This window comes from Haemaphysalis longicornis, unplaced genomic scaffold, assembly GCF_048455015.1.
Source record: "Haemaphysalis longicornis isolate Haplotype H1 unplaced genomic scaffold, Haemaphysalis longicornis Haplotype H1 scaffold_1, whole genome shotgun sequence".
NCBI lineage: Eukaryota > Metazoa > Arthropoda > Arachnida > Ixodida > Ixodidae > Haemaphysalis > Haemaphysalis longicornis.
Genome location: NW_027526203.1, coordinates 8,205,049 through 8,349,227, shown reverse-complemented (window position 1 = coordinate 8,349,227; position 144,179 = coordinate 8,205,049). Strand labels below are relative to the sequence as shown.

The 144,179-nt window shown below is 48.0% G+C and overlaps 1 protein-coding gene and 1 long non-coding RNA gene across 5 annotated transcripts; one reads left to right on the top strand and one right to left on the bottom strand.

Moving 5' to 3' along the window:
• The first annotated feature begins 15,460 nt into the window (after window positions 1–15,460).
• Window positions 15,461–25,519, top strand: LOC144163160 (uncharacterized). 4 transcript variants are annotated; one of them, XR_013320855.1, is made up of 6 exons: window positions 15,461–15,499; window positions 23,644–23,727; window positions 24,491–24,554; window positions 24,656–24,790; window positions 24,920–25,015; window positions 25,439–25,519. It is a non-coding gene; the product is annotated as an uncharacterized LOC144163160 (long non-coding RNA). The 4 variants fall into 4 exon arrangements; XR_013320851.1 differs by lacking the exon at window positions 24,491–24,554; XR_013320850.1 differs by lacking the exon at window positions 15,461–15,499 and having other exon boundaries at window positions 23,591–23,727.
• A 28,727-nt stretch (window positions 25,520–54,246) lies between these two features.
• Window positions 54,247–136,119, bottom strand: LOC144175053 (uncharacterized). The gene is made up of 6 exons (XM_077704092.1): window positions 135,914–136,119; window positions 135,724–135,835; window positions 132,657–132,895; window positions 78,682–78,804; window positions 61,012–61,203; window positions 54,247–56,438 (listed from the first exon to the last, which is right to left on the bottom strand). Exons 2-6 carry the CDS (start codon window positions 135,788–135,790, stop codon window positions 56,268–56,270), a joined length of 792 nt encoding a protein of 263 aa, XP_077560218.1. The 5' UTR covers window positions 135,791–135,835; window positions 135,914–136,119; the 3' UTR covers window positions 54,247–56,267.
• Between the last annotated feature and the right edge of the window lie 8,060 nt (window positions 136,120–144,179).

The window sequence follows — 144,179 nt, the reverse complement described above, 5'->3', positions numbered from 1 at the left end:
TACGATACAGGCATGAGCGAGGCAAGCTCCAAATATGGGGGAAAAGCGCATGCATTTGAGCGTCTGCGGGGACGCGGAGGGCGTTCATGCACTGCGTAGGCCTCAGATAGTGAATGCTACGATTCCAAGCCGTCCTGGGAGGCTTATCTTATGCATTTTACAGCCGACAACATGGCAGAAGCGCGGTACTACGATAACTGGGATATTGAGAATGCCCATCCAACGACGCCATCGAATGTCAAACATGTTGTTTGACAGACCGAAACCGAAACCGAAACTTGTTTGATTGCTAACCTTGGGCATCGTCCAATCACGGCGCCCCCTCCTCCCAACGTCACAGCTTAGTTTGTGCGGCCGCCGCAAACCGCGCATGGTAGTTTTTCTTCTTTCGCGCTTTGTAAAATAATTAACGATTTGTCAACCGGATAAACGATGAAAAGTGTGCTAATTTGAGCCAGTCTACACAGTGCAAGCAAAAACGGGAGCTTGACAAATTCACTTCAGTGTCCCTTTAATGTTACACCTATCATCTTCTGCTCCATTTCCCGCTGAGTCGTTCTCAATTTAAGCTGAACTCTCTTAGTGAGCCTCCAAATTTCTGCCCCGTAGGTGAGTACCGGTAAGATGCAGCTGTCATACACTTTCTTCTTTAGGGACAATGGTAGGCTGCCGTTCATTATCTGATGATGTCTGCCGTATGCACTCCACCCCATCTTTATCCTTCTAATTATCTCTGCCTCATGTTTGGGATCTGGGGTCACAACTTGGCCTAAGTAGAGATATTCGCTTACCACTTCCACTGCCTCGCCACCTATCTCAAACCGCTGTGCTTTCCCGAGGTTACTGATCATTACTTTTGTTTTCTGCCTATTAATTTTAACTTGCTTCAAGTGGACCGGGCCACCACGTGCGGAACGGAGGTCGGTGAAGTCGCTGAGCGCGTGGGGTATGTGAGAGCCGCGCGCCGGGCAGCCAGCAATGTTCTGTCATCGCCTCCTGTATTTTACAATGTCAAACGCATCGCGCGCTTCCCAGTGGGAGTGAGTGGTACGCCTGCAGTGCCCACCTGTCGTAAGGTGGGGCCCGAGGCCCCGAGCTGAACCGCGATCACCCAACCGTAACTGAATTCGAGAGCGGCTTGTGCCTGGTTGCCAAGGCAACCGATTTTTGGGACTGCTAAAGTAATGGCGCTCGCGCCAGTGTTACAAAACTCAGAGCCGCGGCGGAGCACGTTTTGCCAACGTTGCCGCTTTCCACCACACGTCACCCCGAGATGAACCAATCACGTGACTATAGCGCCGGGAATACAAATTGGTGGAGAGTGGCCGGTGTAGAAAGAGAGGGTTTGTTTGGCCGGGCCAGGAGGTGATGGTTCTGTGCGCCGTGTGACGTCACTGCTCCTCGTGCATCCGCAGCACGGCTCTCCAGGAGCCACACAAAACTGCTCAACCTCCCGAAATATATATTTCGTAGCTCACGCTACGAAATATAAATATGGACGAACACGAAGCGCTAATAGACCTTTCCGGAAACTGCAGCGCCGCTCCTTCCCCTGGCGGGCCCCCGCAAAGCGTCGTGGAAACTGCGTGCGCGCGCGGTGGTGCGAGCGGCGACGGTACCACAGCGACGGGGTCACTCACGCGCGGCGAGTAGAGCGGGCCCGTCGAAAGACAAAGTTTTAATAAAGTGAAATGTTGTGCTTGCAAAGTTGTGTTGTGCATTAGTTTCCCTAGAGACAATGTTGCTGGTCCCTGCTGGTTTATGGCCAAATTCCCAGCTGGGTGCTGCTGGTACCAGTTGGGACCAGCTGGGAATCTGGCCATAAACCAGCCGGTACCAGCAACCATTTTCTCTTAGGAAGCATCTTGAAACCAAAGAACCTAAAATAAGAAAAAAAAAAAACTCCGCATTTCTCTGAAACTTCCCGTACCACATGATTCAATCCTTTTGTCGTCTGCTAGCTTCCAGCCTGGAGCCAGCTTCTTCCAGTTGAGAAGCGTCTTGGAGATTCGGGCAGCCCGCGGGCAAAGAGAGATTCCTCGACAGAAGGAAATATAGAACAGGCTGCACCACCAGATGCGACACTTGAGCTCCCAGAAAAAGAAAAAAACAAATGACCGGCTCTTGCTTCTGACAGCCCGCGGGAAGCCGAAAGGAAAAAAACAGAGAAGCCCATATTGTGTGTCCACGTTATTCGTGATGCGTTTCCGCGTGTGTAAGTCTGCATTCGTTTACGACCTGCTTTAGCGTTTGTAGTTTACGATATATACTGACTATATGGCGCCAAGGAAGCTAGGGGGCGGCCAAACGTGCTGTGTGCGTGGTTGGAAATGGAAACCTTTTTCACCTGGGCCTACAAAGGACACAACACCCCCCTTCACCCCCCTCCCCCCATGTTATATGGTCGACGTCAACTGACAGTAGCGGAGGAAAAACGCACACGGCAAATATCCAACCTGAGAATACACGTTGAGAGAGCTATTCAAGATGGAAAGAGGTATGTTTTTCCAAATGGGATGGCTGACAAGCTAAATTATATATGGAAAATTTGCTGCTACCTGAACAACTTCTCACCCGGTAAGTAATCAAGGTGCAACTATGCATGCTTTCCATTAGTGCCCTCTGAACAGTTTTACATTTTAGTCTGTATTGGTTAGTTGTTGCTAACGGAATAAAAGTCACGTGTCTTTTATTGTAATGCTATGGCTGTCTCGTCTTCTTTTCGACTGAAATAAACATTTCTATTTCCATTTTTACACACAGCCGAAAGCAAAAAAGGAACTTCTAAGGATTGTACAATCAGACATGCCACCTCTTAGGCACAGTACATGAAACAGCCTCAGGTACAGACAAGGCGTAGCATACTCGATGGGGTATACCCACTGAAATTCCCCATGGTATGAATTCGTGTGAAAAAGAATCCAGTCATCAAAACAGCTGTCCAGGATAGCAGATATTTTACGTACATCACATAATGGTAAATGCTCAAGCTGCACCATCAACAAATGCTGCCACCGGCGCTGTCGCACACAGCACGGTTGGCACGGAAGAGTTTCTAGGCACTATACAGAGCGGCACGCGCAGCGGCGGCGGCGGCGGCTGCGGCGGCGGCGGCTGCGGCGCTCACAGATCGAGAACTTTCCCGAGCGGAGTCGGTGTTGCTTCGTCAGTCACCTACAAGTGAAGTGCGCGTTAACCCCGGCGATGGCGCGCCACATATGTCCCGAGATGTTCGCAAGCCCTGTGTGCAGTGTATGTGAACAAGAACTGGCGACACTAGAACACATAGTGAGGTGTGACAGTGCAGCGATACCGGGCGGCGGTTCGTGCGACGGTGCCGACGGTGATGTGTGTGGCAGGGCTGGGGAATCTCATGGCGGAGAAACTGGTGCCGACGACAGCACCGCCCGCCAAGAACTGCCAGCGCAGATGGAGCGGTGGATCCGCTCGGTGGACTGCCAATCTCAGAAATGGGCGATCCAGCGGCTCGAGCTAGGGGGCCCTGGCCAGGCAGAGGAGAACGGGAACTCGTGACCCGCAAGCGCGGGGCGCGGGAACCCAAGTATCCTCTGTCGGGTCAGGTTCAACCCTCGAGTTCTAGGCCCAGTGTTTCTAGGACTGCATAGACTAGAACATTAGAAGGGTAGACCGCGCCCTGCGAGGCCGGCACCTACCCCACGCAGGATCCTGTGAATAAAGTCTTTTCTCTCTCTCTCTTCCCAGGCTGCTTTGCGGCCGCCAGTTGGGGGCGCGCGCCACTTTCCGGAAAGGTCTATTAACCAAAGGTAGAGTGAACTAGAATACCAGTATTCTAGTTCACTCTACCAAAGGCGCCGCCCCGACCCGCCGACGCTGAGCAGATGACGCTTCTCTTCGCCGGCAGTGCCTTGTGGCACACATGGGAGAATCGCTGATGACGTACATGTGTCAGAATGGCGGAGCCCAAAAACACGCACGAAAGCGTGAGGACGCAGTAACAAACTTTGCGACAAAAGTGGCAGCTTTCCGCTGCACGTAAAAAAGTTATCCATGGCACAGATGACGTTTACCACCCAACCTAACGATTGAGCTGACCCCTTTAAGGCTGCTATGCTGTAGGGGAGAAAAACACGAAGTAACTTTTTTGGAAGGCAGAAAATGAAGTACCGCATTTACTCGCTTCTAAGAAGCCCCCTTTTCAAGATCGGGATGCCTAAAGTAGAGGGGTGCTGAAATTCGAAAAACCTAATTTACCTCCCCCCCCCCCGCCACTTTTTTTCGTGGTCGTATCTCGACGAGACAGGCGCAAGGAATAATGTTTTATTTGACCAATATTCAACAGAAAAATAGGTACAGTGAACCCACCGCTTCTGTATTATGCCCAGGCCCCAGTCACCTTCACTACCACTGGAGTGAGTTGTGCCGCTTGGGCCGCCACTTTTAGTATCCCCCAACAGCTCGTCTCCTGCGCCGTTGAAGTGGTTTATAATTGAAAGCTTCATAAATGACTTGGTCACGTCAACTCAAGCCCGCTTCCACGCATCTGAAATCCACCTTGCAGTGGTTGCTTAGAAAAGGGGGTGCTTGGATTCACATGCAAACTTTTTCTTCCAAATTTTTCCCCAAAAGTAGGGGAGGGTGGTTAGAATCGAGTAAATACGATATTTGCCTTTGTCAGGCCCTGATGAAAGCAAGTACTTCATGTACTTCCCGTATAAACTTCAAGTATTTACGTCGAAACGTTGACAACGCCCTGAGGCGTGGTCACCTTCCTAAAAGAAGGAAGGCATAGGAGAGGGAGTTTGTCAATGTTTTGTGCTTCGGTACGTTTATTTTCTGAACTGAAAAAAAAAGTGGAGAAAAACACGCTTCCCGGGTGGAACCAGAACCCACAGATCGCATCGGATGCCATACTTGTTAGTTGTGTAATAAACGGCCACCGGATGGTGCCACGTGTACTGCAGCGCGCATGCCTGCTCAAGAAACCCCGTGACTCACCGCAGAGTGCGCGCACAGTCCTGCGCTTTTGTGGCTTTTGTTTTTTTTTTTTTTTCGTTTGTACGGGCGTATTGTCTTACTCCCGCGCGCCGCGCGCTCGCGCGTATTACGTTTCAATAAAGAAGATGGCAGCTTGACGGCCGCTCGTCGTTTCTTTCGGCTCCTCGCGAAGCTGCCGCATTATGTGCTCTTCGCATTGTGGTCATGCTGCACACACCACAAAAACTAACAGGTTATGGGCCCAGGACGGTGCATTGACCATCATTGGCGAAGAACTGCAACGGACTGCTTTGTGATGAGCTGCGAAAGTTTCGACCATGAAGAAGCGTGAACATGCAGTCAAGCCACACCCATTTCTCTGCTTCACGTGCTACAGTCCACGGAAGAAGTTCCAGCGACAAGCGTGTGGGGTAGTGAAAGTGTCGGGACGAAGGAACTGACGAACGGTGTGTGCCTAATCACGAAGAGTGTGAAACAGGGCGTGTGGTTTTCGTTAGAAGGACGAAACGTCATACGACACCTGCTTCACTGCTGACGCCACTCAAGCCGGTGTTTACACAAGACGGCGGTCACAGTAAGTGGCGGAACGACGCGGCTGCGGAGAAACGAAACTGTCGGGAAGAAGGGACTGACATCGCGTTGTGCTCTGCAGTTGTGGCGTGAAAAAGAAGAGTATTAGAAGTAGAGGTTGTGCGTTTGCCGAACTAGGGGAAGACCATTTCTGTTTGGCATTCAGTTCAACATCAAAATGGCAGCATTAGGCGAGTTCAGGCTACCAAAGTTGGCGGCGGACAACTACCATACCTGGTCTATAAGAGCAAGAGCCGCTCTCGTGCAGAAGGGATGCTGGGACGCCATCGAACCCGGTTATTCTGAGGAAATGACAGATAAAGAGAAGAAGGTAGACAACAAAGTATTGACCTTTCTATTCCTCGTCGTTGAGGACAATTACCTGGATGACATCAGCTAAAGTAAAACTGCGAGAGAAGCGTGGACGACGCTTGAGGAGATGCACTCGAAGTTTGGACTTCTGCATATACTCCAGCTAATGCGTGATTTCTTCAACGTAAGGATGAAGAAAGAAGATCAATCAACGCAGAGCTACCTGGGAAGACTCATAAATCTGCACAGAAAACTGTCAAGTGCAGGACATGCATTCACCGACAGAGAAGTCGCCTTGGTGATGCTTATGGGGCTTCCAGCGTCGTACGAACCGCTCATTCTCAATTTGGAGCAGGGCGAAGAGCAACTGAGCACGAAGGTAGTGAAGACGAGGCTGCTCATTGAAGAAAAAAGAAAGCTGCGTCGCAATGAAGAGAGCGTCGACAACGACGACAGTCAGACTAGGGCGCTGGTCAGCAAAAGTTGTTCCACGTCCGACAGCAAGCAGCAAAACGACAAGATGAGCTATCAGCCTGCTCATAAGAAAGACGACAAGATTCGCCAACGGACGTCAGGTGTCCAAAAGAAGAAGGTGCGATGCTTTGCTTGTGGCAAGATCGGTCATATAGCGAGGGACTGCGACCAGTTTCCGGATGAAGAGAACGACCAGCAAAAGAAGAGAAGTCTTCCACACGCAAAAATAGCAACGCACATGGCCTTATGTGCGAAGGATGAGGCAGCGTCACACCCCGGTGTATGGCACCTTGACAGCGGTGCTACTGATCACATGACGTCCGAAAGGTCAAAGGTCACCGACTTCATGCCATGCGAATCAGCAGTGGAGACCGCCAATAGAGAGTCCATCAAAGTCGAAGGAAAAGGAAGAGTCGAGATTCAGCTGTCTGAGCAGTGCGGTGGGACAAACATCACGCTCGAAGATGTCCTGTATGTGCCTGCTTTGAACGGGAACCTCCTATCGGTTAAAAGGATTGAGGAGCGATGGTTGCAAGTTACGTTCGCTGCCGGCAAAGCCTTCGTTTCCAAAGGCAACGTAGAAGTAGTCCTTACTGCAACGAAGCAGGGGAGACTCTACACCGTGAAAGAAGCAGAGGTGTCGTCGAGGCTCGCCAAAGCAAAGGACACATCTCTTTGGCATCGGCGGCTGGGCCATTTGCATCAGTATGCTGTTCGTAGCCTCTGCGGAACCGGCAAAGATCACATGGAGGATCATTGCGACGTTTGTCGCCTAGGAAAGCTGAGAAGAAGCAGCTTCCCGAAGGGAGAAGCAACTCGGGCAAAAGCGCCATTGGAGCTGATTCATTCAGATGTCGTCGGTAAAATCGTGCCGACATCCAAGGGCGGCTCAAGTTATTTCGTAACCTTCACTGACGATCACGGTACACCGTTGTGTATCCTATGAAGGCGAAAAGCGAAGTGCTTCAGAGGTTCAAAGAGTACAGATGCATGGCGGAAAACTTTCACGACAGAAAAGTGAAGGTTTTACGTAGTGACAACGGGGGAGAGTACACCAGCACTGACTTCAAGGAGTACTTGACTGAGCATGGCATCAAGCACCAACTAACCATCCCTGGCACACCTGAGCAGAATGGAGTTGCTGAAAGGATGAACCAGACACTGCTAGACATGACAAGGTGCCTTCTCATTGAGTCAGGTGTCCCCAAGGAGCTTTGGGCTGACGCCGTTGTCACTGCAAGCCGTATAAGAAACATGTTCATCCAAAGCGATTGAAGGAAAGTCACCGGAAGCTTTGAGGACAGGGGGAGAAGTGAAGCTGGACAGCCTCAGGGTGTTTGGATGCAGAGCATGGAGCGTGCGAGGTAGGCTGCGGAAGAAGGGCAAATTGGATCCGAAAGCAGAGGAGTGCGTACTGGTCGGCTACCCAGAAGGGGTGAAAGGCTACAAGCTGTGGAATTTCGAAGAAGACCACTTCTTCGTTAGCAGGGACGTCTCTCTTGACGAGGATTGCTTCAAGCATGTACAACCCAAGTAGCACAGAACATTAGAATAACGTTATCTGGAAGTTGCGAAAGTTTAAATAACGTTAAATGTTACTAGGCAATGTTTATGTAACGTTTAAAAAAAAGATTCAATGTTTATGTTATGTTAGAAGCGTTCTTTTTACGTTGAAAACAAACATGTATGTTAACGTTTTTTTTCCCAACATTTATTTAACGTTTAGGAAACAACTTAAAACCAATGTTAGAAATACTAATGTTATTACAATGCTTATACTCAACATTAAAGTAATGTAAATATACAAACATTATAATAACGTTCAGGACATGTTCAGGAAACAACTTATAACCAATGTTAGAAATGGTAACGTTATTAAAATGCTCAGGACTCAACATTAAAGTAATGTACAAATTGAAACATTATAATAACGTTCAGGGCATGTTCACGGCAGAACATTAATGGGATGTAAAAATGTAAACATTATTATAATGTTAAGAAGTAACCGCAAAGCAACGTTATAGGTAACATCTTTATTGCAACATTATTACAATGTTCAAGGCATAACGTTGAAGTAACTTTAGAAATTTAAGGTTATTAAAATGCTCGAGGTAATACTGTCAGGTAACATAATAAATCTGAACATAAGCATAACATTTAAGTTACAACGGCAGGGTGATGTTATGTTCAAACTAATTGCACAATACAACTGGCTTTTACCAAAGTCTTCAGGAGTACAGGGGGTCAAAACAAGTCCTCCCCCCGAAATTTCTCGTGAGGGAAAGTGGGGAGGGGGGGGGGGTCATCTAGGACGGGTGATTCGCGCGAACGTGAATCGCACGCGCCAGATAACGCTTCCAGGCTCCAGCACGTACCGGTCGGTTCTTCTGGCTCCCTCTTCACCATTTTGACATATTAAAAGGGGGGGGGGGAGGATATTTCGGGTTATTTCCTTATTTCACATATATAGAACTTTGCATCTCGTGTCATCGGCGTGTCGCCACCGATTCTGCTATCTTTGGCGTGTCTTCCGCGGCCAACTTCCAGCTCGTTTGAGCCGCTCTGGCGGCTCGGGCCAACAGTTCCTAATAGTAAAATAACCAGTCTTAAGCAGACAATCCGGTGGAAGCCGCATGCTCGTTCAATCTGTCACGTATATATTTTTTGTACCAAGGATCGGCACACCTAAGAGGCCACCTTTTTATCTTCTTTTCCGCGATCGACGCGTGCCTCTCTCAGCTTTTCGTTTTAATCTTTTCCGCAGCCTTCACGCAACCTCTGTTACCTCCCGTCACAGCTCCTAAAGCATGCGTTGCGCCATGGAAACTAGGTTCGATAAAGTATCACAAGTCTTAGTCGATGACTGGAGAGACAATTAAGGAGGACAGATGTCTGTTTGGGCCCCTGACATTAGAAAGATCAAAGCTGTAGTCAATGTGCATGGATAGGCAGCTGTTTGAAATTGTTCCGAATGCGTAAATGTGCCGCGCTTCTTGTGTTCGAACCCCGTCCCCTTCCACTTCTTCAACTCGCGAGCCCTGGCGTAACATATGTTATGACCTGAAATAAGGTCCCCGCTTGTTACATTGTTAAATTGGTTGAAAGAGTATGCACAATCACCTAACTATCTCGAATTAGGCTTGAAATAAAGAAAAAGGACGATCTAGGCGAATGAAACCAACTGTCTGTTCTTAGCAGGCATCCTGACGAAGAGACAGAAAGGCAGTTTAGGGGGTCAGCTTTACGGGTGGGGGCAAAAAGGGAGGCTAACAAACACCCCCCCCCCCCCCCGATATAAAATCCTGGCTACGCCAATGCTTTTAAAAATCGCAGCCACATTATATTTCAGTGCTTGACTGCATTTTGACGCCGCCGGAGATGTGCTGAGACAAATGTTGTAAATGTGTATGCGTGCGTGTTTATTTTGTGTTATGAGCCCAGCCCAGCCCAGGACATGGGCAGGCCAACGTGTTGAGGAGGATAAATTACAGCGCCAATCGTGTCATCAGTTGTGGTTTTGGCCGCTGCGAGTCTGCGCGAAACATTTCTCAGGCAAGGCGACTTTCCCCTCAGTTGCCTTTTGTTCCCTCAGAGGAATAGCTCCGTCAACAACCGGTCCCATTTATGACCAGTCCTATTAGTTCCATTCGATTCAGAAGGGGTGCACGGCAACGTTGCAGAGAAAGTTCTGTGGTGCCGGTGCCCGGTGCAGTGCAGCAGCGTGGTTCCGCGGTGTCGTGCATCACGGCTGCACCGTCAGCAGCGCGCGCCCCTGCGTGTTTACAATCGAGCGAGGTGCAGGCATAGTCGTCTGCTAATCATCCTCGCCTGTCGTCCTCTACAACTGGATGTTTACGGCCATCTGGGTTGCGTCGTATGCATCAGCGGCGACGCTAAGTTCGTCCCGCGTATCTTCGAGCTCGACGGACATTTTCACGCGGTCGCCGCAACTGCCGGTAGCCGCCTGCCAACCCGCAACGCCCCAACGCTCACGGCACCGAATCGTTGCACCTCCTCCGTAGCAGGTGCAGCGGTTCTCTGCACCGCGGCGGCAACGCTGCTGCACCATGAGCAATCGAGCGACGCGGTACACGGCACCATTCCTGCAGCGGCGAATCGAGCGCTTTGGTGCAGCGCACCGTGCAGCGTTGCAGGCGTTGCAGGGAATCGCGTCTGAATCGAATGGAGCTATCGTTGCCCACCGCCGCTCCCCTCGTTTTGCAAGGCGTGTATCATGCGGGTGCGCGCTTGCTCCCCCTCTCAAGACCTGCAGGGGAAGTGCGTCAAAAGCCTGTTCTTGTGTCTTGTATTCCGGCGTGAGGCTGCCTGGTATTTTTCTTTTCTGTCATCTGCACCGAGCGCAAGAAAGAGCGACAGCACAGAGCAGCAGAAGGTGTTTTGCGTCATCGAGAAATTCACTTGTTGCCGGGAAACAACGATTTGCAAGTCAAATGCAGGTTACTTCAAATATACACGAAAGCACGCTTTTAACTATTTTCAGTAAGCATCATGAAGTTAAATTTATTTTAGGAATTGACTAGGAATGATTAGGAATGAATGACTAGGATGAATGAATTAATGAATGAAATAATGAATGAATGACTAGGAATGAAAAGGAATAGAAAAAAATGAATAGGAATTGACAGTGTTATGTGTAATTTTTACATTCCTGTCACGTTTGCACCGCCAATTCTGCGTCATTGAAGCACAAAACAAAAATGCGAGAGCTGCTTCTTATCAATGCAGCGATCGAATTAACACCCATTGGATGATTTGGTAGATCTGTAACGAACTCACGCCTACAGTGAAAGCCAGAGTTGCCCTGCGCATGCAACGCGAGACTGCGACACCGCAGTTTCGCGTTATTTTGTTTCGCATTAGCCATATAAAGTACAACAGCATTGTTATGGTGCATCAGCCACAGAGGAAGGAGACACGACGCCAGTGCCTAGCCTGCTCGCATGTGTGCTAAATTGTAGCCAAAACAAGACGCTGGGCGCGCTCAGATCGACTCTGAGGTGTACATGTATTGAAAAGGAAGAAGCCGAAGCTGCGCGGAGCCTTCTGTTATGTGATTGATTGATTGTGGGGTTTAACGCGCCGACGCAACGCAGGCGATGAGGCGCGCCGGAGTGGAGGGCTCCGGATTAATTTTGACCACCTGGGGATCTTTATCGTGCGCCGAAGAGCCTTCTGTTATGTAAATACGCCTTGTTGGTTCATGGGTTGTAGGGTTTAACGCGCCGATGCAACGCAGGCGATGAGGCGCGCCGTAGTGGAGGGCTCCGGATTAATTTTGACCACTTGGGGATCTGTAACGTGCGCCTAAATCTCGTACGCACGGCCGTTTTTGCTTTTTGCCTCCATCGGAAAAGCGGCCGCAGCGGCCGGGAATCGAACCAGCGTCCTCGTGCCCTGCAGCACAACGCCTTAGCCACTGAGCCACCAAGGCGGGTGTAAACAGGGCCGTACCCAGAGGGGGGGGTGTGGGGTTCGAACCCCTCCCGAAATCTTTTCCAGGCAGCACGTAAACAATACTTACTGTTGCTTTCAGCAAAACTACCCCCTTCCCAAAATTCATAACCCCCCCCCCCCCCGAAAAAAATTTCTGGGTACGGCCCTGGGTGTAAATACGCCTTGTAAATACATCTTTGTTTCACGTCTTCCTCTCTGTAACATTTTGGTGGCGGTTGCTAACCATATATCCATGCTCCTGCCTTGAGCCTATACGAGCGCGTATAAGTGCTCACAATCGATGATACCCTACGCTCACGCTCGCGCTACAAACGGCTAGCCTCCTGGTTATAAGTTTAGTCGGGAAATCGACTTCATGATGTCGATGGGCGGTGGACCCAAGGTGAAATCAAGCACCGGGACCCTTGCGAAGTATCTAACCAAGCTGTACAGCCTTCCTTTGTAGCCGCATTCTAGAGTGGATTTCTATTTCTAGAGTGGATTTCAACTTTTAACATCTACGTATATAAACTGCACTCCGCTGTCGCTCTAATTCCTCCCCATAGCGCTGCGCTGGCGGCACGATTGCTGCCTAAATATTTTGATGGCTGCTGCTGCGGTGTTGTTAATTCACTGCAAAAGCTATAATGTTTTACAACTGTATTACCTTTGATGAAACTTCATAAAAATATTTAGGCGACGAAATTGAAACTTTGAAAACTTCTCTTTGCGGCAGACGTAATCAATTCGTCAATTTTGATGCAAGGCTAGGTTTATCCGCCGTGTAAAAGCACGCACCACGTCGAAATATAGAGTTACGCGTACAGTTAAACCTGTATGTAAAGAAGTTGATAAAAATTCAAAATTTTCGTTACATGCAGGTTTTCATTATATGCAAGTTTCGATTTAAGGCACCCGTAAATGAAGCAGAAACTAAATCAGAATACTTGACATCAGGGATAGTGAACTCTCCCTTCAAGAATTTATTTCGGAGTGAAAAAATGCTCTATTTGCGGCTTCTGCTTTTCCACGAAGTTTTTCAGTACACGGCAGTCAAAAGCATCAAGGTCACTTATACCCCTGTATTCGCAAGCGTAACGTAAGTATCAATTTTGCCTTTTGACACTCTTCGCTGCTTCAACCAGTTTCAAGGAGCAAACGTGTGCTGAAAGGGCGCCTTTTCACGAACTTGATGCTATTTAATTGTGCACTCAAACTTTTTGAGAAGGTGCTAGCTGGGATGCTGTACCGAACGACAACGTTGATCCTACTTGCCTGCGGAGACGGCACCTGAAATTGCGAGCTTGTCTTGAAAAGACAAATCTTTTCGTTTTCTAGTAGCAGAACTCATCACCAACGAACCTAGACCTCAGAAATCAGTGGAGACGCGCGAATATACTCACCGACAGTTGGGCCTAGCACCTAAGCGACACCACACTCACATTGGAAACACACGGTAGTTTGCAGCGCGGGCAATGTTCGCTAAATTAGTGCATATCTCCAGCCAATTTTTCAGAAAAAGTGCAAAAAACGATGGCTCATCAGCGTATCGACTTCGTTACATGAAGGTGTAACTGTTGCCATGCCTTCGTTATATAGACGTCAGGTCGAAAACGCATCGTTTTCAATGAGGCTGGCAATGGGGATTTGAAAAACTTTGTTAAATCCAGGAATTCGTCACATGGAAGTTAGTTACATCCTGGTTCAAAATGACTCCTTTTTTCCCATTTTGTGCCTTGCAGACATTGTGCTAACTCAAAGCCCGAATTCTTCTCACAGGCAAGGGCAAGACGATTAGGAAGTATTCGAGTCCTTATAATCAGCCGAAGCGCAATATTTAGCCTCCAATTACGCGAACTTCGTTTAACACCTTGAGTTGCGTTTGTTGTTGAAAAGCTGCGTACCCATATTTTTCCCATCATCGTGTGCGGCGTAAGGACACGAAGCCCTCGAAAAATGGGAGGAGGAGGCAAGAGGGGGGGGGGGATCGAGCCTTTCAGCGCCCACTTTGTTGGCGCCTATGCCATCGAGCTAATTTGAAACTAGAGCCACTAAATAGTCGCTCTATTTGAAACGAATCATCCGATCGCAGTGTCTCCCTGTTACTGATATGACGGGGTCTGGGACATTTCGGTGAAGCACGTTTCGGCGCACGGGCTTTCCGATGCACGGACTTCTCGGTTCAAAGGCATTTCGATGCGAAAACATTTTGAAGAACATATATGGTTACTCGTAGTGTGCTCCTAACGTGCCACGATGGAAGAAGACAACGACGGTAGAAAACGACGACGAAGCGTTTGAGTACGCAAGCAGTGCACGTGCAGTTTTCTGGAAACAGCAGTAATAAGACAACGCCAGCGGTGCGCTAGCTGTCTCAAGCAGGTCATGTAAAATATATTTGTTGGTACTAGCCACCTACTTCGGTCTGGTTCTTGTATGCCTTATTTGCTTTGAACGTATTGTTGTATTTTGATTTTGGTAAATCATATGTCGTGAATGACTATTTACTGCACTTACTGAATTTTTTTATTATATTAATGCCGCGTTTCAAAAGTTTATCTTACGATTTGTGTCCATTGTTTGGTTTTTCTTTAACACACTTCAAGCAACACCTATTATAAAGCAGATTTATTTTACTCGTTGCGGCTTATTTCCTATTAAGTTGTGGTTCTTTGGGCAGGGGAGAGATTGCTCTATAGATTCACTCAGAAAACATTTTAGAAAACATTAGAAAGAGCAGTTTCTAGCCGTAATATCCCGTAATTTGCGTAATATTCCGTGATTTACTGTGAAATGATATCCTATTATTTCTAGTCGTGAGACTATGTAATTTTCGGAGCCGTTTAACGGGGGAGGAGGAAGGGGGTGGGGGGGGGGGGGGGGGAGATGGACTCCATGTGCGAAGGCATTCCTGGCGAAGGCATGCTTTATCGGCGATCAGGCGAGAAATTACGTAATCGTGTTCGCTAATAGTGCTCAAGGCTGCAGGGGTAACTCGCTTGTTTAAAGCATACACGTACGAAAAAAAAAAAACCTTTTTTTGTAGTTATCTTATGTGACCACACAGTTACTCCGTACGCACCAGCCGGACTGGTTAAGTTGCCCACAATTCTTTTTTCATCGAAGCATGATATTTCTGACTAGTGAATCAAAACGTTTAAGTTCTAGTTTACTAAAAAAAATGCTACTGCTGTTTTTTACAAATTTTCTCCCTACACCACTCGTATTTCATGTTTGGTTATGAAGCGTTCCTTGATCCGGGCATCACGATAAGTCTCGTTCAAAGTCAATCTTGTTCGCGAGTCCTCTTCATTCTGTTTGTTGAGACCACGACCGGCTTTGGTTGAGACGAGCAGGTAAGGCTGTCTTCACTTTGCGATGTAAAAGGCGAACTTCTCGGCGCTGTCCCCAAGGGCGGGTGGAGAAGTGTCCCGTCGCATTGTGCGACGTTCCTTTGTGTAGCATCCCCCCACGGCTTTTTGTTCATTCAGACATGTTTCAGCCACAGACAGCGGCTGCGGAAAGTTGCTTGGAGATCCACTGCCTTCTCGCCCCATATGAGAGGGAAAGAAAAAAGGGCAAGGGCTCAAGGGGTCTTTTCTCACCACTGCCGAGTGGACCCCGTGCGCACCCAACTCCAGTCGTTACACCTAGCGTCACTAATGACGCTAGTTACACCGGATCGTTTACCTGGAACACTGCAGTTGTAGACGTAAGTATAGGCGCCGTGCAGTGAACAGAGGGCGACACTGAGCCGCGACACCCAGCGCCGCCATCGGGGAGAAAGAAAAATACTGAGTCGGCCGCCGCTCCCCAGCGTGCTCGTGTTTCTGTTGCGCCCCTGATTGGCGGCACCGGATGAAATATAGAATACGCAATTTTTAACTTTTATATTAACTAAAGCATACGGCAGTAATTCTACCGCACCGGGCTAGGAATAAACTGAAGGACTGAACTGTTGACTACGCGTACGGAGGAAGGGGTCAAGCGATATTGACTTCCCAGCATAGCCAGAACCAGGTGGAGCATTTCGTGCGCAAGTTTTCACGTTTCCACATTGTTTTAGCCAGAACCAGGTGGAGCATTTCGTGCGCAAGTTTTCACGTTTCCACATTGTTTTTTTCCAGTGAATTTGTGTTTCAGCTAGAAAGCACAAATTTATTAGCGGTTCACAGCATTGGAGAGAAGCCGTTTTGTTTGTATTCTTGAAATCGGACCACCGTGGTTTTGCGAGTACGGTGCTCCGTCTCACAGGATCGATTGTTTGGGTGTAGTGCGGTCTGTACGCTGCGCTACGTGCTAGAGCATTGACTTCAAAGCAAGTATAATTACCTTAAATACGCGGGCTCCAATGTGTATCAGGCGGGTGCGAAGCATCCAGAACTGCGAACGAACTGACGGTGATTTTCGATTGATTTATTGTGCGGTTCAACCCGCCGACGCCAGACAGGCTATGAGGCGCGCCGTAGTGGAGGGATCGGGATTAATTTTGACTACCTGGGGATCTTTCACGTTTCCGAATCTCGAACACACGGGCGTTTTCGCTTTTCGCCTTTATCGGAAAAGCGGCCGCTGTGGCAGGGAAACGAACCTGACGACGATTTTCAATTTCATGGCTTGAATTATCGCCAAACATTCCCAGAATGCGTCCTGCTCCTCGCCCCTGACAGTTCGTTTCCGCTGGTGCCAGTTCGTCCCACCCCGATATCACGGAGCGATGCGATGCGATGAGGCTTTGAGGGGAAGGGGGGGGGGGGGGTAGTAGGAGGAAAAGGGCCCGAAACTGTCTGGCGAAGGGTGCCGACACCTTATCAGGCCCGAGCGAGCACGTTTTCTTGCTCTGCATACGAGGTCAAGCAGTATCGCCTCATGAGCGAAAGGAAGACTCAACCTCTGTGCCTTCCGTCTCCTTTTCCGTGAATACATTCACAACGTACACGGGTTTCGCTGCAAGCCCGCCAGGAAATGCCCGTGAACGATTTAAGACTACCTCTTCCTTTTTACGGGGTACGCAGGGCCTCCAAATATTAGAATAATCATAAAATCCGTTTATTTTTTATTGTTCTCTGATGTTGCTGTTGTGAGCCCCGTTAAAACGACTTTGTTTTATTGAACAGCATTTATTTGCAGTGCAAAAATCCCACATGCATTGCTTTTATATCTTGTACTGACGTAGGTATTTCGACTTTTTGACAGCTTATTTTCAAACAAATGGCGCTACTTTGTTTAAAAACAATCATATTTTTTCCAAAAAAGGGGTGAGATGTTGCAGCCATCAATTAGTTCTCTTACAATTAAAATACGGCTGAGTGTTACGTGCCGCATGAATTTTCATTATAAACGCCGCGGAAGACGCATGCACGATGCAGAGAAACCAACCAATTTATTGTAAGCTTACGACTATTAACAGCTGGCAAACCGATATACTTTACTTTGACAGCAGCATGTAATCCGCTTGGTAGTCATCGCCGTTGTATTTTCTAAAAAATTCACGGAGACATGTGCCGCCTGTGAGGCTGTGACCAGCCTTCCCAACTCGGACGATTCAGGGCAGCGAAGGCGGTAGCTTTCCTTCTGGGCTTTGTTTCTTTTAACGCCTCTCAGTCGATAACACTCCATCCTGTCGCCATTGCAGCGTATCCCACAAACTTAAGCCACTTATAGCGCACCTAACCACTTGATAGACGCCTTTGCAAGGGCGCGGGCACAGTGTGTAAAGCAGGCGGCTGGCCAGGACGGTGAGGCTCGGCCTACCCAGTGTTGCGCGGAGGCGCGGTAGATGGCGCTGCGCTCGCTCGGCAAACTTGTTCGAGCTGTCGAGGTGTGCGGACGTACAGAGCGCGGCGGAGGCATCGACGACGAAAACGGATAAGTGTTTCAAATTTATTACTCCTTTTTTAGAGTGACCATGTTTTAGAGAGAGATGTAGGTTAGTTGAAAGGGGCGGTAGTTGTTAGCGTAGGGAAGTCACCGAATCAGAGGTGTCGCGCGGTGGTTGCACGTGGCGGTTTGTAAGCGTTGGTAATTCGTGAAAGAAGAATTGATGCTGTAGGAAACAATCGCACGTTGCGGCTTACTTTTAGATTGGAAGGGAGCGCGCGAGAACGCGGCAGCGAAGTAAGCCAGAGTTGGGCACGCCTTGGACGGGCCGTACCGTGCCTCAGAGGAAGAAGCCGGGTGTGATGTGCACGGGGTGCGAGCACGAATACCCGCTCGAGGAGACGAGATTCGAGTCGGTCGAGGACGCGGAAGGGCAGGAATTCATGTGCAGAGTGTGTGTGCTAGCGTCGCGCCTCGACCGGCTCGAGGAAGAAAAGGAGCAGCTCAGAGTTCAGGTAGGCGAGCTACAGGAGGAGTTGAAGGATGAAAAAGAGCAGAGGAAGGCACTCGAAGCGAGGTTGGCGCAAATGGAGGTCAAAATGGCGACGAAGGGTGACATCCCAACAAACGATGAAGCAGGTCACAAGGCAGATGTGTCGGCAGTGCTTGACCCCGGGAAGGGAAAGGAGGAGGAGGACAAAGACGCCACGCCGGAAGACGATCCCGGACTGGCGCTGACTCAGCCGGTGCGGGAGCAGGTGGCCGCGCCGGTGGGCAGCCAGGAAAAGGAAGAAAGGCGCATGGTGATCGTGGCGGGGGACTCCAACATGCGGTACTCAGAAATGGAGATTAGAGGCCGGGTGAGGGAGGACGAGAGAGTGCAGGTTGGCGTGTTCCCGGGGTAGACGGTCAGGGTAGTGTTAGAAAAGGCAAAGGATAAAATGTGGGAAAATATGCAGGGGCAGAACCTAGTGATTGTCGCAGGAGGAACCAATGACGTTCTGCAGGGAAGGGGCGCGGGAGTGCGCAAGCAGCTAGAAAAGGGGGTGAAGGAACTTCGGGAGCTGTGCCCACATGTGCAGGTCGTCGTGAGCACAGTACCGGAGATAATTGGGAGAGGGATACATGTGGAAAGGGAAGTTGTAGCGGTAAACCGAGACATACGGGAGCTGGGCAAGGAGCTGAGTTTCGCGGTCGTAGACATCAACAGGGATGTCCGATGGATGGGCCGGAAAAGGGCGTTCCAGCGTGACGGAGTGCATTTCAACGGGCAGGTGGGAGCAGCCATCGGAAGACGACACGCGGCGCGAACTGTGGCTTTTTTAGGGGGCCCACAGGCCTTTGCGAAGATGGCGTAGACAAATGCAAGGAGCAAAGGGAGATAGCGGGGTCGGGGCAGATCGGTGCAGGCAAACGAAAGGGGCGACGACGGCGTGTAAAGAAGAGAGGGGGGAAACTTAATATCGCGTATATAAACATGCAGGGTGGCAGGAAAAGAGAGAAGTGGATGGAGATTACTAAGCAGCTAGAAGAGGAAGAGATCCAGGTATACGCTGTGACCGAGACGCACCTACGGGACTTGGAGGAACCTCCGGTAATCGGAGAGTATGTATGGGAAGGTTGTAACAGGACGGCGGGATTGAGAAAAGGCGGAGGAGTAGGTATGCTGGTACGGCAGGGGACTAATTGGAAGAGAGTGAAAGAAGACTGTAAAGAACATGTGTGGATGAAAGGGATAGTGGAGGGTAGGGAGATGGCTTTAGGGGTGTCTTACCTGTGGACGGGTAAGGATAGCAAAGAACAAAACGAAAAACTGGTGGCGTGTCTAAAAAAGGACATCGAAGATTTGAAACGTTCCGGGGAGGTACTATTGGTAGGGGACATGAACGCCCACATTGAAGATCTAGACGGGTACACCGACTTCAACGGAAATCTAATGCTAGATATGTGTGAGTACCAGAAGCTGATCGTAGTAAATAGGCAACAAAAATGCGAGGGTCAAATAACGTGGGAGTGTGGTAGGAGACAGTCGAGTATTGACTACTGCCTTATTTCAGAGGGACTTTATGAATGGTTGGATGGCATGACCATAGATGAGGAAGGGGGCCACAGTCTGGGCAGTGACCACAAGCGCATAAACCTGAGTTTTGGGAAACTGGGGGGCGAAAAAACGGGTCGACCGGGGCAGCGCACAAAGTTAAACAGCAAACAAATTGCGGATATAGCCAAAAGCATAGATGCTGACATAGAAAGAAATCCTGGAGAAGAGTGGGAATATGACAGGCTCATCAAGACTATGCAGGAAAAAATAGTCAAGGCAGAGGGGGCCAATCGATGGAGAGAGAAAAAAACACCCAAAAGCTGGTGGAACAAAGAAATAAAGGCGGCGATAGAGAGGCGTAAACAGGCGTCTAGAGAGCACAGGCAGGCCAAGAGGATGGGGAGACATCAGGAGGAGGTGGACCTAAAATGGGAGCAGTATAAGCAAATGAAACAGGAAGTGCAGCAATTAGTGCAGGCGAAAATAAAGGGGGACAGCGAGCGATGGGTAGCGCAAATACGAGGAAGGGGTAGAGACGCGCCGAAAAGGTTTTGGAACCATGTGCCGGCATTAGGGAAACGTACGAGTTCCACAGAAGGTGGTACTATAGAAAACGAGCAGGGGCAGATGCTCAAGGGAGAGGAAGCATTAGCATACCTGCACAAAATCATCACGGAGAAGTTCGGTAAGGTGGATGAAGAGGCCCCGCAGCGACACAGAGATGTCGCGGCGGGTAGGCCGAAATGTTTGGAGATAGATGGGGACAAGCTGAAATGGAAAAGAGCAGAGGAAAAGGTCCCCAAGAACACCGCAGCAGGCACGGATGGGATACCGATGGAGTTGATTAACCAGTTAGGACCGAAGAGCAAGGGAAAGCTACTGCAAGCCATCAGAACAAGGATAGAAGAAAAGGCAATACCGGCCGCGTGGCAAATGAGCAGGATGAACTTAGTGTACAAGGGCAAAGGAGTCAGGACAAACCCAAGCTCGTATAGGCCAGTAACCGTCACGTCAGTGCTGTACAGGTTAGCAATGCAGGCAGTGAAGTTCGAACTAGAGCAGTGGGTGGAAGAAAATAGGATATTAGGGGAGCTTCAAAATGGGTTTCGAAAGGACAGAAGACTAGACGACAACTTATTCGTGGTAAGCCAATGCATAGAGGTGGCGAAGATGCAAAACCGACCTTTGTGGTTAGCCTTTCTGGACATTAAAGCGGCGTATGATAATGTAGACAGAGAGCGGCTTTGGAGTATCCTGGAGGACGAGGGAGTTGGGGCAGAATTCATTAGCTTACTCAGGGAGCTATACCGGGAGAACCAAGTGCAAATAGTGTGGGAGGGGGTAACATACAATAGGCCTGTATACACCTACAAGGGTCTGAAACAAGGATGTCCTCTCTCTCCGCTGCTGTTCATGATCTACATGACGGGGTTAGAAAGGAAGCTAGAAGTCAGCACGATGGGGTTCGACTTATCCTACATGAAAAACGGGCAGGTGGTGGAACAACGGGTTCCGGGACTAATGTATGCAGACGACATACTGTTGATGGCGGACAACCAGATAAGTATGCAGGGCTTGATGATATATGCGGTGAAGAAGCGACGCACCAAGGGCTATCCTTTAGCAGAGAAAAATCGGGGATCATGGTCTTTAATGACGGCGAGGAGCACAAAACAGTATCAGTGCAGCAAGTAGAAATACCAATTGGTGAAAGAGTATAAATATTTAGGAGTATGGCTGAACAACAGCGAAGATTACACGCAGGTGCATGAGGCTCACCTTAAGACGAAAGGAAGACGGAACGCGGCTATAATGAAGCATAGAGCCCTCTGGGGATACAGCAAATACGAGGTGGTAAGGGGAGTCTGGAAAGGGGTCATGGTACCAGGATTAACTTTCGCTAATTCGGTTCTGTGCATGAAGTCAGAGACCCAAGCGGGCCTGGAAGTAAATCAGAGGGCGGTAGGCAGATTGGCCCTAGGGGCCCACAGTAAAACTACAAATGAAGCGGTACAAGGGGATATGGGTTGGTCGTCTTTCGAGGCGAGGGAGGCGCAGAGCAAGATAAAGTTTGAGGAGCGACTTCGTGATATGGAGGACGAAAAATGGGCCGCGAGGGTGTTTAAGTACCTGTATTTGAGGAGCGTGGACACGCGGTGGAGACGGAGGACCAGACAGCTGACTAAGCGGTACGGAAAGTCGGTAGGGGACAGCGGGGTTTACACAACAGTTAAAAAGCAGGTAAAGGCAGCAGAGACGACGAAGTGGGCAGAGAGAATGGAAGCGAAAAAAACCCTGGAGACTTATAGGGCAGAGAAACGGGAAATTAAGAAGGAGGGATTCTATGGCAATACGAGAGGCAGTGCGTTGCTCTTCGAGGCACGGGCAGGGTGCCTGAGAACCCGGGCATACACGGGTAGCTACAGGCAGCAGGATGAAACGTGTGCATGTTGCGGCAGTGATCGGGAAACTATAGACCATATTGTCAGGATTTGCACAGAGATACGGCCACCGCGGGGTGAGGGGGAAACGACGCTGGCGGATGCTTTGGGATTTGGGGCGAGGGGGAACCTCAACTTCAAGGCCATAGAGGTGACGAAGAGGCGACTGGAGTGGTGGTGGAGGAAAAGTAGGGAAGGGATGGGTACGAAGGCGGCGTAATCATGCGGACGAGAATTTAGAACAGCGAGGGGAGAAAAAAGGAGGGTGGGGGCGATGACTTTAAAACAGAAAAGAGGGAGAGATGGGAGGGAGGAAGCAAATCTATAGGTTAGCTGGGAGTAGGGCAAGTAAACGTAATAAAACCGGCAAGTCGGTTGCTGACAACCGACGCCCCGATTCAAAGGGAAAGCCACTAATCATCATCATCATCATCATCAAACTTGACTGCACGGAGCCTATATGCGCAAGCCTGTTCGATGGTGTTATATCTTTCTCCGTGGTCTGTCCAACCGAGACCCGTTTATCGCTGGATATTCAAAACGAAGCGCCAGAGGCGGCGTTTGGGCAATGTATACAAGGAAGGTGTGCAGGAGCAACTCGTGAGTATTTTCTTGCTTATAGGCCCGTGCACACTTGCGACGAACAACGCGATTTCTGTCGCGGTGACAAATTGGCCGAGACCGAACGACAAAACGGATCGCCGGACGGCAAAAGCTTCCGAAATCGCGTCTCATCGTCGCAAGTGTGAACGGGCCTTATATGTTTGGTGAACTATATAGTAGGCAGTATTGATGGAAGAATCGATGTTACGGGTACGTTGCATGGAAACGATTTTTGTTCGTTGCATGGAAACGATTTTTGCGCGCTTTGTGCAAAGCAAAGTGAATTCGGATAACTAACCTCGCCCACACTCGAATGATCTTCACTTCAGCCGGGCAAGTGAGGTAGCGGCTTGGGCACGCGAAACAAAATAATGTGCGTGTCACGTTAGTTCGCTGTGCGAAATTTTGAAAAAAAAAAAGCATTACGTTTGCCCCTAATTGCCTGGCGATGCGATAATTATGTTGGGAACGCCGGGGTTCCTTAACGTGAAAAAAAAAGGGGGGGGGGTGCAGCCAGTGCAGCTACTTCGGAATGTAGTCGATACAAATGCAAACGAACAGGTCAGAATGCACCCCTTGGTAGCCTATTTTGCCGCTGGTTAACTTAGACGGTATGACGGTGTACCTATCGCAAAAAGTTCGTCAGACTTCTGGGATATATTGTTAAAAGCTGCAAACCTGAGCCTTTTGTCGTAGCTTTCTTCGCTGGCGAGTAAGCAACCAGACAACCTGCGTGACTATATAGCCAATTTTGTTAGAAAGGGGAACTTTGAGGGCTGAAGGTGTCACAGAGGGTGGGAAAAAGTGCGCTGTTCGAGTACATGCGTTCGTTTGCGACTTACATTTTTGAAATGCATTAAGCAGCATAGCGCGTTCTTGAGTTATGAGAAATGCACACCAAAAGGCTGGTAAATAGCAGCTGGTAAAGAGTCGAAGTCACTTTCATTGCAGGCTATGGTTTTCAAGATACCCTCAAACCGGGAAAGCCGCGGAGTTCATCGACGATGAGTGCCAATCCCGAGACCATAGAAACTGGTAAGTAAATATTGCTCAATTGTGTAAATGGCTAGCGGGTTTAGCGAATCAAAATGGAAAAGCGAATTCAATCGATAACGCACAGCACAACAGGAGCTGGAATGACCAGGGCAGGTGCCACTTTAAACTAAGCCGATAAAGATCCGAAGGGGGGAATTGGGGTTAAGAGGTGTTGGAGGTACTTGGTCATGCTAGCGATCACCCACTCCCTCTAAAGGGAGCCGTTCCGTCCAAAAGAGGTCACTCTGGATACAGAATTTTGCCTACTGCGCGTACTTTATCAGAAGTTTGGAACCAACACGCTTTCATTGGGGCCGCATTGATCATGCACAGCCGTCGTTCGCCGAAATAAAACCGACAAGCTTCGAGCAAAAAGGCTAGTTCTAGTACTGTTCATCGGTGGTGCGGTTTCGAACAGCTTGAATCAAAGGCTTTTACAGCCGTGGTTCCAGGCGCACTTCCCAACTTTTGAAAAATCCTGTAAATGCTCAGCAGTGATGAATAACAGGGTGCGTTTCATATGACGAGGTAACAACGCCGAGCGTGAAAAAACAAAAACCATAGTTAAAGTGAACGCTAACAAATTTAGCGGCTGCAATGATACGCATGGCTTAGACTGAAAAACGGAACCTTCCTGCATTCGTGCAAAAAAAAAAAAAAAAAGAAGAATGCCCGGGTTGTTGTAAAATGCTCAAATTCTTCCTCCTTTCTTCCCCTAGCCTGTTCCAAGCATGTATTAAACATGTCACACAACTCTTTTCAGTGCTGAGAAAGACTAGGATCGAAGTTGTGCGTTTATGAGTTCCCACTTTGGTTCCCTTTATTACGTAAGCAAACTTGGACCATTATACACATTCGTGTTTAATGGGTGTGTTCTTTTGTGTGAACCATCTGTAATACCTCTGTAGCACTTTGTGTTCTTTTTTAGGTGAAAGATCTGCCGGACTGGAGGAGCAAACGTCGCTTCTACAACCAAGCGAATTTTCAGATGGGTTGTTTCGATTGAGGTAGCGGTCATCTATATACAGTTGGACAGGAAGAAAAGAAGAAAAAGGTCCGAGAGGTTAGTATCCGTTCCCGAGTAGTATTTGGTGAGTGTAGAAAATTTCTGAGAGCGTATTTTGATTTTTTTAGTAGTTCAATTTATGAACTGCTATGCAGCCCATAACTAGTCGCGCCCTATGCTTTCCAGCTGCTGCTGGTGTGACGCAGGTCACAGTCGATAGCGGGCCACATCATTGGTGACTGGATCCACTTTGCGAATATTGGGCTTACAGGAACCCACAAGGTAAGCAATAAACTAATATTCTCAAAATTTAATTGTGCATTTATATTTAAATAATTTTCATTCTAATCTCTGCCTAATAAAAATACATGAACCATGCAGAAGACATAACACTCCGCTAGCGAGCGACTTTGACGAACAGTCACTAACCTGTATAGGTTACTGACTCGGGAGATTCAAGTTGGGAGTCAGGTGACCCAAAATTTTGTGCGCTTGTTTTTTTCTGGTCATATGGTTAGCACGAGTTGCTGCGTAGCTGCTTGTTCAGTTACTCTCCTTTTAGTGCGTGCGTGTGTGCATGTGCGTGTGTGTACGTGTGTGCGCTTGTTAACTAAACAAATCCTTAGGCGGCGACTACTTTTTCGCGCAAAAACCGCCTACTGCCGCAGCGTACTGAAGTAGGAATTGTTTGCTTTTTCCACACAGACGCAGCCAGCCCCTGGATGGAGCCTCCTCTCCTGCACAGCAGCAGCAATGGAGTGTAAATAAAAAAAATGTTGTAACCATGCAAAAAAAAAAATTATTTGAAATTTCACTTTGCTTTGTTATTTTGAAAATGCTTTAAAATATATCGTAACCGGCAAACGTGGATAACAGAAACAATGCTCCACGATACACATTCCACACGTTTGGCAAAACGTCACTGTAACGTTCCTGGTCCACATTCTGAAAAGGTTTTGCAACGTTAAAAGATTGTTTCAAGCGTGTTTTCTGCAACGTTAAGTAAATGTAAATCCAACATATTTACTATGTTGTCGAAATGCTTCCTCACAGTTCCAATAATGTTTGATGAAACGTTACTGTAACGTTTTTTAGTTGTTCTTAGAATGTTTTTGTAGGGTGCTTCTGCAACGTTAGGTAAACGTAACTCCAAAAGTATTTATGTGTTGTAGAAATGCTTTCTTACTGTTCGCATAACGTTTGGCGAAATGTGATGTAACGTTTTACATTGTTTTTAAACGTTTTTTGAACGTTATTAGCTTGTTCGCTGCAACGTTAGGGAAATGTAACACGAACATTAATAATATGTTGTAAAAATGTTTTGTGGACGTTTAAATAATGTTTGACAAAACATTACTGTAACGTTTTTGATAACATTAGTTAAACATTTCAAAAAAATGACATTAAGAACATTGCTCTAACGTTAGCACCAAACAAAAAAAAATACGTTCTTCTAATGTTTTGGTGCTACTTGGGAAGCTGCGACCACCGGCCCTAAGGTTTGCGACAGCACTGATGTACCAGTAATGTTTCAAGTTGAAGCAAGCTCAGATGACACACAGGACGCTGATAGTGCTGACCATAGCGATAGCGATGACCGAGACGACCGTGCAGCCGTTTCATCAGACGAAAACGAGCAAGCTATGCAACAGCCGTCCAACGCCACAGATGACAGTACTCTGGCACCGAGACGCTCTGAGAGACTTGCAAACAAAGAAATACGTTCAAGAGAATGCCCCGGGTGCTGTGTAGCCAGGCACAGCTTGAAAGACCCAGAGACGCTTCAGGAAGCTTTGGCTGCTCCAGACAAGGAAGAGTGGAAAGCAGCCATGAAGAGCGAACTGGACAGCCTGAAGGCATCAGAAACATGGGAGCTTGTGCCACGACCAAAGGGAAGACAAGTCGTGAAATGCAAGTGGGTATTCCGTAAGAAGTATGACGCCAATGGTGACTTGGAGCGGTACAAGGCACGCTTGGTAGCATGTGGATACTCTCAAGTGGAGGGAATTGATTTCAAAGAAACCTTCTCTCCTGTAGTGAAGCTCAAGTCCATCAGAACGCTGCTGGCGATAGCCGTCGAAAGGGAGTGGAAAATCCACCAGGCATATCTGAACGGAACTTTGAAAGAGGCCGTCTACATGGAACAGCCACAATCTTCAAGAGCCCGTGAAGATGGCAAGGTCTGCCTTTTGAAGAAGAGTTTATATGGGCTAAGACAGTCAGGGAGAGAGTGGAATCTCACTTTGGACAGTCTCCTGAAGTCGGAAGGGATGACAAGATCCAAAGCCGATCCCTGTGTTTATGTCAGCCAAGGAAAGGAGCTCATCGTGGGAGTCTACGTTGATGACCTCCTCATCATCGCAAAAGACGAGACAGAAATCGCTGATTTCAAAAGCCGGTTGGGTCGAAAATTTGACGCCAATGATCTGGGAGAGGCTAGTCACATACTTTCCATGCGACTGAAGAAAGAAGAAAGTGGGAAGTTGTCTCTTGATCAGACGGCTTATGCAGAGGATATTTTGGAGACGTTTGGCATGACAGATGCAAGACCGGCGTCATCTCCATTACATCCTGGAAGCAAATACGAAACAGGAGACAGCAGGAACCCGCCGAGAGGAGACCTAAAGTTTAGGTACAGACAAGCAGTCGGTGCTTTACCTTGGTGGAGGCACACGGGCGGACATCGCTTTTGCCACTGCATACATGAGTCAGTTCAGCGAGCACCCAACAGAAGAACACTGGAGTGGCATAAAGCACATTCTTCGCTACATAAAGGGGACGAAGAGTTATGCGCTTGTTTTCAGGAAAGCTGGAACTTGCGTACAAGCCTTTTGTGACGCAGATTGGGCCAGCGACCGAACCGATCGGAAGTCATTCAGCGGGTGTTTACGTTGGCTGGTGCTGCTATTTCCTGGAGCAGCAGAAAACAGCGATGCACTGCATTGTCAACTGTTGAAGCTGAATACGTGGCCATGTGCCAAGCCACAAAAGAAGCGCTCTGGCTTCAACAATTCTTGGGGGAACTTTCCGCAAGCGAATTTGCGCAAGAACCGAAAATATTGAAGGTGGACAATCAGGGCGCTATTTCTCTCGCTAAAAACCAAGTGACTTCGGAGCGAAGCAAGCACATTGACCTCAAGTATTTCTTCCTGGCTGCGTCTGCTGCAACCCGGGGCTTCCGAGCCGATTCCCCACGAACTGGCTGCTGCGCCCCACGGAAGTGACGTACATCAACAAAAAAAAAATTGCGTAAATGCATTGCACTGCAATTACTTCAATAGTATTGCATATATTTTTGGCAGTGACACACTAATATTACAATATCAAGATTTATTTTTAGCCTGAGTTTATTGTCTTTTAATATGACGTCACCTAGTCACAGTGACGTCATACACATGCTTTGTAGATGTTTGCCTTATATTTTTCTCTGCGAAACTCCAGTTTGTTATTGTTTTTGACACTCGCGTAGAAGACGTTGTGTAAACAAAGCACATGTCTTACGGATGACTTACGGACAAGCGGCATGGAGAAGAGGCCGAATTCCATCGAAGAGCGAATTTTGGCCCCGTATTAGCATACGTACGGGTAGAGTTCACTCTAGTACGGGCTTGTCTGTTCCGAGTTTGTTCCGTTGGCCTATTTCAAATATTCCGGCTTCGCGCGGTGCCGAGGCAAGCAAGAATGTTACGAGCGTCGGCGTTGTGTGGAGTCGCTCACGAGTGGTGCGGTGCTGCGCTGTGTTTTCGTTTCATGAGGTGTTCAGCTCCAAGCCTGTGTCACCGCGTTTGTATCTTCTGCAGTAATTCACAGTCTTCAAAGTCGGATGACTATTCGTGGCAGCAACAGCAGCAACGCGAAGTGCTGGTCAGCGCTTGCGCAGAGCGCAATGTTTTCATATCAAATACGTACATATCAGAACCAAATGTTGCCCCAAAATGTGCAGTAAAGTACGAAGCACCGTGTTGCCTTCAAAACGTGACCGATGTGTGTGGTGCGTCATAGTTTTCCAGAGGTTTGTTTGTGTGAAGCTGCTGGCGCCGCAGTCATCGATGCTATCATCACAGTCATGTCGGTATCACAACGCGAGGCAAATACTTTGATACTGCTCCGTACTCGACTTGCAAGTGTCCAGATTCGTGTCACTGCAGGAGTGTATACGTGAATAATCTAGAGCCCCATCAGTTAGCAATGGTGCGTCGCAGTGACAGCGAGTTTTCGTTCGTTCGCTTCAACTTGCCGTGATCCCTGTCGTTACAAGCGGGGCCAAAAAATGCGCCGGATATCTGTCGTGAGTTACTGTGGCATTTTCCGTGTGTGTTGTGTTCGTGTGCTCCAAAATTTATGATGTCGCCAAACGTACGTGATCGTGCCCATTTATGACAGGTTAGGTGATGCGTCAGTGGCTTCAGCAAGAACAGATGCTACGTGCTGTGTTGAACTGTTATATCTACATTCTAAGCATACCATCTAGGTGACTCTGCGTAGTTGTTGTTTCTATTTGATCTAACTTCAGTTGCCTTGTTCATCTTTTTTGCAGGGTATTTTTATTTACGTGTGCATGCAGCATATTAGCACTAAATCAACCTTACACACTTACCTGTACATGCCATAACCCTCTTTGCAATCACGTGTGCATGTGCTACTGTTACCCTGCAGTATTTTGTCAGCTACTGTGCATGCTAGCAAAGATTGTTTGCATGTCGTTCTGAACCATTGCTAATAGCCTGAATTTCCTTTAGTATTACTAGCATACCTTTTTCTTTTGCACCTGCTGGCTTCGTGTTGCTTTTAAAAGGAATGAATGATTTAACGCTGTGTATAAAGTTATGTCGGACAAACTTGTAAAAAACAATACACGGGATATACCTGCTAAATTTCTCAATGGCACAAAGCACGTACACTGATTGCACAGGCTGAAAGTATGTCTGACGTGCTCCACACTCTTCGTCTGCCCCTCAACGCAGTCATGCTTGATTTTTACCCAACCGGCAAAACAACTTCTGCTCACTGACGAGCCAGGGTCACTGTCACGCCCACTTCACAACATATGGTGAAAGCAGTCTGTTCTGATTTTTACCCAACAAACCAAACCACTTCCACTCACTGACTAGCTGTGTAGAGTTACTGTTAATAATTAATCGTTACTAATAATTTCAAAAATCCAGATGTAACTGTAGCGATGGTGAAGGCGGTAGTGAAAGTCCGGGGTGGGCGACTTTGACGGCGCTTGTGGGTTTCAGTGCATTCGGACTAAGAACGGCTCTCACGGGGTGGAAGCCCTAGCATCCTTCTACTCGCAAATCCATATAATATTTCTCTGTCTATTTGTTTAGTGCAATGCATAGTTGACGCCATTGAAAGGCACCATCAGAGAAATATGTGAAAGCGTTGCTTTTGCCTCCGTGGAATGAACCAAGGTGGACCCGCTAGGTATATCTGCATCTAAGCATACATTCGGTGCTACTGTGCAGCCGACTGGTACCCGTTGGCAAACCTGCTTCCCACACAACAACACAAACACATGCCTGTTGCATGCGGCCTGTGCGCATTTTGTTTGTCTGCGTGGAATGGAATGGCTGTGCCAGCAGGAAATAATTCATGAAGCACTGCAGGGCAGTGCAACAGTCGCCAGAAAAAATTTCCATCGGCAGTCTCGCGTACTCGAATGGCAACTGGCAGGCTCCATGGTTCAACACAGTGGTAATTCCAGTGTGGCACCAATGCAACAAGTCTCTCCATAGTATCAGGAGATTCGAATATAGGTTAACAAGGGCGGTGTGACAACTGTCGCCGTGCTGAAAAATGCCACAACAGGGCTGTATTGTGCACAGATTTTTGTTGCCACTCCCATCCCACCGAGTTGTGCCAGCTTCCAAGTTTACCCCGTATCATTTCAAATTAACTGACGTTTGCTGGTGTTTGATTGATAGATGCAAGCACCAGTAAAGTGTGTCTGTCATCTTTAGCACTAAAATCATGTTCTCAAGGGGAAACCGAGTTTAACGAGGTTGCGGACATGAAAGCTGGCAGTGCTCATGGGGGTCGTAGCAGAAAAGTTGCAGCATGGCGTCGTGCTGCTTTTGCTATGTTGATGTTATAAAGCGCATGGTATTTATATTGGCCATACGTTTCAAACAAGGCACTAGCTGGAAGTCGTTGCTGTCCCTTCCCTTTGTTACACTTTGTAGTCGTGCTCTTTGTTTGAAAAAATTATTAGAAACTAGCTAGTGTAATTACAATTATAGAACTAATCTTCTGTGAAGGAAATGCTGCCTTGTGCCGGCTAAAGGATATACACTGTTTTGGCTGCACACATCATAAGACAAGATAGCAGCGCAATACTCTACAGAGCCCGTGCACAAGCTGCTGCCTTGCATTGGTCTGACCCACAGAATTGACAGGAACAGCTCCCCAGGACTGATCCCGAGCAAAGGTTCTGGCTCGCTCATGCCCCTCAACATCACAGAAGTCAATGAAACCTTGTTACAGAGGCTGCGGCTTAAAGTAGCATTGACCTGAAAGTATCTGCACACAATCGGATGCGAGGACAGCCCAGACTGCCTTCTGTGTAAGGCTGTACAGAGACAATTGATCATTTGCATAGTTTTTGACCATGAAAAGACCTTGAAGCAGCCTTACTACGCTTGAATGCTTACCCTCTGTCTGAACGAAAGATTTTTGGCACGTGGGCTGACACAAAGAAGCAAGATCGAGCTGTCAAATCGCTGCTTGTCCTGTCGGGACTCTTGGGTCTATGTGGTGAAATTTCACAAACTGCGGAACTTTTTTTTATGGTCGGTAAATAGGTTATGCGAATTATGCAGTGATTATTCTGTTTCTGCGCCCCATACATGCTTTAAAGGGACACTGAAGTGATATGTAAACATTGCGGGATTACTAGCGCAAATTGTAGTCCGGAGTCCCCAGGCCATGTTTCGACCACTCTAGGCGCGTTTACGCGATTTTATTTAGTAGAAAAACTAATTCGAAAACGCTGTCCTCCTCTCTTTACGCTCGCCCATTTTCTGTGGCGTTTTCGTGTGACGTCAGGAGGGGATGAGCTGGCAATTGGCTGCGCCACGGCTGCGCTACTGCACGGCTCCCCGGCCGACAGAGTCAGTCGGCCCAGCGTTTCGTCCGCCGGCCGCCGGCGGGTCGTCGCAATCAAGGAGGTTAAAAAAAAATTGCTTGGTCGCAATTCGTTCGCTTAGTTGAAACGAAGCCAGGACACGTTTGTGAATGGAAGAATGTGCCTTTCTTTACTTGGTTTGTTTGTACACTGTATCTAGCTCCAAGTCAAGGTCGCTTCACACAAGCGCTGCACATGCGACGCTTCGCTGACTGGTACGCCAGTAGGAAAATATAAGGCCTCTTGAAGGCGGGAGAAGAGTCAGCGAAGTCAATATAGGTACTAAGCAAATAAAATCAACTGATATTTTTACCGTACAGCGTAAAACTAGGGCGCGGGAAGCACTTTTTTGCGCTGGGCGAACAAGCACAGCGGTCAGCAGCACGACTACGCATCTGCGAACGCTTTTCCGTCTACGAAATGCAATTGCTAGACGTGAGCTACTGTGGAAACTCGGGCGACGCTTACTGCACGATCGCAGTACAACAAATAGTCACCTAAGCGGCTTGAAATGCCAAAACTAAATAAAAATGTAAACCGGTTGTGCAATATATACCCTATATTAGCAAGGCATGCGCGTCCCGCTCCGTGGCCTAGCAGTCTGGGGCGCTAGGAACTCACCGCAAATGTTTTGCGAGTCATGAGTTCGAATCCCCGCGGGTACGTGCTTTTCTATTTTGTAAGTTAACTTTTTTGTTTTTCGCCGATGTTTTCTATATTGAGTTCACCTTTTTTGGGGCCGCAACGTTCATGGCTACACGAACTAGTTTACAAAACGCGCGCAGGCTGGCACTGGCGCGCTAGCGAGTTCTCGTTGGCGTGCTGTTGCCATAAGCACCGACTGCTTGCAGGCAGCGGGCACAGGCCAGAATGAACAGACCCTTGGCCTGGTGCGAACACGCTTTTTACGATACAGGCATGAGGGAGGCAAGCTCCAAATATGGGGGGAAAGCGCATGACATTTGGGCGTCTGCGGGTACGCGGAGGGCGTTCATGCACTGCGTAGGTCTCGGCTAGTGAATGCTACGACTACAAGCCGTCCTGGGAGGCTTATCTTGTGCATTTTACAGCCGACAACATGGCAGAAGCGCGGTACGATGATTACTGAGATATTGAGAATGCCCATCCAACAAAGCCATTGGTTATGTTTTACAGAACCGAAACCGAAACCGAAACTTGTGTGATTGCTAACCTTGGGCATCGTCCAATCACGGCGCCCCTCCTCTCAACGTCACAGCCTTAGTTGGTGCGGCCGCCGCAAACCGCGCATGGTAGTTTTTCTTCTTTCGCGCTTTATAAAATAATTACCGATTTGTCAACCGGATAAACGATGAAAAGTGTGCTAATTTGAGCCAGTCTACGCAGTGCAAGCAAAAACGGGAGCTTGACAAATTCACTTCAGTGTCCCTTTAAGTGTACAAAGTTCATTGGTTGATTTCACTGTCATTTCTCATACCCTCAGTATTCAGTACCTTCCTTGCCCCAGTGGGATTTAAGTAGCAGGCCCAAGTTCAGTTTCTCAGGCTGGCCTCTTCTCCTTTCAAAAATCTTTTACTATCTCTACCTCTCTCTTGCCAGCATGCCAGGTGCTTGTAACGGTTTACTAGGATTCGCAACGGTCACCATACAATAAAAATTCTTATGACTACTTTCATTGCTGAAGTTCACTGCACTCAGTGTACTAGGGTGTTTGGCGCAGAATAGTAATTATGACTGCAACAGCCTACAGTTCTTAAAGCCCACATCGAAATCCTGCCACGGACTCGTTCTTGCCTTCACTTCGATAAGGCTGTCACAAATGGGTTGATCAGCCGAACATGCTGGAAGGGATGTTTTTCTACACTCTGAATTAATGTTTGATCATTGTGCTGCTGGTTCTTCCTTTTTATTGACACCCAGTGCAACCAATGGGCTGGTAAAAGCTGTGGCTTGTCATGTGTTTCCAGTTCATAATGGTGCATTCTGCTTGTTGCCAAAGCCAACTGCAGAAAAGTTCTTCAGCCATACTGCAATGCTGGCGATGGTCTTTTGTGGGCTATAAAAGCAAAATGTACTGGTTGTTGGTCAAATAAAGTGAGCCAATGTTAAATGTTTCTTCCCAATGCCGGATGTGTTTTCTTGGAGGTTGTGTGTTTGCTTAGTCCTTTTGGGAACAGTTGGGCATGTATGGCTCATGTGTTGGCCATGAGACCAATCAGCATTTGAAGGTTCATGGGGCAGGTACAACTTGTACAGCTGGTGAGCGAAGGGATATAACTATTACATTTCCGATTTTCTTGCAACATGTCACTAGCATACAACAATTAGGATTTATAATTTAGCTGCAGTTCTTTTTTACGACAATACTGCTAGTGTGCCCATTATAAAATGAATAATAATTACGACCAGCCGCCATACGTTGCTGGCCGTAATGTGTGCGGCGTCATCAGAAAACATCATGTCATAGTTACTCCCGCCGTTTACCGCGCACGTGTGCACGCGTTTTGCGACGAGCGTGCGGCATCAACCTGGCTTGCCCGTGGTGCTCGGAAAAATACAAGGGAAACAGTCACGTACGTTTGCGCCACAAGGATGAGCACAAGACACCTCGCAGACGCCCAGCTCGCGAAGCCGGTTCTACCGCGTGCCGACGCATTTCACTTTAGGAGGAATGGGAAAGCCTGCGGATAAAGCAATCCAGGTCAGCCAGTCATGCATGCGGAAGATGGATATGACGATGACTACTACTGCCACAGTGAGAAGCGACGACGGAACACGTAAATAAACAAATTTCGCAATGCGTGGTGGTGTGTCATTCAGTGCTTCAGGAGGATCTTAAAACAAATCCTCCAGCTCGCCTTGCGTCACTTAGTGCAAGTTTCGCCAGTTTTAAAGACGAAGGTGTAACATCAAACGCGAAAACTGACCGTACATATACGTGGCGTCGGCGGGGCCACCGCTGTATGGACTGGTGTACTTGAACTCATTTCGCCAGAGCAGCAGCCAAATCCTCTCACTACGGCGCTATACCGGCACCTTGGCAGAATGGAACCTTGCTGCCACGTGCTGCCAGCTGCAGGTGCACGTGGCAGCACGTATACGCGTAAACGGATGCGCACACACAGCTCTGACTGCGGGGGAACTTCAGCGTGATGAGCATCCAGTCTGCTTGTCAGAAAACGAAGGCCTGTATGCTTCTTTCTTTTTGGACAACAAACGTCACATGGGTGGCCGGTTCTTCATCACTTGCAGTGGTAGGCTGTTGGACAGCTGCTGCTATGACCAGAAGCAACATGCGCACTACTTACATGATGTATACAAATTATGTGCAACAACGCTTTTATCAATTTGGTGTTGACAGGAGCTGTGGGCACAGTTTATGTGGGAGGCTATTGTTGGCGCTACATTTGCTGCCCTTACCAGCGTGTGGTACAGCGCTGTGCTCTCGCTGTTTATTAGTTACCAGCACAATTTTTACAACGGTGTGTGAAGTTGGTGAAATAAAGTACAGTGTATCTCCTGAATTGGTCGGTGAATTCCTGCTTCGGCGTGATTCTTTCCAGGCCATCACTAACAAGGGTGGCATTGTGCTTGTGCCAGAAGCCAAATTTTTTGACACTTTGTGATCAGTACTTGTAGCACTGCAGTGTACCTTGTAAATTTGGAAGCTCGGAAAAGTTGGTACAACATGACCAAATATACAGAGTTGTATGCACGACGAAAAGAGGCATATTAACGCGTTTACTCCAAACATCTTTTTGTCGCATCCAATATAATTCAGGCCTCTTTTGTCCTAGCTGTGCTGATTTCACTCCCCAAAATAAGGCACCTGCTCGTCTTTTTATGCACAGAAAGTATGGTGAGGTTTCAAAACATTTCAGGCTGCTGCGCCAAAACTATACGGACAAAAGCGCTGGTGTTCAGCGGCGCGTACTAGAGTGCACCAGAGTGGAAGATCAAGTGCACTGGGCACCAGTAATATTAATCTAGACCCAAGAGAACTCTTGTCAAATGAGGGCCTTCAAAGGTATTCCTTCGGCCTATTCTTCTCCCCACAAAAGCCACAGGTTCTATGATCTAAATGGGAGCGCAAGCAGCCTTCGTGCAACAACACTATTTAGACCTTTGCCGGCAGTCTTCAGCCAGTACCCACGTTTGAGGACACAGACCCTATTGAGCCACAGCAGATCAAACCTGATGGCGTGAGATGGGGCGCGCACACACCTTCCAAAATAAAAAGAAAGAAAGAAGTGCGGTTACAAAAGCCGGCGAATTTAAACGTTCAACACAATCCTCCGAATCCTCCACTCGGAGTGGTTTTGCCTTGCCCGCAGGTGCGCCGTAGATATAATACAACACCGAACTACAGCCGATGTACCAAGGAGGAGAGTTATCAGCCTGCGCTTACGGCGCGTACAAAAAGCGCGTGCTTTTCATCGTAAACAATGAAAAGCACAGCCGACCTAAACATGAGTGCCGGCACGGCCGCTTTGCACGGCCGGCATGGTACTTCGTACTAGTTTCGGCGATCAACAACGACGACCAAATCCAAGAAATAATAACAAAAAACACGTGACGTCACTTCCGTGGGGCGCTCCAGCCAGCCCTGGTCGGGCGAGGCTGGAGCACCCCGGGGGAAAGGATCCCCGGGGTGCAGCAGCCTTTGCCTTTCTTTTCCTGAGGGAAAAGATCGAAGAAGGAAGGCTGCAGCTGCAATACTAGTCGCCAGCGAACAGCGCGGATCTTTTCACGAAGCCGTTAAATGGAAAGAAGACGCATGCGTATTGTGATGGTGGCAGTTCATTAAGGGGGAGTGTCAGTTGTGTAATAAACGGCCACCGGATGGTGCCACGTGTACTGCAGCGCGCATGCCTGCTCAAGAGACCCCGTGACTCACTGTTGGGATGGTTGATTACTACTGCGACAGCGTATGCATCCTGCCATCGATAGCAAGCTGCGTCCACGTAAACAGTAGTGGGGTGGACGGGGTATTTCTCTGTAAGTGCTTGTGCTCGTAGTTCCCTACGCTGCTTGTTGAAAACAGGGTGATATTGCGCGGTAAAGGGTGGATAGTGAGGGAGCCATGAATGTCGGCTGGTACCGGGAGCCTGTCATCACAGAGGATAGGGGCTTTAAGGTTAAGAGTAACAAGGAGAGTGTGACCGGTGGGGGTGGATGAGAGCCTATTTAGCTTACCGATAAGGTGGGCTTCAATGAGTTCCTCCGCAGTACTGTAAATGCCGAGTTTCTCGAGTCTGGCAGTGGTAGTGCTCTGAGGGATTTGTAGCGCCGTTTTTTAGGTCTTTCGAATGAGGCAGTTGACTTTAGAGAGTTCGGTACGTGAGGGCAAGAGATACGGGAGGGAGTAAGTGAGAAGGCTGAGCCCAAATGCCTGTATCAGCCGGATACGCTCCGTTTCTTTGAGCCCCTTGTTGCGGGCAGCAATCGTGTGGATGAGGGCGATCGTCTGATTCACCGTAGAAGTCAGCTGTGCTAGGTACTTAATGTTTGCGCAATTGCGCTGTATGCAGAGCCCAAGCATTTTCAGGACTTCCACTTGGGGAACATCCCTACCATCAATCCGGACCTCCATGGTGGGTGTCTGGGCTGGGTTGCCGGTTGATTTGGCGGGGAGGATTAAAAGCTCAGATTTTTCAGGTGAGCATCCAAGCCCAACTTGCGCGGCGGCGGTAACTAAGTCAGCTCCCTGTTAGAGAACCTCCTCGATTTGAAAGTCGCTTCCTCTGGTGGTCCACAGCGTAATATTATCGGCATATATGCTGTGGAGTAAGTGAGGGATCGCGGCGAGCTTACTGGGAAGGTGGATTAGGGCAATGTTAAATAGGAGTGGGGATAATACTGCGCCTTGAGGCGTGCCAATGGTTGGGAAATGGATAGTGTCGGATTGTAGGTCACCGAGCTGAATAACAGCCGTGCGGTTCGAAAGGAAGTTACGGATATAGTAGTTGTATGTGCGGCGACCCGGAGTGAAAGTGGCAACGTTACACAAAACACAAAATAGCCTGGTGTGATACACGATCAAAGCTTTCTAAAGATCAAGTGCCAAAATGGCTCAATTATCTACCTTTGAAGGGGCAGCGATAATTTCGTGTTTTAATTGCAGGAGTACATCTTCGGTTTCCGCACCATGGGAAGTGTTGTCCAGTTTTTTGCAAATCGCTTGTTAGCCCTACGGGAACCGCAGCGCGTGTAGTGAGTGCCATAATCTTTGTCTCAGCCTTATAAATTGACGTGAACATTTTTCCTCCTTACTTAAAACAGATTTCCTTTTTTGTTGTTTGATCCTGTTTACAGCAAGCACTTTTTTGTAGAGAAAAGGAACTGCCACCTGAAGAAAACCACCTCTGCTTCAAAAATGCACTGATCAAGATTAGTATCATACTACAATGAGAACATATAAATGTTAAAATGTAAAAAATTAGCCATATACACAAATAACTAATGAAGTGTGCCGCTGCACAAATTGGTTTTCCATACATAAACAAAGGAGTGCTTCAAAGAGAAAGGACAAGAAAAAGGGCAGGGGTGTTTTCTGGTCTGTTTCACTACAACCTAAAATGATGCTTTGGCTCTCGGGAAGATTAAGTACACTATTTATATAGTACTAGGAAGTGTCCAAGCAGCATTTCTGACTCGCCCCGTCTTTCTACGAGCATTACTGACAGTTTCTCTCTTGTTGATCGAAGAAAGAAGTGAAATGCGCTGAAAGCATCAAATCTGCATTCGCACCGTTCAGTTGCATGGTCTGGCTCATTAACAAGGAACCACACGACAAACAGACGTGCTCACACGTCAGCTCAGAGTTGCGTATCGAGAAATTCTGGGCGAGCTAGAGAAGCTTGCCAGGTCTTGCACTTCAGTAAAGCATGCATTATGCGACAAACCAACGACGACAGAAATAGCTACCTTCATACTGGGCAAGTGTTCGAACCACTGTGGCGTGTTAACGCCGCGATCAGAAAGTTGCCACGCCAGCTTGACAGCCCTGGCGCGAATCGTGTGTGTCAGCCCGGCCCACAATTGAAGACTTCCGCGTTATTACCGTGATTTGTGGCAGCCAGATTGGTGGGATCGGCCCATGGATGATCGGTCAGAAGCAGTGACAAGCAGCCATGTTGACCCTCCGAACGCTTGAAAGTACGTGTAAACATATAAAAAAGTGTTTCTGACTGCACCTAGATAAGGCTATATCGGTGGTGGGTATAGCACTTCATAGGTTGTATTCACTGGTGTGGCCCACAAGTGGGCGACCCTGTGTGTGCGCCGCCATGTATGTGCCGCAGCGTCTGTGATACGTCGGACTCCATGAGATTGCGGTAATGGACCTTTTTCTATTAGCAATCTGCACATGCGCGGGCTGGTAATCCGCCATTCTAGGCAGTCGTCTCGGGCAAAACAAACAAAAGGGTGCCCCCTCCACTTGTTGCTGGGGTAGCAGCTATGCTTTCTAGTGATGCACGTTTTTATTTCTTCTTTTTCGACAGCATGTGGTGAGCTGTGCGTGCACACAAAGGATTTCAAAGGAAAGGGGTGAAGACTTGAGGTTGACCACGGTACGAGCACATGGCTACCAACAAGGGGGTGAGCGGTGCAAGCATGGCACAACTCGGAAGATGGCATTACGTGCACTGGCTTCATTTAATATGAATATAAAATATAAATATAAATCGGCGTGTGCATAAAGCATTTCTTCGAAAGCAATAATTGGTTTTTGTTTGCAACTGTGCATTAAACGGCACTTGTGTCAACATCGGTAGTTGCAGGCGACTGCAGCGTTGCCTCTGGCATGCCGTGTCGCTTTCGTTCATAGCCGCAGTTTCACTCTACAGTGATGCAAAGTTCTTGAGGGCAAGGAGAGCACCACCACGTAATTTGAGTGCAATTAATAGGTCTTCTCTTACTACTAAGGCCGACAATCTGGTTGAAGTGGTGGAGACGATATGCACCGAGGTTTTCTTTTTTCTGCGAGATATGGGCACAATGCGCAGGCACAGACGTGGTGGTTTCCAGTGTTGTCGGGTGAAGAAATCTCCCTCTGAAATTTTCAGTGAATACCATCTATTGGGTTGCAGTCCAGTATTTCTGAAAGGTTCACTGCTATTGTGACAAATTTTTTAGAGCAGTCATGGTCGCTAAGATGGTAGTCATGAGAAGCTGAATCACTGTTCCAGAGGAGGCTGGAACAACTGCGCTATTGCTTTGCTTGTTCCCAGGCTTGGGCTGCGACATCAGTGTCCTGACAGCACCACACCTAGCTTGCTCATCCCAGAGCTTGCAGTCTCCTCCTGATGCATTTTTCTTGCTCTTTGCTCCGCCTCCTTTTCATCTTGAGGTTTGTGCTTAAATACTCTCATCATGTCTTTGCAGCACCTGCTGACTGAGCTCTAGCCTGTGCCTGCTGGTGAAGAGAAGTTTGCTGTGAGACGAGGGTCTTGACGAGCACGTAACTCCTGTTGTTAAAGTGAAGCTTTCAGGACCTCACTGATTGTATTCAATGTGGCTACATAATGCACTGCAGGAAAGCTAACTTTACACAGTGAGTTTCACAAAGCGATGAGGATGATAAGCAAAAGCACATCAAGCACCTCAAGAAAAAACGCTTTCCGTGGTCATAATGGAACCAGTGTCCCTTGCATTATGAAACCATTGTCTGTCAGACTGCACCCTTCTGATACGGTCGAAGCAGTTTAGATTTTGGACTTTGACTCAAGTCGCAAGAGAGAGAGAGAGAATAAACTTCAATTAAATGCGCAAAATGCTTCAGAGAGGTGTCCTCATTCCAGGATACCTTGAGCTCAAGCCGCGTTGACAGTCCTTTTGATCAGGCGCAGCTGACCTTCGAGGCCGGAGCTGGCCAGAAAGCTTCGAGTTAGAAAGGAACATCAGTTTTTGATCCAAAACTTTATTTTTACAGTTGTGATGATAAGAATCGGGGGATGCATGTGGTTTTTCATTGAAACTGTAGATATGAAATTTGTTTCTGTGTAATACGACTCTATTCACATTTATTTGGATTTTTATGTTTGATTTTACAACAGCCTTTATAAAAAAACTGCTGGAGGGGCGCAGCTGAATAAAGTACCAGTTAACTGTGCACAAGTCAAGGAGTGCAATAATACTAGCATTATCATTCTATCTGGTCTGTAGCAGAAGTTACAGCCATGTGAAGTTTGGGCCTAGAAAATGGGAACCAGGAAAACTGGTGTTGCCGTCCAGGCCCAAACTTCAAACAGCTGTCACTTCTGCTACAGACCATATATAATGATAATGTTAGTCTTATGGCAGTCAGTCCTTGATTTGTGCACAGTTCACCGGTACCTTGTTCAGCTGCATCCCTCAAGCAGTTTTCTTACAAAGGCTGTCAAAAAATCAAACATAAAAGCCAAATAAAGTTGAATATATTTGTTTTACTCAGAAACAAACTTCATATCTACAATTTCAATGAAAAACCACATGCGTCACCCAATTTTTATCGTCCTAACTGTAAAAACCATGTTTTTTTTGTTTACGACCAGGGTGCCCCCTTAGAAAAAAAGAATTTGAGTTTTGGTAGACAGCCCGGTAAAAGACCTCCCAAAAGCAAAGATTGTGGTGTGTTTCCACCATACTACTCTAGGGTGCTGGTGGCAACTGCCCTGGATGAACTGCTTTTAAACTTTATTTCAGGAAATGAGTGAAGATCAATCCCCTTTTACGGTGGGGTGCTACATGAATGGTTCATTTTTAGCCACTAGATTCAAATGTCATGTCTTCACCCTCTCTAAGGGGTTTTGGCACCTCCCCTTAAGGGTGACTGACCTTGACTTGTGACAGCCACGCAGCACTTTTTTCATTTGTAACATCATGGCACTTCGCAGTCCCACTTCCAGTTTGTTTCCTCCTACTGTGTACTGTGGAGTACAGACTACTGGGTGGTAGTAGTGTCGCCAGCAAGCAGTCCTCTAGCTCCCACGTTGCTGTTCATCTATACCATCCAGCCACATGCCTGGTTGATAAAAAAGTACAGTGGCTACTAAGACTCCCAACCCTTAATTTTGTCCATTTGCCGTATTCTTCGTCTCTGTTCAGCTGCGTGGGAAGGTTCAGCAGCAGCTGCTGTGCTCTTCTATTGCTCAGTCTCCTATCCAGAGTTCCTCTCCACAGTTATGTGGAAATCTGTGGTTGTCAGTTTCATCATTGCTCTCTGTTACTTGTTCTGTCATGTGTTCATTAGTTGCTGTATTGCAAGGAAAAAAAAGTGCACGCTTTTGTCTTACGACAATAATGGCCTTTGTTTTTAACGTTTATTGAAATGTAAAAAAAAAAACACCCGGGGGGCCTCTTGCTAGTGCATCAGGCCCCCTTAGAAGTAGCGATTAGTTAAAGTTCACGACGGGTATGGGTGGGAAATAGCAAGGGAAAAATAGTGGGTCGGTATATGAAATGCAGGAGTGCGTCCCACACTGCCTCCGCTAAATTAGGTGGGTAGGAGGGACGCAAGAGATCATTTAAGGAATTTGGTTGTAAGTTAGTGGGAAGGGTGTCTAGGAGAACCTGTCTTTCAGTTTAACTCAGTTTTCTCGTGAGGCATTCCTTGCTTGATTGTCATCTGAGCTTGGACGTTGCCTGTTTGAGCTATCACTTTTACTTGCATGCTGTTTGGACTTTTGATCGCAGTGGCTTTGAAACTTCGCCGCTTGATTTTGCTTGACGAAAGCTTCGCGTTCAACTGTCGTCGTCATTAGAATGTGAGGTGCACTATTTTTGTCTAATTTTGCATCTCGATGCACCACTATCCAGATTCAAACTACTTCGACCATGTTGCAATGGTGTCGCAGAATAGATGTTGGTTTCACACCGCGAGGGTCCTGATTTGTTTCTGAGTGCAGGAAGCGTTTTTTTTTCTGCACTTCTTTACCCACGATCATTATCATTGTCAGAGAAAGTTGGCTTTTCTGCAATGCCTTTTTGGCATGGCATATTCCACTGGTGAGACATAGAAAGTTTTGCTTTAAAATCAGGGTCTTCAAGCACTTTTGGTCCAGTGAGTAGCAATCTGCACGTATTTGTAACCATACAATACTGAGTTAGCACCCTTCGATCCTTCCTGTCTTGTGCCAGCAGTCTCGTCATCCAACACATGAAAGTGCCCTCGACTTTTGCCCGCACTTTTCACTTATGCCTGACCCGATAACTTTTGTTGATTTCCAGTGTTGCGCATGCCACATTTTCATTCAGGGTCACCTTGGGGCAGATAAGCGCCTGCTTGTATTTTTATCAAGTGGTTTTAGCCACGGAGCATGCTTCGCACTCTTATGTGAGCAGCATTATGGTGCCTTGTTGCTTGTCCCACAAGTGATGCAATGTCATGTCAATAAACATTATTCAGTGTTTGTGACAACTTTCGTGTTTTCTTGGCTTCACTTTCATATAGTGAGAGTTGCTATCCATCAAGAAGCATACACTTACAAATGCTAGGTATTCTTATTTTTTTCTTGGAGGTGACATTTACAAAGTTTCCTTGGCAACACAGCGTAACATCAAAACAAATAAAACCAACTAAAATGGCAAATGTGGCATATTTTTAAAAATAATAAACGGTGGAAGAACAACAAAGCACAAGAGAGAGAGAGAGAGAGAGCACGAAAAGTGACAGCACTGCCTGTTTGTACTGTTTTGTTGTTTTCGTGCTAAATATTTTCAAATAAATATAAGGAATGCAGTTGAAGTAGGGTAACTTTTTATTCGAGCTTGTCTCTTGGACATACAAGTACATTTCTTGAATCGATAGCTGGAATGCTGGATGCAATTTTCGATATTAGGCAAGCACTGGACTCTCGAAGGGACGCAACAGTACGTTTGTTCAATTCTTATTTGCAATTGCATTGTGCAGTTTAACCCGTACAAAACATTTGGCCAAAGTCCAAAGCATTGGTTTAGGTAGAACAAAAAAAAATGCCTGCGTGCAAAGATTTCGAAGCATGTCAAAGATTTATAGGTGGCTTTCCACTGCAGTACCCCTCGTAGCTGGCCCAAGCTATGCTGAGCTTTTCCACGCGAAACCTACAAAGTTGAATTTTGATGTTTACAGCTACGCTGTGCAATGTATAAGCCTAGCATAATTTACTCTTCAGTATTTTTACTCTATCCAGGTTTTCTGTTTATTACACCACAATCAAAGTTTGCAGCCAGTGTTGAATTGACAAGCGTCAACCAATTCAGGTTGAAAGCACAAAATGCTCTAACAGAAATCGCAGTCTTCACATGTGATCAAATACGTAGTTCTTTAACACTAAACAAGGCCACTGCAGAATGCCAGGAGCGTAAAATATACTCGATCAGGTGCAGTTGGCCAGTGTGTAATTTAAGCAGCATTGTTTTAAGACAAACGGGAATTGGTGAAACAGCCATGAGCTTCTGACAGCAGCTACCATCGTGACTGGCCAATTCACCTGAGTGGGGATGTTATGGCTATGTGCTGTAGCTTGACCGTGTGGCCTAAAGAATTGCCAAGAAATTTCAAACTCATTGTATGTTGGGTTGCTTGTACCTGTGGACGTTTTTTCAGTTTAAGGTCATAATGCGCTCCCTGGGTCCACCTTTAGTCAGCTAGACCCACTGAGCTATAGTGGTGTCAAGGATGTGGTGCTGGACGTGCACTAGGGATGTCCTGGGTTTGAACTCTTCCCAAAGTTTTGAACTCAATCCACTCTTTGCACTGCCGGCCGATTTAGGAGCTGTTGTGCTAGTATAGACAGCGGATAGTGGCTTCTTAGTCAACGGGCCAAATATTGCTTTCGCGTTGGCAAGGTAGAGTTTTCAAGATTGTGTTACGGTCGGTTACACTTGCCACATTTAGGGTGCTTAAATCCGACCATGTGCAAATTGCAGGCCTGTGATAAATGGGTACAGGTGATTATATAGATGCATAAAACTGCGCCTACTGTCAAGGCATGCTGTGAATTTGTTGGTGGAATGGACGTTTACAAACATGCATTCGCATGATTTCCACTGCAGCATAAAAAATTGAGGCTCCCTATATGAGGACATAAAAGGTGCATTGTAATTTTGCCGCTCCCAAGTAGTACACTACACAAGACCAGCACTGCTTTCCCTTGTGGTGCTTTGGACGGCTCACAGCAAAGTGCACTAAGCAACAGAATCAGCTAGTGCTTGATGTAGTTGCTACATCGGTTCCCTCAGAAATGCAAGCTGCTGGACATTAGATTTCCCTACACTAATAACATTAGAATTGGGTTAGAATAGTGAAATGAACTGGAAAGCTGTGGGTGAAAAGTATGATCAACATGACAATTCCAACAGGGACAAGACCACCTTGTTTTGGGTGCTTTACCCAAAAAGACCAAGGCACTTAAGGAGCCCCAGCTGAAAACAGAGCAAGGCCTCACGGCTTGTGGAGGGTGCTTCTCGTGGTAGAATATAACTGCCTGTCATCATGCGATTTCGACTGCCCAGGAGTCTTCACCACCACTGTGTTGACATTGAAGGAAGGCGACAGGAAAGTGTCCGCAAAGTCGCGCATCAAGGCTACTATTCCTGTTGACACTGGACAGACAAAAGCCAAAATTACTACTAAACTAGTTTTCTGCACAACAAAGAGGTCACTTTCTTGTTTTGCCAAAGCTAATAACATGCCCTTAAATAATCCATGCATGACATATGTTCATCACAGATGGATTTGGGTGCACCAAATTATTTGTTATACGGGACCTTTTTTCCCCGCACTGAGCAGTGCGAACTCGCAGGAAGCAGTTTTATTTCGTGTAAGGCATTTCCAAGAGCAACGCAATCACTTTGTTCTCTGTCTACCTTACTCATACTATTGTTACGGGGAAAATGGTATAGTGCAGGGGCAATTAAATATGCCACACGGTGGGGGACACAGCAGCACACAGTCTCAAGTGGGCATGCAGCCAGAGAGCGAGATGGTTCGTCCTCTTTCTCCTCGTCGGTCAACCGTCCACCGCACCAGCTGTCCGGGCTGGGGCCAATCCCTCGGTGTCCATATTCCTTTCAAAGGGTGCATATCCAACCCGTGACACTATCAATTCATAAGTTTATACCAGCAAATAGAAAACAAACAGAAGGAAGAACAAAATTTAGTGCACGAGATATCCCCAGCTGTCCATTGCTTTGATACTCGCTGAAAGATTTATAATGGTCAAGCTGGCATAGATCTGTAGATCGTTTGGTTTTGTTTTCACTGGCATTTCAAGTACACACACTGCTGTCTTCATGGCTATCCACTACCGTGTTACTGTAAACCCTCGCTTGAAATGTACACGGAGTGAGAACGCACTGGTGGATCTAAAGTATACCATCAATTACAAGCCAGGCAAGGGCGGGAACCCGTTAGGTTGTGACAAGTGGCCTGCGAACATCAGTTCCCACTAGAATGGCAGAATGAGTGCTGCAGGCAGGCTAGGGGCACCGTGACTGCAGTCAGAAGATGCTGCAAGAGAAAGAAATGGAACATGAGGAATGAAACACCGTTGAGGCAGCAGTAAATAAACAATCTAGGATGACTAAAAAAAGGGGCAAACGACAGAGAAGACCACACAAGCAGTGCTCCTGCCCTGCGTTGTTATCGGGGTCGTTCCGCCTGCATTTACATTAGTTATAGAACGCTGAGTGGTTCACTATGAAATATGAAAACACATAACAAGTAAGCATCCCTTGGCAGGAACTCCTGGCAAGCAAGAGTACTAGATGCAGGGAAGAGGTGCAAGAGGCTAAGGCAGCGTGTTACAACGCCCTCACGAACCACACGCGCACACGAAAACCTTGCCAACAGCGTTCTGTCACGCTCTAACTTCACGTATAGATCGCACAGCAAGTTCATTTTCGTTACAACATTAAGAGAGATTAGCACAAGGCACGTTGCCTAGAAAAATCGTATAGGATAACAAGCGATGTTAATGACGCCACATTGAAGAAGAGACAAAGAAGCGCCACGGGCGAGACGGGTTTGCATGCGAGCAAGTTTCCGCGCCGTGCAACAAACCGTCAACAGCTCGCAATCGCCGACAGACGCGAACAGAGCAGCATAAACAGCAACAATAATGCAAGACGGTGAGAACGCGCCGTTAAGAATTTCGTAAACGTCAATAATATAACTGCCGGGAGCAGAAAGCAAGCTTTGCAGTAGGAGATATGCGAACTGATTGCAAACCCGCCAAAAAGGAGCGCTCACCTGGTCGGCCGATGGTGGACAGTTGAACGCCCACAGCTAACTGCAAAGCTGTTGTGCCAGAAGACGTTGGAGCTGTTGAACGACGACTGACAGGGCGACAACCATCGCCAATTTATGAATACTTGCGTCGACCGTCGACCGCAGTCGAACGCGACTACTTGAATCGCTACGGCACGTACGCCGTGTAGGCAGCACTCGGAAAAACGTAAACATACCGCGCGGGAACGCTGCGAGCAAACGTGACGTCACATCCGCCTAGCGATCCTCCTCACCCGCCGAAATGGTGTGTTAATTCCTCTCCTGAAGGGCAGGTGAGTGCGCGCACCGTCCTGCGCTTTTGTGGCTTTTGTTTTTTTAGTTTGTACGGGCGTATTGTCTTACTCCCGCGCGCTCGCGCGTATTACGTTTCAATAAAGAAGATGGCAGCTTGACGGCCGCTCGTCGTTTCTTCCGGCTCCTCGCGAAGCTGCCGCATTATGTGCTCTTCGCATTGTGGTCATGCTGCACACACCACAAAAACTAACAATACTAACTAGGCTACTGGGAACGCTGTGCTCCCCTTCACTTTCATGGGTATTCAAAAAGGACGATGCTATATGTACTACGTAGTGGAGCCCCACCGGAAATTGCTATACGCACTACCCATATAGCGCCATCTATGAGGCTTTGTCAGGAACTCCCGAGCTTGCTTGGTGGCGGGCTGACGCGACCTTCGTACGAACGGCAAAGTACCTGCGTACCTGGTTTCGGCCACAGCAAAGTTTGCGCTGTAGTCATGGGCGTGAAATAGATTATGGCTGCCCACAGGGCCGTTTACGACACGTTTGAGCATTTAATCGAGGCAGGAACAGAAATTACGCGGGCAGCCGGTGCATAACATACGGTGTTGATCAACATATCGTATGTTGTGTCGGGCCGCCCGCGTCATTTTTTTATTTTACTTTTGAGTTTTGTGTAATCAAATATGTATCTCTAGTAGCCTCAAGCTGTCTACTCCTGGGTATCGCCAACTCTCTAAATAATATCCCACGGTGGCTTTATTCGCCTTAATAAGATTCTGAGATCCCTGAGTGAGATGTCTAATACGCTACCCCGTGCCTCTTAGCGCATGTGGTTTCGGCGGCGCACAAAACGCCAGTTTTAATTGACTACGCAGCAGTTAACTAAAGCATGTTCTACAGGAACTCTTGAGTACAAACGGGGGAACGCGCACCTGTGCTTTTAGCTCGTATGTGTTCGTACACCTTGCCTCGAGCTGTTAAAGTTGGCTTTTCCGCATGGCTGTTAAGCTGTGCAAGAAAGTCGTCGGGGCTAAACGTGATGGTAAGAAACGCTTCTGATGTAAAGCAGCTAATCCATAGTGTTTACGAAACTCTTAAGACACATTCTTTTGCAGTGTGACCTTTAAACGTTTCACATCCGTCCTCCCACTCAGCCTTATTTTGGCAAATAAAGGCGCTTTCAACATGCAGACACAGGAAAAGGAAACCGGAAGATGTATAGAACTTTTATCCTGCATTCTTTCACGTGCATAATGTCACATGCTAGCAGTGCCGTTTGTCCAACACGGTTTACGTTGTGCATTGAAGCAGTTTCTTACCAACCTCCAAAGACTCGCCTAGGCAATTTCACATCACGAATGGTAAAAAAAAAAATCTGTAAATTATGTGGAAGCAATGCCCATCTCTTCATTATTGACATTTTCTAGCTTATCAGAGCTGCTGCAGCCAAGCATTATGTTATTTATAAACTAGAAAATACAGAAAGAGGCCATTTCTAAGCAGAAGGAAATATATATTGATTAGCATCTGCATTGTTTGAATTGTATGTTTTCCAATTGCTGGCAGGGCAACTGCTATTATTTCTATGCCACATAAGATGCCCATGATTTTGCTCAAGTATGTGGACCCTTAGGTGGTTACATGCTCATAAAAGAATTATGTGCTACCTTCATTCACACCCTGCAACTCGTCCGTGCCCATGGTGAGCATGCAGGGTGCACGTGTGACGCTTTGCATGATAAACGTCAGGCAACGTCAGCTCAGTTGTCCTGAGAAGATGTCTACTCCAGAATGCTTAAATAGCTGAATCAGTCATGAAAAACAACCTGAAAGAAAAGAAGCACCACCTACCATAAAAGAAAAAGAAGACAAGAAGAAACGAGTTAACTATTTTAAATTGTTTTCAGGTTATCCAAAAATAAGTCTGCATGCAAAAGGTCCAAGAAAGGCTGTTGTTTCTTACACTTTCAAGAAGACATCAACACTGCTATTGTTTTACAATATGAAGTAAATTTTTATTACACCACATCCTCAGCTTCAATTGAAGTTGTCCTTTCTGGGTGACCTGTAAAACCAAAGATGCAATACAATTAGCAATACGGCTATGTTGCTTGCATAAACGATAGAAAAAAAGCAAAAAAATAAACATGGCAAAACCCAGGACCTTTGTTACGTTTTTTCATTGTGTTATTTTTGTCTTACTGGCACAATTTGAATTCTTGAAACCAACTTTCGTGAAAAACCTATTGAGCACGATTTTCCATACCAACCATTACTGCATTAAATGGCTGCACAATACTTTTTGCCTGAATGTAAATGCGGCTAAGAAATTTACTATTATTTTGAAGCAGCCAGTTTTTATGGCCAGTCACAGAAAATGGGAACAGATGCCGTTGGTGCAGGGCTGCATGCGACCACACCGTGTGAAGTGTTGTGCAATTTTTTTCCAAATCTGTTAGCCCGACAGGAACCACACCGCATGCAGAAGCTGTCGTAGTTTTTGTTTTAAATTGACGTGAACCTTTTTCCTCCTCACCTAGAACTGATCTCCTTTTTTTACTGTTTGGTCCCGTTTACAGTAAGAACTACATTTTTTTAGGAAAAAGGAACTGCCACCCAAATAAAACCTGTACTTCTGAGTCAAAAGAGCAATGCACAAGATAGAATCATACTACACAATGGGAACATATACATGTTGCCCCACCCCCCCCCCCACGCTACCCCAGCACTTGCACCCTCCCCAATGCCCTCTCCTTATTCTTGCCCAAAACAATGGATTTGCCCCCTCAAGATAAAATTCTGCAGACGCCCATGCTAATACATACGGAACCAGTAAAAGTGTGCAGCTGGCCGAATTGGTTCTCAATGCATAAATACAAGGCTGCTTCAAAGAGAAACGAGGCATTGGTGCCTTCCTGGTATGTTCCACAACTTTCACTACAACCTGGAACGATGTTTTGGCCCTGAGAAAGATTCAGTACACTAATTATATACGGCACTAGAAAGCGGATACACGCATCATCACTGACTCGATCCCCCCCATCTCCTATTATTAGCTTCACACTTATTCATTAAAGTTTTCTCTCTCTCTCTCACACTTGTTGATTAAAAAAGTGCTTGTCCTTATGCGTTATCGCACTTGTAACAATGCATGAAACGGCATTTAACAAGGTGAGGGGAAACGCGCTGAAGGTATCCAATACGCGTTCGCACCATTCAGTTGCTCGGGCCGGCTGAAGGAACCACGCGACATGCATGCATGCTCGCGCATCGGGTGGAAAGGCTGGTGACGGAAATATAAGCTCGGAGGTCGACGCGGGTCTCCAACTTCAACATCAGTAAAGCAAGCGTTACGGGACAAACCAACGAGGCCAGAAATACCTACCTTCAGACTGGGCAAGCCGTCTTCGAACCACTGCGGCGTGTTGACGGCGCGATCGGGAAGTTGCCACGCCAGCTTGACGGCCCTGGCGCCCGGCCCACGATTCAAGACTTGCGCTTTATTACCATGATTTGTCGCAACGAGATTGGCGGGGTCGATCCATCCATGGATCGGTCAAAAGCGACGAAAAGCAGCCATGTCGACCGGCCGACGCTTGAGACCGCGTAAAAACAGTAAAAACATAAAAAAAGTGCTTCATACAGCGTCCATAGATGGCGCTATATTGGTAGTGCGTATAGCAATTTCCGGTGAGACTTCACTACGTAGTACATATAGCATCGTCCATTCAAAAATGGCTCCCGGTTGTGTGAATTTCAAGGCCAGTCTGCAGGGTGTGAGCACCTACTTCAAGGCTGCAACTGTCTTACTCGTTATGGAGTGGGCACACCAGTATCGGCCAACGCAGCCGTCTCCCGGCTATATATTTGCAGGAATGTGCCAGACAGGGGGTATACATCTACTGATCTCAGTCTGGTTGTTCGCATCAGTGCGATGGACACTACCGTGCAGTCAGCGCTGGAGAGGGCTTTCAGTCTTACCCATGCCCACAACATGACGTATATGATACAGTACATCCACTGGCGCTGTCCCAAGTGAACCTCATAAGAGGCATCTCTCTCACTGCCTCCCCGGCACTCTTGTTTCATGTGCTGCCTCCAAAGCACCCTCCCCCTCCCCAGCCGCTGACTCGAAACCAGCGTCTGTACCCCCGTAGAGCAACCAAAGCCATGCATGCTGTACACCCTCTTGACATGGCTTTGGTTGCGCTTCAGCATAAGTGGCGAGGCATCGAATGATGTCACTAACTCCAAAGTGGAAGCTGCATTCTGCATCATGATGGCTGATTCAGAACAGTGGAACAGCACAAACTTGACGGGACAAAGGGGAGAAATCAATAACATGAACATCGGTGTTGTATTCTCCTCGTAGTCCCGACAAGTCCTCCTGTTCTACCATCATGAATTGACACCAACTAGCCAAATCACCCATCCTTTTACGCTTCCGATGCTACTTATACAGTGGAACCCCGATAATACGACTTTCAAGGGACCACGAGAAAGTGTCGTACAACCAGGGTGCAGGTAAGTGCCGGCCTAGTAGACGGTCTCACGCGACAGGTGGGCTAAGAATTAATTAAAGCCACTACATTTAGCGCGTTCTCGTGTGATTTGCGAACCTTTATCTGAAATTACAAGTTAACAAGTAAAGAAACGCCTATGTCGTGCCCCCGTCGTAGCGTTTTCGCATTCGTCGGCGGCTCGATGGAAGCTTCAAATTCACGGACTGCTAGCTACCTGAACCCTGAACTATGACTTATCGCAGTTGGCGCGTTGGCGTACTGCTGCTGCGTGGGGCCGTCGAAGGTTACCTCCCACTCACAAGTACCCGCCTGCTTGCGTCTGTTCAGCAAGTGGTCTCACCTGCAACCGGACCTTTGCACATCAAGCACCATCAAATGGGGGCTTAGAATAAAGCTGGGGATGAGGCGGCGAAGTGGTGTAAAATATGGGAAAAATGCCGGTTTATCCGTGCCACGGTCTGTCGTATGAAGCGGACAGCGTGCACCCAAGCGTCATATCATCGGGGTTTTTAAAGGGACACTGAAGTGATATGTAAACATTGCGGGATTACTAGCGCAAATTGTAGTCCGGAGTCCCCAGGCCATGTTTCGACCACTCTAGGCGCGTTTACGCGATTTTATTTAGTAGAAAAACTAATTCGAAAACGCTGTCCTCCTCTCTTTACGCTCGCCCATTTTCTGTGGCGTTTTCGTGTGACGTCAGGAGGGGATGAGCTGGCAATTGGCTGCGCCATGGCTGGCTGCGCTACTGCACGGCTCCCCGGCCGACAGAGTCAGTCGGCCCAGCGTTTCGTCCGCCGGCCGCCGGCGGGTCGTCGCTATCAAGGAGGCTAAAAAAAATTGCTTGGTCGCAATTCGTTCGCTTAGTTGAAACGAAGCCAGGACACGTTTGTGAATGGAAGAATGTGCCTTTCTTTACTTGGTTTGTTTGTACACTGTATCTAGCTCCAAGTCAAGGTCGCTTCACACAAGCGCTGCACATGCGACGCTTCGCTGACTGGTACGCCAGTAGGAAAATATAAGGCCTCTTGAAGGCGGGAGAAGAGTCAGCGAAGTCAATATAGGTACTAAGCAAATAAAATCAACTGATATTTTTACCGTACAGCGTAAAACTAGGGCGCGGGAAGCACTTTTTTGCGCTGGGCGAACAAGCACAGCGGTCAGCAGCACGACTACGCATCTGCGAACGCTTTTCCGTCTACGAAATGCAATGGCTAGACGTGAGCTACCGTGGAAACTCGGGCGACGCTTACTGCACAATCACAGTACAACAAATAGTCACCTAAGCGGCTTGAAATGCCAAAGCTAAATAAAAGTGTAAACCGGTTGTACAATATATACCCTATATTAGCAAGCCCTTCGCGTCCTGCTCCGTGGCCTAGCGGTCTGGGGCGCTCGAACTTCACCGCAAATGTTAAGCGAGTCACGAGTTCGAATCCCCACGGGTACGTGCCTTTTTTTTTTGTGAAGTGTTAACTTTTTTGTTTTCCGGCGATGTATTGAGTTCACCTTTTTTGGGGCCGCAACGTTCATGGCTACACGAATTAGTTCACAAAACGCGTGCAGGCTGGCACTGGCGCGCTAGCGAGTTCTCGTTGGCGTGCTGTTGCCATAAGCACCGACTGCTTGCAGGCAGTGGGCACAGGCCAGAATGAACAGACCCTTGGCCTGGTGCGAACACGCTTTTTACGATACAGGCATGAGGGAGGCAAGCTCCAAATATGGGGGAAAAGCGCATGACATTTGGGCGTCTGCGGGTACGCGGAGGGCGTTCATGCACTGCATAGGTCTCGGCTAGTGAATGCTACGACTACAAGCCGTCCTGGGAGGCTTATCTTGTGCATTTTACAGCCGACAACATGGCAGAAGCGCGGTACGATGATTACTGAGATATTGAGAATGCCCATCCAACAAAGCCATTGGTTATGTTTTACAGAACCGAAACCGAAACTTGTGTGATTGCTAACCTTGGGCATTGTCCAATCACGGCGCCCCTCCTCTCAACGTCACAGCCTTAGTTGGTGCGGCCGCCGCGAACCGCGCATGGTAGTTTTTCTTCTTTCGCGCTTTGTAAAATAATTACCGATTTGTCAACCGGATAAACTATGAAAAGTGTGCTAATTTGAGCCAGTCTACGCAGTGCAAGCAAAAATGGGAGCTTGACAAATTCACTTCAGTGTCCCTTTAATGCATTGTTTCAGTGAGGAGTTTGCCTGGACCGCAGAGATCCGTCGTAAGAAGCGGGTTGTCGGAAGTCCGGGGGACGTACCAGCGGGGTTCCACTGTATATAGAAAGGTGCTGGGCTGATTTGCCACAGAAATGTAACGTAAAAATGCACCAACTCTCAAAGAAGAAGTAAACGGGCAAAACTGACCAAGTCTGAAAATACATTTCTTTATTACATGGCAGTGGAGGCTGGTAGACGTAAAATGGCTACTCGCACATCAAATGATCAATACAAGATAATGAAAAATTATCACAAAAATAGAGAAGTTTCAAAGAAGTGACCTTTGTGTCAAGGTGACAAAAAAAAGTGCAGTATCATTGGCATCCATGAGGGTGTTTACAATAATGTGAAAAATAAGATGAGCCCTAAAGAACCAAAGGCAATCTGGTGGGAAAAAAAAGGAAGCGACTAGAGTTCAAAATGACGTGTTGTACAGATGATGCCACCAGTCACGCTGGCTTCAAATTGCACAACGAGGCAGTGGAAATGTAGGTGTACATTTGAGTTTCAAGAACCCTTTTTGTTGCATAGATACAAGATAAAAGAAGAAAAAAAACTCCTGTAGGTTTTTTGTGCAATTTAAAGTGACAAAAAATGCAAAAATTAACACCAGCAACTTTCCTACTTTGCATTTTTGATGTGGGTTACAGGCCAATCTAAACGTGGTTTGTTTGAGCAATGAGGCATGAAAATAATTCATCGCAAGCACTTCTGCTTTCCTTTAGGTTCTATGATGCAAGCGACATTTGTAAGCTGCATGCATATAGGATATGCAGACATTCTAAGCATCAGCTATGTGTTAGGTAAAAATATACAGCTGTCTGAAATGGCTGCGCTTTGAAGTTCTACATTTTAGCTCAAATGGGCCTGCATTAGCTAGACACAAATTTTCTTTGGTTAATGTGTTGGGAAAGCTTTCACAAGGCACTTCGAGACTTCCCACAATACTCCGTACGAGTAAACATGGCTATGCCTATAACCGACCTACTGAAATATTTATGCTCTCAGATTAAGGCACTTCTTGGTCTATAAGGCACAACACGGTTTACACATGATACTGCAAAGCTTTCCTATGTCTGAAACTTCTCAGTAAAAAAAAAATGTGAAAGGACTAGGCGAGTTAAGAAACCAACAGGTGAATAAAGTATTGAAAGCTCGCAGTAGACAAACATTAACACAAGTAGTACATGGACCACTGGTAGAAGCTGTACCTGCAGCTATGCATAGCATCTGTTCACAGCTGCACTATTTGGTTAACAACAATGCTTCATGAGTGACAAATCCTGCCGTAGCAAAAGGCAGACATGCCCGCTTCGTGCACGCAGTTAACAGGCTCGCAATCGCGAGCAGAGATCAAACAAGGTCTGGAGCGACCAGTGAATGCAACCCTCTTCACACACACACAGCAACACAACTCAGACTGAAAGGAATTTCACACGTACACCTGCCGCACATGACAGATTGCACCGGTGCGCATATTTGATGGCACCTGCCTACATAGTGAGCAGGCACTAGGGTTCAGTACCAGCTTCTGGCAAAGGCACCAACTCTACACTGAGCACCGATATGGTTAAAACTGCCGCCTCGCAACAGTGCAATAGAGACTTTTTAAAAGAAGCACTTCTGCTTCCCTTGTTGTAGCTGCGTTACAGCTGCATGCCCCACTGCAGTCTGTTCTAGAATAACGAAAGTGTGTTTGTTGAATTGAACACTTCTATCATATTATCTCCTTCCAAATTACCTCCTGAAAACCTTAGCAGGTTCTATCCAACAGAAACTGTCTGCCCGCTGAATGAAATTCTGGTCAATAGAAAATGTTCGTTCCATATGTGAGAAACTGTGCAGACAGAACCTGTTTGTTTGCTGCTAATACCCACACAAACTTAAAGGGTAAATTCCGTTTTAAACATCCTATATCCCAGTCTGTTTTCCTGATAGAGGGCACAGCTACTGCACTGAGACAACAAAAAGGGAAGTTCCCATGACACTTTATATTGGACAAAAAAAGTAGTTTTAAACTTCAAACAGATCGAATCAGGTGCAGCCTACACTGCGAAAACAACTTTTCGCCCTGGCATTGCTCTCAGGGAAAGGTTCAAGGGGGTGCAGCTACACCTAATCGGCCCTGCAACTGCAGGAACACAACGAATGGCAGCAGTTTTGAGCATGGGGACAGGCGCTCAGAGGTTCTCCATGAAGGGGTTGAGCGCGACGGGCATATGCTCCATGGTGTCCTGCAGTTCAAGCAGCTGCAGCAGGTGCTTCTCCGTGATGGGACGGTCGGCGTGGACCACGGTCTGGATCATCTGCTTCGTGTCCTTGTCCAGCTGAAGCTTCTCCCCCTCCAGGATCTGCACAATGAAAGGACAACTGCCCGATGCCCACCGATATCCCCCAACGACAAAGTGGGGCAGCTCTCCGAGCAGGAGACAATGCTGCAATTGCACGAGTTTTCCAAGCACCCAAGCTACGCTTGCTCTATGAGGAGCGCCGTAGTGGAGGGCTCCAGCATCATTTTGACCACCTGGGGATCTTTATAGTGCGCCGAAATCTCGTACACACGGGCGATTTCCCTTTCGAACTTGTGTCCTTGGGCTCAACAGAACACCACCTTAGCTGCTGAGCCACCGTACAGGCGAAAACGGGCTCGCACGCTACACACAGGAATGATGACAAAATCCAAGGAGCAAATACTGTGTATTGCACAAGCAATGGTGGGAAAGATTTGGGCCAAGCACACACTATCTAGAAGGACATTTTGCTGGGCCATACCTCACTCAACACTAGCATGAGGAACTGAAAGTGTCAACACAAGTGCTACTCTTGAACTATTCCACTCAGATAATCGGCCTGCCTTAAAATACAATAGCAGATGCACAGGACGTGCGAGGTTTTGGGTTAAAAATTCACCAAACATCCAAGTGAAAGTTTCAGTGAAGGCTTCAGTCACTTCCCAAGCAGTGACATCAAAATTTGATACTATCATTAAAGTGCGACCAATCAATTAGCTTATACCCTCGTTACATGGGCACACTTAACCATGGTTAAGCAAACAGTGGTTAGACAAAACCGCAGTTTTCTGCATTACACGACAGACGAAAGTGCAGTTATCTCGATAACCATGGTTAACGCAAACCGATCTTAGCCACCTCAGTTCAGTCACACAAACCACAGTCGCCACAGCTGCAGTGTTCAAAATCGTGCAAGTCAATTCAGACACAAGTGGCGACGCATCAACGAAGGTGGTAAAAAAAAAAAAAGTGACCTGGCGTGCAGAGGAGATGAAGGCCCTCACAGAGCTGAAAAAGCGGGTACCCCAAAGTTGTCCCCAAGAGGAGCTTGCGTTCTTTGCGTCGCTCTCGCAGTCAGCGCGACTGCCCGTGACCACGACTAAAGCAAAAGCAGTGGCTCGTTCCCCACCCACCCACACACACAAAAAGAAAAAGTAAATTTTGTGCGTCTTTTGCCAAAAAAATGGGCAAAGCAGGCAATAGTGAAATGTTTTTAGCCCTCAGAAACCACCCGTGTGCACGTCGGCAGCGCCTTCAAACACGCCGGCACGCCTGCCCGCAAGGCCATGGAAGCGGCTCAGACTGACCCGGGCCACGGCAGCAATCAATTGCGAAAAAGAAGTTCCACATGCGCGAAAGTGGATCTTAGTGCGGTGAAAAATTGTGCTATGGATTGTAATTCACAGTTATAGAGATAGCGGTGGTCCAATATCCACCGGCCTGAGAAACGCAAGCCAGTTGAGAGTTGCTGGGGAAGCCCCTCTCCTGAAACTCGCTGCGCGCGAGTGCGTTGTGTTTGGGTCTAAAGAAACTGTTTAACGATATTTCCTTTTGTCTACACTGCTTCTCTTTTGTTTTTTTATCGTGAGGTTAAAAATTTGTTAATGTAATTTTGTTACGCTTACAACCCCGTGACTGCTGTCACCACATTTAGAATTTCATGTGTAACAGCCGAAACCACAGTTTGCGATAATCGCGGTTGAACACAACAGCGGTTACTTCCGCCATGTAACCAGGGTATTAGGCAGTAAACAAAGCTTTGTGCTCAAAGGGACTAGAGAATATGCCTGAGAGGGCTTATAAACAAGGCCAATTGTTCATGCCTTGTGTTGCACTATACAAAGCTTTTAGATGCAAGGCATCTCTTACACTCGGCCTGTCCTTCGATCCGGCGTGCATGCGTCCGCAACCCTCCTCCTTTCCCCTCGCCTGCCTGCTGCATTAGCGCGTTCTCCTCGCCATGCCAGCTGTGCATCAGTGCGCCGTCAGCGCGCCATTAGCGCGCGTATGCTACACTCTCTCTCGTTCTCCTCGCCATGCCAGATGTGCATTAGCGCACATGCGCGTCTCTCTCTCATCACTCTCTTTCGTGGAGCGGCTATATAACCACGGTATCTGCGGCGCGCTCCTCAGTCGCTCCGTCAGTCGCTCTCGCTGCTACTGCTCCGATGAGTTGAAATGGACACTAACATGCCTGCTACCGCGTTGGCTGACGCAGCCGTAACCAGCTCCAGCGAATTGAACTCCGTGAGATGCCTTGCATCACCCCAGGGTTCCCCTCGCGGGAAGATGGAGAGAATTTTTTTATGCTAGGGTCATGGAAGTCCATGAAACTGCCATTGACATTTCTTGTTTGAGGGAATCGTGCCAATTTTAAAGCTTGTCAGAATACATAGTTGTACAGTAATTACCCCAATCACACTGAGGCACCAGTGGTTGAGGTCACCGCATGCGGTGAATGCTGCCCCCACGTAAAATCTAATGGCACTGATTGATTGATTGTTGGGGTTTAACGCGCCGACGCAACGCAGGCAATGAGGCGCGCCGTAGTGGAGGGCTCCGGATTAATTTTGACCACCTGGGGATCTTTAACGTGCGCCGAAATCTCGCACACACGGACGTCTTTGCTTTTCGCCTCCATCAGAAAAGCGGCCGCCGCGGCCGGGAATCGAACCCGCAACCTCGTGCTCAGCAGCGCAACGCCTTAGCCACAATCTAATGGCATCAATAAAGCGTTGGGAGCAGCAGGATAGCTGCTTTGTGGTTGTTTTATGTCATAGCCCATTTACATGAACCTTTTATTTTTCTACAGGCTAGTTACTGAAGCATGATTGAGAAATGAGAAGTTTGTTTTATGATGGGAAATAGCTAAAAGTTCCCCCAGATTCAAATAATGTATTCACATCACGCTCGTTTTGAGAGCAAGAATGACTAATTCATCCCCACCCCAAAATGTGACATCCACCTGAAATGTCACTGTGCAGCTGCGAAGGAACAGTTCTGCCTGGACCAGGACCAATTTTCTGAAGTTTTTGAGCCAGCTGTACAGCTTTGGGGGTGAATATCAGCTCAGTTAGGGGTTATACAAACCTTGCACAAAACAAACTTTCTTGCGTATAGTGCCACAAAAGCGCTGCGGTGTGTGAAGGAAGCACTGAAACGCACTCCACACTCCTTCCCTGCTCTGTCCTGTTCCGCGACTTCGCCATTACGACCCACGATTTTGTGGTTAAGTTGTGGTATGACCTTTTTTTTGTACTCCTGGAGTGCAGCATATGATTGGGCAGTACATGAGCTGCACAGTGGGTTTTAAACTGAAAATTTTGGTGTATGTGTTAAAGCATAGGGAAACTGTGCAGCTGGGTGGCACTTCAGTTTTGACCCAATGTGTGCACACTACTGGCGAAAACAAAAGGTTTGGGCAATGAGCAGGGATTGCAGTGTCATACTTGCCAGGTTCGCCGAGATGGCATTAGGGAGATCTGTCCCGGGGGGGGAGGGGAAAGAAAAATTAGTAGCAACAGAATGGAATAATTTACATTTACATGCATTTCTAATTTAGTTACAACAGAGTAGGAGCTGAACTGTTTCGTCCAAACTACTAACGAGCTACACCACTGGTCAGCTGCTAAATCTTCGATGCGGCTGACCCCCAAGAACCCCTGGGAATACTACCGAGCATAACCATGTTCGTTCCTGCTACACTTCGCCAGAAGAACGCAACTGAGCTCGGATTGTGCCAGAACTTGATGCTCGGAACTGGGGGCCATTTTGTTTTATCATGCTGAACTACCTCTCGCATTCAGTGTTTCTGTGGTACTGACCAGTTCAACTTGCGCGCATTGCCAACTATGCTTTATAAGCTATTACGATGTCCAGTGGTGTAGGATGTGATTGGGTTGTCAGGTAGCTCCAGCGCAATGTGGCTAGACCAGGCGAAAGATTTAGCCAAACACGGGTGTGTATTCAGGAGATTTTCGTTTCGACCGTACAATCGTACAAAACCATCAAAATCCCGGAATCTCTCGGATAATTCGGGAAACCTGGCAGGTATGCAGTGTGTTTCGTGGGCTCAAAAAAGGGAAGTTTCCCAGTGTGGAAAAAGTTTTGAAGAGCTTTGACGGCCCAGAAGACGATACACTGTGGGCTGACAACGAATGTGAAGCTGCAAGCAACTCAATTGAGGAGGACAGGAGGACGGTGGTGAGTAGGGGGCTACTAGCTTGTTGCGAATAAAAAAAATTTGGTCACATAATTACGTGCATGTTTTTACTGGAAACGTAAAGTTTTGACAGCACCTTTCTTAGCATCTTTATTGTATTAAATTTCAACTTAAAATGTTGCAACTTTTTTCCACATAATGAACCCTTCCCCAAATTCATGCCGAATTTTCTTATACAAAAAAAAAAAAAAAAAAGGTGGGTTCATTACACGAGCAAATACGGTATATTTGAACGTCTGTTGAGGACATTCTGCCATGCACTGCCCTAAGCATGCCCATCTAAGCACTACATGTAGAATTGGCACCAGTGCTCGCAGTAGAGTTTGGCACACAACAGACGGGACAAATGCAGCAACGACTAGCACACGGTCCCGGAAATGAGTGGAAATGAGTGGCTGAGGCCACACCCACCTTCTCGAGGGCAGTCTTGGGGATGGTGTTGGAGATGTCAATGGCGATCTGGTCGGCCAGCCGCTTGACTGTCACCAAAAAGCCCTGAACGTCACCGGGGTCGTTCTCCACACGCCGCTTCTTCACCACCAGGTTCGAGACGTACTGGCGAGACTTTTTGCACGTGTCCAGCAGCCAGGCCTTCACCTTGCCCTGCACAACAGCGTCACAGGCAGGGGTCATGTCCGCACTCGGAGGTACAACACCACTGACTAGCAAATGCTTGATGGAGGTCACTTGGTTTGACAAGGATGAAAAGGGTTGAAGGGAGCAAACAACATGGACGCAAAAAACAAACGAACAAGGCCGACAAGGTGTCACTTGTCACTAGAAACCTGTATTCAAATCTTAAGGCTTCAAAATGAACTTTTTTATTTCTTTGTGGATTTTGATGAAAATTGGCACAGCAACTGGAAATGCTTCTGTGATAACGCCATAAAAATTTCAAGGTTTTATTTTGATAACTTTTTTATTGATTAAATTTTCTTTCTGTTCCGCTTGTACCGAGCTTGAGCGACTTATAAAACATGATAGAAAACTTGTTCGGAATGCTTTGCATTCCCAAATACATGGACGAGGTCATGACAGTTTTAGAATTTTTTTTGCAACACAATGTTTTTTAGTTTTCATTTTTTTAGAGGTTAATGTGCAACAGGCATGTCGACTGTGAACGGCTATTTGAATAAAAAAATCACAAAAAACAAATCTGGAAAACCAAGAGTGTCACGACCTGGAATGGTCATCAAGGAATGTAATGCAAGAAACAGAATCAAAATAGACCCAGCAGTCACGAAGAAATCCCTGGAACAAGCGACACAGGTGGCAAAGAAAACTGTTTTGAGAAAAAGGCTTCCGAAGTTGCAACATAGGTTTCACTTATCAAAAGTCATCACTGTTGTAGCATTTCATGTCCTTTTGAACATGGGGCTTCTGGAAGGCCTTGCTTTGAAATTGTAGCGCCTTTTACAGCCTTTCTCTTTCCACAAAACATCATTTTCAGCTCCTCTGTGAAGAGTACAGGTCTGCGCAAAAGTGAACGGAGCACAGGAGCGGTGGCCGAATTGCATCGCTGCGCCGCGTATGCATGGCGCCGACGGGAACCACGGAGCGCCGGTCGAAGAGTGTTCGCACGGACCCGCCGCGGTGGCTTAGTGGAAGGCGTTGCGCTGCTGAGCACGAGGTCGCGGGTGCGATTCCCGGCCGCGGCGGCCACTTTTCTGATGGAGGCGAAAAGCAAAAACGCCCGTGTGTACGAGATTTCGGCGCACGATAAAGATCCCCAGGTGGTCAAAATTAATCCGGAGCAGGCGCGTAGCCAGGATTTTTGTTCGGGGGGGGGGGGGCTAAGGTTGTTCTCGACCCCCCCTCCCCCCCCCCCCTACCGAAAGAAAAAAAAAGCGCGGCAGTTTGCAAGCGCCCTTATAGGCTATGAAGATAAAATACATGTTGGGTTCATTAAAAAGACTGTCGTTCATTAAAACGACTGTCTTGTCCCAATAACAACGATACCAGTTCTATCTCAAACTAATCAGAAGAATAATCGACATAATAAATTAAACATTGGGCGTTCTGCTACTGAGCATGAGGACGCGGGTTCGATTCCCGGCCGCAGCGCCCGCTTTTCTGGTGGAGGCGAACAGCAAAAACGCCCGCATGTACAAGATTTCGGCGCACGTTAAAGATCCCCAGGTGGTCAAAATTAATCATGAGCCCCTCCACTACGGCGTGTTAAACCCTACAATCCATCAATCAGTCAATTAAACATTTGAAGCAGTGGCGAATCCCCGCCCACTTCCCGGCGGCGATTTCACTATGACATCACAGGATCTTGCAACGATTGACCCGACTTAAGTCACCGCCAAGGAACATGATTGCGCGATTGTAGAGGGGCCTCCATTGATCTTATCATTTGAATTCTAACGTGCAGTTAACATACTCATAACTACGTTTTAGTGCTGGCCTATATACATCACTCCTGCCCATATTACTTCACTGCAGCGCACAATTTGAAAATTTATGACATTTGTTGCATTGCTTGGGTTGAAAAAAACGTCTGTGATTGGAATGGAGCTGTGCGAGTTACCAAAGGCTAGTGCTATTTAATTGAACTAGGTTGTATTTTGTCTTCAAATAGGCCCTTGAAGGTTCCCTCATGATATTGGTGTTGATTGTGATTGTATTTGTGCCAGGTGAAGTTGTAAACTGGGCGAAAATCCGCAGACCGCGTGGTGCAAATCTGCGCTCGTGATACGGGACGTACATTGCACGCACGGGCACATTGTGCAGGCATTGCACTAAATGGTCACAGTTTCACGTGATTACTTGCTTTATTTCAACATGTGCAGTATGGTGTCTGTGACGTCCGCAATAAAATTATGTAGGCCGTAAAAATGAGATCTTTCTATTTAGTTGATGTTTAAATGCAGAAATTGTTTTGCTTATAAGCCTTCTGCGCCCGTACACTCTTCCAGTGTAAGGGCAATGAGGCAAAGTTTCTGCAGAATACACCGAGTCTATGCACTTACGTTATATGTAGCGCAGGTTTTATCTTAAGAAAAAAAAACGACAGGCTATGAATTATGCATACAAGAAGCGTTACACAGACATCACGCGCGAGAACTGCGCTGTTAACGGCGAAAATTACACGAATATGGTAGGATTAGCCCTCACGCAAAGCGGAATAATTCAGCCATCGGTACTGTCAAGCATGCATGTCAGTTGAAATTTCGGCTTCTGTTTTGATTCTGTGACCCAGTCCACCTCATCGCTTCTAAGGAAGCCAGACAAATATGAGAAGCTGGTGCTTTGTAACATCGCCAATCTGGTTAACGTTTCGGTACGCCCAAATGTCGACTCTGCTGTAAAAAGTTCGGCCTTGGTGTTCTGAAATACTTGCATTATTCGTACTAATCTGTAACTTTTGTGGGGCGGCAATCCCCTTTAGGTCTAAGTACCACTCCTGGATGAGGTAGAGCAAATCACTGCAAAGTTCACTATTCAATGCAATAATTAACTTTAAATTTATCTAGAACAAATAATAACGCAAAGACGGCGTTGTCTGACCATACTCTTGCGGTTAGGCATGCAAGTTAAGCAAAACCTTGCTGCATTTGGAATTTTGTCGTGAGATCTCAGGAAAGAATTATAATGAGGTCCTATCATTCTGGTTTCAAACATTAATGAAAGGACATACTGTTTAGTGGACGCGTGCGCTGCCATTGTTGAGCCGAGCACACACTGGCGGTTTTAAAGGTAAACGTTAAAACAGCATTGAAGGACGCACAGGAATTTTGCGGTTTTCATTAGCGACTCGGAAAATGGAAATATATTAATATGTTGGGACGCTCCTTGGTCCACCAGAAAACAGGGTGCAGTGGGAAGCTGCACATGACCTTCAGGCTTGGGTCGATGCTCGACATGAGTCAGCATTTTGTTGCCCTCAGCACCAAGAAAACATGCGTAATGGCATGGCCCCGCGTACATAAATGCCACAGACTACCGTATTTCAGCATGAAACGGACAGTAATGGTACAGTTAAGGTGGTACAGCGACCGTGATGTTCAAATTGAAGTATGGGTTCAGGCTACGACCCAATACATTGGCAAAAAATTGGAAAGTTGTTTACAGTGATAATTCCTCGGTCATTTCGGTTACTTAAGTAATGCTCGAAATTTACTTCATGCGATATTTTAGGGCGTATAACAGTCGTGGATCCAGGCAAAATCACTACAGCGTGCACCCGTATGTGGGGCGGGGGGCGGAAGTGTACTGGTGTTCTTGAGAGGGCCTGTGGTCTGTAGCCTGTTTTTTTTAATTACGACATTCGTTCATCATGCCAAATCGATTTAGCATTGAAAGAACGATACTCTTGAGCCCGCTAAACTTCAAAAAAAAAAAAGGCCCGAAAGAGCTGAAGGAAAATTTTACTACTAGAAAGGCACGTTGGTTTCTTCGCCACCAGTACGAAGGTCCTTCACTTCCGCACACTGCTATGATGATTTTAAAATTGGGCGTAGCAGTGAATGCGCGCGTCGGTATGAAACGCGGCAACAAAAGTTCCGATAACGGGCACACCATGCGACAGCGGCTACCTCACACTGAGTTGCGTGAATGTAGATGAAGCAAACTACTAAAGCTGCAGCGAACACAAATATATTTTTAACTCTTCATGTACTTCATGGACAGCGGCAACTCTTAATGAACTTAACGCAGTCCCGATACGCTTTGAGTAACCCTCGTCAACTTTGTGCATCATATGATAGTTAAGCATTTATATGAGTAGAATTTACGTTTTCCCTCTTTCAAAGGTACCTACCCGGTTCATAGCTGGCGCTCCTTCAACAACCAATTCAAACGCAAAAATTGCATTAGAAATAAAAGGAGATATAATTTCTTTTGGCTCGCAAACATAAAGGTACTGTGACGTCGTGTAAATATTAGGAAGCAATTATTTAAATATTAAAAGATACAGTGATCACGCAAGCATAAATCAGGGGCCAAGGGAAGAAAATGACTTACAATTTCGGCCTCTCTTGTGCGTTGCGTGGCACTTAGAGTGTGAGCTTCCCAAAGCCAGGGCCCTTCTGCCCTTGCACCGTTCTCTCATGTCGGCGTTGTTGTGACTCAGGCCCCTGAATATACACAGCTCTGGGCAGCCGCCGCCCAGGCAAAAAGCGGCCGTGGACGCAATGGAGGGGCTTTAGTTGTGACCGAGGTCGAAGATGGCCATCGGGTATCGCGACCGCCGTCTGCCCGCGGTAGGGCTGGTGACTGTCGCGCCTTCGCGCTTACAATAAAGCCGCCCCGGATTCGCCGAACAAATGCGATACGCTGCTGTCGCATTCATGTAAACCCGCTTTGGGGGCAGCGCGCCCTTTTTGTCAAGTGGGTGTTCCCCAGTTTCCTAGGCTAGCGAAAAATACCGCCGAACGAATCTGCCTAATCGCAGAGGAGAAAATGTCTGTCTGGAACACCGCTTTCAGGAGAGGACATGCAGTGCGCGCAAGCTGAGACGATTATCCCACGCCAACACCCTCCCGGGCTCCACAGAAACGTGAAAAAGAATGAAGGGGTGACGTGCAGAAGAGGGGCATACTTTTCTGTGCGCCTCACCCACAAAGGCCCTCTGCCCCCACCCCCCCCTCCCCCTCCCCCCCCCTCCCCCCCGACAGTTATCCAGCTAAAGCAGACGTTTCGCCCAATACGCAGAACCATCGCCTTCTTCAGAACCACCACCGCTTACACGTGGTTCTCCTTACGCATACAAAGATCGTCTTTTCCCTTTCGGGTGCCAGTCTTCCCCCATCAATGACCAGCAGTCCCTCTTTTTTTGCGCACTCCATGCTTCCCCGGCCATACCGTGACGAGTCAATCTACTCTGCTGAGAACGACTCAGCCGGGCAATTATTCTCTGTGTGGCGACATGCCACACACAAAGGGACACAACGCACGCCTTTGGCGTCCCATGGGCTGAGCTTACCCGAAGGCGACATGAGCGAATGAGGAATGCTCGGAGCAGACACAGAGAAGTCATTGAAAGTGTCCGCTAATTCTGTACCTTCTATAATGCTGCCATTTACACTAACCTTATCGCAATTAGGGTTGTGGTTGAAGTTTATTAAAGTGTTTAAGCGTTTCCAGACATCTGTTTTTTTAATTCTTCATTGAACAAGGTGTGCATGTACGCTCTCTTAGCGCTGCGTGTTGCTGAATTAGCCTTGTTCCTGCAAGCTTTAAATTTCCCAAGGCCATCCGATTTTCTTGTTTTTAGAAATTTTTTATACATTTTAAAGGGACAGACAACCGATTTTTGTCGAGTATATATTCTCTATCCCAAATGAAAGGGCATCACTTAAAGCACCTTGACGAGAAACGGTTTTGCTGATAACGCCCTAGAACTTTTTAAATCAAAATTTTTAGATCTGCGAGCCGTATGTGTCCCTCCTAAAAATGATGCTGGCAACCATGACACAGAGCTCGGCAACTTACTTTTGTCTGTATGCGAAACGAAAAACTATATTTAAAAACTTGTCCCCAGCAAAAAAAAGTTTGAATCGCAGGCTTTCCTGTTCCTTTATGTGTTTTTTCAATGCAACGGTCTATTGTGCACGAATGCACCTTCTGTTGGGATAGACGATAGTTAGAATCTGGCTTCACGTTGCGGAGGTGGGAAGTTCGATTCTCCGCGGGCGCGACGTTTTTTTTTTTTTTTTTTTTTTTTTTAAGCTGCCGTTGGCGTATTTGGAAACTGAAATCAAATATTTTGGCAGAACTAACGCCTCTGACTCAGGGAGAATCGTCAAAGCTCTTTCACTGGGTCTGTTTACTGAACGCTGCCGTTGATTCTGGGCATGGTGGCTCAGTTAGCCACACCGAGAGCAACCCAGTGGCGGCGGGCGGCGTGTCTTTAGAATTTTCAAAATAATGTTTAGAAATACATATACAATTTAACCTTGTACAAATACTTGTGTTGAAAGGTTTTCAATACGTAAATAAACGTTTCAGCAGTTACAGTAGCTGCTAGGTTTGCAGGTCACGTGACAGGGACACATATTGTAGTGCCAAGTTTCGACACTACGAACCGCCACCCTTCCGATTTCAGGAAGTTTGCTGCCGAATTAAAATTATTTCCGCCGATTTGTTCACAAATTGCTTGTGGTTACCGGGCTATATAAAACGCTGGCTTTCATATGAGCTAGAGTACATATACGGACAAAAATCGGTTGTCTGTCCCTTTAAGTATCAGCTTAGCATGGTGATGGGGCCGAGAAGGGAATAAAAACGAAGACGATGATCGCATTGCGCCCGGCACAAACAGTATCTCTGTGTCTCCACTGCAGTGCCCAGTAGCTCTGTAAATAGTGCAAATACCGCTACAGTAAAACCTCGTTACAAGAGACACTCAAGGGAAACAGAAAACGTGTCTCTTGTAATTAAGGTCTCTTGTATGCGATGTTACTAACATGGTGAACATAGGAGAACCAACCAAAGCACTTTCACTCAAATGTCTCTTATAACCGAGTGTCTCTTCTAACAGTGACTCTTGTAACGAGGTTTTACTGTATTATAATCGAGTCTACTTTGTGTCATTCCCTTGTCTCGGCAAATGAGATTATAGTAACTGAATTTACGCTACTGACAGAGCTTCTAGACACTGCAGCGGAGACAGCAGCTGACCGAGATAGTTACTTCTTCCCCGAATGACACACTTTTAAACTAAAAGAAGCTATCCCTCTATTTTCTGAACAACAATAACAACAACAACAAAAAAAACACCCCAACGTAACTTTTATTGCAATCTCTGCCAACAATCTTTCGCCAGCTTGCCAATGGAAAACCATCTCCTTCCATGTCTCTCAATGAAGCTTGCTCGCTGCCAGCACGTCTAAATTTGCAGCACTTTCTTCGGCTGCACCGTTAGTGCTTGTTTTGGCTTTCTGGGAAGACGAGGTCTGTGCAACAATCTGCATGTCTCAGTGTGGCAATTTCTTTCTTTTTGCCGGCGGTTTGGATAGGTAAGGAGGCAGGTTTGGAAATATTTTCGCGACAGCTCCACTTTCCTCACTCAGTTTCTACACGCACTTCTACTTCAATGAAATGCTTGTAGCTCTTTGCTATACTCTCAGGGTAAAAATGCATGTTGCACTTGTGCGATTTCGGTGTGAAGTTTCGGTCGAGACACACATTGGCACGGTACCATGCTACACGAAGGCCGGGATAACTTGGAGCGCGAGAAAAGCGCCTTTGGGTTTGGTTTCCCCTTAAACCGCCCATGCAACCGGGGACACAACACGCCGACATGGTGCTTGCCGAACCATCTACAGCTGGAGCACACACGCACATGCAAGAATGCACAGAAATGTTGGCCGCACAACCGCAGAGCCACCCGGTACCCTGCCGGGAAACGCTTCGAAATTTTACAACTGACCTTGGTTCTACAGACGTTGACCCTCACCACCGGCGAGGCCCAACCACGTGTGTGAACAAGGTATGGAGGCCTGCCATGAGCTAACAGAGAATAGACAGTGCAAGCTGGTCTGGGCTTTAGTGCACTAAAGCTATAGACCAGAATTTTGCCGAGTCGGCCATTTCTTGGGGACTGCGTCGCGAGCAGACGCTGCCACAGTCACACGCTGTTGTTCCATGCTGTGCGTGGATATCAGACGTCCCAGCGGCATCAAAGATCGGTAAGTGTCATTTATTCGGCATGTCAGCAGCGCAAAGTTTAACAGTGCTTTAAGGAGAACGTTCAAAGCGTCCGAGAGCTGTCAGGTTTGCCCATAAATTCCATTCTCAACCGGCGACTTGCCACCCTACGCACGCTTTGCCCTCACGGGGGTTGCCTGTGAGGCTACGTTTCGCCGCGCCAGCACGACACTCTACTTTTTATCCCCAATTAATGTTGGTTTCTTCATTCTGGGCAGGTTACCGTCATTGACTTTACTTACGATGTAAAGAATCTACCCATCCGGGCGTCTCTACGCCGTTGTTGGCTGCACCAACAATCAGCGTAAGCGCAAAGTGCTCATACAAGAAACGTGCGAAGTGCACCACGGCAAAAGCAGTGTCTGCATGTGTGGAGTCTATTCGCTGCACAAATTTCCTGAGTCCCTTGAGCGCCGCCACGAATGAGTCGTCGCGCTGAATCGGAAAGATTTCGAACCTAGCAAATTTGCGAGGGCAAGTACGGTCGTGCGCTGATTTTGGAAGCGCTGATTTTGGAAGCGCTGTTTATTCACCCTCATGCTTAATCCCTATCGCACATTTCTGTGCTCTGGAGGCATTCTCTGTTCACTTTATTGACGGGAAGCCAACAAAAATCAACCCGACACATATATGCTGCAGCACGCCCGGTCGTGTCAGTAATAAATTGCTGTTGGCGGTTCCCACCTGCCGCTGACAAACAAAAGTTCTTTTGAGCAAATGAACGGCCGTGAAATCTGGGTGTACCTAATATGTAGCTCCTGCGTTTGCAGCAGGAAATAGTGTTATGTGGTGGCAAATATATCTCCTGCGAATGCCTGCTACGCATGCTCAGAAGTCAGTCGTTTGGTACATTCAGCAAATGCCTCCGATTACGCGGTAGGCATTTTATAAGCATGTTATGCAGAGGCAGATATTGTTAAAACATATTTTACTGTCTATGACCTGCACAGGGAAATCGAATATATCACGGCGTGGTTTAAGAACAGACTAACGTTCGTGCACCGGCAGCAGGATCCCATGCTTATAAATTTGCCCTACTGCGCGATCAGAGGCATTCGCTGAATGTACCAAAGCCCTGACTTCTGAGCGTGCGTAGCAGGCATTCGCAGGAGACATATTTGCCGCCCCATAACACTATTTCCTGCTACAAACACAGGAGTAACGTATTGGGTACACCAAGATTTCACGGCCGTTTGCTTGCTCAAAAGAACTTTTGCGTTTCAGCGGCGGGTGGGAACTGCCAACAGCAATTTAATTACCCACATGACCGGGCGTGCTCCGCCACCATGACGCTACTATTTCACTTTCGGTTCGCTTTTTTTGCATACCCGGGTTATGTTGTCGTCTGCTAGAACACACTTCCTATGCTTATGCGACCGCACGTTTTTTGTTGTGGCCACCGTGTGGCCACCCTCCTCATGGTTTTTATGCAAATTACAGAAAACACTTGTTTACAGACCGAATAAGGCGGGCAAGCAATCAGCAACTAGCTTGTTCCTGGCGACACCGCCGCGGCCACGTAGTTCTACCATCGCCAGCAACAGCTCGTATGCAGCCAGCTAACGCCAAGGACGATGCAATTGGTGCCGAGAAAAGTACGAGACTGTGTGTGCCAATAAAATAGACCTTGCAACAGCGACGGAAACGTGCCGCTCAGTTGTGATCTCACCACGTGTACTGTGCACATTGCCCGGTAAATGATTGACTACGTAAGAATGGTGACCGAACTGCTTCGCCGCACATGCTTAAAAGTGCTGGTACGATCTGCAGTTTGGCTTAAGCAGTGCCTAATTCCCCTCCCATGTTTTTTTTTTATATTTATGCCCTGATTCGATTAACAATCACTAGTACTCTGCACTGCTGATATGTTTACTTTTTGCGACAACTTGTTAGCAATGTATGAATGGTATTAACGAGAGTTTTCAAGACCTGCGAGCGGGTTTAGCCATGCCTATGTTCATTTTTAATTAAGGCCTCACCGTGGAAATTTATATTTTTGAACATGGGCTTTTGTCAATGAGCCTGCACCTTTCTCTTCTCTGTTCATCTAACTCGCCGCCGGGCTCGGATGCGCGGAGACCGATGTTGGGAACTTTAGGCTTAGTGTCGTGGCAGATATTTCATTGCCGCTATCGTTACAGTCGCAAATGACAGTCCCTCACACAACTTTTCACCACACTGTCACCCCCTTTCTCGTATGTGGAAGTTTGTATCCGCGGTGACTGCCATTTATGCGATCGATGATCCAGATACTAGCCACGGCCTTGGCCGATTTTTGCGCGCAGGTTTCACCACCCTTCGGCTGCTCAGTGCACCGTGCATGAAGGGGCCGGGGGTGCCGGGACCGACGTCCGCGGGCGGTCGGCATAGATCGTAGCAGATATTTGAGCATTGCATTGAAAATCACAGCTGATGACACTACCTAGCACAATTTTTCACCACACTAACATTCACTTTTGCGAATGTGATACTCCTTTTCCGCGATCAGAGTGATTTTAAAAAGCGGCAACAAGGAGTTGCTGGCGCGACCCATAGAGTTTCATAAAATAACAACTAGAGAGGAATCTGGCGGTGCGATCGTCCACCGCAATGGGCATGATAAGTAGTTCTGGATTCGGATTGGCGCTTGATGGCTTGCAGAAGTAACTATGAATTCGATTGTGCAGACAGTTTCATTTTCATTTTGGACTTTCATGAACGCATTTGCCTACGCGGTGTGTTGAAAGAAGCGTTCAAAAAATACGTTTCTCCTTGAACTGAATTCCGCACGTGGACTGACGCCGCCCTGAGTAGAAATGTTTTATAACCCATAGTTGTGAATCACATGGGTCATCAATTCGTTGCCGCACAGCAAGCATGAAAACACAAATGACGGCACTCTGTGCGCCGAAGTTGTCTGCGAATTAGGAGCTGCGGTGCTGCTCATTTGGCAGAGCACTGTATTGTCAAAGCTGACGACGGTTGCGAAACGCTTGCAGGGTGTCTAGCAAATTGGCTAATTCAATCTCCCTGACTTTTCCATGTTTTCCATGACCATTTTAAACGAAATTCCCTGACCTATACAACAGGCGCCATTCTGTGTAAATGGTCCGTGAAGCATATAAAAAGCATATACAAAACACATTCTATCATAAGGAAAAACACATTAAACTTCAGTTTGTTCAGTTTGAGGTTTGCTTGCCTTCTGTTAAGGCTTCAGAGAGTTTATTTCCTCTTGCGGGATAGAAGCTTCAAGTTGCGCTTCAGCGAGCACCTTTTGATTTTTTTTTATTGTCCTGGCTCGACATGCAACGTGAACCGCATGGTGCGTTTTTGCACGCGATTCGGGCGTGTCGGCGCTGTGCGTGCGATTTTTTGACGCCCGCGTCGACGATTCGCGCGCGCGGCAGCTTCTGCCTCGCTTAGAAAATGACGCGCGTCGCGCGAGGCAGTGGGAGGAGCCTGCCTACTTGCGCCAATGGAGAGCCGCACGCCTCATGGCGGCAGTTTTGAAGCTCTCGAGACAGCCGGATGGCCCCACCAGAGATGTTTAGGCTTACCACCCCGGCAGGTATTGCATGGGCGCTTTCACTAGTGGCGCGGATGATATGTTATAGTACCGTTTTCACCCACATTATAAGCTCTTTTACCTCACAAGCAACTTCGTGCGTGCCTTGTGTGGCATTTTAGAGAACGCTTAGAAGCGGTCGCTCGAGCTCCCGTCACCAGTTCGCGGTCGAAGCCGCCGCCATGTTTCCGCTGCCGGCAGCACCGCACGCAGCGTGCAGGCGGTTCCGCGGCAGCGTCAGACCGTCTGTGACATGCGCGGCGCATTTTCGCGAGCAGAAAACGCCCCACTCGGTTCACGCCAAACCATGTCATGTTCCTTTTTGATTAGGTAATTCTGGCTCCTGATGTCATAAGAAAGAAGTTCTTTCAAGATTTGCTCCAAAAAAGCACTGACTTGCGTGTGATTTGGGCACCACCTACATCGCAACTCTGCGCAAGTGCAACCAGCAACCTAAGCCAGCTGCAAGCTGCGTGAACCGAACGGCGAGTTTCTGCATGCGATTCGTGCGCAGTATTTTCACGGACGCGTCGAGGATTTCGTGCCTGCGGTGGCTCCTATCCTGCATAAGCAAGTGCGTTTATGCCTTGAGTAGCATTTTAAAGAGCAGTTAGAAGCGGTCGTTGGAGCTACCGCACTACTCCGCGGCCGGTGCAGCCGCCATATTGCCGGCGCCTGCCGCTCGGCACGCACCGTGCAGGTGGTTTTCGCGGCGGCGTCAGCGGGCCTCAGGCATGCGCGGCGCGTTTTTGCTTGCAGAAAAACCAGAAAACGTTTCATGCGGTTCACACTTTCGTAGCGTGCGAACGTGTTGCGTTCGGCAACTTCTTGGGGGCCCCAACACTGGTTTCCCCTATTCTGAAACAGTGGGCAGGCCCCGAAGTGGTTTTCCCTGACTGGTACTACTTGATTGAAAAATTCCCTGACTGGTACTACTTGATTGAAAAATTCCCTGACAATTTCCTGACTTTTCCCGGTGGCGCAAAATTCCGACTTTTCCCGGTTTTCCCAGTTTTCCCGGTCGCTAGACACCCTGGCTTGGAACAGCCACACCTTTCGTGCGAACGCCGGCTCCTACGGCGTAGAACAGCAGTACCGGCGGCTGATAAGAACGCAGCTTGATGAATGTCACTAATTCAGGCAAGAATAACTTCTCCAAAGCTAATCAGTTTCTTTCTTTTTTTTTTTATGAGCACTAAACTTTCTTAGTATTACCTTAGTCTCTTAATACCGTTCTGGTCACGAAACTTCTCCGTCACTCTATGGGAGAGCTTGATATGGTGCCAAGAACGGCCACTACGCGGCGCAAGCTGTCCAAGTGGGGCCATCGCCCCGCTGCGCCCAGCGGAACGAACGCACTCGCAGCGGCGGCTGCCCGAAGGCGTTGTGTGGAGGCAGCTCGCGGTATTCCTTCCACCAAAGTTCCTGCATTAGCGTCATGCGAACTCATGTGCCAGTGCACCGCGTTCAAGGTGGGCGGCATGAAATTTCGAGTGCACAATGCCTAAGACATGCTGTGTGACGGGCTGCAGCTCCGGATACCGAAGCAACAAGGAAAAGGCGTCGCTCTTCTGTTTCCCAAGTAGCGCCGACTTCGAGAGAAATAGAAGAGAGCTATACCGCGGTTGGAAGCTGGCGGTTTCAACTTCGAAAGCAAGAACGTTTGGGTTCGCGAAAAGCATTTTGGTGCTAGCGACATTGTAAGAACCGACGAGCACATCGTGAACGGGGTGGTCGTGTCGCTTCAGCGAGAGAGACCGAGGCTTCGGACGGATGCCGTTCCAACGATTTTTGATGGGCTCCCGGCCTACCTGACAAAGCCGAAACCGCGTTCCCGGCCAGCGATTCAGAGGCAACCAGCGAAGAGGTGGCGTGAATTGTCTAAGCGGCGTATCATTAGCACCAAATTTAAGATTCATTGCATGCTTTAAATGATAACTGCGCCCTCCCTCCTCCTTCCCCCGCAGCACCCAAAAAAGAGAAGCAGCGACGAAACAAGAAACGCAAATGCTTGCGGAGTTGTTAACTAACTAACTAACTAACTGACTGACTGACTGCAACGGCTTACTTGCACGAATGCTTTGCTCTGTGGACAGCCAATGCACTCGCCATTTGTACAAGTGCGGCACGCACACACACAGCTGGCTGGCCCCGCATCTTTTCAAAGTGCTACGAGTTGTGCCGCGCCTCCGCCAGATGGCGCTACGGGTCCCCCGACCGAGAGAAGACGCAGTGAAACATCCCCCTCGCGAGGGGCACGATCAAATGCAGAGCATTTCCGGGGGCGCACGACGTTAAATAGTTTGCGTTACATTAATGTTGTCCTTCTAATTATCTCTGCCTCATGGTTGGGATCTGGGGTCACAACTTGGCCTAAGTAGATATATTCGCTTACCACTTCCACTGCCTCGCCACCTATCTCAAACCGCTGTGCTGTCCCGAGGTTATTGATCATTACTTTAGTTTTCTGCATATTAATTTTCAGGCCCACGGTTCTACTCTGTTCGCCCAGTGCGGAAAGCATGCTTTGCAATTCGTCCCCCAAGTTACTTAGCAAGGCAACGTCATCGGCAAATCTGAGGTTGCTGAGGTATTCTCCATTAACCCTTACTCCCACCTGTTCCCAATCCAACGTTCTGAATACTTCTTGTAAACATGCTGTGAATAGCATTGGAGAGATTGTGTCTCCTTGTCTGACACCCTTCCTTATAGGTATTTTACTGCTCTCCCTATGGAGGATGATGGTACCTGTAGACCCATTGTAGATATCTTCTAGTACTCTTACATAATTAGATAATTAGAAGGATCAGAATGGGGTGGGGTGCATATGGAAGACATTCTCAGATAATGAATAGCAGCCTTCCATTGTCGCTGAAGAAGAAAGTGTATGACAGCTGCATCTTACCGGTACTCACCTACGGGGCAGAAACTTGGAGGCTCACTAAGAGGGTTCAACTTAAATTGAGAACGACTCAGCGGGCAATGGAGCGGAAAATGCTAGGTGTAACATTAAGGGACAAGAAGAGAGCGGAGTGGGTCAGGGAGCAAGCTGGTGTTAAAGACATATTAGTAGAAATTAAGAAGAAGAAATGGGCGTGGGCAGGGCATGTAATGCGAAGGCAAGATAACCGCTGGTCATTAAGGGTAACAGAGTGGATCCCTACAGAAGGCAAGCGTTGCAGGGGGCGGCAGAAAGTTAGATGGGCAGATGAGATCAAGAAGTTTGCGGGGATAAATTGGTCACAGTTGGCACAGGACCGAGGCAATTGGAGAATAATGGGAGAGGCCTTTGCCCTGCAGTGGGCGTAGATAGGCTGGTGATGATGATGAATGTTGTTGCACTTGTTGCAACTGCTGACGAGAGAGCGCTCGTCAGCAGTAATTTGAATGAGTCAACGATATAAGGCGCGTTCGTAGGGTCCCATTCTGTGTTGGCTTTGTGGCGCAGTGGGTAGAGCACCATGTACTTTGCGTTCCGCCCGCAGGGTCGAGGGATGGAAACCGGGCGCCGGATAGTAATTTTTTTTATATAGTAGGGACAACGACGGTGCGGACTACGGATGTCAACGCGGGTGACATCGTGAGTTACTGAAATGCTCTGCATTTAAAAAAATGTATGATGTGGTGCCTCGGTAGTGGCAAAGGCGGCCGAGCAGCGAGCACTGACATCAAAAGGAACTTCCAGATTAGGCTGCCGTACTTCCCTTCCCGAGGAAATCCTGGGTTGTCGGCTGGTAATTAATAATGCTCTAAACACTAAACACAAGGAAACGTCAAGCGGCGGGTGTCCCGCGTACATTGCGTGGAATAAAGTGAACAATCAAATGTTAGGCACGTGAAACTCGTGTTTAGAGCGGTCGCGAAAACGCTCGGCTGCTATAACCACGCCATCGAAAGTCCCCGCGTCAAGAAAACGATCGGCGCTCACAAACGTGTGTCCAAAACAACTGCACATTTGGGTGTAAACTCAATTGAAACGTCTGGAATAAAACTTCTGGCTGTACCATTCACTTCATTTGAATACTTGGGTAGCAGCGCGCGAGAGGCGAGCCGGATATAATAAACCAATGGTGATTGCTCCTGTACGACCCCGTCGTGTATCATTCCGTTCACCTTCCTTCCCCTACATGCGGCACTACCAGAATAGAAAGCTCACCTACCGCATTAACATAATCGCCCTTCGGCCAGGCGCAAATATAAACACGTTGTCGAGCAGATCTAGCAGCAACTGCTCGCATCGGGAGCATGGAGCATGAGCATCATCTTTCAACACTTGCGAGCTAGGACGTACTGCTTCGAGGCATCATAAGTACGCATATATTTGGGCTATGAGGTAATTATTAACGCAATCGTTATCGCTCGGTGTGAGAACACTTTAAATGCGCTGCTGTTTATAAGGTAGGCTCACACTCCCAAGCAAACTGCGCGTGCGTTCCAAAGTAAACAGCTCTCATTCGTCGTCGACACTGGATCCCGTATCGACTTGTATACCTGGTGGCATTGATGCGTTCAGAGACGTTTAAGAAAAGGTAACAGGAAGAATACAGCACGCACATAATCGCGTCGAAACGTCGGCAGTAGTGCGCATACACGCCCAGCACTGGCGGCGGCTTGTGGCCCCCCTACGACGGGTGGCGCCGCTAGCGAGAGATTTTGTCCCTATATCAACCTTCGGGCAGAGTTTCGTGACCAGAAAAGAATTGAAGGACTCTGGTATTACAAACTACAAGCACCGAAACTTTTACAAATAGTTTTTAAAGAAGTCCGCGTCCTGCTATAGTTGGCGGCAAATGGCAAACCTGCTCCACAAACCTCCTCAACTCCCGGTCTGCTTTTTATTTAAGCGCGCCGTTTTACTTCGTACAAAACCAGTTTTTGGTCACTAACTTTCTTGTTCACCATGTAATTTGTAAACGGAGAACCCCGGGCAATAAGTTTTTTTGTCAAAAAACGCAATTTGCGCAGCCATAAGCACGTTTCGATCCTACACAATCCAGTTCCAGAACTACCCATCATTCCCATTGAAGCGTAAGCACCGCTGCCATATTCGCGTTGACACTAGCGCCAGTTTCCCCTCTAGTTATTATTGTATGAAACTCTATGGGTGCGACCTGCGTCGGTTCGAGCTGCCGGAGAGGAGGCACGGTGGACATGTGTGCGGAGCGCTTCTGCGAGCAGGAAACGCTTCATGATTTTCTGCTTAATAAATTTCTTGCGAACGGCAAGCGAAATCTAGAAATTTAGCTCGGCCTACAATGTCGATCGGGGAAAGGAGCCACAGCTTACGCTTACACCAGGTTCAGTCGCAAACGTCCGCATACACCACCACGCTCAAGTCGTTTGCCGGCAGCCTACCACGGTTGACACGGTTATAAAGTCCCCATGAGGTCAAACTACGTTTCACGCACTGATAATTAACTTCAAACGCCAAAAATTAGCACGAAAATACACTTAGAAAGGGCGCCCTGAGCGAAATGTTACGTGCGGCGCGCCAACTACGCAGCAAGGTAGGAACGAGGATCCTATAAGTGACATCAAAACGATCACTCTTCCACCCCAACTGAACAAAAGGCAACTATGTTTCGCCGCAGCAGCTCTGCTCTGCTCTTCTGTCTAAAAGGTCCTGGGCGGAAAGGCCAAGCATGTGCACAAGGCTTGCACGTCAGCGTGTCCCCTGAAGACTTCTACTCTGACTGGAGGCATTGCCGCACTACACAGTCTCACCCACACCATATGTTCAGGCCAGTAGAAAGAGAGGGCTGCCTTGTGTGTTGTGATTGAAATCCGCATGCCATACCAGAAACCCTGGCCACTTGTCAGCCCCTCCCCGAACAAGCACACTGCAACCTGGGCGAGAACTGGCCTGCGCTGCCACGCACCTTGAGACTGTAGGTTTCGGCAAACTTGTTCCAGACGGCGTCCGTGGGCTTGGGGAAGTACCGGTCCAGCTTCTCCAGGAGAAAGCCCGGCGGCAAGGCCCGCTCGGAGTACACGATGATCTCCTGCGGACAGGGCAGCCGCCAGTGAGCCACGCAAAAAGAGTGCACGACAAGTTTCCCAAGAGTGCCCTGCCATCGCCGGATGACGGAAGTGTAGAAGAAGTTGAGTGAATTCACACAAGATTAGATATTAACCCATTTCGACATGCTCACAGTTCCATACATATTACAACGTATGGAGCACGCAACTGGCTGGTGCAGAATTCTTTTTGCCCCATTGCAAGTAAGGGAAGGGGACGTAGAGGAAAAGCAGCACCCCACTTCTGCACCCTCTTCTCCAACTAGACTGACCTCAGCAGCAGGCTTTCCAATACTGCACATGAGTATGGCTTTGTGGCGCTTTGCAGCCACCAGGTTCCAGGTGCACGCATCTAGAGGGCTGGCGTTCTGGGCCCGGAGTTATGTGGGCAACCATATTTTCACAAACCAGACGGGTACCACGTCACTGATGATCCTTTGCAATTTTCCCATTACAATCAGACATCTAACTGCAGTAATTAAAATCTAGCTAATAATTTCTCTAAATAGAACTTGGAACCCACTTTATAGCAGCCACCACGGCCTGATAACTTTCCTCAAAAATACTACTTTACCTCCAAAATCCTATTTTAACAAATTACTCAAGGATTACTGACACAAAATTTTCGTGTTTCGTTTTTTTATACTGCTATGGGTGCCTCCCAGCCCACTAATCATAGAATGGCACATTATACGGTCGATCGAAGCGTAAATAATTGTTTACAGCCTCGTTTCTTCCTGTAAGTTTCAGTTTCAATAAAACAAACACCAGGGCGGCCATCATGACAGGAGGGCGCTTGACATCACTGTTCGCGATGCACCACGGCTGGTCTGGTCGTGCGCGCGCACATCCAGACCGGTAGTGGCTGCACGCACCCGGACAGCGTGACACCAGTCCTCAAGCTGTGATGTGATGCACAAGGCCAAGCCACATGTGCCCACAGCAGCCAGCGCTTTGGCTATGTTGCAGGAGCCCTGTCGTCAGCAATTTGGGGTGAGGAGCAGATGACGTCATGCTGATGCCGATGTTGAAAGGGTATCCGTTCTAAGCTTTCTGTGGCTTGCAAAGATTAAAATTGGTTTAAAATATGTTACACTGGACAGTTACAGCTGAAACTTCTTGGGGGTTATCTCTATATACAAAGGAAGCTTTTTACATAGTCATCTCAGCTTTGAAATTTTGTGTCAGTACTCCTTTAAAGTTTTCCCTGAAACACACACCCTCTGCAAGCTGTTCCACTTCAGAAAAACAGACTTGCAATCTGGACCCACAAAGATGCAGTCCAAAAGATTGAAGCAACCAAGTACAAAGGCTACAGCAAGCCTTGTCTCCCAAAGATCTTGGCACAGGAGAACTAAACTTGTACCAAACAGTTATAGGGCTAAAAAGGGGAATCAAATCAAAACCCTAGCGGATGTCTTTTCCTAAGTGCTTGCAGCGAATTCGCTATGCCAAGGAAGCACACCACTTCGTGTACTGCCTTCTGACCAGTATTCCATGTTTTCTGAACACCATGATGATACGCCCCCCGTTGAGAAAGGTGCCACAGCAAAGGATCTTGTTCTAGTTGTTGTCTCATGTGCCCAAAAAGTGTGTGTAGAAGACTGCTCCTGCTCAGTGCATGTTCCCCACAAATATAAGCTGCAATAACAAAAAATGTGAATCTTTCAGTAGCCAGAGAAAAATCGGCTGCACAGAACAAAAAAAAAAACCTTGGGCCCAATTAACAAAATTAAATATGCATTTCAAGCTGCTACTATTCCCGAGTGGAAGGGTGATGCCAATGCATAATGCAACATACCCAAAGTCACGGAGCAGGAATTATTGAGGAGGCGCAACAGGGCTTGCTCCAGCGCTGTGACTTTATCACACCACCGGGCACAGCCCCGACGCGCCCTCTGTCGCGAGGCGCCAAAGAGAACAGGCTCGCCGGTTCAAGGTCAGTCAGTGCATAGCCGGCTGCCGTCGTGGGCAGATGACACCGACGAATCCCTTGTCGGTTTGGGGCGGAAGAAATCTTCGCGTTTCAAACATCGTTGTCGCAGGACGAAGGGGCTTTGATTTTTTTAGAATGCGAAACCTACAATAAAAAAAGACGTGGTTGAGAATCTAGGTATTATTAGTTCCAATGAATGATGGTTCTTATACTCTATGCCATTAGTTCATATTCAGACTGTCCTAACTTCGCCGCCCTGCCTGTGCAACATGAAAAGTGCGTGCAAACCTGAGAAGCCGCCCGCGAGAGAGCGGCAAGAGTGAGCGTCGGCAGAGGTCTGCTCAAGGATTCCTTCTAGTGCTTCGTTTCAAGCGCGGTACGACTTGTAAGTAGGGCAGTATTTATTAATAACTGCTGCTAAAACGACTAGCACTTCCATTTATTTATTTTACAGAAAGCAATCTGGCAGTTTTCACAACATATTAGTTGATATTACGATTTTCATGCGTCACGTCCGTAGAAGAACATGTAAACTATGGCAACGTGCTTGACGTGCCATCTGTTGTGCTGCTCCGCAAGCTATATTTCCTCCTCGTCAGACCGTGACATTAACGCGCCACCCGCCTGCGCTGTCCCAGGCCAGCGGATTCTCCTCCTCAAATAATTCTTCCTGCCGTGCCCAAAGGTATTAAATACACCCATGTTCAAGAAAACAGAAAACTATAGCAAAGGAAGAGAGAGCTGAAACAATACAGATATCCTCTTGACTTGGCGAATACTGGAAAATGGCTCCAATAAGTTTTCACACTTTGTAATAAGACACATAGAAACTGCCTGCTTAAGCAATGTGACAAGTACTAAGTGCTGCCGGCATTGAGTACAGCCCAGCTTTACTGAGGGATGCACAACAGAGAGCCTGCAACAGACAAGTCCACAGGAGTTTGAAGCTGGGCTGAGAGAAGTCACGCATTTCCTCCACCAGACATCGCATGGCCCCAAAAGGGACTGTTTCTTTCCCTCCTCGTCCCATGCAAGTTGCTTCTTCCCCATTTGTGTACTGCTCACAAGATTAAGAAAACAAGTGCGCACAAAAAACACCTGCCACAAAGTTTGTGGCTTGCAATGAGTCTTCACTGCTGTCAGTTAAACTGGCCCCCTGTTCGTGTGTATGTCGGTTGCTTCATGCACTAGGGCCACCCCCCACTTCATTGCAGAAAGTGCAGCTGCTCTTCAAAGATGCACTTCAGGCACTAAATGAAACGCCTCCCACACAAAAGTTATTAAAACAAACTCCATCTCACACCTTTCATACCATGCCATGTTCCAGAGTGGCCACAGTTACCAAAACTACCATACTTTCCCCCACACAACCTGCACCTGCTGCAAACAAAGCAAATTCTACAGACATCTGAATTCACTTTGCCTGTGCTTGGAAATTGCACACATCGGAATTAGTACTTCCCTGCAAACCAGCACTGCTTGCGTACCTTCCCATTTACTGTGCGGTGCTACTGACGGAGGTAACCTTTCTACTGGCGGAAGTAACCTTTCGTGCGCTTTAGCTGCTGTCGCTGTTATACCAGGATTGCGCCACAGGAGGGGGGTATGCAGAGGGATGGTACAGACGGCAGATGCAGAAAAATTCAAGTTCAAGATGAGTGGTTCCACTTACAAACTGTATCTGAAACAGAATATGATATGGTTGGTGTGACAAGTGTGTGGCGCCACCCAACCCTGATATTGTTGCCCACCAGGCTTGGTGGGCAACATTGTGTGTGGCTGGAAAATAAACACCGCCGAGCTATGGTGGCTAGAAGGGGGAGGTGACGCCAAGGGCCGGTCAAAAGTGATGCGCCGGTCCATGCCTGGCGCGCGGTGGCGCTGCTTCCCGTAGTTCGATGCCCGCCTGGCCGCCCGCTCTACGACTCGGCGCGCGGCGGAAGCACAAACCAGCAGAAGTTCGCCGCACCAAGTTTAAGTTTACTAATCAGGCAAGTGGCTTGGAGTTGCATATACTGAGCACTTCCACGCGTTCTGTTCCGATACGCATAACCTATGCAATCCCGAACGTCACGCATCTTGCGCTCCAGACTTCCATGTTGTACTCCACGCTTCCCATTCTGTACTCGACGTTATTTTAGACAAAATACAAAGAAGAGACCATACCCGTATGCATAAACACACAAAGCACGAAAACTGCCATTTTCTAAAGCCGAATGTATACCAGGGTTCGTACAGACTTCAAAAGCAAAAATTCAAGGGTTTTCAAGGACTTTCAAGGACCAGAAAACACATTTTCAAGGTCCCAATCTAATGTTTTATCTGATTATAGCTTTTTCAACACAATGCAAAAGTTTTTTTATGGCACAATACCTAAGCACATTAGTGCACATTTAAATACGCGCTAATGGATTCATGAATGCTCCCCCACCTTTTTTTTATTTCATGGTTGGTGTTTTTCTTTTTTTTTGCTGTGTTGCTCAGGCTGTCCGATTTCAAAACTTGGTTAATCCTGCCTGCGTCTCCTGCTTTCTCAGCAAGTGTATCAGCTGAAATTAAATCAGTGAGTATTGCTGTAAGGCAGGACAAACTATGTACACGTCTGCCATTTGCACGTAAAAGAAAACGCAGATGGAGCATATGAAGCACAGCAAACATGCAATGAGCGAGCGTCCAGAGACTAGACGGAAGATGCAAGACAGAGAACACAAGCTGGCTTTCACTGGATTGTATCCTGACATGGATTCGATTGAGAACTGCCTGCTCGCAATGTTGCCCCATAATGAAAATTCACGGCAATTGCACGCAATACATTGAAATTTGATTGTTACAATGTTTCTTTACATTTTTTAACACCTAAAATCCACGACAAACACTTTAAATGCTCGTGAAAAGACAGGGTCATTGATTCTCTCCAGGAAAATCAAGGGTTTTCAAGGACCATTTAAAAATTCCAGGACTTTCAAGGCCTTGAAATAGGCAATTCTACATTCAAGGGTTTTCAAGTTTTTCAAGGACCTGTGCGAACCCTGGTATACTAACGACCACTAGGAAACAGAAATTCAAAGGGTCTGCATCTGCAGCCTTTCGCTTCAAAGTGTTCAGATTTGACGAACAGGATCTTTTTCCTGTACATATTCAGACTGCAAACATTTTACTGACAGCAAATAAAAAATGGATTAAGTCTGCAACTGCGAGACATCACAGTAAAGGCACTTTATTTTCTTAAAAAAAAAAAGCACATGTAAATATCAAGGCTGAACTGTAAATGCACTGGAAAAAAGTTTGCATTTGAGTACTGCAGTGTTCAACCTCGATGACAAAAAATTAAATTGCTATGTCTTCAACTACAGTCTTCTTCTTTGGTGGGGTTTTTTGGCGCAAGGGCATCTAAGGCCAAGAGCGCCATTTCTATGATGAGGTAAAAATGTGCTAATGAAATGAGTGCAAATAGTGCATAAAATTACTTCGGTGTAAAGGGCCGGATCCAAAAGATGAGTGAGGAGCGTGATGAGGCATGGAATGAGCTAACGGTGTATAGGGCCATGGTAAATAGAACCCTACGGATGAAGAAGGTGGACGAGAATGCTACTTTCTAAAACAAACCTGCTTTAAAAAACCGATAGCATCAAGGTATTCCAAAACTCTGCTGAACTCGAACACAGGACAGTCTGATAAAAACATTGCAATGTGCCGTGGCATATTCTTACGGTACATTTCCGGGAAATAGCGTCTCCTTTCTGGTTCCATGGCCGAGCACACAACCAAAACATGGAGGACTGAAAGACCCTCACCACATCTGGCACAGTTTGGAGGCTGGTCACCAGTCAGGAGGTAGGAATGCGTGCCATGTGTGTGTCCTATTCGTAGTCTGCATCGCCAGACCTCAAAGGCCCTGTTTTTTTCCCTGGCAGCTGATCGGCCGATTATAGGTTGTACCAAGTGAAGCTTGTTGTTGACTTCTCCATCCCATTCTTTCTGCCAGAGCTGAAGGAGTATGTGTTTTACTGCTGGTTTCATATCGAGGTAAGGTACTTGCGTGATGTCAATAATGGTTCTTTCAGCTGCTCTGGCAGCAGCCTGGTCGGCTTCCTCGTTGCCAGCTATGCCACAATGGCCAGGAACCCAGCACACTATAATTTCTAAATTTAGCTGGTGTGCTTTGTACAGAGCTTTAAGAAGCACAGTAAATGTGGGATTCTTGGTTCCCTTTCCTGTGGATAGGGCTGTGACAACGCTGAGTGAGTCTGTGAAGATCACAGACTTTTGTGTTTTGCTTGTGATAATGTGGTCCACAGCCAGATATACTCCGTGTGCTTCTGCTGTAAATATGGTAGTGTTTTTATGCATTGTTTTTGCTATTGAAAGATGCTGTCCAACAACTGCACAGGCCACAGCCGATTTGGTTTTCGATGCATCAGTGAAAAACTGAGCAGCCTTGTACTTGTCTTGGAGGTATGCGAAGTGCTGTTTGACTTCCAATAGTGAGCCTTTCCTGTCTACTTGTCTAAATGAGGTGTCGCATGATATGATGCTTGTATCCCAGGGTGCCACGCATTCATCTGGAGTCATTTTGAGGGTGTCATCAAACGAGATCGATAGTTTTGTAGAGATGGAGTTGATCAGCAGTGGAAACGGTTGAGCTAAGGAAGGTCGATTTGAAAAGAGCAGCATTCTTGAGTTATCTCTAATCAGGGAGTCACACGGGTGCTCGGGCTGTGACGTAACCTTCAGGGCATAAATAATACCAATAAAAGTTCGCTGGTACTCCAGAGACCAACAGTCTGATTCAGCATAGAGGCTCAGTACTGGACTAGTGCGGAAGGCCCCTGTGGCCAACCTGATGCCGAGATTGTGGATAGGATCAAGCATTTTCAGTGCAGTGCTAGAGGCTGACCCATAAACTACACATCCATAATCTAGGCGGGACAAAACAAGACTTTTGTACAGGTGTAGTAAACACTTCTTGTCAGTGCCCCATTTCATGTGTGCTAGTATCTTAAGCACATTCATTGCCTTCAAACACTTCAGTTTCAGATGCTTCAGGTGGGGGGTGAACGAGAGTCTCGAGTCGAAAATCAATCCGAGAAACTTATGTTCTGCTTTAACAGGAAGCAGCTGTCCATTTAAGTAGATTTCTGGTGGAGGGGCAATGCCCCTTTTTTTCGAGAACAGTACACAGGCACTTTTTGAGGGGTTAAACTTGAAGCCATTCTCATCTGCCCATTTGGAGAGCTTATTCACTGACAGCTGAATTTGGCGTTCACAAAAGGAGAGATTGCAGGACTTGAAGCCGATCTGCACATCGTCAACATACACTGAGTAAAACATGGTTGGCGGAAGTACAGTGCGTAGGGAATTCATTTTTACAATGAAAAGTGTGCAGCTCAGCACACCTCCCTGCGGCACCCCTGTCTCTTGTGTGAGTGGTTTAGACAGAGTACTGCCTATCCTTACACGAAATGTCCTATCAGAGAGGTAGCTTTCAATTGTTTTTAGCATATTTCCTTGTATCCCAAGGGCACAAAGATCTCTCAATATACCAAACCGCCAAGTAGTATCATAGGCCTTTTCAAGGTCAAAGAATACAGACAGAAAGTACTGTTTATGCGCGAACGCATATCTTATTTGGGACTCCAAGCGCACAAGTTGGTCAAGCGTGGATCTTTGTTCTCGAAAGCCACACTGGAATGGATCCAGGAGCCTGTTTGCTTCTAGAAAATGCATTAATCTTCGGTTGATCATTTTTTCAAATACTTTGCACAAACAGCTAGTCAGAGCTATAGGTCTGTAGCTAGATGCAACTGCTGGGTCCTTCCCTTCCTTCAATACTGGAACAACAATGGCCTCTTTCAGCCTTGGAGGGATATATCCATTGTTCCAGATCCTATTAAAAAGTGATAGTAATGCAAGTTGAGTTTCTGGGTGCAAGTTCTTGATCATTTCATAGTGAATATTGTCAGGTCCAGGTGCTGCTTTACCAAGTGTGTTTAGGCAAGCTTCGAACTCAGCAATAGAGAACTCAGCATTATATGCCTCACTTGGAGGTGATTTACGATGAAGTTGCAGTTTTTCTTCCTTACGTTTCAATTTAAGAAACTTCGCTGAGTAGTGCGCTGCGCTTGAAACCGACTCAAAGTATGCTCTCAGTGCATCCGCCTGATCTTCCAGAGTGCCACCAGCATTATCAACTAGAGGGCGGGGGCAAGTCTGCTGCCCTTGCAACTTGCGTATCCTATTCCATACTTTATTTTGGTCGGTGTAAGAGTTAATACCCTCTATGTACTTCTCCCAACTATCACTTTTTGCTATCCGTCTCACTCTTCTCGATTGGGATTTGATGCGTTTGAAGTTTATGTAGTTTTCAGTCGTGGGAGAGTTACGGAAGAGGCGCCATGCTGCATTCTGTTTTTTCCTAGCACTTTGGCAGTCCTCATTCCACCAAGGAATCGGCTTTCTTTTTGGGTTACCAGAACTTTGTGGGATACATTCACTAGCGGCTTCAATTATGTGCTTTTCGATAAAGGAAAGTGCGCTGTCGATGTCCAGTGAATCTAGATAGTCACGTGGAAGACAGGTTAGCTGTCGAAACTTTTTCCAGTCAGCAGACCCCATCCTCCATCGTGGTACACTGTACTGCCCATGTGTCGACACTACCTTTTCTTTCAGCACGATTGGAAAGTGGTCGCTTCCATAAGGGTCATCCAGGACGTGCCAGTCCAGTAGTGGGAAGAGAGTAGCAGTGCAGAGAGCTAAGTCAACTGATGAGGATGTTTTGTGTGTGGGACTAAAGTATGTGGGCTTCTTTTTGTTCAATATGCAAGCTCCAGTGGAGACTAGTAATTTTTCTATCATTCGCCCTCTTGAATCGTAGTTTTCACAGCCCCAGAGAGGATGATGGGCATTGTAGTCTCCTGCTATTATGTACGGCTCTGGGAGCTGGTCCATTAGATTTTCAAATTCAAATTTCTGTAGTCGCTTGTCTGGGGGAATGTAAATGGAGCAAATTGTTATTAGTCGCTGCAACCATATAACTCTCACAGCTACAGCCTCTAGTTCAGTCCTGAGTTTAACTTCCTTAGCTGTGGTTGACCTTTGAAGGATAATAGCCACACCACCCGATGGTTGGTTGGTGTTTTGTCTGTCCTTTCTGTATGTGATGTACTGGGGTAAAAAGTTTGTGTGTTTGCTGCTTAAGTGGGTTTCTTGGAGACACACTGCCAGAGGTGCATGCTCCCAGAGCAGCTCTTTAACATCATCCAAGTTTTTCAGAAGCCCCCTGCAGTTCCACTGCAGTACAGTACAAAAAGCCATTACTAGTATTCAGACGTTTGTTATTAAAGACAGGCTCAGCTTGTTAGCTGCTAGAGCCTTTTCCAGCAGGAGACACCTTAGGGAGCTCTGCTTTTTTGATCAGTTCCTGGGAGTTCGTACGTTCCAGAGGTTTGTGGCGATCCTTCGGCGTGATTGACGCAGAGGATGGCTCACTTGTGTCCATAGCCTCCAAAGAAGGCTTCTTTGTTGACGGTTTGAGACCTGGGGCCTTGGCTGGCCTCCGGATCTCCTGTGAGGTTACAACCGTCTCAGTGGTGTTAGTCAGCTGTGCAGACCGCGAGGCTGCAGCTGACACATTGGCCGTTTTCGGGCCACCATTTCCTTGAGGTGCAGCAGGTGTCGCTGTTTGCACCTGGGGGGCTGAAGATGTCTCCTCAGGCCCTCTCAACGAGGTCCCTGATTGGACAGTTGCCGCACGTGGCGCCGCCCCCTGGCGCGCCACGCCGGCGTATGCTATCTTATGCGTGATAGCAAGACGCCTGCGTGCTTCGGGGTAAGAGATGTTTTCTTTTACTTTCAACGCAATGATTTCTTTTTCTTTTTTCTATTGCTGGCATGAGCGTGAGTATGCAGCATGGTCACCGCTGCAGTTGACACAGTGTGGTGGGGCAGTGCAGCTTTCCGACACATGGTCAGTTTTGCTGCATTTTGCACATGTCTGCTTACCCCTGCAACTCTGATCCGTGGCCGAATTTCTGACATGTATAGCACCGGCGCGGGTTGGGGATGTAAGGTCTGACTCGGATTTTCACGTAGCCAGCTTCTACGGTCTCCGGGAGAACCGTTGTGCCAAAGGTGAGAACAATGTGCTTGGTGGGGATTTCTTTGTTGTCGCGGCGGATGACTATCCGCTGAACTTTGATGACATTTTGCTCATGGAAGCCTTCAAGGAGTTCATTTTCAGTAAGGTCTAGGAGGTCTGCTTCACTTATAACACCACGCACGGTGTTCATGGAGCGGTGAGGACTGACAGTAACAGCGGTGTCACCAATTTTGTCAACTTTGAGGAGCTTGTCACATTGAGTCTTATCTTTGACTTAAATCAGCAGGTCGCCATTGGACATTTTTTGTGCCTTGTAGCCAGCCCCAATGAGGTTCGACAGACATTTGGACACAAGAAATGGTGACATCTTTCTCATTGTTGTGTTCTCATTTTCCGAGTGCATCACGTGGAAGCGTGGAAAACACTCTTGCCTCTTTGAAAGAAAAAATTCAAAAGTGGTTGCCTCGGTGCGCCCCCTTTTAAGAGAGCGATTCATGGAAAAGGGGTTTGAAGATGCCATACAGCAAGTATGTGTTCGGTGGCAAGGCCGGTCGCCCACCACCGAGCCCAACAAGGGAACGTGGCTTCTTCATGAAAAGCACACGCTAACCGTACCTTGCCACTATAACCCTATGCTTGAAATCAAGAGTGATGTCTTTGCACAGGGTTAACCCTCGCCGCCTGGAGAAGCATGGAAGCAAAGAAGGAAGGAGATGACAGGACAGGGTTAGGAAAGACGATAGGAAAGCAAAAGAATGAAGAAGAGGACAGGAAAAGGCGACTGGCTGATTCCCCCCAGGTCAGGTCAGACTGGGGGCACTGTCTACGGGAAGCGGGGGCCGAAGTGGTGTGTTGCCTCTGCCAGGGGGCCATGAAGGTCCAAAACAACCCTGGCTTTGGCTCAACCACCAGGATGCCCTTTTCCCCAGACACGGCAAAGCCACGCACAGCCGAGGGCGTGGGTGGGTCCAACCCACATGGGCTCGGGGTCCGCGGTGTCGCCACTACCGTCACCTTGAAATGCAAGGCGCCCCTGCGGGCCTTCAACTACAGGATCAGCTAGTTTTTGACCTTTACACAAAGACATACGAAGAGTGAAAAAGTACGTGGGTATGCCCTTCCTCCTGAGAAGGAAAAGAAACTAATTCCCTCTGCCAATACAGCATTCTTAATTTTAATTAGCACCACAGGTCTTTTCTCACCACAGGCCTTCCCACCATGCACAAGTCTTTTCTTGGCGTTTGGAAATTAGCAGCAAATTAACTCACCTTTTTCGCCAAATCCTCTCTCTCAATTGTAGTGAAGAAAACGACTTTTTCGAATGCAAGGTTCTGGTGATCCATGGTACAAACTGTAAAGGCTGTAACATTATCAGCCCCAGCAATCTCTTGCTTCACCAAAAAGGTGCCGGTTCACATTTCGCGATATCAGTCACAGTTGGGGAGCTCTTGGGAGCGCTTTCGTCTCCATGGGCGTTGCGTCGTGCAAAGAGGCGACGACGTCTTTTCTGGGGTGGTTTCTCTGATAAATACTCATAGACATTGGGATAAATAGGGATCGCATCCCTCGTATTTTTAGGTCTGTACCGAGAATTTTTTACGCAAAGCACAGTGTCGGCGACGCTTTCCGTTTTACGACAGAGCTCAGTGAGCTATGCAATGAGCTCTGGATTACCGCTTTCAGTACTAACAGAAAACTAGTTTTACAAAAATGACAAACTCAGCCTATAAGGCACAAAGAAACACGTGTTCGAACTAATAAACAAACAACGAACGTAACGCGCATTTCAAAAGAAGTGAACGCGCCTGTTCATGCGCCAACCCGTGCTTCGCTTTCAACACGCGTCGAAGAGCTGGCCGGAGCGCCACCCCGGCCACCGCGGCCGTGCATGAAACGAACAATCGCTTTCCCATCAGCGGCGCAAGCGCGCTGACGCCACCTCCCCCTTCTAGCCACCATAGCCGAGCACAGGAGCTCGCGGTCAGTCACCGTCACCACCAGCACGCTGCATGTCATCACTCGGCTGGAGGGTACCCCTACCCTCCCAGGTTCACGAACGCGGGGCTAAATTGTGACACTGGCGACGACGGCAGAAGCCCATGGAGCGGCCGAAGCCACCGTGAACGCCGCCACCGAGAACGCCAAGACACTTCCCCCTCAAGCCAGCCACCATTACGCCATGCCGCTGTACGGAAGGCTCGAGCCGTTCGAGGGTGAAGGGTCCGCCTGGCCGGTCTACGAGGAACAAGTCGGCGTGTTTTTCCGGGCGAACGAAACTCCCGAGGCAAAACAGCGCGACATTTTCCTGGCCAGCTGCGGGACCCGCGTCTTCACTCTCCTGCTCGACCTGCTCAAGCCGGCCACGCTGCATGACAAGTCGCTAGGTGAGCTGCTCGTGACGCTACGCTCGCACTACAGCCCGGCTCTGTCGACGTTATTGGAGCGCTTCCGCTTCAACAACCAGAGCCACCGAGACGGAGAGACGCTCGGGCAGTTCGTCGCAGCGCTGCGAGGGTTGGCGAGCGGCTGGGCCTTCGGGGAGTAGCTCGACTCGCTGCTCCGGGACCGTTTCGTCTGCGGCATCAACGACCTCGCCATGCAGACGCGACTCCTGGAGCTTCCCGACCATCGCTGGACGACGCCGTGAAGGCAGCGCTGGCGATGGATGCTGCGGCCAAGGACGCGGGCGAGATGGCACGTGCAGCCGGCTCACCGTCGACGGAGGCGGCGGTGAACAAGATGGCGACACGGCATGGCAGGTGCGTTCGGTGTGGTGGTGACCACCCCCCCCTCACAGTGCCAGTTCGCGCAAGCGGAGTGCTTTGCGTGTGGGAGGGCTGGGCACATTGCTTGGGCGTGCCGAGGGGGGGACGACGGCGAACGCACAGAAGCAGTAGCCGGCGTCGAGCACATGTTCCGCGCCAGCCCACGGCCAAGGGAGTCGGCGCAAGGGTAAGTGGCGGGGGCGTGCGGCAGCAGCTTCGGGTGCAACGGCTAGGGTTCACGTCGTGGCCGAAGACCCGCAGATTTTCAACATGTGGCCCGCGGGCACAGTGCAGCCGTCGGTGCCACCATACATGCTGACCGTCAAAGTCTGCAGGCGTCCCATTTCCATGGAGCTGGACACAGGGGCCAGTGTGTCGGTCATGGCCGGGAAAGTTTTCAGATGCACCTTCTCTGGCGTGTCCGGCAAAGCGTTGTGCGTCATGCTGCGCAGCTACTCCGGACAGCTCGCCCAGGTCGAGGGTCAAGCCCAGGTCACCGTTCGCCTTGGCGACAGGGAGGCCACCCTGCCCCTGTATTCAACCAAGGGGTCGTCACCGACGCTGCTGGGCCAGAACTGGATCCAGGCATTGGGCATGCGGCTGCCGGAGTACCAGGAAGCAGTACGTGCAGTGGAAGACGTCCCAGGCCTCCTGATCAAGTTCAAGGCCCTGTTCCAGCCCGGGGTGGGCACATTCACCGGCACGGCGGTGAGCATCTATGTCCAGAGGGAGCCCAGCCCCGGTTTTTCAAGCCGCGCCCGCTGCCATTCGCCCTGAAGGACGGGGTAACCCAGAAGCTGCAATGGTTGCAGCGAGACGACATCCTGGTGCCCGTCAAATCGTCAGAGTGGGCCGCTCCCATCGTGCCAGTCCTGAAGCAAGACGGCAGTGTAAGGATCTGCGAGGACTTCAAGGTCACCACCAACCCCGTCGCTACGGTCGAGAAGAACTCGCTGCCACGTATTGAAGATCTCTGGTCGGCACTGTCCAAGGGGACAGAAGTTCACGAAGCTAGACCTCAGAGATGCGTACCAGCAGCTGGTGCTCCAGGAGTCATCCCGGAAGTATGTCACCATATCGACAACGCTGGGACTCTTCCAGTACACGCGCCTACCGTTCGGCGTGGCCTCAGCACCTGCCATTTTCCAGAGGGAGATGGACAACCTGTTCAGGGGCATGAGGCACATGGCGGTGTACTTGGACGATATCCTGGTTACCAGTACAGACGACGAGGACCACCTGCAGAACCTACACAATGTCCTGGCACAATTGCAGGATGCCGGGCTGAAGCTCAAGCTGGAGAAGTGCGTTTTCTTGGCCCCCCGCGTTGAGTACCTAGGCCACGTCATTTCCCAGGCAGGCCTAGCCCCGGCACCCCACAAGGTTGAGGCTGTGCTCAAGGCGCCCAAGCCCCAGAACAAGAAGGAGCTGCAGAGCTACCTGGGCCTCGTAAACTTCTACAGGAGCTTCCTGCCGAACCTGTCGTCGCATCTGCAGCCGCTCCATCTTCTGCTTCGAGATGGACAGCAGTGGGCCTGGAAGAAGGAGCAGGACTTGGCCTTCCAGTGCAGCAAGGAGCTGATCACCAAGGCTCCGATGCTGGTGCACTTCGATCCAGCCAAGACTGTCATCCTGATTGTAGATGCGTCGCAGTACGGCGTGGGAGCTGTCCTGGCCCACCGGGAGAAGAATGGCCAGGAACACCCTGTATCGTTTGCGTCCCGTCGGCTTCATGCGGCAGAGCAGCGGTACAGCCAGCTGGACAAGGAAGGCCTGGCCCTCATGTTCGGGGTCGAGCGCTTCCACCAGTACCTGTGGGGCCGAAAGTTCGAGGCGGTCATGGACCACAAGCCGCTGCTGGGACTGCTGGGGCCTGACAAGGTGGCTCCAGTGCAGGCATCGCCTCGAGTGGTGCGCTCGGCCCTGAGGCTCGCGGCCTACAACTACCGGCTGGTCTACCGTCCGGGAAAGGACCTGGCACCTGCTGACGCCCTGAGCCGACTACCCCTGCCGGAGGTGCCTGCTGCTGTTCCTGAACCTGCCGAAGTGTTCATGCTGGAGCACGCTTACCCGGAGGTGCTGTCCAGATCGGCAGTGTCGCAGGCGACCAGCCGGGACCCAGTCCTGTCACAGGTCGTCAAGGCGGTGCCCGGAGGGGAGGAGTTGGCGGAGCGTACATACAGCCACAAGGCCGCCGAGCTGAGCCTGCAGCAGGGCTGCCTGCTGTGGGGTTCCAGGGTGGTGATTCCGCAGAGCCTGTGGTCCAGGGTCTTGCAGTTGCTGCACGCGGGCCATCCAGGCGTGGAGAAGACCAAGATGGTGGCCCTGTCCCACGTGCCTGGCCTGGACCAGGACATTGCTCGCATGGTGCAGAGCTGCCAAGTCTGCCAGGAGAACCAGCGAGCCTCATGCCATGTGGAGATCACCCCCTGGCCATTCCCGGAGAGACCGTGGTCCCGCCTGCACGTGGATTTTGGGGGGCCCTTCAAGGGCCACTACTTCCTGGTGGTGGTGGACGCCTTTTCCAAGTGGGTGAAGGTACTGCCAGTCACCACTCCCTCGTCAGGAGCAACCATTGCGGCGTTGCGGCAAGTCTTCGCAGCCCAGGGGTTGCCGGACGTCATCGTGTCCAACAACGGACCCGCTTTTGCCAGCGAGGAGTACCTGGCCTGGCTGACGAAGAATGGAATTCATCGGATGATGGTTCCGCCGAACCACCCTGCGTCGAATGGTGCTGCCGAGCGGGTGATGCAAATGGTGAAAGACAAGCTCAAGAAGAGCAAGGCTGTTTCCGGACGCAGGTTGCTGGGGTCCTCTTCCAGTACCGGACCACACCCCACGACGTCACGGGCCGCGCCCCCTGCAAGCTCCTGTTGGGCCGGATGGTGAAGACACCGTTGGACGTGTTGCACCCAGACCTCCAGTCCACAGCGCTCCTGAAGCAGCTCAAGCAGAAGCTAGCGGCTGACCGAGGTTGCCGTCCTGGGCCCTTGCCGGAGTCTGGGGCTCCGGTCTTCGCAAGAACTTCCGGCCTGGTCCACCCTGGTCTGCCGGGCACGTGGTCTCTCCTGCCAGTGCGTCGTCGCTGCTCGTCCGCATGTCGGACTGGACCACGTGGCACCGGCATGCTGACCATGTGAGGCCTCGCCTGGCAACCTCAGCCGCCCCTTCAGGAAGCCAGCAGGCAGGGGAGCCAACTGCACCGGCCGCTGCCAGCACAGCACCAAGGGCTGGTGCTACTCATGCCTCTGCAGTGCCACCTGCAAGTCCGGTGCCACCTGCAAGGCTGACGGATGCCACACCGACATCCAACACCTGTGCTCAGGCGGAGTGAAAGACAGCGGAGACCGCCGAACCGTTACTCGCCGGGTGACAGGTGTTTTGTGGTTGTGTTGTACAAACAAACTTGGGGGTGAGGGGTGTGACAAGTGTGTGGCGCCCCCCAACCCTGATATTCGTTGGCCACTAGGTCTAGTGGCCCCACCAGGCTCAGTGGGCAACATTGTGTGTGGCTGGCGCATAAACACCGCCGAGCTGCAGTCACCGTCACCACCAGCACGCTGCATGTCGTCACTCGGCTGGAGGGTACCCCTACCCTCCCAGGTTCACGAACGCGGGGCTAAATCGTGACAGTTGGAAGGAGCACTGTTCACTGTTTTGCAATCAATGGTTATGCAACATCACTTCCAGTTGTCTCCAATCCCTGAGAAAGTGTGGGAAGTGTTTGAGAAAGAGGTCCGAACAGCTAAGGTTTCAAAAGGCGATGAAAAAAATAAAAACAGGGCATATGGTACAAGAAAGCTTACACAAATACAGTGCAGACCTGTTATAACGTAACCGATATAACGTGAGTTTTCCTGGCCACCGGTAGGCCTCCCACAGAACTCAATGCATAAGCATAGCACTTAATTAAAACGCGGTTGTCTAAAGCCCAATACCAGTTATGGTGCGGTTTTTTGGCGGGTCTGCTGATCAACCGGCGCAGCAGGGGGCTTGCTTTAGGGTCACGAGAAAGAAGGAAAGAAAGAAAAAAGACAGAATCAGCCATCCCACGCAGTGCACGCTCCCTGCTCTCCTCTAACGGCGACATAGAGAAGAAAAAATAGGTACCCTTTAATTCACCTGTTCTCCGTTTGCTCACAAGTGATAACCACAACTGCCCTTGCTTGATGCACCTCGAAAGACAGCAAGCCCCTCCACTTCCCACGGTAAGTTGTTTTTATTATAACGTGTGCCGATAAGCAACTGCCCTTTTCTTTTCAAGTGAGCCATGATGCCGAAGTGAAAAAAAGAAGTGAGAAAGAAGAAGAAGAAGAAAATAAAAAGACCGGGCCTCTATTTTTAAGAGGCCTTCCACTTATAGTACTGCTTATAGTGTGGCTTTTTGCGGCTCCTGCAGCACACGTTATAAGCGGTCTATACTGTAGACTGACCCAGCTGAGCTTCTACCACTCAATTGGTGTGTAAAAGCGGTGCATACTAGCTGGTTTCCATTGTATTCGAGAGGGCAAGAAACAAAAACTACTTCTTTTCCAAGCCCTGCCTGCGTGAAAAGACTGATTACTGGGTTTAACGCGCCAAAACTACACAGGTTATGAGGTGCACCGTAGTGGAGGGCTCCGGATTAATTTTGACACCTGTGGATATTTAACGTGTGCCGAAATCTCAAACTCATCAGCGTTTTTGCTTTGCGCCTCCACCGGAAAAGCGGCTGCTGCGGCCGGGAATTGAACCCGCGTCCTTGGGCCCAGCAGCCCAAGGCCTTAGCCACTGAGCCACCGCGGCGAGTGTCTGCCTAAAAATCCCGAGCCCTAAAAACAGTGAAGATACGAAAATAATCAGAACAAATTTCAGCCCTAAAGGAGTCGGCAGATGGCATTGAGAAAACAAACACCTGTTCAACTGAGCCAAACCATTGCCGACAACATGCCCAACAAGCGTTGCGCAGTCGCAAGTTCTCACTCTTGCCATCTTTGCAACCCAAAGTTATCTCGCACCCAAATTCTGCCCATTAACCTGTGCCCAACACTGTCATGCTGCATGCTGCTCCCTTGTCTGTCACTGCCGCACAGACAAAAAAAATCCAAGCAAGCAAGCTGGCTTCTTTGGTGCATCTGTGCTCTGCTATATTCAAAAACAACTTTGCCTCAATGCAACCATGCGCTACACACTCGAACGTCTTATTTCCCCCATGCATCCACCTCAGCAGCTGTACCACTACCGTACCATTTTTCGTGTTCCGCAAGTTAAGCTGAGGACTACACTAGAAGTCTGCACTGAGTCACACTATTTTTAAAGTGGCCATGCAGACAAAACACAAGTTTGGTTCATTCGAAAGATTGCCTCATTAGAATCATACTCACACCACTTTTAAAGCACACTTCGCTCAAATAAGCTTCATAATTAGGAAAAAAGAGAATGGCCATGTGACCCACTAGCTCATTTCCCGCAACAGAACCTATGATGCCATATGCCCAGCTGTGTGATTGGCTGAGGCCGGCAAAAGCAAATGCGAATTAGGCAGGCTTATAAGCTTGTCGAACGAGCTATTTGCGCTTAAATGTAATGCCTATTCATTTTACAGCAAGGAGAGCCGAACGAATATTGTAAGCCTCCTTTTCCCATGCACAAAGGATTAAATGAGCAAAACTGTAGCCGAACTTGCCACCCGAGAAGACCTATACACCGCTGGAAGCTCCCCACATGAAGTGAAAAGACACCGTCAGGGCACAACGTGTGTGCACAATTTTAGTGGGTGTTGAAGGCCATTTCTCCCCACTGGTGAACTATGCTGAGCTTTGCGTCAAGAGACTGGCATGATAGCTCTCCCAGGGTTCGTACGGGCTTCAAAAGCAAAAATTCAAGGGTTTTCAAGGACTTTCAAACACCAGAAAACACATTTTCAATGTCCCCATCTTATGTTTTATGTAGGATTATTTATAACTTTTTCCCCCTCAACAGAAGTTTTAAAAAGTCCCTTCTTGGTAGGCATTTCTCGTTGCTTTGGAACAAAACACGTACCACCCATTCAGACTGAACAAGACATTCGCCAGCATTAGAGATTCATCCCACCCGTTCACGCGCACTCAGTTTTTATACAGGATGATGAGGCATTTATTACCATCTACATTATCAGTACCACAAAATCACCGGGATCATGGAGCCCAGAAGCAAAACAAAATGCAAAATTTTGATATTTCCTAATACCTAAGAACATTAATGCACATTTAGATAGGCGCTATGGGTTCATGAATTTATTTTATTATTTTTATTTAGCTTTATTTTTTTTCATAGTTTATAAGTAGAGGTTTTTCTTTTTTCTTGGTGTTTTGCTGAGGCTGTTTGATTTCAAAACTTAATGTTGCCTGCATTTCCTGCTTTGTCAGCAAGAGTATCAGCTGAAATTAACTCAGCAAGTGTTGCTGCAAGGAAGGATGAACTATGTACATGTCCACCATTTGCACGTAAAAGCAAACGCAGATGGAGCGTATGAGGCACAGCAAACATGCAATGAAAGGCCGTCCACAGATTGCAAGATACAGAACAGAAGCCGGCTTTCACGGGATTGTATCGTGACATGAATTCTATTGAGGAGTGCTGCTCCCAATGTTGCCTCGTAATAATGAGAATTCACAACTCGTAATTTCACGCAATACACTGAAACTTGATTGTTACAATGTTTCTTTACATTTTTAACACCTAAAATTCACGACAAACACTTCAAATTCTTGTGAAAAGATAGGGCCATTGGTCAATTCCAGAAAAATCAAGGGTTTTCAAGGACCCTTTAAAAATTCCAGGACTTTCCAGGCCTTGAAATTTACACGTCTGAATTCAAGGGTTTTCAAGGTTTTGAAGGACCTGTGCGAACCTTGCTCTCCAGAGTCGGCACTGGCCACTTCATCAGCCTCGCGAATAATTTTGAGGTAAGCCCTACAGTGTGTCTCCCAAGCTGTTTGCAATGCTGCCAAAACAGGCAGCTCGACACCCGGACTTCAGTAAACTGAGTTGTTGGCACCAACTCAGCGCTCTGACAAAGGTCTCATGCATGCACTACAGTTGAACCCCTCCATAAGAGACACAAACCAGGGAGCAGTTTCTGTCTCTTATATGAGGGGTCTCTTATAAGCAAAATACCATGTTTTCACTTACTGATCAACCCCTAGCTCAATGTAGGCACCTTACCACTAAAATAAACATAAAAGAATGCTACAGCATGTTGTAAAAGGTTTGTTGTAATTCATGTTTCGCCGCTGCAATTTATGAGGTGGTTCTGAATCTTTGTTTCTGCTTCATGGCAGTATTTACTGTTTTTTTACAACAACTCCTTCATGCTGTCTCTTCTTCCACCTGATGCGAAAGAAGAAGCATCACAGATGTTGAGCCTGCAAGCCTGATGAATAGCCAGACCCCACACCTTTCACTGCGCGCTCTGGCTATTCATCAGGATTGCTGACTCGACATCTGCGATGCTCCTTGATTGTGAGTCATGCGATCAGGAGAGCCAACTGCGTGCTCCTCGTATTCTTGGCTTGCGCCTATGCCCCCATGCACAATCACATTTGTACACGTGGCACATGGCTTTAACCACTTTGGTATGTTGCCTTTCCACTCCCCGGGCAAACTACTCTGTGGCCCGTTGTCGCGAAGCCTGCAATAAGTTGAGTTTTTTTCCCACGGCTTTGGTATTTCGCACGTACACGGCACTCCCGCCCGCACGCACGCATGTATGAGATCGCCGAGCAGACGAATACAGCAAGGATGGGGAAAAGCTACCGCCAACCAAACACGAGAGATGCGCCGGAGTCGGAGACCGCCGCCGCCGCCGGCCCAGCCGACAATGTAGGTCACGTGCTGGGCCGACTGCAGCGGCTTGAGAAAGGGAAACAGCGGAGGGAGCGGCATCAACGGAGGTGGGCTTGCGAAGGCTAGCTGCGTGACGTAATGCCGTCTCCTAACTTTTTTCTTCCTCCATGCATCTATCCCTCTTATAAAGGAGTTCAACTGTATACCAGCACCATTCTAGGAGTCAGAATGTCCGATGGTGCCCCCTTTGCAAAGCTGCTGCTGACATGGCACGTATTCTCCAGATTGGCTGCCCAGGGCTTTGAGGGAATTCATGACCATTTTCTCATCCCTCTGTACCTCTGCACTCTCCTACCGTTGTGGCAATGGCTGAAGCAGATTCTGTCTCTGCTTCAACTTTATCGTTTGCTTCAACATTAACGAAGGGTATGTCTGATGACGTTTGCTTGTGCACGAAATGTCCACCAAGGAAGGAACTGTTGTCAAAATTGATTCCATTTCAGAGCTCACACCTAATCAGTGCAGATTAAAGGCCCATTCACACTTGCAATGGGAGCGAACGCCACAATCGATGTTCACATTCACATGCAACACGAGCGACTGCAATGACCTATTTTTGCTTTTCTTGTTATTGCCTCTCGCTTGAAACGCGACTTCACGGGAGTTTCGGTCGCGACGTCACACAGTATCCAGGTGCTATGACAGGATATGGCGTCAGGAGCTCTAGCCTCCTCCTCCTGCGTCAAGAGCGGCGGCAGCGACAAAATTAGGCTGGCACCAATCACTTGCTGCGTCACTTCTGGCACTTTTGGTCGCTCCTGTCGCAAAAGTGTGAACGGGCTTTGGTATTTCTTTGGGTGTAGTCCTCAGCTTTGAACATTCCAAATGCACCACTTTGACTGCCAGAAGAGGCTACTGCATGAGTGGGAGGTAACAGAAACCCCTTGCTGCTTCTGCTACAGCTGTACAAATGGGATGCCTTGAAAATGGACAAGGATTCCACCCCTGTTCTCACATATGCCCTTCTGCCCTTCTCTCAGGAACACCCGAGAGAGTGATGAGTTAACTGAGTGAGTACATAGAGATTTAGTAGCATGAGAGGGAAATCTGTCACACCTACAGTTTTCAGGAGCCCTGTGGGAAACGTTATTTTTTCTCAATGCGGCTAAAGCAAACAAACTGAACACTTCATACAACCAGGCACACTTGGTATTCAGGGATGCTGCTAGCAATTTCCCCAGCCTGGTTTAAGCTGCTAGAGCTCTTTTGGGTTCATTAATTTCCTAGAGCACAAACGGTTGTGCCCTTAGCTTTCATTGAAGTACTATATGTGGACAAGAACCCAGCGCCTGTAGCCCAACTGTAGAATACCAAAGGCTGGCAACGGTTGGTTCACTTTCAAAAGTCTTGACTGAAAAGTATTTTCATTCCTATGCACAGTTTCATCAAAAGTGACAAAGTGCACGCATACATGCAAATAAGGAAAAAGTAAAGCTTGGAACCTCCTCACCTTATACGACATACTCGTCTGAACTAAGAAATAATACCTGGCTGCCCAATGTAAGAAGAAGAAAAAAAATTCTAAATTTGTGTCAGATGTGCGAATACTTGATGATGATGATGGTTGGTATTTAATGGCGCAAGGCCAACGAGGGCAAAGAGCGCCAGAGAAGTTATTTAATGAAAACAAGTGATTACCACAAAAGGTAGGTATAAAATGTCCAAACTGGACATAGTAAGATCAATCAAGATAATGGTGATGGCTGGTGTATAGGGCGAGATGTGATTACGCATGATAGGAAATGAGGTTTAAAAACTTAACATCTGACAAATATTTAAAAACGCGTTTCACAGAAACCATGGCATCGTCACCTAGAAACAGAGATGGGTGTAGGGGAATATGTTGTCTGTAGAGTTCTCTGAAGTGTTTGTGTCGTGTTGTGTCAAGTGCCTTGCATTGTATGAGTATGTGGACTACGGATAGGCCCTCCCCACACCTGCTACACAAGGGTCTTGGAGATCCCGTGAGCAGGTGGGAGTGCGTTACATGCGTATGGCCTATCCGTAACCTAGCTAGGGTAACTTCAATGTGCCTGTTGTGTGAGTCAGTAGTGTATTGTCCCAGGTGTGGTTTTATTACATGTAGTTTGTTGTCTGTCTGTTCGCTCCAGTCTGCTTGCCAAGTTTTACGGAGTTGTTGTCTAATGTGTGGCTTGAGGTCTGTGTAAGGTAGTGTTGACATGTCGACTGTGTTTCGGAGTGCAGCATTGGCGGCCATTTCATCCGCCACTTCATTACCGCCAATGCCAGAGTGGCCTGGCACCCAACACACAGTCACCCCAAGGTTTGAAGAATAAGCTACCGTAATCGTTCTGAAGACAAGGTTAATGACATGGTTTTTTGATGACTTTCCGGATGATAATGCACGGACGACGCTCAACGAATCTGTATAAATGACGGATGTAGGAATATGATGTTCAACTATGTGACTTACAACTAGAAATATGCCATATGCCTCTGCCGTAAAAATACTTGTATTAACATTCTTAGTTCTACATGCTTCAAAATTGGGCCCATGCGCAGCACAAGACACCGCAGTGGACGTTTTAGATGCATCGCTGAAAAACTCTGCAGCCCTGTATTTATTCTGCAGATGCATGAAATGCTGCAAAATCCCACTTCTTGGTGTCCTGTTCTTATTGTATTGTACGAAAGACAAGTCACATTCTACAGGACGAAGATGCCATGGTGCTACAAGATCAGTGTGAGATGATTTGAATGTGTCTAAGAGGGAGACCTCATGAATAGTCACCTCGTCCCTCACTCTCTGCGAGAAGGGAACGGAAATTGATGGGCGGTTTAAAAAGAGTTTAGTTGTGGATGTATTATTAAAAACCGGTTTAAAGGGATGGTTATTCATTGATGAGATTTTGGAGGCATATAGGAGGTCAACATAAGTTCGCTGGTACGCTAAGCACCATTTGTCACACTCTGCATAAAGACTGTGGACAGGACTGGTACGGAATGCCCCACAAGACAGGCGAAGCCCCAAGTGAAGCACTGGGTCGAGCATTTTAAGTGCTGTTTTTGTGGCTGACCCATACACAACGCTTCCGTAGTCCAACCGTGACCCCACCAACGCGGCATAAAGTCGAAGCAGGAGTTGTTTGTCTGCACCGTACGATTGGTGAGACAGGACTTTTAGAATATTCATTGTTTTTAGGCATTTTTGTTTGAGTCGTTTTATGTGGGGTATGAATGAGAGTTTCTCGTCAAACACCACACCCAAAAACTTGTGCTCTCTTTTTACTGGAATCGAGTCACCAAAGAGTTTTAAGTCGGGATCGGGCAGGATGCCCCGCCTTTTTGAGAATACAACGCAGGTACTTTCAGAAGGATTAAGTTTAAACCCATTTGCATCTGCCCAGCGAGAAAGTTTATTTACCCCAAGCTGGACCTGACGTTCACAAATGGATATGTTACATGATTTGAAAGATATTTGAACGTCATCTACATACATCAAGCAGGATATGGTTGGCGGCAGTGCCTTTCGGAGAGAGTTCATCTTAACTATAAACAAGGTGCAGCTCAATACGCCACCTTGAGGCACGCCATTCTCCTGCACATGAACGTTTGAAAGTGCCGAACCGACCGACACGAAATGTTCGTTCGGACAGGTAACTTGAAAGAGTATTAAGCATGTTACCTGTCACACCATAGGATTTTAGGTCTGCAAGAATGCCATAACGCCATGCCGTATCATAAGCTTTCTCGATATCAAAAAATACGGTCATGCAGTACTGTCTGTGTATAAAGGCATCCTTAATGTAAGATTCCAGTGCAACTAATTGATCATTTGTGGATCGCCCTGCCCGGAAGCCTGCCTGGCAGCTCTCGAGAAGGCCGTTGTACTCAAGGAAGTACACGAGCCTACGGTTTATCATCTTCTCGAGGAGCTTGCACAGGCAGCTTGTCAAAGCAATGGGCCAGTAACTAGAAGGAGCGGAAGAGTCCTTCCCTTCTTTTAGGAAAGCCACTACTATGGCCTCCCTCCAAGAGCAAGGAATGTGCCCCGAAAGCCAAATCTTGTTATATAGGTGGAGGAGTGTTAGAAGAGTGTCTGAGTGTAGGTGCTGTATCATTGTATATGTGATGTTGTCTGGGCCTGGAGCTGAGGGTTTACAAGTGCTCAGAGCGGTCCTCAGCTCATGAAGTGAAAACTCCGAGTTATAAGAGGAGGTTGACTTATCATTATCACGTAAAGACTTCTTTTCGGCCAATTGTTTGTGTTTCATGAAAGTGCTAGTGTAGTGTGCTGAACTGGACACGTGTTGGAAGTGTTGTGCGAGTGTGTTAGCCTGGTCTTCCAGTTTGTCCCCTGTTGTACTGACCAAGGGCAGGCTGTGTGTCTGTTGTCCTTTTAGTTTGCGTATTCGTGTCCAGACTTTGCGAGAGTCAGTGTAAGAATTTATGGATGTTACGAATGAGCGCCAACTCTCTCGTTTTGCCTCACGGCGCACACGTTTTCCCATCGCCTTAGCCCTTTTGAACAATAAAAGGTTTCCCGACGTGGGGTACCTGCGCAGGATACCCCACGCCTTGTTCTGGGCCTCTCGCGCCCGCCTACAGTCCTCATTCCACCACGGCCTCCGCTTTTTGCGCGGGGCACCAGAGGCATGGGGAATGGACTTTTCGGCGGCGTCGAGGATGTGCGCCGTGAGGAGTTGGGTAGCTTCTTCGACGTGTAGGTGTCCTATGGATGTGTGGTGTAGTTTGGATGTCTCTGTAAATGTATTCCAGTTAGCTCGTGCTTCATTGAACCTATTATGGGAAGATAGACTGCATGGGCCTTTACCTATGTATGTGAGTGAGGTGGGGAAGTGGTCACTGCCATATGGGTCAGTGCCCACACCCCACTCGAGAAGAGGAAAGAGAACTGCGGAGCCAATCGCCAAGTCAAGACATGAGTATGTGTTGTGTCCTATGTTATGGTATGTAGGCTGTTTATTGTTGAAAAGGCATGCTCCTGAAGATGTAAGGAATTTCTCTATAAGGCGACCTCGGGCATCCGTGCGAGAAGAGCCCCAAAGAGTGTTGTGAGCATTAAGGTCGCCTGTAAGGATGTATGGTTCGGGCAGCTGGTCAACCAGCGCCTCGAAGTCGGAGCTCGTAAGTGCAACATCAGGAGGAATGTATATGGAGCATACCGTTATCAACCTATTAAATATTATTAAGCGTATTGCTACAGCCTCAAGGACGGTGTTCAAGGTGACAGGGTGGCATGCTAAGGATTTGCGGGTGATTATGGCAACACCACCAGAAGAGTGTGAGCAGCCATCCCTGTCTTTCCTGTATACCATGTAACTATTCAAGAAATTTGTGTGTTTGGAATTCAGATGTGTTTCCTGGACACACATTATACTTGGCTGATTGGCATGCAGAATCTCATAAACGTCGTCAAGATTATTCAGAAGGCCTCTGCAGTTCCATTGAACAATATTTTCTCTTCCCATTATTATGTGTTCAGAGCTACTGGAGAGTGACTATTTATGTAGGGTCTTTCGGGGCTCGGACTCTTGGAAGGGGTTTTCTGGCCTTCTCTACTGACCTGGACGTCGCAGCCCGTTCCTTCCGCTGCGATGAAAGCCGGAAGGGCTCGACGTCCATGTCGTCATCTGAAGGCAAGGGGGTGCCCAGCGGACTGGGCCCCCTTGACGTGGTACCCTTTCGGGTGTTCTTTGCCTGTGCTGCCAGTGCCGAAGGCGTGGGGAGCACCACAGATGGCACAGGCAGTGAGGCGGGGGAGGGGGTCGCTGCGACTGCCTCCGTCTCCATCTCGTCCGGGCCCTTGCGTGTGCTTCGGGCCGGTAGAGAGGGGGAAACGGTGGGTGCAGCAGCATCCCCACCGGACGTGGATGCCACCACAGCCGCTGCTGGCTCAGCGAGCGGTGCGGAGGCGGGTTGGGCTGCCCGAGGCAACCCAGGGGGGGGCGGGGGCGGGACCAAGTCCGACTCGCGGTACTGGGTCCCCGCCGAAACCAGACGCCGCTCCGCCCCCCGGCGAGCTGCGTCGGCGTACCTCCCCAGAGGGAAAGAGGCGAACCTCTTCCGCGCCTCTGGGAAAGTGATGTTTTCAGTGACCTTGATGTTAATGATTTTCTTTTCTAATTGAAACTTTTCGCATTTTCTGGAGTAGGCCGCATGTGGACCCTGGCAGTTTACACAAAGAAGTTGTTGCACGTTGCAGTTTTCGGCCGGGTGATCGTACTGGGCGCATTTTGCGCAGGTAAGTCGGCCGCGACAGGTGTTTGTGCCGTGCCCGAACCGTTGGCACTTGAAGCAGCGCCGTGGGTTCGGGATGTAAGGCCGGACTGAACAACGAATGTAACCTGCGTTGATGAATTCAGGAAGGGTCGCCTTGTCGAAGGTTAGGATGAGGTGCTTTGTCGGTATTTGTTTATCGTCTCTGCGGATGGTTATGCGCCTGACCGCTGTTACGCCCTGACTACGAAGGCCCTCCAGCAGGTCAGCTTCAGATTCATTGATTAGGTCATATTCGGAAATCACGCCCTGGGAGCTGTTTAGGCTGCGGTGGGGCGTGACTCGGATGGCCAGATCGGCGATGCGGGTTTGTGCAAGTAGTTTATCAGCCTGATCCTGGCTACTGACTTCAACAAGGATTTCACCGGTTCTTTGTTTTTTGGCTTTATATGATTCGCCGATGACACCTTCAAGAAATTTGGAGACGAGAAATACTGACTTTGAAGCAAGAGGGTTCAACTGGTCAACTGATTCTATTACTAAGAAGCGAGGGTAGTTGTTCGGTTTCGAAATACTCAAGTTGGGAAGTGGTGGGAACGAAGCTTCGGTGCGGCCCCTTTTCGGGGGCCGATCACGTTTGGGGGGGGGGTTTGGAAAATGCCATATGATACATTGGAAAGCAGGGAGACGGGGGTACTTTCTTCTTTGACCTTACCCTGGTAGCCAAAGAGGTCCCGGAGCTCCCTGCCTGGTGAACAGACAGGGAGCCCATCCGCCGGAGCTTGACCTGGGCTCCGACGGCCACCGTTCGTGGTTTCTAACCCTCCACCTATAAACACATCGCCACGGTTGGATCCAGCTTATGTTTGGGGGCTCGAGGTCCGCGGTATCGCCAGTACCGTCACCAAGATTGCTCAAGGTGCCCCGTGCGGGGATGTGCGAATACTTGATTACGCATTGTACCGGCCTCCCTGTGATTCTAAGAGTAACTCAGAGACTGAACTTTGTGACTGGGTCAACGGAGGTGTTTTCCAATCTGTACAGCCTCGCAATTAGATGGCCGCATGCCTGCGCCTATCCAGATGCCAAGTTGCTGCGCCTCACTCTTCTATAATCTTGGTGGCACAGCAACCTCTGCTCATTTAAAATGTGCAAAAAAAAAAAAAAAGTCAGCCCGAGTCAAGCAGACTAGCTACTCTGGAGAGGGGGCTGCTATTATGGACGAGAAAGATGATGATGATGATGGCTGGGCAACGAGCGCCAGAGAAGTTAATGGTTGAAGAGAAGTGATTACCACAAAAAGGTAGGTGTAAAAACGTGTAAACCGGACATAGTAAAATCAATTAAAGATAATGGTGATGGCTGGTGTATAGGGCCAGTTTTGATTATACATGATAGGAAATTAGGTTTAAAAACTTTATATCTGACAATTGCTTAAAGACGCCTTTGACAGAGACCATGGCATCGTCACCCAAAAACAACGATGGGTGGGTTATCCGTAGCCTAGCCAAAGCGACTTCTGTGTATCTGTTGCATGTGTCGGTGGTGTATGTTTACAAGTGTGATTTAATTACCTGTAATTTGTTGTCTATCTGTTCACTCCAGTCTGCTTGCTATGATTTACGAAGTTGTTGTCTAATGTGTGGCTTCATGTCAGTGTACAGTACTGTTGTTATATCTTATGTGCCTTGTAGTGCAGCACCGGCAGCCATTTCATCAGCAACCTCATTCCCGACGATCCCACAGTGGCCTGGAACCCAGCATATAGTTATATCAAGATTTGCGGTACACAAGGATATAAAAGCCTTAAAAATAAGATTAACTACATAGTTTTTAGACCATTTGTTAGAGGACAGCGCACGTACAATGCTGAGGGAGTCTGTATACAAGATGGACTTTGGAATTTTGTGTTGGACAATGTGATCTAAAACCACTAACATGCCGTATGCTTCAGCTATAAAAATACTGTTCTGAACATTCATCGTTTGACAGACAAGAAAGTTCTGTCCGTGCGCAGCAAAAGACACAGCAGTAGCAGTCTTGGACGCATCATTCAGGGGTGAGATAGCTGAACAAGATTTGGGAGCAATTTTTGGAGCAGCGAAATCTCGATTTTGGAGCAGAAGAACCTTGATTTGGAGCAGAAGAACATTATTGGGTCATTCCACGCGAAACGTCCCAGCCCAAAAATCGACCATCGCCAATTTCATTGAAAAAATTTGTGCTAGGTGCCGATGAAGTGTAGGAGGTCGGCACGGAGTATTTCCCTTGAAAAAAAATTTCCGGTCGTGGGAGCGCTCTTTGAAATTTCCGAAAACACGCAAAATGTGGTTGGAGATAATAAATTTTAAATAAATAGTGAAACTATGTGTAATGACAAATATTATTTTGGATCATTCCCCTTGCATTGTTCTTTGATGTGGGACTGTGTCTGAAGCTGTGTAAGTATTTTTGGCGTTGTATTGGCTAAGTAAAAACACAAAAATTGGCACGTTTTTAGGAATTTTTCGCGAAGGCACGGTGAAAGTGTCACCCAAAATATTTCTATCATGCTTTGATGTTGCCTTTGAGTGTCGAGTAAAAATAATTTAAGCCGATTACAGAGCATACTTTTCAAGCAAATTGCTTACAAAGATGCAAGAAAATGAGTTTTTGCCGAACTTCACACCTGAAAAAAGCCCCAAGGCCCTCGAGGTAAAATTACATGAGATGGCTCATTATACGCACCAGCACCTTGCCTTTTAATTTAGAAAATTTGATTCGGGTAAATTTTGTTTGGGGCGAGAAAAAAATTTTTAAAGTTCGCAATCAGCCGCACTTGTGTCCACTTTAGAACTGCGCCCCCAACTCGGAACGCGTTCGTGCCGCCACCCCTTTTTGTGGCAGGCATGTGCACACATGGCTCGATACTGAATGAACATTGGTTGTGTCGCTTGACAACACAAAAAATACACCGTAAACAACATACTCCACTCTGCCACTTTTTTATTTGAAAGTCTTTGCCCAGTCACTTCCCATCATTGCAGTTTACATATTTAAGAGCACAGTGCTCGGAATACAGAAACAAAATCAGCCTCAACAAAATGAAGAACTTTATTATTTCTTTGACGGAGCTTCTTCGCAATACAAGAAAAAAAAGTAACTTCGGGAGTCTCTTCTACACAAGGATGGCCATAAACTGTCGGCATAATAGAATTTCTTTGCCACTTTACACGGCAAAAGTAGATGTCACGGCGTTGGCGGCGCACTTAAACGTCTGACGGAAAGAGCATTTCTCCAGACACCTTCTCAAGGTCAAATTGAGAGCCGAAAGGACCTGTATGCCTGGGCTAAAACAATATCAAAGGAATAATGGTTCCAAGTTCTAAAATACAAGAAACAAGGGCACAACTTGGTGGCAATCCCAGTCAAAGGAGCGCGACAATTTCATCACTTCAGACCAGCTACTCTTTCAACACTTTTTTTTACCATTGCATACTAATCAAGCTAGAAAGAAATGAAGGTAAAAAAAAAAGAACAAGGCAGACTTCGTTGACGGTGATTATTCACCTGATGAAGCGTTGAATATCTGAACAACAAAAACAAAAAAAAACCGTAGGCAAAAGAAACAAGTGGCAAGAAATGGTATGTTTGCAGTGAGAAATATTGTGCGTTGAATTTTCTGGGGCTATGTGAAGTGTGGTGCGCAGGCAAAATTACTCTGCGATCGTTCTTCCTCCGCATCAGACAGATTAGGTCCAGCTCGCTGATAACTGCCACTACAAAACACTCACTTGCTGTGTTCACTGTACGAAGACCCAAAAATAAAAATGACGGAAACTCACACTAACACGCAAGACTTGAAAGTAGCGAAGCTGTAAGCAACAGTAGCGTGTTTCCTGTTTTCCACCTCACGGCGTCGTTTAAGCCTGGCCACTTTATGAGTGACCACAGCTGGATTTTCATCTTCCTTCATCGCACACGGCTCTGCGCCGCACGTGGCCTGCTGGCCTCCATTCGTGTGGCGCGCTTATCACTGCGGTGGCGGCGGCGGCTTGCTTGCACATTCCCGTTCCCTCCTCGCCTATCTGTCCCCTGCCGTCTATCAGTCCCTACCCTAAGGCTGCTGCTCCGTGATGGGCACTTGCGGAAGGGGGTTGACCTCTAGCGCTCAATGTCAAAACTGGTCATCCCGCGAAGACTTGCCGAGATAGTGTAGTGTAGCTCCCGCCACAAAAATGGCAGAGTGGAGCATGTTGTTTACGGTGTATTTTTTGTGTTGTCAAGCGACACAACCAATGTTCATTCAGTATCGAGCCACGTGTGCACATGCCTGCCACAAAAAGGGGTGGCGGCACGAACGCGTTCCGAGTTGGGGGCGCAGTTCCAAAGTGGACACAAGTGCGGCTGATTGTGAACTTTAAAAATTTTTTTCTCGCTCCAAACAAAATTTACTCGAATCAAATTTTCTAAATTAAAAGGCAAGGTGCTGGTGCGTATAATGAGCCATCTCATGTAATTTTACCTCGAGGGCCTTGGGGCTTTTTTAAGGTGTGAAGTTCGGCAAAAACTCATTTTCTTGCATTTTTGTAAGCAATTTGCTTGAAAAGTACGCTCTGTAATCGGCTTAAATTATTTTTACTCGACACTCAAAGGCCACATCAATGCACGATAGAAATATTTTGGGTGACACTTTCACCGTGCCTTCGCGAAAAATTCCTAAAAATGTGCCATTTTTTGTGTTTTTACTTAGCCAATACAACGCCAAAAATACTTACACAGCTTCAGACACAGTCCCACATCAAAGAACAATGCAGGGGGAATGATCCAAAATAATATTTCTCATTACACATAGTTTCACTATTTATGTAAAATTTATTATCTCCAACCACATTTTGCGTGTTTGCAGAAATTTCAAGGAGCGCTCCCACGACGGAAAAATTTTTTTCAAGGGAAATACTCCGTGCCGACCTCCTACACTTCATCGGCACCTAGCACAAATTTTTTCAATGAAATTCGCGATGGTCGATTTTTGGCTTGGGACGTTTCGCGTGGAATGACCCTTTATGTCACCTTAGGAGCCTAAAAAAATCAAAATTTTGGCAACTCAGGGAGGGGGGAAGTGCACTTTTTAATAGGTTTTGAACGTACATAACACTGAAACAGCCTTTCGATAGAGTTTTTCTACCAGAGTATGAAAAGATACGAACTGCACTACATCTTTACCAACCATTTTTAAATTCTACCCGCCGTGGTGGCTCAGTGGCTAAGGCGTTGAGCTGCTGAGCACGAGGTCACTAGGTTCGATTCCCGGCCGCGGCGGCCACTTTTCTGAAGGAGGCAAAAAGCAAAAACGCCCGTGTGTACGAGCTTTTGGCGAGCTTTAAAGATCCCCAGGTGGTCAAAAATAATCCGGAGCCCTCCACTACGGCGCGCCTCATTGCCTGTGTTGCGTCGGCGTGTTAAACCCTACAATCAAACATCAACATCAACACCAATTTTCAAATTCTTAGGCTCTATGCATGAATAGCATGGAGCACCATTGAGAATATCAAATTGAGAAACTGAACAACTGTAAGGCATTTTTACTATCATGTCAATGCCTAAATTATGATTTGTGTATTCCCAGACTGGGCTTTACACACAAGTGTAGAGCCACGGCAAAAGTTGCGCACAGCGAGGTGACAGTCGTCGCACCCCACCAGCGCCCCCCCATTTCAATTCCCAAGGTGCACGTTTAAACAATCGTAATTTGAGTAAAGTTGGCATGTTTAGCCACCTCCCTTTTGGTATTGAATTTCACTTCAGATAGATGAACCTTTATTACTAGTGTGCAATAAGAACCCGTCCCTTTATTGGACACTGCTTGAACATTTTGCGGCGATGTAGCCTGCGCCACCACTTCTGCAGTGTCGATCGTCCCATTCAAAGGCAGCTCGCTGTCAAAGCTCGCTGTCAAAGGCAGCAATAACTCAGCGTTTTATAACACCCCGAGTCCAAATTTTCACTTCAAGCACGCACCGCTTCTCACACTCAAGGTTGAAACACGGCGAAATCACGGGCCCCACGCTGTTTTAGGATGAACTCCTATCTTTCAAGTCGCGCAACTTCCCGCAACAGACCAAACGAATAAATGTAAACCCAGCCACCCCTATAACCAAAACAACGGTAGAAATCAGCGAAGAGCACTCTGCCTGAAACATGAGCAACTGCTTTGCCCGGCGGCCATGTTTTCCAATCTTCGCCACACCAAGATGGCGGTGCCCAGTGATGTCGTTCCAGGGATGATGATGATGATGGTTTAAGTTTAATGGCGCAAGGCCGACATGGGCAAAGAGCGCCAAATACACAGTTATTTGATGAGGAGGGAAATCGAATAAAGTCAGTTAATGACTATGAGCACGGCTGGTGTAAAGGGCCAGGGTGAAGAACGTGAGTGGTTAAAAGATAAATAAGGTGGCTGGTGTATAAAACCAGGGGTAAAACTATGGGTGATATGAGATGAGTTGTAAGAAATGAACTTCAGATAGGAACTTAAAGGTGCGCTGAACAGAGAACATGGCATCATCTCCTAAGAAGTATGACGGGTGTGGTGGAATATGTCGTGTGTGTAGTTGTGGGAAGTGTTTGCGTCGTGTAATGTCGAGTGCCTTACATTGTATGAGGATGTGGATCACGGATAGGGCCTCTCCGCACCTGCTGCACAGAGGTCTTGGAGATCCAGTGAGCAGGTGCGAGTGCGTTGCATGTGTGTGCCCTATTCGTAATCTAGCCAAGGCGACTTCAGTGTATCTATTACGTGTGTCGGTGGTGTATGGTCCTAAGAGTGGTTCTATTACGTGTAACTTGTTGTCTGTTTGTTCGCTCCAGTGTGTTTGCCATGTTTTGCGAAGTTGTTGTCTGATGTGTGGTTTCACGTCGGTGTAGGGTAATGTGGTTATGTCTACTGTATTCAAGAGTGTAGCAGCAGCAGCCATTCGATCCGCTGCTTCGTTCCCGGCTATACCACAGTGGCCAGGGACCCAGCAAAGGACTAGTTCAAATTTGTGGACATACACAGACATAATACCCTTGACTATTAAATTTATAACGTGATTTTTTGAAGACTTTGTTGACGACAACGCCCGCACAACACTGAGAGAATCTGCATATATAATGGATTGTGGGATGTGGCTTTGAAGGATATGATTAACAACCAGAAGTACACCATAAGCCTCTGCCGTAAAGATACTTGTATTACTGTTAAAAGTTCTAGTGACACTAAGGCCGGGCCCATGCGCCGCGCAGGACACCGAGGTGGAAGTTTTAGAGGCGTCCGTATAAAATTCAGAACATTGGTACTTCTGCTGCAAATACAAGAAGTGCTGCAGAATTGCACATGTGGGAGCTCAGTTTTTATCAACATGTGTAAATGATGTGTCGCATGACACAGGGCGGAGATGCCATGGTGCTATGAAATCTGTTACAGAACTTTGGATGGTATCTAAAAAGGAGACAGCAAGCTCTGACGCTTCCTCTCTAACTCTGTAAGAGAAGAGCGCAGAGAACGATGGTCGATTTAAAAAAGAGTTCAGTCATGAAGTATCATGAAAAACTGATTTAAAAGGATGGTGAGGCATGGATGAAATTTTAAAAGCATAAAGGAGGTCTGTGTATGCTCGCTGACGTTGTAGGTTCCACTTGTTGCACTCAACATACAAGCTTTCGACCGGACTAGTTCGGAAGGCACCACACGACAAGCGGAGCCCTAGATGAAGCACAGGGTCCAGCAATCTGAGGGATGTTTCAGTGGCTGACCCATAGACAACGCTACCATAGTCCAGTCGTGAACCTATTAGGCTGGTAAAAACACGTAAAAGAAGTTGTTTGTCAGCACCAAAAGAGATGTGCGACAGAACCTTCAGGATATTCATTGTTTTTAAGCATTTATGTTTTAGTTGTTTTATGTGTGGGATGAATGTGAGCTTTTCGTCAGATTATATCTAAAAACTTGTGTTCCTTTTTTACAGGAATAGAGACACCGTGGAGTCGAATGTCTGGATCCGGCCGAATGCCACGCCTCTTGGAAAACAGAGCACAAGTGCACTTTCCTGGATTAAGGGGGGACGCGGCTTTCAACTTCGGAAAAATGACCAAAATATCGTTTTTTTGAAACCCACATATTCGGCTTCTATGTTTCCTATTCTATGCGTCTGCAAAGTTTTTAGGCTGAAAAGCGTCGCAAAGTGGCATAAAAAAATACTTTTGTCAGGCGCGGTGACAAACTATCAGCGCAAAAGGGCGAAAAAACGGCAATTTTCGGAGCGCTCTATCTCCGCACCGGTGCCACCGGGCGCGGCCATTTTGATATGGTTAGATCGGCCGAGCGATCGTCTTTCCGGTTCTGCTCGTCTCTTTTGTCTTCGTTCATTCACAAACGCACATACGGCAGAAAAGAAACGACGCACAAACGAAGCTAGAAATAGATGCTGAAGCGCTATTGGTCCTCGGTCGGGGCGCGGAACACCGACCCTCCTGATTGGATGTCACGGGCGCAATGCAAGATGGCGGCCGCCTGAGCTGCGTAGCGACATCGTAGCGAGCGGTTTGAGTTGATTTTCGCCGCTTCGCTCGGCCGAGTTTCTGTTCAATCTATGGCATTCAACACGGACGTTATCGCGGTGGGAATGCCGGAGATAACGAGCCAGATTACGGGAAGTTGTGTGGCTCGAAAGGAGGAGGTCATCGAACGCTTCGTGGTGCGCGTGACTCTACCGTCGCCAGACCCCGGAGGGTGACGCGGTGTGCGCGCTTGCAATAGCGGTTCGTGAAGTGAACTTTTGGTCGGGTTTGCGATGTTTACACGCTTAGTTATTGCTGTGTTTTGACTGTGGGCTCGCTAGCCTTGAGAAAGAAACGGTCGACGCGTCAAACGCGGCGGCGCGCACGGCATAGCCGACGCGCATTGGGGCAGCACATGACTGGGCAACCGGTTACGATTGAACGCCAGTAGTTGTAATTAATGCCTGCGTCGTTAGATTTAATCTTAAAAGCGACCTGACCAGCCATATCAGCTGTAATCAAAGTTCGATATGTCGCGGTAAGCGTGCGCTAAGAGGCGCGCGAGCCATATCGCCTTTCTTGCGCAACGTTTCCCGTGCACTTGTAATTTTCATGCAAACAGGTTTGAGTTAGTAATATAGGAATAAAAATATGTTCTCTGCATTAAAAATGTACGTTTGTCGCAGCATTTAACAGTGATTTTTTAGTGAAATTATTGATTCCATTGCTCAGGGCATACTGGCTTTGCTGCGAGAAATATTGGATGCCTTGAATGTCAAAAGTAGTAAAAAAATATGCTCTTGCATTGAAGTTGGGAGTTATGCTGAATACTCTACCAAGCTTCAAAGTAGCTCATTTTCATCCTTGTGGTATGCAAACTTTTGGCAATGAACACCTGCACGTATGAGTACTAAGTTGCTGTGCCAGGCAAGATGATAAAACATAAAAAAAAAGCCAAAAATGTTCAAATTTAAGTAAAAAAAATGCTTAACTTGTTGCCATGGTGACAACACTGCAAAAGGAGGCTGTTCAGTGCGATACAGCCAACCAGCTAACCTACTTTGCATTGAAAGCCCATTGAAACCCATCTCACCCTTCATTTGATCTGCAAAGTGGGGTATGTACTCTTCACAGAGGAGCTGAAAATGATATTTTCTGGAAAGAGAAAGGCTGTGAAAGGCACTCCAATTTCAAGGCAAGGCATTCCAGAAGCCCCATGTTCAAAAGGACATGAAAGGCTACAACCGTGACAACTTTTGATAAGTGAAACCTATGTTGCAACTTTGGAAGCCGTTTTCTCAAAACAGTTTTTTTTGCCACCTGTGTCGCTTGTACCAGGGATTTCTTTGTGACCGCTGGGTCTATTTTGATTCCGTTTCTTGCATTACATTCCTTGATGAACAGTTCAGGTCGTGACACTCTTGGTTTTCCAGATTTGTTTTTTGTGATTTTTTTATTCACATAATCGTTCACAGTCAACATGCCTATTGCACATTAACCTCTAAAAAAATGAAAACTAAAAAACATTGTGTTGTAAAAAAAAAATTCTAAAACTGTCACGACCTCGTCCATTCATTTGGGAATGCAAAGCACTTCGAACAAATTTTCTATCATGTTTTATAAGCCGCTCAAGCTCGGTACAAGCGGAACAGAAAGAAAATTTAATACTTAAAAAAGTTTTCAGAATATTAGCTTGAAATTTTTATGGTGTTATCACGGAAGCATTTCCAGTTGCTGTGCCAATTTTCATCAAAATCCACAAAGAAATAAAAAAGTTGATTTTGAAAGCCACGTCCCCCCCTTAATTAAATTTAAAACCGTTGCTATCTGCCCAGCCGGCTAGCTTGTTCACACCAAGCTGCACTTGGCGCTCGCAGATAGACAAGTTACACGATTTGAAGGAGAGTTGAACGTCGTCTACATAGACTAAACAGGAGATCGATGGTGGCAGTGCCTTCTGAAGAGAATTCATTTTTACAATAAACAAAGTGCAACTCAAAACACCACCTTGCGGCACGCCGTTTTCCTGCACATGAACCCTAGAGAGTGCAGCTCCAACTCGCACGCGAAACGTCCTTTCAGACAGGTAACTAACAAGCGTATTCATCATGTTACCCGACATGCCAAAGGACTTCAAATCGCTGAGGATGCCGTACCGCCAAGCAGTGTCGTACGCCTTTTCAAGATCAAAGAATACTGCCATACAGTATTGCTTATGGAGGAAAGCATCTTTAATATATGACTCTAGCGCAACGAGTTGATCGTTCGTAGATCGCCCCGCCCTAAAGCCCGCCTGGCAGCTCTCGAGAAGACCGTTGTACTCTAAGAAGTACACGAGTCTCCTGTTTATCATCTTTTCGAAGAGCTTATACAGGCAGCTTGTCAGGGCAATGGGACGATAACTGGCGGGAGAGGAAGGGTCCTTCCCTTCCTTTAGGAAAGCCACTACTATGGCCTCCCTCCAAGGGCGTGGAATGAGCCCCGAAAGCCATATTTTATTGTATAGGTGTAAGAGTGTTTCAAGAGTGTCTGGGTGTAGGTGCTGTATCATGGTGTATGTAATCTTATCTGCGCCTGGAGCTGAAGGTTTGCACGTGCTCAGGGCAGCCCTCAACTCATAGAGAGTGAATTCTGAGTTGTAAGAAGTTTTTTATTTGTCTTTGTCGTGTAAGGGCTTTTTTTCTGCAGATGTTTTGTGTTTCATGAAAGTGTTCGTGTAGTGTGCTGAAGTAGACACGTGTTCGAAGTGTTGTGCAAGTGTGTTAGCCTGGTCTTCCAGTGTGTCCCCTGTTGTGCTAACCAGGGGCAGGCTGTGTGTCTGTTGTCCTTTGAGCTTGCGTATACGTGTGTCCAGACTTTGTGTGTGTCTGTGTATGAATTATTGGATGTCAAGAAGGTGTGCCAACTCTCTCGTTTTGCCTCACGGCGCACACGTTTTCCAAACGCCTTGGCCCGTTTGAACAAAATAAGGTTACCCGACGTGGGGTACCGACGAAGGATACCCCACGCCTTGTTCTGGGCCTCTCGCGCCCGCCTACAGTCCTCATTCCACCATGGCCTCCTCTGGTTGCGCGGGGCACCAGAGGCGTGGGGAATGGACTTTTCGGCGGCGTCGAGGATGTGCGCCGTGAGCAGTTGGGTAGCTTCTTCAACGTGTAGGTGTCCTACGGAGGTGTGGTGTAGTTTGGATGTCTCTGTAAATGTATTCCAGTTAGCTCTTGCTTCATTAAACCTTTTATGGGAAGATGGACTGCATGGGCCTTTACCTATATATGTTAGTGAGGTGGGGAAGTGGTCACTGCCATATGGGTCAGTGCCCACACCCCACTCAAGACATGGAAAGAGAATTGCAGAACCAATAGCCAGGTCAAGATTTGAGTATGTATTGTGTCCTATGTTATGGTATGTAGGCTGTTTCTTGTTGAAAAGGCATGCTCCAGAGGATGTTAAAAACTTCTCTATCAGGCGACCTCGGGCATCCGTGCGAGAAGAGCCCCAAAGAGAATTGTGTGCATTGAAGTCGCCTGTTAAGATGTACGGTTCAGGAAGCTGGTCGACCAGCGCCTCAAAGTCAGAGCTCAGAAGTGCAAGATCAGGAGAGATGTAGATGAAGCATACCGTTATCAACCTATTAAAAATTATTGTGCGGACGGCTACAGCCTCAAGGACGGTGTTCAAGGTGACAGGGTGGCATGCTAAGGATTTGCGGGCGATTATGGCCACACCACCAGAAGAGTGTGTGCAGCCATCCCCGTCTTTCCTGTATACCAGGTAACTATTCAAGAAATTTGTGTGTTTAGAATTCAGATGTGTTTCCTGGACACACATTAAACTTGGCTGGTTGGCATGCAGGATCTCATGCATGTCGTCAAGATTATTCAGAAGGCCTCTGCAGTTCCATTGAACTATGTTTTCTCTTCCCATTATGACGTGTTAGAGCTAGTGGAGTGTGATTATTTATGTAGGGTCTTTCGGGGCTTGGACTCTTGGGAGGGGCTTTCTGGCCTTGTCTACTGACCTGGACGTCGCAGCCCGTCCCTTCCGCTGCGATGAAAGCCGGAAGGGCTCGACGTCCATGTCGTCATCTGAAGGCAAGGGGGTGCCCAGCGGACCGGGCCCCCTTGACGTGGTACCCTTTCGGGTGTTCTTTGCCTGCGCTGCCAGTGCCGAAGGCGTGGGGAGCACCACAGATGGCATAGGCAGTGAGGCGGGGGAGGGGGTTGCTGCGACTGCCTCCGTCTCCATCTCCGTGTCCTTGCGTGTGCTTTGGGCCGGTGGAGAGGAAGCAGTGGATGCAGCGGCATCCCCAACAGACGTTGTTGCCACCACAGCCGCTGCTGGGTGAGCAAGCGGTGCGAAAGCGGGTTGGGCTGCCAGGGGCAACCCAGGGGGGGGGGCGGGGGCGGGACCAAGTCTGACTCGCAGTACTGGGTCTCCGCTGAAACCAGACGCCGCTCCGCCCCCCGGCGAGCTGCGTCGGCGTACCTCCTTAGGGGGAAAGAGGCGAACCTCTTTCGCGCCTCTGGGAAGGTGATGTTTTCAGTGACTTTGATGTTGATGATTTTCTTTTCTAATTGAAACTTTTCACATTTTCTGGAGTAGGCCGCATGTGGACCCTGGCAGTTTACGCAAAGAAATTGTTGAACGTTACAGTTGACGGACGGGTGGTCGTGCTGGGCGCATTTTGCGCAGGTAAGTCGGCTGCGACAGGAGTTTGTGCCGTGCCCGAACCGTTGGCACTTGAAACAGCGCCGCAGGTTCGGGATGTACGGCCGGACTGAACATCGGATGTAACCTGCGTTGATGAATTCTGGAAGGGTGGACTTGTCAAAGGTTAGAATGAGGTGCTTTGTCGGTATTTGTTTATCGTCTCTGCGGATGGTTATGCGCCTGACCGCTGTTATGCCCTGACTACGAAGGCCCTCCAGCAGGTCAGCTTCAGATTCATTTAGTAGGTCATGCTCGGAAATCACGCCCTGGGAGCTGTTTAGGCTGCGGTGGGGCGTGACTCGGATTGGCAGATCGGCGATGCTGGTTTGAGCAAGGAGTTTATTGGCCTGATCCTGGCTACTGACCTCTACAAGAATTTCACCGGTTCGTTGTTTTTTGGCTTTATACGACCCTCCAACAATACCGTCAAGAAACTTTGAAATGAGAAATACCGACTGTGAAGCAAGAGGTTTTGATTGGTCTACAGATTCCATCACGATGAAGTGAGGATAGTTGTTCGGTTTTCAGAGGACTCAAGTCAGGAAGTGGTGGAAAGGAAACTTCGGTGCGGCCCCTTTTCGGGGGCCGATCACGTCTGGGGGGGGGGTTTGGAAAATGGCATATGATACATTGGAAAGCAGGGAGACGGGGGTGCTTTCTCCTTTGACCTTACCCTGGTAGTCAAAGAGGTCCCGGAGCTCCCTGCCTGGTAGACAGGCAGGGAGCCCATCGGCCGGAGCTTGACCAAGGCTCCGACGGCCACCGTTCACGGCTTCTAACCCTTCACCTTTCAACTTCTAGCCACGGTAGGTAACAACTTAAGTATGGGGGGCTCGGGGTACGCGGTGTCGCCACTCACCGTCACCAAGATTACTCAAGGTGCCCCGTGCGGGGGTCGTTCCGGAGATACAGCGCTCTGCTCCTTAGATGGTTGTTTTTTCATCAACTTGCACAAGCAGTTTGTCGCCTCAGTACACATAGGTATTTTTTCTACAGGACTTTGCAATGGTTTTTCGATGGGCAAAAGTTTAAAAACTCGCAGAATATAATGTGTGCAACCCGACATTGTGGCTTTCGAAAAAACTATCTCGGGGACAATTTCATGCGGGATTTTATTGAATGAGCAATCAAAAATTTACAAACATCACCACCCTGGGGGTGCTGGAAAATTATGCCATCAGTAAGCATTTTTCTCTACTCAAACTGATGGGGCATTAAAATTCTTGGCTCTCAGACTGTTTTGGAGCAGTTTGGTGCAATTTTTGCGAATTTCAAGCTTGTGGAGCAGCCCGGCGCAGGAAAACACATTTGTATCAAAACTGCGCAATATGCGCAGCTGTCTCACCCCTGATCACTATAAAATTCTGCACACCGGTATTTATCCTGTACAAACAAGAAATGCTGCAGAATAGCAATTCTTAGTGCCCTGTTCTTATCAAGCTGAGTAAAAGACAGGTCACAGAACACAGGGCACAGATTCCATGGTGGTATAAAATCAATCATGGGTGTCTTGTGAATGTCTAAAAAGGGGACCTTGAGCTCAGAGGCTTCCCTTTTTACCCTAAGTGAAAAAGGCAGAGAGATGGAAGGACAATTTAAAAACAGTTGTTCTGAGGATGTATTATTAATCGTAGAATTAAAAGGATGTTAATCAGGGCGATGATTTTCGAGGCTTACAACAAGTTCATGTAAATCCTCTGGTGATATAGGGACCATTTATCACACTCGGCGTAGAGGCTCTGGAGTGGGCTAGTGCGAAAAGCGCCACATGCAAGGAGAAGCCCCAGATGCAGCACTGGGTCGAGCATTTTTAGTGCCATTTTTGTTGCAGACCCATAAACGACACTTCCATAGTCCAATCGAGACCCCACTAGGCTGGTAAAAATATGTAAGAAGAGTTGCTTGTCCATTCCATAGGACTGGTGTGACAATATTTTAAGAATGTTGATAGCCTTTAGACATTTATGTTTCAGTTGCTTAATGTGAGGGATGAACGTAACTTTTTCATCCAACACCACACCTAAAAACTTGTGTTCCTTCCTCACAGGAATCGAGCGCCATTAAGGGTAATGTCTGGGTCCGGATGGATCCCGCGCTTCCTGGAGAAGAAACACAAGTGCTTTTTTCTGGGTTAAGTTTAAAACCGTTCTTGTCTGCCCAGCTGGCAAGTTTTTTGACACCGAGCTGGACTTGACGCTCACAGATGGACATATTGCACGATTTAAAAGATACCTGGACGTCGTCTACATACATTGAATAAGAAATTGTAGGTGGCTATGCCTTCCCAAGGGAGTTCATTTTTACTATGAACAGAGTGCAGCTTAGAACTCCACCTTGCGGAAGGCCGTTTTCTTGCACATGAACCCTTGAGAGTGCGCTACCAACTCTCACACGAAATGTTCTTTTGGACAAATAACTAGCAAGAGTGTTCATCATGTTGCCTGAGACACCAAATGACTTCAGGTCATTGAGGATCCCGTAGCGCCAAGCAGTGTCATAGGCCTTCTCAAGGTCAAAAAACACTGTTTATGAATAAACGCATCCTTTATATAAGACTCGAACGCGACAAGTTGATCGTTAGTGAATCGCCCTGCCCTGAAGCCTGCCTGGCAGCTCTCGAGAAGACCATTGTACTCAAGAAAGTACACGAGCCTCCTGTTTTATCATCTTCTCGAGGAGCTTGCACAGGCAGCTTGTCAAAGCAAAGGGCCGATAACTGAAGGGAAATGAAGGGTCCTTCCCTTCCTTCAGAAAAGCCACTACTATGGCCTCCCTCTAAGAGCGTGGAATGTGCCCTGAAAGCCATATTTTATTGTATAGATGTAGAAGAGTTTCAAGGATGTCTGAGTGTAGGTGTTGTACCATGGTGTATGTAATCTTATCTGCACCTGGAGCTGAAGGTTTACAAGTGGACAGAGTGGCCTTCAGCTCATGAATTGCAAAAGGAGAACTGTAGGAAGTGTTCGACTTGTTGTTATCATGCAGGGACTTCTTTTCTGCAGATGTTTTGTGTTTTATGAAAATGTTTGTGTAGTCTGCTGAACTGGACACGTGTTTGAAGTGTTGTGCAAGTGTGTTAGCCTGGTCTTCGAGTGTGTCCCCTGTTGTGCTAACCAGGGGCAGGCTGTGTGTGTTGTCCTTTGAGCTTACATACAGTCTACGCTCGTTACAGCGGATTCAGCAGCAATGGACTTTTGGTTACAACAGACCGTTTCTGTTGGTTTGTCTGGTCCCCATGCATTTTAAGTGGAGTCCACTCCGCTCATAACGGACCCGGCTACAGCGGACTATCGGCTACAACAGACTAAATTTTAGGCGAAAATTGTTTTTAATGAATGCTTATAGCGGACTTCCGCAGTGCCGGCACCTGATATGCTTTTTCTTTGCTTATTTTGGCAAAAAAACTTATGTCTGGCAACATTGTCGGCAGCCGGGCCGTTGGCACAGCCAAGCCAAGCCGGTGCCAGTGGCTTTGTTTTAAATGCGAATGCATTTCTTAGTCGGGGGTTGTCGTGCTCCGTCGTCGTGCACCTGCATTCCTCCAGCGCGAGCGCACGTGAGCGCGCACCTCGTAGTTCTGCCTTCGTCGTCGTCGTCTCGGCGGACCCGCGGCGCTCGCATCGCGGAGCTCGGGCGGAGTAGCGGAGAGTGAGTGGAGAGGAGGAGCGCGCTCGGGCGTGTGAGGGCGCTCACATCGCGGAGCTCGGCGGGCTCTCTCTCCTCTCCGCGTACCCTCTCTCCGCTCGCTGCGCTCGGAATCTATATAATGCAGTGGAGCGCGCGCCTGGCGCCTTGATAGCGATGGAAGTCGGTGAAGTCGAATCCCTCGCGGCAACGATACCGCAAGCACGAAGTGTAACACAATGCAACCTGAGCATTACACTTCCCGCTGGCGGTGACGTCACTGCAGTTGCTTCAACGTCATCATCGGTTGGAGGACTCACACTCTCGTCTCTCTTAATTAAGTACGCCATTAATAATAATTACTCGCACCGCACTCATCGGTGCACCCAATGCATTCGCATTTCCGCACGATCCCCTTCGGGGAGGTGGGGGGATTTTTGTTTTGTTTTTTGTGCCACCGGCGGCATGAGCGGCAGACTAGCTGATTTCACTGATGGATAAACTAAATATGATTAACGCTGTTGAACACGGCGATAAACAGGCCGACATCGCCAAAAGTACAGGCCTATCTAAGCAGACGGTCCATTCTACCTTTAAGCTGAGCACAAGGTCGCGGGTTAGATTCCCGGCCGCGGCGGCCGCTTTTCTGATGGAGGCGAAAAGCAAAAACGCCCGTGTGTACGAGATTTCGGCGCACGTTAAAGATCCCCAGGTGGTCAAAATTAATCCGGAGCCCTCCACTACGGCGCGCCTCATCGCCTGCGTTGCGTCGGCGCGTTAAACTCTACTATCAATCAATCATTCTACCTTTAAGAACAAGGCCGCTGCCGATAAACACGGCTGGTGGGATTGAACAACAGCGCTTTCGAATACGGAAAGTGACGCACTCGGAGTCGAGTCTGCCCTTCATCTTCACAGGTTCTTTATGTAATAAAGAACTCAGGTTCAGTGAAGCTCGGCATTTATTATTCCCACGCATGCATCATTCCCGTTCCGTCTGGTGAAAAAGGTAAGAAATTCCTAAAGTAGGAGGTTGGCTCCCATCCATTGTGTACAATATGCCGGTGGCCATGCACAGTCCAACTGGTAGAATTTGACATTTACAGCTGTCCATCAGATTATTTCGTATCAGCTGCTTTAATGCCCAGATTATATTTATAAGAAATGCGGAAACTGCCTTGGGGGAACGTCAAGTAGTGATCCGACTTGCTTGACAAACGGTGCCTCGTCACAAAGGGTTTTAAAAGAGCCTAGCTATACTCTGCTGGCCACGACTGATTTTACAGTGGCTTGGTAACTGCTCCTTGTTATACTCTTGCTTTCTTTGCTCAGCTTAGCGTGCGTCTTTACACACTTGACCGCATGTGCTACGCCTTTTCCAAGTACCAGTGCTAAGCTTCGGAAACAGAGTTTTTAGGTGATTCCCCCGCATGAACGCTGTGCAGAGGTGCTGCAGGCGCATAGAAAGAACAGTGTCTGGAGCATGTATGTGCAGTACTGGTCAAAGTTTGCACTTTTGCGCTCGTGTGCCTCCTCCCCCCCCCCCCACCTCTAACCCCGGTCGGATACTGCATACTTCGGCTACAGCGGACGTTTTTTTCCGGATTAAGAGGGTTCGTTGTAATGAGCGTGGACTGTATGTGTGTTCAGACTTTGTGTGTGTCCATGTATGAATTAATGGATGTCAAAAAGGTGTGCCAACTCTCTCGTTTTGCCTCACGCCGCACACGTTTTCCAAACGCCTTGGCCCGTTTGAACAAGAGGAGGTTACCCAACGTGGGGTACCGACAAAGTGAAACATGGTTAAGTAGCGTGGTAAGGACGGGACAAAAGTAGAGACCACACAGGACCGACAAAGGACACCCCAGGCCTTGTTCTGGGCCTCTCGTGCCCGCCTACAGTCCTCATTCCACCCAGTAGCGGTCCCAGAGATTGGTTTTGGAGGGAGGGGGGGGGGGGGGGGGGGGGGGGGGGGCGAGACGAATAAAGAATCGCTCCCCTCCTTGCGCCAATTCTGCGGAGGTGGTGATAAGCATGGAGGCGTGCGCGCGTATGCGGTGCAACCCGCTGGGATTTAACTTCGCACAAGTGGAATGCTTAAAACTAAAAATAAGAAACTGAGGACCTCTTTGGGGGGGCGACCGCACCCTTCGCCCCCCCCTTGGGACCGCCACTGATTCCACCACGGCCTCCTCTGGTTGCGCGGGGCACCAGAGGCGTGGAGAATGGACTTTTTGGCGGCGGCGAGGATGTGCGTCGTGAGTAGTTGGGAAGCTTCTTCAATGTGTAGGTGTCTCATGGTTGTGTAGTGTAGTTTGGACAGCTGCGGTGGCGGATCATTAGGGGAACCTGGTTGCTTCCGGCTCGGTCTGGACGACGAGCCCCGAGGTGGGGGAGGAGGTGGCAGTCGCCCTGGCAATCAGAGCTGCAGTCGCCGACAGGTATCTCGAGGACGACACAGCGCTGCAACTCACCCTCGAGACGGCCACCACCAGTGCTCCAGCATGGTCAATAGGGGAGAATAAGGCTGTCACAGCTCGCATAGACAGGGTCGTGATTGTCAGTGACTCGAAAGCGGCGATTAGGAACTTCGCCAAAGGCCGCGTGTCGCTTGAGACTACAAAGGTACTCGTCTCTCTATCGGAGAGCACAATCAGTAGACTGAACAAGAATCCCATTACTTTGCTATGGGCGCCGGCACACTCTGGCCTCCCGGGCAACGAACGCGCTCACGAAGCAGCTCGAGCATTAACAATCCGAGCTCGCGTCTGTGAGTCCACGTGTATCGGAGCACACGGAGACGGCAGAACAAAGGCGCCTTCATCGCCGACTGGGTCGGAGGGAACCGGACAGGCTGACGGCGGAGTCAATCTGCCCTCGAACCCCTGGCCTTCCGCGAGCGGTCGATTGGTAACGTATAGGGAAATCTTGGACCATTACAGAAGCTCCCGGCTCAAATACCCGCCGGCGGACAAAATACTAGAAAGGGGGCAGGCGGTGGCATGGCGACTCCTTCAGGCGAATAGGTATCCAAATCCAGCGTTGTACAACCGGTGCTACCCCGGAATGTACGATGCACATTGTAAATGGTGTAAAGAAGCCAAGGCGGATCTCGCACATATGCTCTGGGCCTGCTCGGGCCCAACCGACAATAACAGGGTGTCAAATGACATAGCACAAGCTGATCCCCCACACTCAGGGAAAGACGACGCGAATACAATGGTAGAACAATATAAGGAGCGACAAAAGATCCTATCATCGCTAGGCATAACGGGACCGCTGAGTTGGGAGACCGCGCTGCTCAGTACGGACCCCCAGATCCAGAAGAAAATGATCCAGCTGGCCGAGGGTGCCGCTGGGGCCCACGGGCTCCTGGCCGCCACCTGAGGAAGAGGAGAAGTTGTACATCCTCCTTTCGAAGTGGATTCAAATTAAAGTTATTCTCTCTCTCTCTCTCTGGATGTCTCTATTCCAGTTAGCTCTTGCTTCATTAAATCTTTTCTGCGAAGATGGACTGCATGGGCCTTTACCTATATATGTTAGTGAGGTAAGGAAGTGGTCACTGCCTATGGGTCAGTGCCCGCACCCCACTCAAGAAGAAGAAAGAGAAATGCGGAGCCAATAGCCAAGTCAAGATATGAGTGTGTGTTGTGTCCTATATCAACGTATGTGGGCTTATTTTTGTTGAAGAGGCATGCTCCTGAAGATGTAAGAAATTTCTCTATCAGGCAACCTCGGGCATCCGTGCGAGAAGAGCCATAAAGAGAATTGTGCGCATGAACTCTTTTAGTACGGTGTTGAGGTCATCGGACGCCGGTGTCCGATGATTTCAAATCTCCCGCAAAATCTGAAAACCGGTGTGTTCATTGGCAACTTCTCTTTCAGTTTTGGTTTTGTTTGTTTATGTGTCGCGTGTGCTGGTGGTGTAGCAAGAGAAATTTGAACCGAAGGTAGAGGGGAGTAGGAGGAAAATGGCGTTTGGTTCGCGCCGCGCTCCGCACAGTCTGACTGCTGTAGCAAGCACTTCGGCCGCTCCTGCTGTCGATTTTTCTGATTCCAGCAGCAGTGATGGGTCAAGCAACGATGTGCGATCTTCAGATTTCAGTTCGGACGACGAAGCTCCGATTCAGGTGCCTCGCACGTCAACAAGCGCTGGCAGGTAAGTCTCGCTGTGACTCCGCGCTGTATTTATAAACAAAATGTGCTTCTTATCTGACGACTGCAGTTTTACTTTTGTGTTTAGGGTCTCGACAACGTACGGCCAGGATATTTTGCCAAATGCACCGTGCCGTATCAAGTTTTCACCCTCGAGACAGCCTGCTGCCCAGGTTGGAGCAGCGCTGAGGAGTGACGCACGTCGGTTCTCGAGAGCACTGGATTTTTTTTCTTTTGTTTTTCACTACGGAGGTGGTCAAGACTGTGTGATAACACAAATAAGTATGCCTGGATGCATGTTTTAGAGCGACAAACATACTCTAGACCTGATGGCTCCTGGAAGGAAGTCACTCCACTGGAGATGCTGAGACTGATTGGCATCATCATTTACATGGGCGTTGTTGAAGTGCCGCGACTCCACCTATACTGGCGGACAACAGGAATATTTCTTGGCCTTCTCCCACCAAATGTTATGCCACGGGACCGATTCTTGTAGTCAATGAACGAATGGTCAAATCTAAAGCCCGGCCAGAAATAAGGCAGTACATTCGAGAGAAAGTGACAAAATTTGGTTATAAGCTCTGGGTGTTGGCAGATCCAAAGGACCGGGTACACACTTCAATTCTTTGTGTACACTGGAAAGCGTGAGACACCAGGGCCCCATGGCTTAGCCTTTGATGTAGTCAACAGGCTTTGCACAGCGTACCTCGATCAGGGGTACAAAATTTACATGGATAATTTTTATACGTTCGCAAAACTTTTTGAACACCACTTCGAGCACAAGACTCTTGCATGCAGCACAACCCGCAAAGACCACCGTTTCTTTTTAGCCGAACTGAAAGATACCTCATGGGAAAAAAAGGCACAGCATGCAGATGTTCGATGGATTCGAAAAGGCAACACACTCTACATGCAGTGGAGAGACTGGTGTGCTGTGAACTTGATGAGCACCATGCACACAGCAAACGAGCATGTCCCTGTCAAAAGAAGAGAGAAAAGGGGAGGACAATGGGCTCTGAAAGTCATCACAAAGCCGCTCCTTGTCCACGAATACAACGCAGGAATGTTAGGCGTGGACAAATCCGATCAAATAATTGGCACATACAACGTCCTCTGAAAATGCATACGTTGGTGGAAAACTCTGTTTTTTCACTGTATTGACATCGCGTGCGTAAACGCCTTCATTCTCTTCCAAGAACACCAAAAATACAGTTAAACCTCGTTATAACGAAATTGAAGAGGTGCTGCGATTTGCTCGTTATAGCCAATACTTCGTTATAGCCATAGCCGACATTTACTGCAAATATTATGCATTGTAGTTACCTAAAACAAAAAGCAGGCGAAATAGCATCTTGCTGCACGGCGATAGTCGGCAAAATAAATACATTCCGGAAGTAAAAAGGAAAAGTCACGAACCTACTTTATTGCAGTTCAAAACTCGTATTTCAAACAGACTTGACATTGATGCACCTTCCTGATGCGAGCGATGGCTCCCTCAGCTGCGGCCGCTACGTTCACGCCATCTTCGCCGCCCTCGTGCACGCCGAAGTAGCGACGCAGCACGTCCACCGCATCTAGTGCCTCCGACGCCGTCCTTAGCGCTTCTTTTCAAGCCATGTGCAACAGCGCTTACGATGGACTCTCGGTTGCTCACGATGGTGGACAGCGTACTCGTCCACACGTCAAAGTCTCTTGCCACCTTACCACGGAGTGCACCTTGCCTTCCTTCGCGCCCGATGCAACGGCTTTTATCATAGCCGTCTTCTGTTCAAGTGTGATAGTCTTTCGCTTTCGCTTACCGCCAGTCGCAATCGCGTTGTTGGAATCACGCCGGCAGTACGATAAAAGATAAGGCTGAAGACTGCCAAAACCCACGCACACACAGCTACGCAGCGACGTCGGCGATACAAACAGGGGAGGAGAGGGGGGGGGGGGGGTAAGAGGAAGGCGACGCAACCGCACGCGCCGTGTGCATTGGGGTTCTTCTCGGGCTCACCACGGATAGTCCGCGGATTCCCCGAAGCCATAGGGATACGTGGGAAAATCGAACGGCGGACTGCTTCTGGGGAGCCCGCAGTGAGTCTGACACTGTCAATCGAAGGGCCCCATTGTCTGCATGCCGTGCGCAGCGAGAAGGGGGTGGGGGCTTCGCGGGCGCAGCGTCTGCATGGCGCACCAGCCAGCTTCGTGCGCGTGGCGGGAATTTTGAACTGCTAATACAGTTGCCACGTCACACACTGTCTCAAATCAGTGTTGCGCACTGTTGTAAAATTAGCTCAAAATTTGATTTCTCAACGAAATTTGTTCGTTATAGCCCGTAACGGGGAAATTTTACCTCGTTAAAACGAGGTTTTAAATACATTGGTTTCTATGGGGACTTTCAAGGGGAACTACGATTTGCTCGTTATATCCATTATTTCGTTATAGCCTGTCTCGTTATAACGAGGTTTAACTGTAGAACCCAGAACTTTCAAGAAGCACCTATTTTGACCAATTGGCATTTAGAGAAGAACTAATTCAGAAGAATTTGAATATGATAAAGTTTCCCAAGGACACGCCCCCTTCTCACCCCTAGATCCTCTTTGACACCAGCCAAAAAGAATGAAGAGAATAAACTGCAAGCTCCGCTATGAAAGAACAAAGGCACCGAAAGAATGAACGTCTTCTGCTCCACATGCAATATTTATCTTTGCCTTCTACCTTCGCATGACTGCTTTGCTCAGTGGCACAGCCGCCAAGGCCGCTAGATTGATGGTCCTTGAGATATTCACGACATGGCGCACAGTATTGATGTATATATGAATCGATAGCTAAGGAAACTAGTAACAGTTTGTATATTTCAAAATTTCTAAAATAATTTTCTGGCTTAGTACAATCACTTATTCATGCGTTTTTACTTTTGTGTATTTTGTTTTGTTTATTTGACATAAACTCTGAATAATTGTATTTCTCATGACACTGCTATTATATATATATGAAAAGGCAAACTAATAGCTACAATATCATGTATAACAATACTAAATGTGTCCAATTGTTCAAGAGAAATAAATTTTTTTGTGGAAGCACTCCAAATCCGTCATTTCTCCACCGTAACAAAAGAGTTAAGGTCGCCTGTGAGGATATATGGTTTGGGCAGCTGGTCAACCAGCGCCTCGAAGTCAGAGCTCGAAAGTGCAAAATCAGGACGAATGTAAATGGAGCATACCGTTATCAACCCATTAAAAATTATTCTGCGTACTGCTACAGCCTCAAGGACGGTGTTGAGAGTGATAGGGTGGCATGCTAGGGATTTTCTGGCTATTATGGCTACACCACCCTAAGAGTGTGTGCAGCCGACCCTATCCTTTCTGAACACGATATAGCTATTTACGAAATTTGATTGATTGGAATTTAAATGTGTTTCTTGGACACACATTAAACTTGGCTGATCAGCACGAAGAATCTCATACACGTCATCAAGATTATTCAGAAGGCCTCTACAGTTCCATTGAACTATGTTTTCTCTCCCCATTAAGATGTGTTAGAGCTACTGGAGTGTGACTATTTACGTAAGGTCTTTCGGGGCTTGCACTCTTGGGACAGGTTTTTTTTACCTTCTCTGGAGGTTTAGATGGAGGGACCCGCTCCTTGCGCTGCGAAAGAGACAGGAAAGGTCCCACATCCATTTCATCATCAAATTTGGAAGGCGTACCGGACCTCCCGAACTTGGCACCTTTTGCGGTGCCCTTCGTTTTGGCCGCGACCGCCGAGGGCGTCAGGAGCACCCCGGGTGGCACAGGGAGTGCGGCGGGGGTGGGAACTACTGCGGTTTCTTCCGCCTCCATCTCTGCCATGCCCTCGCATGTGCTTCGGGCCGGTGGAGAGGAAACAGTGGATGCAGCAGCATCCCCATTGTACGTGGTTGCCACCACAGCCACTGCTGACTGGGCAGGCGGTGGGTGTGGTGACGGGTTGGGCCGCCGGAGGCAACCCGAGGGGGGGTGAGAGCGGGACCAGGTCCGACTCGCGGTACTGGGCCCCCGCCGAAACCAGACGGCGCTCCGCCCCCCGGCGAGCTACGTCGGCGTATCTCCCCACGGGGAAAGAGGCGAAGCGAACTTCTTTCGCGCCTCTGGGAAAGTAAGTTTCTCAGTGACTTTACCCTGATAATCTCCTTCTTCTGTTTGAACTTCTCGCATGTTCTAGAGTAGGCCCCGTGGGGTCCCTGGCAGTTAGCACAGATGAGGGTTTGTGATGGGCAGTTGTCAGATGGATGATCGTGCTGGGCACACTTTGCACACCTAAAGCCGGCCACGCAGGAGTTGGTACTATGCCCAAACCTCTGACACTTAAAACAGCGTCGCGGGTTAGGGATGTATTGCTGAACTGAACATTGAATGTATCCTGCATTATTCTGGAAGTGTTGACCGGTCAAAGGTTAAGATCTGGTGTTTGGTAGGAATTTCTTTGTCTTCTCTGCGTATCGTTTTGCGCCTCCCTGCTGTTACACCCTGACTTTTCAGGCCCTCCAGCAGATCGGTTTCGGTTTCATTCATGAGGTCAGGATCTGAGATCACGCCCGTGAGGTGTTAAGGCTTCGGTGGGGCGTGACCGTGATGCCAAGATCTGCAATGCGTGTCCGGCTCAGATTTGTTGCCTGCTGCTGGGTATTGACTTCGACCAACAGTTCTCCGGTTCTCTGTTTCTTTGTAGGATTCTCTTATTATACCTTCTATGAACTTTGTGACCAAGAACACACACAGAGAGGCAACAGGCTTTTCTTTTTCTACAGATTCAATGATCAGGAAGCGGGGATAGTTGGCTGGCTTTGGGAGAGAGATTGTTGGTAAGGACAGAAATGATACTTCGGTGCGGTCCCTTTTGAGGGACCGCTCACGTTTGGGGAGGGGTTTGAAAATACCATACGGCATAGTATATAAGCAGGGGCGGGGGTACATTCTTCGCTCAGGTTGCCCTGATACCGAGAGAGGTCCCGGAGCTCCCTGCCTGGTAAACAGACAGGGAGCCCATCCGCCAGAGCTTGACCTGGGCTCCAACGGCCACCGTTTGAAGTTTCTACCCTTCACCTTAAAGGAACACTGACACCAATTTTCGGCGTTAATATTATTGCACAGTTCACTTCCTTCACTCAACAGAACACCCTGGCTGAAATATGAGCGGCCTGAGACGCGAAGAACATAGTTCAATTGGATCTCATTTATCGCGCCAACGGTGCAGCGCGCGGAGCGGCACTCAGCAAATGGACATCAGCGTGACATCACTCCAGGAGAGGAAAAAGAAGTGGCGCAACAGCGCTCGTCAAAAACTCGTGACGTCACTTCACGCGCGCGGCCCCACGAACGGCGAGTGGGCGCAACACCCTCTCAAGTGGGCGCCGGTGACGTCCGCACGAAGCGGTGAGGTCAGGCAGGGAGTCTGTCATATGCGCCGTTCGGGATGAAAGCGCGGAAATTTGAAACAAACGATTTTCAGGCCGTTCAATGTAATTAACTATCGCGCGCTGAAGTATTTGAAGTGCTGTTTTAGGTTGGCCAGACCATTAGGCATCGATAAAACAATAAAAGTGTAACATAAAATTTTCGTGTCAGTGCTCCTTTAAGACTCATTACGACGGTCGGTTACAGCGTCAGTATGGGGGCTCGGGGTACGCGGTGTCGCCAATACCGTCACCAAGATTATCCAAGGTACCCCATGCGGGGTATGAATAAGAAAGTTTGCTCTGGGGAAACGAAGAACACCAAGGGCAGCCACATTGCTCTTACACTCTCCACAACTTTCTCTGCTCGTTACAGACTGATGCAATGGCAAGGGCATCACATTACAGATGAACACAATGCAACCGCACAAGCCGGTTTTACACAAATGCTACTGCACGTGAAACTTCAACATAAGCCACACCTGGAGGGCCAACTCACTGCACACACACTTTCAAGAAGATGGTGGCTTCTTGGTCATGCTCACCAGCAGCCGAGTGCGCAGGATGAGGGGCACGAGGGTCCTCTCAGAGGTGAAGTGCTCACGCGAGTACATGTCCTGGAAGACGTCGATGAGCACCTTGAGCACGCACGGGTCCCAGGTGGACATGGTGGCCGCCGAGGAGCTCAGGTAGCCCTTGAACACGTGCACCAGGTACATCAGGCAGATGTATGGCGAGCTCAGGTTGTACACCAGCGTCTGCTTGTTGCCGCGCCCGTGCAGGGCTGCACCACAAGAGAGGACAGAGGGGAACACTGACTGTGGGGTTGAATGCACCAGAGCTACACCTGAACTATGAGGCATGCCATAGGGGAGGGCTAAGGATTAATTTCCACCCCCTGAACGGGATGTTTTATGTGCGCCTAAACCTCGACTTGACACACGGGCGATTTCACTTTCCGCCCCCACCTGAAAAGCAGTCACCACGGAAAGGAATCGAACCCGTGTCCTTGGGCTCAGCACCTTAGCCACTAAGCCGGGTTGTAACAAACTACTGTTTGCCTAAACTTTGCACAACTGCCGTCTGACCGCAGACATACTTTGAAGGAAAAATCTGATATCCATCTGAAATGCAGCCATACAAAGTGAAGGTGTGCAGCTTCCTTAGAAACTTTGGGCAGCTGAACAGGATACTTAACTAAGGTCCTAGAATGCAGTATATCTTGGACCGAGAATTTTTTTCAAACTCCCAATTTCCTGAGAAAGCTGTCCTATTTTTCCCTTTGTAGCCATACGGCTGCATTTCATGTGAATGTCAGATTTTTCCTTCACTGAATGTAACACTACCTTAGCATTTCTCTAGCTGGTTGTTTGATGATGATGGTTGGATTTGAATGGTGCAAGGCCAAATGGGGCAAAAAAGTGCGAACAGATGAAAAGGTGACTACTAAAATCGGTTAGGAAGAACAAAAGTAAAATCAATGAAAGACACGGATGATGGCTCGCGTAGGTCAGGTTGTGTTTATGCGTGGTATGAAATGAGGTTTAGAAACTCAACTTCTGATAAATACTTCAAAACGCGTTTGACAGAAACTACTGGATCGTCGCCTAAAAATGTGATTGGTGCTGTGGAATGTGTTGTCTGCAGAGCTCAGGGACATGTGTGCATTGTGTTGTGTTCAGTGCCCTACATGTAATAAGGATGTGAACCACAGATAGGCGCTCTGCACAACTGCTACAAAGGTCGTGAGGATCCAGTGATGTCACCACTGCTGCCGTTTCATTATTGACAATAATTTAATTGCAAAGTTAAAATGAGCAAAAAACAGTTCTTAGTGATCAAATTTATAACATTCTACAAGCCTGCACAAAACATGAGCTGACAGCCGTTTTTTTTCTTTCTTTTTTTCGCAGTGCAGGTGTTGAGAGTAGAGCAAGTGATAGAAAACAAAAACAAGCGAGATATTATCAAGATGGTGCACTTTAAACCCCAATTTTTACTCATAAATAATTGTTTTGTTATTGCAGAAACTGCTCCACTGAGTACGACCGTTCGCATTTTGAAGGCCTTTGAGAATCTCAAAATGACATGCAGAAACTGCTCCAGTGAGTACGACCGTTCGCGTTTTAAAGGCCTTTGAGGATTTCAAAGGTCAGATGTCCTCCTTCGACTCAAATGGCATTTCAGTCAAATGCCTTTGAAAAACGTCGTGCAGCAGCTCAAAAGACTCATTTCAGTCAAACGACCTCCGACTCAAAGGCCTTCGAAATGCTCGTGTAGCACAGGTATAGCATTTTTTTTTCATACTCAATATGAACAATCATTTTACAGACTAAAAGTAAAATAAAAACGAATTATGGCTAATCCCTTCACAATTCATGGTGTCACACGCTGTAACCTCCTTCCTAACTGAACAAAAACATGAGTGCATTTGTTTCTATTTTATTGAAAATAGTAAATAAGCATCAATACCTTGTAAATGAGTGATAACCAGCTCTGGTAATTTGTTTTGAAGATGTATAATCATTTATCTAAGCTATATGAAACAATGTTGCAGGCTGTGGTTGCTTTTTCCATTTGTTATCTGAGGGTCTATTCGTTTCACCTGCACCGCGTGAACCAGTTCAGGCGGTGCCGCACTTCGCCGTTCGTTTCAGCGGTGCAGCTCGCGGCACCTGAACCGCGCCGTTCGATTCACCGGTGGTGCCGACGGGTGCAGGACGGGTTCATGGCTTTGCCTGCACTCCCTGCCGAGGAGGTGCAGAAGCAGACGAAAAATGTGCAGGTCTGGTTCCGAACTCGCTTTGCACCGCTGTGAACTGGTTCAAGAGGTGCAGGCTGAATCCAATAGACCCTGACTTTATATTTCGCTAGTTTGCTTCATAACAGGTTCCCTCGACAGTTCCTCAAATTCGGGGTCTCAATAAACATTCAATCAACCGTGCAGTTTTTGCTGCCGCCAAAACAACCAGCCCCGAATCCTTTACTGCGGATTTAAAATTAACCTCAACGGAGCTATCAATTCTGTCCTTCAAAACAATTATAGAGCTAAGGCGGGAAGTTCAAAAGTAACAAAACAGTTAAGCCTAAGCAAAGGCTTCCACCCGGTTGTGAAGCTAAGGCGGTTGGGAGAGATGTTTGGGGCCCTACAAAATTCGCGCGTCTTCACACAAGGAGTGGGGCATCCTGAAATAAGGGCTAAAATGTTCGTTCAGAAATCATAGGATGAGCTAGTACGAGATGTGTACCCTCGTGAGAGCGGATCTGTCACTATAGCGTCCGCGAAATGGCAGCTCGCGGACGCTACAAGCGGCGTCCGGGGAAGCAGCGTTTGTAATCCGGATACAGCTACAGTGGCGGAAACCGCTACTGACAACGGTCTACGCCGATCTAAGGCGCCGTCAGGATCACGGAGAAGTTATTTATTCAGCTCCTGATTCTGCACACAACAAGATCTTCCAGCCTGACCAAGTGGGGTCGACACAACGATGCAGCGTGCAGGACTAGGGCGCCCCGCATTCAGTATCTTTGGTTGCGGCAACAAAACACTGGCATTATGTCACATCCGAGTGCTGCGCTCGAACGCGCGCTACTAAATAAGCTACATGCTACCGTTCACGGCGTTGCCCATTTGGTATTTGAGGGCGTGCTCCAGCACCAAGATCTCCACAGGCCGCATTGTTTCTCAGGAAGCGCGCTGCCAGCGTCGTTTCAGGCACCAGCACTGCGACAAAGCGGAGGCAGTTAGTGAGTGGCGGCAAATAAAAAGGAGAACAACGTACAGCACGGATACAATACATACCTAGTTATCGGGTGGCGGACGCTAACAGCTCGCGAGAAGTTGTACTTGGTTTGCATGCGGCGGCACCAGAAGATTTGTGGCTTCGGTAACGACTTGTGTCGACTTCTCACTGGCTTCGCAGCGTCGTCGTTGTTTTTCGTCACAGCTCTTTTCGCAAAAAGTGTGCAAAATTACGCTAAGAGCGCAGTAACACTGCACGGAAATTCGCTTTTGTGCATAAAATCAGAGGCTCAAGCGGGCCAGGAGGTAAATTCGCCCCGAGATCGACCGAGATGGCGCTCTCGCATCGTCTGCTCGTTAATGTTGCGCGCGGCGCAAGACGCGTGCTGCACACGATAAAACAACCAACATGTGTACTTGTTTGGCAGTAAGCAATGACATAGTTACCTCTGCTTGCGAATTTCCTCTAGAAACGCAATACTCAGCGGCCGTTGCGGCTTAATGCGCTGGTTTAATTCTATGAAACATCTTCGCCGGGGTTATCGCTTCAGTGTGAAACGTATTATAAACGATGCTTTGACACACTGTCCTTTGCTTATTGATGAGCGCAGTCGTCTGCCCTTTGGGAAACGTCAAAGGGTGCTTTTTAAAGGTGGCGTGGTGTCTATTTAAAGGATAAAAGTTTAGTACACGAAACGGGTAAGGATCGAGCGACAAGACCTGTGCATACCCGTGCATTCGCCACACCATTGCAAAATTGCGCTGTGTCCTTATAGAAGGAAGAAACAAACAAAAACAATTACACGACACACAACCCGTGCGATATCGCCCATACATTACGGGAGACGTATTTTACACCCGCAAGCGCCTGCGTGATGGAATTCCCCGTATACCTTTTCAAAATAAATACCATTTTTTGATAGTCGTTGCTATATATACTGTGTTGCTAATTTTACAAATTATTTAAAATACGTTTCTGTGGATGCGCAAGAGTGTATCGGGGGGATTTCTGGGTAAAATTATGCAGCTGTGAGTTTGCGTCTGTCTTGGGACATTTCGTGTGTCATTTTTATATATCCCATTTTCAAAAATCACCTTGTTCAGAAATGTGTTTCACTCAGCATAACCAAATGCCTCATATGGTCACGTCTTAACCTCTTCAGGTGGGCCTAAGTTTAAAGAAAGAGGAAAAATCACGTAATATAATGCACTTTTTTGCCCGCATGTGTGGAGGGTGTGTGCCATGACTCGCTGTATTTCTTTCATTTTTCCCACAATGCTTTTAATACAATTCTGAAAAAGGTGACTCGTACAAAAGGAAGGTTAATCATTTTTGAAAATAATGGCTTTTTCTTGTTGAAGTACTGCTTTTTCACCGCTACGGAACATGACGCCTGGAGTACTTTCAATTGCAAGCCAACGTTTGGCTTTTCGCGTTACATTCATTCTCTTCTCGCTGCTTTTGGAACGCTGGCAGAACCCCCCCTTCCCCCCTTTCCAGAAAAAAAAATGAAATTCACAGAAAACTTTTATCCTTGCCTTTTTCAACCAATCCTCAAGAATTAAATACCAAGACAAAAGCAAGGTTGAGTTTACAAAAGACAGTAGCTACCGGGAACCGGTTGCGCTGTTTCGCAACGAGAAATAAAAAGGAACGTTTTAGTACATCCGCAACAGGGCAACTTCATTGGCCATCTCAGTTGTTCTTAAGCGACATTACGCAAGAATGCAAACACATATCTGTTCTAGGCACCTGTTCGATTTTAAAAGGAACGCAAATGGTCAACAGTGCAGCCAAATCTGTGCCCAGAAGCTTGGTTTACACCCTGTAAACCTGCTTGCCACTTTGCAAGTCTAGCTAAACATGAGATGTTGATTGTACTGCGCGTTAGCAATTTAATGCGCAAGTTCACTTGCGACGAAAGTCGTAAATAAGTCATCCGACACCGTATATATTCATCAAACCTGCCTTCAGAGTCGCTAAAATTTCCTTTAACTAAAGCTGAGCGCAAAATACCCATTAGAACGGTTGCATTTATGTCTCTGCGCTGGTTATAATTCAGTAATTTTATGTTGCCTTTCGAGCGCACAAAAAATATCGTAAGCTCTTAGAAAGAATGTCGGGGCAGTTGGGACCATTTCAGGGCATCCCACAAATTCAGAATGCGTCATGCTACCAGTGAAAGCGATTGAAATTGCTGTTGTAAACTGAATTACAGAGATAGAGGATTTATGATTTGTTTCTATATTGAAGGCTCAAAGTCATAGTCTGGAAAGATCTCTGCGAGCCACGGCGTTCTGCATTATTGCGGCCGTTCTGAGATTCGATGGGTCGCCGCTTTTTTAGCGTAGTAATGAAAACTTATTGCCCCTTCCATGCTGAACATTGACCGTTGAGGAACCGAACTACAGCATACCACTCTTGTTTGTGCCTTTCGTGCGCACATAGGACGTGACAAAGGCACGAAGCGCGTGTGTATTCTTCCGGGCCGCTCAGCGGAGCATCCACACTAGCAGCGCGACGCTGTCGCCGCTCCTGCGCTCTGGTTTAGGTAAGGCATCTGTATAAAAATACAGGGACTTTGGGTTTTGATAAGGCCCCTAAAATTACTAAGGTTAGCGCAATTCTATGATCTCGCCGCCTTTCTCCACCGCGCTCCTTTCCTCCTCCGTGTTTTCCTATTTTCTTTTTCTCCGGCCAGCGCCGCCATTCATTGGCCAACAGAAAGTCACGTGGTATTTTTCTTCTGCCTCCGCCTCTGGGTCGCCTCGCCGATGCCTCGCCGGCCTCTCCGGCTGGGACATTGCGCAACGCCGCCGCTGCAGCGCCATTTCTGGCTGGTGAGCCACGGAGCTTCAGTGCCGGCTTTATCGTAGGCGCCAGCTAATAGCAAAGTAAAAATTAGCTGCTCCGAACAAATGTCGCATCGGTGTCGCTTTATGTTGCTTCTCGGTGCCGATGCGTTGTGCCTTAGGCAGCGCGAATATCGTCAGGGAGGGCAAAAGACTTCGTTATTGCGTCCGGGAAACGCGACGCAGAAAGGAGAAAAGTTTGGTTGCATAGATTTGAACGGCCATACTTCAGGCCGACGCTGCCATCACTCTTTTGCGAGGTAAGTTTCTGAATGCTTGTTCTTGCTCTGTTAAAGTCTGCGCAAGCTTGAGCGGTCACTTTCGAATAAATGCGTATTCCTTCCCCGACCGTGGTCCACCCTTAGTTCTGAGTAGGCATTGCGCGCAGCGGCGAGTGCATCCCGTCGTAAGCTTTGATTTGGATGAGAGGACGTGTATTTGTCATGTGCGCACTTAACTTCCAGCATAATTATCAGCGGCGTAGCATGTTCAGTCGGTTGTCGTAAGGTTTTCGTGATGCGAGAATTGTTCACCTGAATTCGCGCTTGTTTTGGCCGACCGCAGCTTGCGTCTGATCATGTAGCGTGTGCGTTCCGAGTGCGTGTAAGCTTCTTTGTGGCGTGAAGTCATGTTTTGTGTGTTAGCGACCCGGGTGATATTATAATCCCGTTGTTATGACATTGGAGTGATTTGCTGCGTAATATGTGCTTGGTCGGTGCGGTGCAAATTGAGGCTGTTACGAGAAAAAAAAATTGCGGCTAGGTAAAACAATTTAAGGCCAGCTAATGAAATGCTACGTGTGGGAAGCAAAGAGCTCTGGTATGTTGCTCGGGCTGCTTTTTATTTTTTCATTTTCTTTAGCGAGAGGAATGCCCCGCCGTGTCGAAATGTTAACTGCGAAGCATGCAGAACCGCGTTGGCCCGCGCCCAGTAGTTAAAAGCCAGCTCCGAAAACAGAATAAGCCATTCGCGTTAAAAAAAAAAAAAAAAAAACTACGCAATTCTGGAATTGCACATTGGGGCTTGGGGTGCGGCCTGATCCCGGCGACCATTGCCGGCAACGCACTCCCTCACCAGAGCAGGATTGGCCACCCTGGTGTAGTAACGGCCACAACCTCCCATGAATACGCCAATTAACCGTCGGCCCTCAGGCCCCAGCGGCTGCGAAGCAACTGACCACGGCGGCGGTCAGACCTGTGACGTAGCAGAGGGTGCTAAGAATTCCTGGACCCGGACAGGCCGCCAATGGAATCTGAACCTGGCAACGTTTAACGCGCGAACTTTATCTAGCGAAGCAAGTCTCGAGGTGTTGTTCGAGGAATTAGAGGGCATTAAATGGGATGTAATAGGGCTTAGCGAGGTTAGGAGGACGGGTGAAGCCTTTACGGTGCTGAAAAATGGACACGTCCTATGTTAAATGGACACGTCCTAAGAATTCAGGATCGCGCTGCAGAACCGATATTCCGCCTTAACATGGAAGCCGAGCTTACGACACAGGAAGCCAGCGACAACCTTACACGCATTATCACGGAGTGTGCAGTAGAAGTCGGGGGCACTATGGCTAGACAGGATACTGGTAAACTTTCACAGGAGACGAAAGATCTAATCAGGAAACGGCAAACCATGAGAATCTCTACCGCAGCTGACAGAATAGAACTAGCCGAGCTCTCGAAGTTAATCAATAAGCGGAAGACAGCTGACATACGGAAGTATAATATGGAGAAGATCGAATACGTTGTAAAAAACGGAGCTAGCCTGAAAGCAGTGAAGAGACGTCTTGGCGTGGGGAAAAATCAGCTGTATGCACTTAAGGATAAGCAAGGCAATGTCATCACAAATAGGGATAAAATAGTCACAGTGGCCGAGGAGTTCTATAGAGATCTGTACAGTAGCCGGGACATACAGGATAATGCCGAACGAGACAGTAGTTCAGAGGAGATTGACATCCCACCAGTAACGACCGAAGAAGTATAAGGCTTTGAAAGAAATGAAAGGGGGCAAAGCACCTGGTGAGGATCAGAAACAGCAGACCTCTTGAAGGATGGCGGAGAAATTGTACTTGAAAAACTGGCAAACCTGTATACGCATGCCTAATGACCGCAATGGTACCGGAATCTTGGAAGAACGCGATCATCATCCTAATCCATAAGAAAGGCGACATGATGGACTTGAAAAATTACAGGCCGATCAGCTTACTGTCAGTCGTCTACAAGGTATTTACCAAGGTAATCGCTAACCGAATCTCTGCAACCTTAGATTTCAGTCAACCTAAAGAACAAGCAGGGTTCCGTAAAGGTTATTCAACAATGGACCATATTCACACGATCAATCAGGTGACAGAGAAGTGCGCTGAGTATAATGAACCCCTATATTTAGCCTTCATAGATTATGAGAAAGCATTTACTCGGTCGAAACCCTAGCAGTCATTCAGGCATTACGGAACCAGGGGGTAGATGAGCAATACGTAAGAATACTAGAGGATATCTACAATGGGTCTACAGCTACCATCATCCTCCATAGGGAGAGCAGTAAAATACCTATAAGGAAGGGTGTCAGACAAGGAGACGCAATCTCTCCAATGTTATTCACAGCATGCTTACAAGAAGTATTCAGAACGCTGGATTGGGAACAGGTGGGAGTAAGGGTTAATGGAGAATACCTCAGTAATCTCAGATTTGCTGATGACGTTGCGTTGCTAAGTAACTCGGGGGACGAATTGCAAAGCATGCTTTCCGCACTGGGCGAACAGAGTAGAACCGTGGGCCTGAAAATTAATATGCAGAAAACTAAAGTAATGATCAATAACCTCGGGACAGCACAGCAGTTTGAGATAGGTGGCGAGGCAGTGGAAGTGGTAAGCGAATATATCTACCTAGGCCAAGTTGTGACTCCAGATCCCAACCATGAGGCCTAGATAATTAGAAGAATCAGAATGGGGTGGGGTGCATATGGCAGACATTCCCAGATAATGAATAGCAGCCTACCATTGTCGCTGAAGAAGAAAGTGTATGACAGCTGCATCTTACCGGTACTCACCTACGGGGCAGAAACTTGGAGGCTCACTAAGAGGGTTCAACTTAAATTGAGAACGTCTCAGCGGGCAATGGAGCGGAAAATGCTAGGTGTAAAATTAAGGGACAAGAAGAGAGCGGAGTGGGTCAGGGAGCAAACTGGTGTTAAAGACATATTAGTAGAAATTAAGAAGAAGAAATGGACGTGGGCAGGGCATGTAATGCGAAGGCAAGATAACCGCTGGCCATTAAGGGTAACAGAGTGGATCCCTAGAGAAGACAAGCGCTGCAGGGGGCGGTAGAAAGTTAGATGGGCAGATGAGATGAAGAAGTTTGCGGGGATAAATTGGTCACGGTTGGCACAGGACCGAGGTAATTGGAGAATACTGGGAAAGGCCTTTGCCCTGCAGTGGGCGTAGATAGGCTGGTGGTGATGATGATGATGATGATGATGAGTCTAGTGACCAGGCCGTTGACGTACAATTTGATTCGGAATTTATGTTATCGCTTTGTTAAATTTGCCCACGTTTGAATGGGCACTTGAAATGCACATTCGCACTGCAACGGCTGTACGCCCTTTCTTCCGTGTATGCACAGAGGACCGGTAATTACATCTTACGTTTGCATTACACGTGATGGCGTACATTTGCAGTGTACGCGCTTACTTCATTTTAGTAGTCAACGGCGCAGCGTATTCAGTCATCGCGATTTGAACAAAAACACACTGGGCGCGACTATATTATTTTCAGCAGACCTATTTTTGTCCAGCAAAGCGCTTGTTAAACGGGTTTAGTGTAAGCGAGTTGAGCGTGGATGCCGCACTGAGCAGATGCGCGAACACGAATTTGATCATATCGACCATGCTACGCGTGGTAGAACGGTCATTATAACTCTCTTCTGCAATGCATTATTGCCTATATTTGCGGATTGTTTGTTGGGATCTCAAACTCGGTGGTGACATTTTTTCCCTTCTCAACAGGATTATTTCACGGATCAATTTGAGCAACGAATATTGAGAAGCTTGGCGTTAAAAAACCAAACCCGAATGCCACTCCCAGCATTTTTTCTCACAGGAAGCCACGTCAGCTGCACAAGCCACCTGCACGACGTCATTACGGACGTTTGTTGCAATAAAATATCTATTTGGTGACACCAATTCATTTTTGTGATATACCTTATTGTTTTCTCCTGATAATCATCGTGACATTGGTTCTCTTTCGAATTTCTTTCGGGTGTATTCCTGTGTTAGAGCAATGTACAAATATGCCAGAATATATCCCAGCACAAACAATTCTGTCCTGGCACAACTGCTGTAAACAACCACTCCCGGTAAAAAAAAAACGTATTGCATGATTAATTAACTGTAGTAATTAGTTACATAATTTGTACCTAGAGGGACTCGATATCTGGTTCGTATAAGAAATAAGAGGAAATCTGTAATTTCAGTTTACCCGATCGATTGATCGCAGTCTTCTCTGGCGCCTATTCCCAGAATTACAAGCCTGCGTTTTTCACTCGGTTCGCACATGAACATACGGCCGCAAGTGCAGTTTAGTGCATCCGGCTGCGAAGTCTGGGAAGTTGGGACTTTTCACGTCGCTGTACGTGCACACACGCACAACAGCATGTGTATATTTTTAAAATCTATTCACAGCAGCCTATGACGACATGAAGGTGAAAGAAACATTTCTACGAAAACGGCAAAGCACTCTAAACTGCGCGGAATGAAGGTAGGAGAGTGAACGCCGCCAATGATTCACAACCATCGCAAGAAAGGCGAATGCAAGGACGCCAGCGCAGCGCTCGAACGACGGCATTTGCGAATGAAGCCGCGAACCGTGCGCAAGCCCTCTGAGCAGTGATTGCACGACCACAGTCACGCGAATGCGAGAACGGAACTACCGTAACAGAGCAGTTTGAAATGTCCACGCTCGATCCTTTCGCATTCACGAACCATCCTGAGATGTTACAGCATGCCGCACACGTAAACAAAAACCGCGCTGTGCGTATGCGCCAGCGGCATCCACCCCGCAAATATCCCCTTGTAGACAACAATATAAAACAAAACACCCTCACTCAGTGCGTGTTGGTAAAACGGGGCTCTAGAAATCCTATAAATGCTACCAAAGAGCGATTGCGGCGCGAAAACTGCAGCGAGCGGCCCGAAGCGTTGCGAGGGCGCCTGCTCTGAAGCAGCCAACAAAAATGGCGACATCACCGCGGAGTTAAAGGGACCGTGGCGCCGCGGGCGAGGGAAAAGAAAAAAGAGGAGGGCAGCGGAGAAGGAGGGAGCAGTTGGCAATGGGAAGCGAAAAAAAAAAAAAAACGCTTCTTCTAGTCACCCTTGGCCCGAGAGGTGCACTTGTACGCAGCACACGAAAGCGGCATTGCATTCAAACGACTCAAAAGTGGTTAGATATTTGCAGTTCACGTTGCCGACGATGCATGGGCCTCAGCCGAGT

Excerpts from the sequence above, each read along its gene's own strand:
- LOC144175053 (XM_077704092.1), bottom strand. The coding sequence starts at position 135,790 with ATGCGGCCTGTGGAGATCTTGGTGCTGGAGCACGCCCTCAAATACCAA. Across the intron at positions 78,805-132,656 it reads TCCTGCGCACTCGGCTGCTG|GAGATCATCGTGTACTCCGA; the intron begins GTGAGCATGACC and ends CCCTGTCCGCAG. Across the intron at positions 61,204-78,681 it reads CCGAAACCTACAGTCTCAAG|GGCAAGGTGAAGGCCTGGCT; the intron begins GTGCGTGGCAGC and ends GCTGTTGTGCAG.